Source organism: Lutra lutra, chromosome 1 (genome assembly GCF_902655055.1).
Source record: "Lutra lutra chromosome 1, mLutLut1.2, whole genome shotgun sequence".
Taxonomy (NCBI): domain Eukaryota; kingdom Metazoa; phylum Chordata; class Mammalia; order Carnivora; family Mustelidae; genus Lutra; species Lutra lutra.
The window spans coordinates 72375089-72519267 of NC_062278.1; positions in this window are offsets into that span (position 1 = coordinate 72375089).

Consider the following 144179-nt stretch of genomic DNA (forward strand, 5'->3'; position numbering starts at 1 on the left):
TACCAGCGCCTATCCAGACAACACATGGATGTCCTATCCAGTAAACATGAGTTTTGCCTCAGTGTTGCACAGTATGAAGAACATGGGACTGTCTAACTTTTTGTTTGTTTGAATCCTATGTTCATCAAGAACTGTTTGAATACACAGACTTTTGGAATAGTTTGCCTACAGGTAGACAATGCCCTCTTCAAACCAATGCAACATTTTGATCTTCATGAAATATCCACTTACAGAGATCTGTATATCAGGGTTGCAAATGATTTCTAGCATTCCATTAATTCTGGATAGAGATAAGATTGAGTGTCAGACTTATCTGAGGAATAGATCCTGAAAAAAGATCATGTCACCAAAATAAACATTTTTTTGGCATGGATCTAACTAGACAATCAGCCAGACTTCCTGAATGACAGTCCTCCTCTACCTCCAGTTTCCACCCCATGGAACACTTCATCTGTTTCTGTGTATTTCTTAAACTTATTTTTTTAAATAAACAATTTTAGAGCAGTTTTATGTTCACAGAAAAATTGAGCAGAGTTACAGAGATTTCCTGAATGCTCCTTACCTCTCCTGTAGCCAGCATCCCTTACCACAGTGCTATGAACGTTACAGTTGATGAAACGACACTGATACATCATTATTACCTGAAAGTCCATTGTTTACAGTAAGGTTCACTCTTAGTACCTCTTAGTACATTTTATGTGTTTTGACATATGTATAGTAATATGGATCTATCATTGTAGTTTCCTACCATATGAATCATTTCACTGCACTGCCCTAAAAATCGTCCAAGTGCCACCTATTTGGTCCTCCCTTCCCCCAACCCCTGACCTTTTACTCTCCTTAATCCCTGAATCTGTGATTCCCTCCATGGTTTTACCTCTTCCAGAATGCTATGTAGTTGGAATCATATACTATGCAGCTTTATCAAATTGACTTCTTTTAGTACGTGATACGCATTTAAGTGTCCTCCATTTTCTATGGCTTGATAACTCATTTCTTTTTAGTACTGAATAATATTCCATTGTGTGGATTTGTCATAGTTCACCCATTTACTGACTGAAGGACATCTTGGTGCTTCCAATTTGGCAATTATGAATAAAGCTGCTATAAATATCCTTGTGTAGGTATTTGTGTAGTTTTGTTTTTCACTCATTTGGGTACACAACAAGATCTCAGCTGCTGAATCATATCTTTAGAGTATATTTAGTTTGGTAACATGTAAACATTTATTTACATCTCTAAGCTTCAGGAACGCAAAAATAATTTTGACCTGAGGAGTCCCCATTGGTCTAGCCAGTGCTTTCTTTGTACTGTACTATATAGCCTGAGAGTTTTCCTACCTCCTCCTTCCATCCCACTTTTCTTTTACAGGTGTCAGGCCTGTTTTGGGGCAGAAAGCTCTCCCACTTAGTCTTGCTTCTTCGATTTTACACCACTGCCATTTGCCATGTATGTAGTGCATTGGGCAGTGTACAACACTCAGTTCTGAGAGATTAAGAAGCTACCCAGGAAATTTCCTTTGAGGAAAAAGCAATGCTTACCAAATGGAAATTGGCTAAAGTAATAAGGAAATGATTTCCTTTTTAAGGCTCAAATTTTAAGGAAGTTCTAAGCTGTTGCAAAAACTATGGTAAATATCTAGTGTTCCTTATGGTATCGGATTTTTCCATATTAATGTGGCATACTTCTTTACATTTTTTCTTACTGTACTTTATAGTCCTGTATTATTTCCAAATAGTAAACCCTTGTCACTTGCATGTATTAATATCTTTTTCAGATTTTGTTTTTTACTCTCACTTTCTTTTGGGGACTGTTCTGGGTACATACTCAGTCCTAGTTTATTGTTTTGTAAAAAAGCGTAATACATGCCATCACCATTATATCATACTACATAGAATTTTAATATTTATTATAAATTGGAGGTACTTCTTTTTTAAAGTTTTAAATATGATATGGATTTTTAGAGAGATATTTTGTGTGGCTCAACTCATATTCAAATTTCCTGCTACTTTTCTATCAAGTTTATGAATAATTTTAATTGGAGAGTTTCTTGTGTTTATGATGCCAAATCTTAAAAAATAACATTTTACCATTTAAATATGTCAGGGATGCTTGGGTGTCTCAGTCAGTTAAGTATCTGCCTTCTGCTCAAGTCATGATCTCAGGATCCTGGAATCAAGTTCCGTATTGGGCTCCCTGCTCAGTGGAGAGCCTGCTTCTCTCTCTGCCTGTCACTCCCCCTGCTTGTGCTCTTTCTCTCTCTCTCTCTCTGACAAATAAATAAATAAATAAATATAAATAATAGTAGTAATAATAATAATGTGTATGTCAATCAGAATACAAAGTAAATCATAAAAATAAATTGAATACTGAAAATTATATTAATCTATTAACCTCTAATTAAATATTTGGTGTGTTCATCAAAATAGTGCTTTAATATTAGATTATTAACTTAAGATATAGACTATGAATGTAACTCCTAAAATAAATTTATAATTATGATATGCATATAACTTTTAGAGAATCTGTAGATGAATATGTAGATGAAAAAGCTATTAAAAACGCTAATAAATTAGTAGTACTGAGGAAAAGTACAGACTTCCAAAAATATACCATGAGTGTTAAGGCTACTAATACAAATTTACCTCTAACAGAGCCTGGAATTCTGTTTCTCTTTTTAGAACTTTCTGCAAAGCCCATTGAGATTTGTTATGTTTATTGGTCATAAATATGTTAAGGCAAATTTTTTTTTAAGATTTTATTTATTTATTTGACAGAGAGAAATCACAAGTAGGCAGAGAGGCAGGCAGAGAGAGAGGAGGAAGCAGGCTCCCTGCTAAGCAGAAAGCCCGATGTGGGGCTTGAACCCAGGACCTGGGATCATGACCTGAGCCGAAGGTAGCGGCTTAACCCACTGAGCCACCCAGGCGCCCCTAAGGCAAATTATTTTTAATGTGTCTTTGTCCCCATGAAATCTAAGATCAGAGGAACTCTGGAAAGTTACTTGAATTAACCTCCATAATTTTGCTTACTGTACTAACTCTGAAACATCATGACCTATTGTGGTAGGCTAAGGTGATTCAGGGGTATGAGATGGTGCTTGGAGCAGGGATAGGAGTACATGGAGGTTGGAGCGGGCGGAAGAAATTATGTAGGGAAAAGCTGAAGACAAATACTTCTTATTTCAATAGTTAAGAGATTCCATTTCTCTCTTTTCTCCCCATGCATCTTTTGATAAATTTTATGTTAGATTCCAGGATAGAGAAACTATATCCGTAATTTAGCTCAGACACAATATGGGGTTAAGTGGAATTTTGTGGGAAGAAACTACTAGACATAACATTGCATTGTACCTTTGAGAAAGCAAGTTTAGAACCCCACCTAACATACCTATAAATAAAGTTTTATAACAAAATCTGTCTACAAACAAGGACTTGTTCACCTAACTAAAATAAATACTACTTTTCTTGAAAGTAAGATATGACTCTTCTAAACATTTTCTTTATATTTCTGGAATGTTTCAATCTGTGTTGTGAAACATTATAGATACATTGAAATATTGTGATATGAGACTTTTGTTCTCTCAAGATAATGTGTTTAGCTTGGGTTGCTATTATGGAGAAATAAGTAACACCTCAAGGTTACTGGTGTTTAGAATTATAACAGTAAGGCCATGGGTTTGCTTTGTAGCTATGATTCAGCCATACTGTAAAAAATGAATGCCTATTCATTATAATCTTCTTTAAAATAATATTTAAGTGACAAAAGAAGAACACTTGCTAATAGCCTCTTCGGATCTAATCTGATGAATTTGAAATATAATTGCAAAGTAAAAGCATCAGCTTTCTGTTTTATTTGTAAGTTAATTTTGATGTGGGAAAGAGTATCCCATTTCAATTTTTGTTTTTGAGATAGAGCATCTTATATTTAGGAAGTACCATGGACCCTTTCATGCCATGGGTGTGTTTCAATAAATCTCAGCTCATGAATGATTGATCTTAAAGAATTAGAAAACATCTCTAGTGTGAGCAATTAGATCTCTTTTTATTGTTGAGTTCTGGTTCAACAGGCATGAAATTCTAGGGCATGGATTGTGAGTTATAGTACTCCGGGGTCCTTACTCCACTGGCAAGTTCTGATGCTTTCAAAATGAAACACTAGCTTCATATTCAAAATTCTCCTTTGTTCAATGATCCTTGCAACGCATTTTGATGTTTTAATCTCTCAGGCGTTGGTCCAGGTTTAGAGAATACTTTCAAAGTCGCCAGAGATATTCGAAGAAAAAGATATCCAGTGCATTGCACTGTGCAGGGAATGATGAATAGGTCGATGCACAATTAGGCACATTTTACGTAGATAATCAACTTGCTGTTTTTAGTCAACGTTGAATGTTACAAATACAGCCATGTGATTATTTCAAACCAGCGATGTATGTGTAGAAGAAATATGTGTGTTGCTTCTGGACAGCTTATTTTTGATGGCCAGTTTCCTGGCTCTCTCTTCTCATGTTACAGTAATTGTGAAACATGTGTCAGAATGAGACCTCTAAATGCCCTGGTTTTGTGTGATGGCAATGAGCAGTGGCCTCCACTGTCAAGCCACACTAGGAATGTAGGATAAGGAAGAAATAAACCTTTTTTGCAGAAATTACTGAGTCCATATATTAGGGTAGCAAAACTTAGCCTATCTGGCTAATAGAAAGATGGAGGGGCACCTGGGTAGCTCAGTCGTTAAGCGTCTGCCTTCATCTCAGGGTCCTCAGACTGAGTCCCGCATCGGGCTCTCTGCTCAATGGACAGCCTGCTTCTCCCTCTCCCTCTGCCTGCCATTCTGCCTACTTGTGCTCTCTCTCTGCCTCTCTGTCAAATAAATAAAAACCTTGAAAAAAAAAGAAAGAAAGAAAGATGGAGATGGATATCTATGTAATTATCAGGTAGCAATTCATAAAGAATACAAGGAAATATTTCTTCCTTCATAAACAAGAAACTCTTTACAGGTTCAAATTTGCCACACCAGTATTTTACACTGTATAAAAATAAAACAACACTAAACAAAAAAATAAAAATAAAAATCACTCAAGCTTTTCCTTGAATGATCTCTAAGTCAGTGTGGTAGGCATTTGCATATTTATGTACATTAATATCAGATTATTAAAAATAACGTAATTGGGCTAGATTCAGAAGAAAGTTTAACCCAAGCTCTTTATTTCACAAAGATAACTCAAGTGAAGAGATGGCCCAAGGTTACCCACAATAATAAAAACATATGCTAAAAGCCCAACTTTTCTGAAAAATAGGTCACAGTTCCATTACTTAATGCACATTTCCTTCACATCACCACCTAGCTGTGTATGCAGAGAGCAGTCAGGAAATGCTGTCCAGGAAAGGGTGTGTTGGCAAGTAAGAAGTTTTAAAGAACATATTTGAAGATAAAGGAGAAAAAGTTATAGAAAGAAGAATGGTAGAACAAACACTACATCACACCACTATGGAACAATTCCCTGCATTTTTATATGAGTCACACAACTGGGGTGTCTGAGTGGCTCGGTCAAGTTGAGTGTCTGCCTTCAGCTCGGGTCATGATCCCCGGGTTCTGGAATGGACCCCCACATTGGACTCCCTGCTGAGCAGGGAGTCTGCTTCTCCTTCTCCTTCTGCCTGCAGCTCCCCCTGCTTGTGCTCTCTCTCTCAGTCAAATAAATAAAATCTTTTAAAAAAGAAAAGAAAGTCACACAGTTATTGTTCTAAAGAGATTCAGAATGGCATCTAGTCCTCAGGTCCATACCTCACCTGAGTCAACCTTTTTTTACCATGATTTCAATAACAATTATAAGTAATAATCATATATCAAACTCCTCAACAGATTAATGTACACCTCAGAATCTTCAGGCAAAATTCTGTTTCTCCCATGGATAATTTCTGGATCTGTTTTTCTAGTCTGTCTGTCTGTCTGTCTCTCTCTCTCTCTCTCTCTATATATATATATATACTATTTTTAGTCAAAGTATGGGTGTATAAGCATTCCCCCCCCCATGGTGCTTCTGTTTTAGAAGAAAGGATACCCTGATTCTTTTAAAACATCCTCAAAATAATGACCTGGGACTAAATTAACATTTCTAAAAGTCACTGAGAATTTTAGATAAAATTCAATACAAATGCACCCAGTTAAATTTTATTACCACTTATCAGGATTGGGCTACACATAGTATGCTATCTGTGCTTTGTTTATCTCTGTTTTAATAGGCATTTCATTGACATTTTGATAGACTCCTCCAGTGCTTGAGGTTATTAAATTCTGTGCTTCAAGTTATTAAAGTCACAGAAATGCAATTAAAATCACTCCTTTGATCGTGCATTATTCACTTATTTTTAGCTTTGGATATTACAGTGGAAAATTTTTAAAAGCCAAAGGTTTTAGATAAGTTTGAGGAGATATTTTTAAATAGCCAATAGTAGTAAATGTATAATTATTTCTTTAAAACTGCTGTTTGGACATTTTGAAATGCAATTCTCATTGACTGTCACCACATGTGTCTATAGATAGATGTACAGAGATAGACAGATGAATATGTATGATTGCCATTGTTCATATTTGCCTTTCTTCTTTCTTGAAAGGAGAGCAAAGTATGTGAAAAACATTGTCGACAAATTCAGAAGTTTTATATTCCTGAAAATCTGCAAGGATTCAACTTCAAATGAGCTTTATTTCACGTTAATTTTTTTTAATGATTTTATTTGTTTATTTGTCAGAGAGAGAGCAAGCACAAGCAGGGGGAGCAGCAGGCAGAGAGAGAGAAGCAGGCTCCTCGCTGAGCAAGGAGCGTTGTGCAAGGGCTCCATTCCAGGCCCCCGGATCATGACCTGAGCCAAAGGCAGATACTTAACCAACTGAGCCACCCAGGCACCCCAGTTTCACATTAAGTTTGACTTTTGTTTTATTTGACAAAGGTTCTAGTTCATTCATTCTATAACAATAAAAGAGTGGGCTGACTCGAGTTCATAGCTTGTGTTAACAACATACCTTTCATTTATCAAGATTCTGGTCTACTTCAAATTCTGTATCATGAATTGTGTGTGTGTGTGTGTGTTGTGCTTAAACCTTACAATAAATTAAGAGACAAGTAGGATCATTTCTCCTCTACAAGTGAGGAGACTAATGCTTTGATTAGCTAAAATGATCCCACTAATAAATGGTGGAGCCAGAATTCAACTGTAGCTTAATTTCACTCCAGACATAGCCTGTGATGCTTTACTACCTTGTCTGTTTTAAAATTATATTTAAACATTTATGATGACAATAGTTGCTATTTCTACAGCTTTGACTTTGTGCCAGTCCTGCTATCACTGATTCAAATGTATTAACTCATTACTTCTCATAACATCCCTGTGTTATTTTACGGATAATGGATGGTATAGAGAGGTTGTCCAACTTGCTAAGTTAGGGCATATAGTAATGGTTGGAGCCGGGATTCAAACTGATTCCTGAGTCCGGGCTCTTAACCATCATATTTACTCTGATTATTGTCTTCATGAATACCGGGTGAGAGCCCCCTTCGAGGATGATAATATGCTGCATGAATATTGTACCTGTTCACACTCCATCTCCTTATTTTTAATCCTTCTTGCCTTCTTTGATCCCAATCTACCTAGTCCCTACTCTTCATCTTGCCCGCTAATCCTTATGATCGTAGCATTGACCTGGAGTGCTGTTTCAAAAACAAAAATGATGCTGAGGCTGTGTGATTCTTCAGTGAGTAAGAGTATCATGAATACATAGCAATTGCTACCACGGATGCAGTAAGGTAGAATGGTGGTTCAGTTGTCATTTAATGAGTGTAACAGTTATAAAGCGTTATCTAAACTTAAACAGAAATGACTTAAGTAGTTCCTACATTTATCCCTGGTAGTAGTAGTCTAGCTCTATATTGACACTTGAATTCTAAATTCTAGGTTTCTACCTAGTCTTAAATACCCAGTTTGTTTCTTGTCAGAGGCTGCCTGAGTATCTGCCCCAGAAAACTTCCGTCCTCCCTGGAAACCAGTTCCTGTAAGAATGAGACATTGCCTTCTGTCGACAATTTCACCGTCCTTAGCTGGATACTGTCCTTCTCTATTATAATGGTTTTCTACAATGAGGATTAGTTACCTGATTAATCCTAGATTCATTACTCTGTGTTTCACCACTCACAAGTAACATTCCTGGCTTCCCAGGTTGCGTTTCCTCTAACAGTTCTGATTATTGTCTCAATCTCATTGTTATTTTAAGTGCTACACAGATGACAGAGTTTACACAACTTCCATCAATCTTGGCATATGTTCTTAGACATCAATAATTTGTCACTGTCTGTTTTAAAACTTGCTGCTTAGAAAAACAAAATATCAGTGAAGGGCTCAGTGATAATTTCTCAGTATTTTCTTAAACTTTACATTAGGTTTTTATTGTTATGGCAAAAAAATGGCATTAGACTTTGTAGCAGCGCATATCATTTATGGCTCATCATGAATTTATATTTAAACAAAATATATACAAGAGTTGTTGTAAAAACAAAAGCCCTCCCTTAAGCCTTTAGTTAATTAAGTTTAACACTTAGATGCATATTAACACTTTCATATATATTAAATATTAACAAATAATTATATTTGAATTTTTAAAAAAGATTTTATTTATTTATTTGACAGACAGATCTCAAGTAGGCAGAGAGGCAGGCAGAGAGAGAGGGGGAAGCAGGCTCCCGCTGAGCAGAGAGCCCGATGTGGGGCTTGATCCCAGGACCCTGGGATCATGACCTGAGCCGAAGGCAGAGGCTTTAACCCACTGAGCCATCCAGGCACCCCTGAATGTTTTTATCTTATATAGTTTTTAAATTTAAATTCTCTCGGCCACTAAGTATCTGTGTGTTTCTATATTTGTGTGTTTTGCAACTATATTGAAATTGTTTTCCATTGAAATGGACAGGGCCAAATTAGAGTTCTTTGGCACGATCCAAGACCCTACCATTGTGTTATCAATCAGTTATCTTTAAACATAAGTTGCCCACCAGGTCACTGGTTGCTAGTGATGTCATTGATGCTAGTAAACAAGTATTCATTGAGTGTTTGCAAAGGTTTCAGTCCCTGGTTATTCCCTTAGCTTATTTATATTGAGAAATAGACTGATTTTCTATTCAGTTACACATAATTTTCAATCTCATCAAGTTTCATTTTATTTTATTATTTTTTCATAACTTTATTTTTATTATTTTTTCATAACCTTATTTTTAACCAAAAATGGGACACAATGTTCTGGGACTTTTCAAAGAACATAATTTTGAGATCACTATTTAATTATATCTATCCAAATATTAAGTGAATAAGAATGACTCTCTGTAAAAAATATCCTAAACATTTTGAATTCTTATTAGCCCCCATTACTTGGATAATAACCACTTGGTGTGTGAACACATATGTGCAAGTTATATGAAACCCCTACCTTGTATGCAAATTTATTTGAATATTCATCTTGGAGTACAGTAACAATACTAATAAGATTCTCAGAATTATATGTGTATCAAATAATATAGAGAAGTTCTGTAAGACTAATTCTAAAATAGTTCCTGAATTTAGACCCTCCATTGTTTGCTAAATGCTTCCATTCATTTGTTATCCCATAGGATTTATTATCCTAAATGAGCATTGGCATGATTGCTGATATCACAGAGAGACATTATATGAAATAGCTTGATGAAATTCATCATTCTAATAAAGAATTGATGGTAAGACCATATTTTTATACTTAATACAAGTTTTCTTATGAGAATAAGAATATCTGGTAAATATCTGGTATGTTTTAGAACTCCAGTGTTTGTCCTGGGAGCATGAGGTACTTGTTAGTTTCTCTTTTGTGGGCTTCCCAAATCTAACAGTTTTGTTTGCCTCCTTCCTAGATTGGCTGCTAGAAATCATAATTTCTAATTTTATCTATAGAAAATGTGTGGGAAATATGGATTCCTGTCCAATAACTTCATCTTATATTTCTTCTTATCTTTTTTTATAATTAGTCTTTCTATCACTTACTTCAGGTGCTCATTCATATTTTAACTGTGTTGCTTTAATTGTTTATGGAACAAAGCAGGGTAGAAATAAATAAGTAATTAAGCCAAGAAATAAATAAATGAACAAAGTGCCTATCATAGACAAAGTATGAATCATAACATTTGTCTAAGTCAGTAATATCCAGCAAAATTTTCAGTGATGATGGGACTGTCCTCCTATACATGGATTTTCAAATATGGCATCCACTACACACAACACTTTAAATGTTGCTATTGCAAATGAGAAACTAAATTTTTAATTTTAAGCAATTTAAAATTTTTATTTAAATAGCCACATATGAAAAATAAATAAATAGCCACGTGTGGTCAATGGTTACCATGTAGGACTGCACAGGAAATCACAACACTGTTCATTTTACAGGACTTTACAAATGAAGGCAGCTCATTTTTGTGACTTAAAAACAAATTACTAAATGAATCAGTTTATTATTTGTTTTCAAAATATTGTCCCTCCAAATTAATGGACTTGGGGAAAAGTGTCAGTAAAAATGTAATGTGTTTGTCGACTTGCCTCTCTAGCAATGGAGTTATGTTCCTTGTCAGTTTGGCTGATTTATTTGTTGTTTCATATTATTTTTGGTTTGTTTGTTTAAATCATGAGAATATCTTCCATCTCCATTTTTCTTGTGTTTATTCCTTCCTGGGAGGTTGGTAAGGTTTACCCTTCTGGTGTGGAACAAGCTATGTCCTTCCTATTGGTGAGGTTATTGAGGCCTGAGGGCTGTCAGGAGCTGAGCTTGCACAAATACTCTGTGCCAGGTTTTTCTGGCCAACAGTGCCCTGGTGTTTAGCCTGAACCAGGGGCCCTCAAACTAGAGCATGCATCAGCATCACCTGAAGGGCCTGCTCAAAATCACACTGCAGGACCCCAGCGCAAGCCCCAGCCTTCAGATTTAGCAGGTCTGGGCTGGGGCCTAAATATTAGTGTTTCTAACAAGTTCCAGGTGATGCTGATACTGCTGGTCTGGGTGCCCCACTTGAGCTCCACTGCCCGAAGTATCTGCTTACTGATTTCACTTCACTGACGGCTGCTCACTAGTGCCATAAAACTTTCTGAATACAAGCAGAAAAGCATTATTGACTGTGGCCTAGGAATTAAGATACCTGCAATCAAGTCCAAATATTTGTTCTGGAATTTGTACATTATGTCTGGGAGGTGTCACAGTGTATTAGTATGTTTTATTTCATTGTGAGGTATGTTACATAAAAATATATTTAACAGTATTTGAATTACAGGCCTTGTGATTGATTTGCTTATACTTCTGTTTTAGAAGGTGGATTCTATGATGTAATACCTTAAATATAATTAAATTGAGCATATTATTATTATCAGAACCTGTGCTAAGTCATGTCTGTGTAGCCATGATCATATTTAATGCATGCAATATGTTATTCATAAATGTGTGTTAGTATTTATAGTTTTCCTATAAAAGAGGGAAAGCTTGAAGAGCCAGTCATTTGCCTATGAGCCGCAGCTGAAGGACACTGTGATTCACGCTTTGGAGCCCACTCTTTCAGCTACAGACAGATAAAGAATAAAGGTAAGTTTACCAAGATCTATATCATCAGACAAATTGTTGTTTTCTTAATGTATAGAGATATGACGATTAAATTCAGAGTTATTTGTGGGGGCGTTAAAAGTCTATGTTGACATAGAATCAAAGCTTTTCAAATATTTTCCTGAAATAGCCAGTAGTTCTTTGATAAGGTAGAGAAATACCTTAGGTTTTTCGTCAATCTCTTATTAACTTTTCAAGTTATTAAACTGGTATTTGAGTAAAAATCTCTCACTGTCATGAGAAAAAATTTTTAAAGACCTAGTTTTTCAGCTGCTTTGTGTAAAAACTCTTGTTCGGCAAGGGAATTAAATACGTAAAGTGTTGAAATATTAATTTTTTTCCATCAAATGTATCACAAACATGTCTTGATTCCAATTTTATCTTTATTTCTATGGCTCCAACATGGAGAAGATCCTTAAAAGCATATATTTTTAAATATCAGAGTTTTAAATTTTATTTTTTGACTTAAAATTACTTAGATAAATTAGTGGAAATGGTACAATATTTCTTAAAATGTGTGAATTCATTTCTAGTTTTATACTTTTTATCGGTGTTGTATTATGTATAACAAAATACAAGGTGCTCTCTACCTCCATCAGCTGTATGATAACCTTTTTAAAAGTAAGTTTTTATCTACCTTTAAGCAAAATATTGTTTCATTTACTAAGTAATAATGACATTATTTTCGAGGGAGTTTAGGAACAGATTTGGGGAAAACACTTCAAATGGCTAATATTTCAGAATTATCAATTGTGATTTTTCATATGCAGTGTGAAGTATATACATAATAAGTATTTGAAAACAACTTTATCGTCAAAAAAAGTATTTGAAGCATTGCTTGTAACATCGTACAGCTGCAGACTTCATGACATCTACCATTGGGACCACTGAGAGTTCTTAAATTCAATAGTGAGATTTTATTTCACAGTCATCAGGACTGTTGATGTAACTAGGATTGTATATGTGATATGTAAAGTGGCAGTATAATATATATGATATGAACATTTTTTGCAAAAATAGAAAATATTCTGTAAGGTAGGAGACAGAAGGGTCATTTTTAAAGTAATAGGCAAAAAGTAAATAAGAGATAACTTCCCCAATGTGTTGGGGAGAAAAAAAAATTCCTTCAGTTTACACTTTTGTAAATTTTCTTATTTCACAATAATTCAGCCATGAATATCCTTGTCCATAAATCTTCATGACAGATCTGAATTTTCCTTAAAAATTCCTATGATTGTAATTTTAGGATATAAACAGTATTGAGTAAAACATTCCTTAAATAATGCTACATTGATTAAGCTACTAACAGTAAATACCTGCTAGAGAGTTCTTCTCACACATAAAGAAATTAATGTTCATTTTTTTCTGTTTGGTGTAAGAAAAAAATCTCATATAAATGAATATGTGACAGGGTGGTGGAACAATTTTTCACATATTTGAGTATATGCAATTCAATTATTTATCAGAAGCATAATTGAAAGATTACATCATGTTCCAAAAAGTTAAATACTAACTATATTTTATTCTACTTAATATTTGGAAAAATGTAAACCTTCTATAATGTAAATAAGATACCTAAAACTAGGATCTTAAAAATGTATTACTCAAAAGGATACTAAAAGTAATTTATCCCAAATTCTTTTATTTACAGATTAGGAAAGTCATGTCCAGGTAAGACCTAATAGTTCTGGTATTGTGGAAGTTGCCAAAAACAAAATTAAATTACAAAACAAAATTGAAAACAAAAACAAAATCTCATGGCTTGGGACCATGGTCCATTGTCTTTTCTCTGTTCCAAGCTCTGTCTCTAGAATTCCATATTATCAAAAAATCTTAATCTCTAAGTAGATGACAGTGAGGCTGTGTAGTGCATATGTCACCTTGTATTTTATTTTTGGTGCTATGAAGGACTATATATATCTTGCACATTGTGCAGATATTACAAAGTGACATCCTCAAGTAAATGCTGAGCTTTTCTTTTTTTTAATTAGTAGCTGAACTGGAAAATGCAAGCTGTCAAATATGTGTTTCTTTTTTAATACTCGAAATAGAATAGTTTCATATTAATTACATGGTAGCAACCAACTATATGAGTTACATTAGGAAAGCAGAACTCAAAATATCCTACATTTATTTTGAGAGACCTCACAAAGACCTAAATGAATCCAGAGTTTAGTTTGTATATTTTCAAGGAAAGGTGATACTGTATTTTAAAATAATCTAATTTCATCTTGAATTACTGACAAGCTTTGACATTTATTTTTACCAATAAAAAAAGACAAGAATATGAAAGGAGAATAAAACCATGATAAGCCAGAAGGAAACATTTTTTATTTTAATGGGAAATAATTGCCAGTATATTTAACACCCTGGAATCTCACATTTAATCAAGAGAAATAATATGAACAAACTTAAGCATTTATGAGGCATTTGATAATATCAGTAGAGAGATCACTTTAGGCTTTCATCCTCTATGAGGAAACAGAGGTTGAATTATTTACTTGTGATCTCACAATAATACGATGAAGGCAAAATGAGAACCAGGAGTCCTTGGTCATAACCTGGATTGGTTCAGTGGGTTTTGATTTGTTAACTCGGCATTTGCAGTCTTCCTCACATTAAACAATAGCTCCCTGCTTACATGCATGTGAGTAACTAGGAAAAGAGTTTTTAAAAATTACTTTTAGTAACAATCATGATAATAAAAGTACTTAATTTTGACAAAGAGCAATACTGTGAGGCAGGTATAATTATTCCCAGTTGCTACATGCAGACCATAAGATTTCAAGAGATTGTGATTTTCTCTGTTTTAGATAGCTAGTATAAACCAAGTCAGTACTTAAATGTAGGTTTTCTCCATAAGTCATTGACATAATAAAAATATTTAGTGGTTTTGTTTTTTTTTTTTTTTGTCTTTGTAAGGTACAAACCCAATCTCCTAGCTTAAGTTAAAAATTGAGGCTTTTGTTGGCTCATAAATTTTAATAGATGGAAAAGTATTGGGGCGCCTGGATGGCTCAGTGGGTTAAAGTCTCTGCCTTCGGCTCAGGTCATGATCTCGGGGTTCTGGGATTGAGCCTGGCATTGGGCTCTCTGCTTGGCAGGGAGCCTGCTCTCCCCACCCCCACCTCTCTCTGCCTGCCTCTCTGCCTACTTGTGATCTCTGTCAAATAAATAAATTAATTAATTAATTAAATCTTTAAAAAATACATTAAACTGCAAGAAGTTCAGGGATAAATCTGAAAGTGCCTCAAACACTCAGAATAATCTGGTTTTCCTTCATTTACACACACAGAAACACACAGAAAGGCATCTGCCTTTCTCTGCAGAGTGGTTTCAGTCTCTTCCACTGGAGACTTTCTCTATATGGTGAGAAAATGGTAACACCCAGCATGTTCTTGGGAACGTAGTTTGGTCCAGGTTCTCTCAGAAATCTTGTTTGTTAACAGATACTTGTGCCTGGACTCCTCCAGGGCATACGAAGTGCTGCCTGCCCTTACATGCTTCCTCTTCTGTCTTAGCAGCGCTCAAGAACTTAAGCAAAATTCAATAAACAAGCATCTAGTTATGTATTAATTGTAAGAACGAGTTAATATCTGTCCAGCACCCTCTATGTGATCAATTCTAGGCTAGATTACTTTTTTAAAAATTTCTAGTTTTCATCCTGAAGTTGAAGCATTATATTTTACTTTACTGATAAGGAAGAGTTAGGGAGGGATTGAAATTTGAATTCGATTCAGTGCAAACCAAAACCCATGTCTCCGCCTATGTTATCTAATAAGAAGAGATGAATGTTTATCAGGTTTATGGGTTTGATTTAAATAATTCATTAGGCTCATGTTATCATTAACCTCTTTACTCTAAAGACCTTGAATTTTAAGCTTTTGAAAGATAATGCACAGGTGTAAAATATCAAGCAAGGTAATCAAGTCTTGCTGAAATTAAGTTTATGGTATTCTTTTTCTTAACAGGTATGTATGTATATCAGAGAATTTATGGTATTTCAGATTTTAAGGTGATTTCAAAACTAAAGCATACAATATGATGATAGAAATTTCAGGAGGATAATTTTTAAAATTAAGATCCTCATGTCAGTAATCTATATGTTCATTGAATTCTTAGCTACCGTTTTTATTAATGCTAGAAGTATGCTTTCTAAACACAAAGTAAAAAAAAATCAATGGAAGAAAAATACACAGATGTACAGTAAATAAAAGACAAAAAATCTAGGATACAAAGATATGAATAGTATCAACATGTTTTATAACCTCAAACACAATAAAAAAAAGAAAATAGTACCTGCTATGTCAGAAACTGTGACTCACAACTTTCATGCAGAATTTGAGGTGAAATAATATTTTGTTTTGGTTGATTTTTATGTGGCTGCAATGGCAGTTTTTTTGTTTTTTTGTTTTTGTTCTTATTATACTTACTGGGAAATCTCAAATGACCTTAATTTGGTTAATTTTATATTTTCCTAAATGTCAAGACTTAAAGGCAAATCTAAGAAAGAGGGCATAAATACAATTTTAAATAAGATGCTCCCAATGTACTGATGGTTGTCTTCAATGTGATAAGTGAATGCTCAAGCCATTGACCTGAGCTTCAGTTTCCAGCCATGTGGATGGCAATAGGGAAATTCTGTCTGGATATCTATGCCAGAATCTTTTTTTTTTTTTTTTCCCCTTAAAGATTTTATTTATTTGACACAGAGAGAGAGGAAACACAAGCAGGGGAGTGAGAGAGGGAGAAGCAGGCTTCCCACTGAGCAGAGTGCCTGATGCGGAGCTCGACCCCAGAGACCCTGGGATCATGACCTGAGTCAAAGGCAGATGCTTAATTGACTGAGCCACCCAGGCACCCATCTGTGCCAGAGTCTTAAGTCATGATGGAATTTTACAGATCCATGCATGCTTTTCTCTCTCTCTCTCTCACTTAACTCCCAACCATCAGTGTTGGAGCTAAAATCCATCCCTCCCCAAAGGAGCGGCAGATCAAGGCAAGTACAATAAGAAATGGCAGGCACAAATGGGGAGTTAGACATTTTATCACTTTCAAACCGAAAATGTTGGATTTGTCACCAATATGAATCCTGACATGTTTAGTTATGGGAAAATGGATATATTTTTTCTGATCAATATCAATATCTTAAAATTTTTGGAAAAGAGTATAGAAAGGAAGAAGGCGTCCTACTTCTATTTTGTTTATAGTTGACTTCTTGCAAAGAAATCCTGTGGTTTTCTTGTTTTATGATTACATTAGAATACTACACACTAATAGTAATAAATAACAAGTTGAAACTTGAAGTCATGAATTAAACCTCTAAGAAAACATAGTCATTTTCTCTTCTGAGACAATCTTTTTATGTTTTTGAAATTCACTAAAAAGGACCTAATTCAAATTCAGGATTTTTCACAACCAACACAAACACCTTAGATGAGTGAGAAGTTTATGACAGGGGACACACCCATGCCAATTTATTTAGAAACATCTTAAATCACACCTTTCTTTTATCCCCTAGGCTCCCCGCCCCCCACAGGATTGGGAAGGGTAGTTCTGAGATAACATAAAATTTTTCCCTTATTATATGGAGGCAAAGGGATTAAAATTCCTTTTTTTCCGATACAGGCATGTGTTGTTCATGGTACTGTGTATTACATACACTTAATTATTCTGCCACAACCCAGCTAGTGTAAGAAGCATTAAATCATATTTATAGTAACCAGCATAAGCAGAGATACAGATTATGGATTATAATGTTCCTGATGTTTGGGGAACTTATCTTCTATCTTAATAATGAATTCTACTTTATGGTGTGTTTTTAATCAATGCATTTTTTTTAATTTTGTTCATCAGCTTTGTGTCAGTTTAATGAGTTCCAAAGACTTATAAAGGGTCTATGACTCATAATACTTCTATTAACTACTTTTCTTCAGGGTTGATGATTCATGCTAAATAATACCCATTAGATTCCTTTGATTTTTATGGAGTAAAGGTTGGAATTCATTCTCTAATAGCTACTTATACTTATTTACAGTTCTTTACAGCCATGTTTTTACCAATCCAATTTTACAGATGAAGGATCAATGAGGTTAAGTGCCTTGCCCAGCATCACCAAGTAGGTGAATTAAAAGCTGAGATTAAAATTTAAAATTTCAATGTCTCTGTGAGTCACTGAGCCATGCTGCCTTGAAAAACATTAAAAATTTCTTTGAAAAATTTTTTTGTAAAAAACTTCAAATTTCATGATAAAATTTAAATTTTTTTTCAAAGGAATTCCTTTATGAGGACATTTTAAATGATATAAATGTACATAATCAAATTCAATGTCAGCTGTTAATTAACTTACTTATAACAAAATTACTAGCAAAAGTATTAGTAGTAGAATTCTGCCTATTTAGATACAGAAACTGAAATGAATTGTCTTTGTTTCATAAAGAAAATATGAATTTCTCACAAATAATGGTTTATGAAGTCAGTAAGTAGGACTATAAATGTTCTTTTACCCAACAATCTTGTTCAATTTTTGTTAAATACATTTACAGTAGATTATATTATGATGAAGAGGATTCTAGGCTTATAGACTGCTAATTTGGAGCTGATTTCCAACCATAGAAGGCTAAGCATTAATAAACTGAGTTGTAACAGATGACCTCTAATTAAAAATAAATCATATATTATAAAGTGTATTTAAAAGCTACCATGAAGTGAACCCATTTTTGTGTGAATAATTATATTCCTCAGTGAATGACTTAATAACATGTAATATGATTGGGGGAAGATTCCCAAGCACAATCATTGACTTACAGAAGACAAGCTCCAGAAGATATTAATGCCTTCTAATGGAATCTTGATTGTAGAGCAAAGATCAAACATTTATCATCTCACTCATTGAGGAGAATTAAGTTTTTGCTTTGACTGAGAGCACATCTTTCCTGGAGAGGCTGCCTCTACTTTATTGTGTTTCACAACCATGCCCAATGTTCATTTTGTCCATTATACCAGAATCACATAATCTGAAACTAAAAAGCAATTTGGGATCATTTAGCCTGTTCTCTGATTCTTCAGTAATGAAACAGATTTTAAAGACCTAGAGTTACCTTCTATGGATTATACAGTCTACAGTTTTGTCATTTTCTATAATCTGGGTCTGTGTTCTGGGTGACTATAGAGGCATGATTCTACTAAGAGTTCACTTTCCAACTTTCTGGCTTCATAAATACAAATTTAAATTTTTCATCAAATTTTGAAAAATTATGGCCATTATTCAATTTTTTGGTCTCCACTTTTACTCTTTTCCTTTGGAGACTCCAATTATACATTTATTTGCCTACTTCAGTCTTCCCCACAGTTCTCTGATCTTGTGTTTAATTTATTTCATTTTGAGTTGTTTAGGTTACTATAGCTTTAATATCTTCTTAATTGCAGATTTTAGGCTGCTGTTTATTCCATCCATAGCCTTGCTATGAAATAAGTTATTAAAAAACTGGGTATGAAAAATCTAATATGTTTATTCCTATACATTTTTCTATGGTTTGAAACCATGCCAAGTAATCTTAGGTTCTAGATTTCTGTCTTCCCACAAATACAACCAAGTAATAGTTTTTTAAAAAGACTTCAAATGTTATCAATAAATATATCTCAAATAATATAAATTTTGTTTTGGAGAAAACATGGCATGAGCATAAATTAATTTTCTAACTTTTATTATCAGCAGCTAGGTATCAATCACATAGCTATGGTAGAAAAAATATGCCTTCAAGTTTTTAACACTGGGTTAAAATATTGTTTATTTTACAACTTATAAAAAAGTAAGTTATATCCTCTTATGAAAAATTTTAAAATAGAAACAAATTATAGAAATTCTTAATAAGAAAATGAGTATTCTGCAATTGAAATTTAAAAGTTATGGGGCATCTGGGTGGCCATCATTAAGCATCTGCCTTTGGCTTAGGTCATGATCCTAGGGTCCTGTGGTCGAGCCCCACATCGGGCTCCCTGCTCAGTGTGGGGGGTGAAGGGGTAGAGGGGGTGATTGTTTCTCCTTCTCTCACTCCCCCTGTTTGTGTTTCCTCTCTTGCTGTGTTTCTCTCTGTCAAATAAATAAAATCTTAAAAGAAATTTAAAGGTTACTGAAATTTCTTACAGAAAACAAGTTAGAGAAAAATAAAGATACTTCATGAGGCGCCTGGGTGGCTCAGTGGGTTAAGCCTCTGCCTTCCGCTCAGGTCATGATCTCAAGGTTCTGGGACGGAGCCCCGCATCGGGCTCTCTGCTCAGCAGGGAGCCTGCTTCCCCCCCTCTCTCTGTCTGCCTCTCTGCCTACTTGTGATCTTTGTCTATCAAATAAATAAAATCTTAAAAAAAATAAATATACTTCATAATAGAAGTGTCAGGTTTGTCACCATGATATAGGAAACTTGGTGCAGGGTTACTAAAGTAAGAACAAAGCTTAGCATTGAGTGATGAAAAAGAATCAAGACCCAAGCTGACCAACAGTATGCGATGTTTCCAGAAGACCCATGAAATAGTAGAGGTTTTTTCTTTTGTTTTGTTACCCCTTTTGCTTTTTATCTCTCTGTTCTGATCTTTAGAATATAATTCAAGGTCCAAGATGGTAAGTGAAGTTCTTGTCATCAGTTCTTCATGCTGGGTAACAGGTAGGAAGAAGAGGGAGAAGGAGGAAAAGAGCTTTGATGAGATTTCTGAGAAGCTGGAGCACAGCATAGTCATGTATGTATCAATGGCCAGAACTTAATAACCAGGCCCCACAGCCTGCAAAGAAAGGCTGGGATTTGCAGTTAAAGCTAAAAACCAGATATCCTAACACCAGAAAATAGAACAAATATTGAAGTAGGTGATGAGCTGCCTCTGCAATATGTTTGGGGTAAATAAGCATCCTCCACAGGCTAGGTCTGTTGTTTATTTAGGGCAGTTAACCTCAGAGGACCTGACCCAAGGGATTATTCTAAAGAAATACATCTGCCATGTTCTTAGCCTCCAGAGTAAGAGAGCCTGGGATGGCGTTTAGAGTGATTAAAGTCAGCCATGGTAAGGAGGCTTATTTCAAGCATGAAAGCTGGAACTGTTGTATAAACTCCTTACAGATTTCAAGGATGTACCATATCAGTCCTAAGGAAATAGATCGCTATGAATAAGCAGTAAACGTTCGTTATGAAATTCTACATATACATATAATTTTCACTTATACACACAAGCTTTCAATAAAAGGCAGGATTTTATTTTGAATCTGTTGGCTGAAAAAAGTTGGAGAGAGAAAATGTATATCGTGTTCCTTAACAGAAATAAAGAATTGTAGCGATGGGCATTTGGTGACCATGTTGCTAAACACTAACTGCTCCATATACATTTATCCAATTATCACCTTTGAAAACACTGAGAGGTAAGTACTATCTTCATGTCCCAGGTAAGAGCAGGGAGGCAAAGAGGGGTTGAATATTTTCATAAAATAAAATGGGAATGCTATGCCTCCCAGATACAGCCTCACCTGTGAGTGGAAAGGACACTTAATGCCTCAATTTTAAATTGAGTACTTTGTAACACTTGAAGCTATTATTAAAAACAAGTTGAGGACAACCTTGTTTGGCAAAAATGTACTAGTTCCTTCAAACAATGTAAATGCTAAAAGCATAATTCAGATGGTTCTGTCTTTAGGAAATACGAAATATGAAGATATTTCACTGAGGTCTAAAAAACTGAAAGATATACTGGGACTTTTAATGTTCAGAAATTTTATGCTTTTTTATTGAACTAGAAATTGAGGGGAGAAAAACCATTTATGGAGTCTTACAGCAAGGCTATTTCAGAGAATGAATGAGAAGCGTGTATATGAAAATTGAAAATAAAATGCAAATGTAGCAAAAGTATACAATTTAGTTTGATTACACCATAGGTCAGCTTTGCAGATGAGCTGCTTGAAATAGATGATCAAGATTGTCTGAGTTAATTCTGTGGCATGCTGAGACCTAACTGGCAGTGTTTCTAATGCCCTGCACCAGGAAGCACATAATTACTGCTGTTATTATGGAGGATGTGAATGTGGTCTCCTAGCAATATGCTAAACATCCTCTTTTGAGTACTTAAAGTGCTTCATCTGCTCAGATTAGTAAAGGTTTTATTCATACAGAAAGCAGCAAATAAAGTAGTACAAGTGCTATTTAATTCATATATAATTAATATTTAATTCATGTAGACATATATAATTTAATACAGATTTTTAAGTTTAATTCTGAGTGAGTGACACAGGGAACATAGGTAGGACAGTCTTACGTTTTGTTGGTGCCCTCTATTCTCTTGTAGGAATTTTAGATTTTTCTTCTTAGGAAGAATGAATATTTTCCTCTAGGAGGAAAGTAGTCAGGAATATCTTTATATATTAATAATTGTAATAAGAGCAACAATAGTAAATGTAACTGTTTCATATTTCTCATTTTTAAATATCTCCTAGTCAATAAGACTCAGGTTAAAGTGAAAGTGTCCTTGGGGCACCTGGGTGGTTCAGTCATTAAGTGTCTGCCTTCAGCTCAGGTCATGATTCCAGGATCCTGGGTTCAAGCCCCACATCAGGCTCCTCTGCTGGGCAGGAAGCCTGCTTCTCCCTCTCCCACTCCCCCTTCTTGTGTTTCCTTTCTGGCTGTCTCTCTGTCAAATAAATCTTCAAAAAAAAAAAAAAAAAAGTGGAAGTCTCCTCTCATTGAGGCTTACATGTATAGATTATTCGTGTCCTCCACAGAAATGATAGAGAAATCCCCTAAAAGAATCCATGATTTTGTAACTTAACTATTGCCATCATTTTAGCCTACTAAGCTCAGGATTAACAACTATTTCTTACTCTACTGTATCAAAATATTGAAAAAATCATTGCCAAGACCCATGTCAAGGAGCATTGTTCCTGTTTTCTTCTAGGTTTATACTTTTCAGTCTTTTTTAGATTTTATTTGACAGAGAGAGAACACAGGTGGGGAGCAGCAGAGGGAAATGGAGAAGCAGACTTCCCACTGAGCAGAGACCCCCCCCCCCCAAGGCAAGGCTCAATCCCGGGACTCTGGGATTATCACCTGAGTTGAAGGGAGATGCTTAAAGGACTGAGCCATCCAGGAGTCCTTATAGTTTCAGTCTTTGAAGTCTTTAATCCATTTTGAGTTAATTTTTGTAAGTAGTGAAAATAGGGGTTCATTTTCTTTTTTTACGTGGAATATTCAATTTTTCCAGTGCCATTTATTGAAGATGCATGGTCTCTTCTCTAAGTAGTTTGGTTTCTTTGTCAAATGTTGTATTGATTGTATATGATGGATGGGCTTATTTCTGTGCTCTCTATCCTGTTCTACTGGTCTATATACCTATTTTTATGTTAGTACCATACTGCTTTGATTACAATAGCTTCATAATATAGCTTGAAATTAGGAAGTAGGATGTTTCCTACTTTGTTCTTTCCTAGGTTTGCTTTGACTACTTAGGGTATTTTGTGGTTCCATACAAATTTCAAGATTGTTTTTCCTACCTATGCAAAAAAGCCCTTTGAATCTTGATAAGGATTGAATAGAATTTATAAATGGCTTTGGGTTGTATGGAAATTTTAATACTAATTAATCTGACCCATGAACAAGAGATGTCTTTCCATTTACATATGTCCTCATCAATTTCTTTTATCGTTGTCTTTCAGTTTTCACTTTATAGCTCTTTCACCTCTTTCATTAAATTTATTCCTAAGTTTTTTATTATTTCTGATGCTATTATAAATGGGATTGTTTTTATTTCTTTTTCAAATTTTTTTTGTAGTGTTTAGAAATGCAGCATACGGAGGAGGAGTCAAGATGGTGGAGAAGTAGCAGGCTGAGGGTACTTCAGGTAGCAGGAGATCAGCTAGATAGCTTATCTAAAGATCGCAAACACCTACAAATCCAACGGGAGATCGAAGACAAGAAGAACAGCAATTCTAGAAACAGAAAATCAACCACTTTCTGAAAGGTAGGGACATGTGCACCCGAATGTTTATAGCAGCAATGTCTACAATAGCCAAATTATGGAAGGAACCTAGATGTCCATCAACAGACAAATGGATAAAGAAGATGTGGTATATATACACAATGGAATACTATGCAGCCATCAAAAGAAATGAAATCTTGCCATTTGCGACGACGTGGATGGAACTAGAGGGTATCATGCTTAACGAAATAAGTCAATCAGAGAAAGACAACTATCATATGATCTCCCTGATATGAGGAAGTGGAGATGCAACATGGGGGGTTAAGGGAGTAGGAGAAGAGTAAATGAAACAAGATGGGATTGGGAGGGAGACAAACCATAAGTGACTCTTAATCTCACAAAACAAACTGAGGGTTGATGGTGGGAGGGGGGTTAGGGGGTGGGGTTATGGACATTGAGGAGGGTATATGCTATGGTGAGTGCTGTGAAGTGTATAAACCTGGTGATTCACAGACCTGTACCCCTGGGGATAAAAATATATGTTTATAAAAAAATAAATTAAAAAAAATGCAGCATAGTTTTGTATTGATTATTCTTATCAGTTTTACTGAATTCATTCATTAGTTCTAAGAGGTTTTTTCCTGTGGAGGGGTTTCTTAGGATTTTCTACACATAAGAACTTACCACCTGCAAACTGAGACCCTTTTCCTTCTTCCTTTCCAATTTGAATAGCTTTTATTTCTTTTCCTTGCCTAATTTCTTTGTATAGAATTTTCATTATTATGCTGAAAAGGAGTGGTAAGAGAAGATACTCTTGTTATGTCCCTGTCTTAGCAGGAAAACTTTCTACTTTTCACCATTAAATATGAAGTTAGTGTGGGCTTGTTTTATATATGTGCCATATATATATATAATATATATGTCATATATATATATAATATAAATATGTAATTTATTATTTTGATGTATGTTCCTTCAGTGCCCAATGTGTTTAGTTTTTTTTTCAATTTGTTTAGTTTTTATCATAAAAAGATGTAGAATTTTGTCAAATGCTGTTTTCTGCATCTATTGAAATGATTATATAATTTTTGTATCCCTCATTCTATCAATGCAGGGTATCACATTTATCAATTTGTATATATTGAACTGTTCTTGCATCCCAATAGTAAATCTTGCTTGATTATGAACACATACTCCTTCTGTGCTTTTCAGTTCTTTTTGCTAGTATCTTGTTGAGAATTTTTGTATTTATATTCATCCGGGGTATTAACCTGTAGTTTTCTGTCTTGTGTCCTTATCAGACTTTTGTAGGAAAGTAATGCTGGCCACACAAAATGAATCTGGAAATGTTCCTTCCTCTTCTTCTTCTCCCCCCCCCCCGCCCCCCGAAGAGTTTAAGAAAGAAGAGCACTAATTGTTCTTTCAATGTTGATAGAAATCACCTGTTAATCCACCTGATTCTGGGCTTTTTTTGTGTTGGGAGGTTTTTGACTGCTTATTCAAACTCCTTATACATTGTCTGAACTGTTCAGATTTTCTTTTTTTCTTTATGATTCATTCTTGGTAGGGTTTATATTTCTTGGAATTTATCTATTTTTTCTAGGTTATCCAGCTAGTTGGCATATAGTTTTAAAAGTCTCAATTCTTTGTATGTCTGTGGTAACATTTATAATACCTCCTCTTTCCTTTCTGATTTTATTTGAGTTTTATCTCTCTTTCATAGTCTGGCTAAAGGTTTGCTAATTTTGCTTATCTTAAAAAAAAACAAACAAACAACCTTTAGTTTAGTTTTGTTTTTTTTTCCTATTGTTTCTGTCATCTTTATTTCATTTATTTTTGCCCTAATCTTATTTTTTTCTTCTGCTAATTTGACCTTAATTTATTCTTTATTTTTTTGTTAGCTCCTTGAAATGTAAAGTTACATTGTTTAATATCTTCCTTTTCTCTGACTGTAGAATTTATAGCTATAAACTTACATCTTAGAACTGCTTTTGCAGCATCTCCTAGGTTTTCTTATATTGTATTTCCCTTTTTGTGTGTTTGAAGACTTTTTTTTTTTTTTTAATTTCCAGTTTGATGTGTTCTTTGACCCGTTGAGCACCCAAGAGTGTGTTGTTTAGTATCCTCAGGCTGGTGAATTTTCCATTTTTCATCCTGTTACTGCTTTCTAGTTGCACACCATGTGATTGGTAAAAATAGTTGGTATGATTTCATTCTTCTTTCCATTGCTAAGGCTTGTTTTGTGATCTGAGATATGATTTACCTTGTACAGTGTTTCATATGCACTTGACAGGAATGTGTATTCTGTTGCTGGTGGGTGGAATATTCTGTAAATGTCTGTTAGGTCCATTGATCTAAGGTATAGTTCAAGTTGATATTTGTTTACTGATTTTTTTGTTTGTTTGGATGATCTATTCACTGTTAAAAGTGAGATATTAAAGTCCCCACTATTACTGCCTTTATGTCTATTTCTCCTTTCAGATATGTTTTATTTGCTTGCTATATTTAGGTGCTCTGATATTTGGGTATATATAATTATGTCTTCATGATGACTCAACCCTTTTGTCCTTACATAATGACCTTCTTTGTCTCATTACTGTTCTTGAATTTTCTTTCTCTTTCCACCAGTTTGAGTCACCTATGCAAGGCAACCTTGCAAAGCAGTTGTAGAAAACAGTGGAGCCACAAAATAGACCTAGAATCCCTAAGTCATTACTCAGAAAAGAGACCCAACAATACAGAAAATTCATTTTGAATTCTTTGGTACCTCGAAATAAATGTCAATTTTTTTCCAAACTATGCTTATTATAGCAGTCAGTGTTGCCCTGACTAACGCAAGTGCATTTTCCATACTCCTTGCCAGGGAGATTGGCTTAAGGATAGATATGGAAGTCAGCCATAGGTTGACTCGTGAGAGGCATGTTTCTTGACCACAGTAATTAGGAAATCACACAGCTTAATCTTGCTCAGTTATAGAAAAAAAATAGAAATTGTCTAAGAATATATGAGATTGGAAGATCAGAACATCTTACAAACTAGCTCTTATTATCAATGGCCCTCTTGCTGCAGTGGGAGAGCTGTCCACATAACTATTGAGTCTCTTCCCACTTATGTCCTGAACAGTGTGCCTTCTATCTTAGGGGTTTTCCTCTATTGATTATCCTCTACCTCTTATGCTTTTCAGCATCTTTCACCTTTTCCATCACCTTTCTTTAGAATTCAGATATTCTCAGGTCATCTTACCCTCTACAACAGCTAACGAACTGCTTTCAACTATATAACCTCCTTGGATCCATTTTCATTTTCTATACTCACATAATAGTCTCATACCCATTCTGTGCAAAAAACTCCATTGTCACCTGTTGAGTATCAGACTCCTGGAAATACTCCACAACATGGTCTGTGGTGAGGTAGAGCTTTTATTTTGAAAGCAACATTTTGCATGGCTGGAGTTCATAAGAAAGAAGCAGAGATCTCTCATTCTCCCATAATACCAGATGGTGGTATGTTTGGGCCTGTCTTGATCTTTATCACACAAGGGTAAGATACTTTGTCAATTTGGAAATAAACTGCTTGGCAACAGACAATGTAAATTTGGATACTAGTCTATTAACAAGTGCTATGTGGAAATGCATGCTGCTTAGCACCTGGGGTCTTTGAGAGCACAGGAGACTTCCCCTGCTTGGGAGAGAGAATCACTTTTTCTGTGGGAAGCTGTATTTGGATGCAGCCTCTTGCCCTAGGAGAAAGGTGTGGGGGAAGCCTGTGTTCCAGATAACCCTTATCTAGGCCTGACAAAGAGAACACTCAGGATGGGCAAACCTACTCCTTGCATTATACTTCCAGAAAGAATAACCAGACTGCTGTTTCTACTTTCTTAGATTTGCTTTCTAATTCCCTACAACTCTGAAACTCCTTTTACCATATCACTCGTACTTTCCTGTGGCTAAATCCAAAGAACATTAAGTTCACATTAAACTTGCTCTTGTGGGATATTTGATCACATCTGTCCACTTGAATGCTCTTAATTTGATATCTCCCACAACCTTCCTGTGAGGTCATAATGAGCAAAACCTCAGGTCCAATGCAACCTTACATACAGTTAGCTATTAAACAAGTATCTGAGAAAGTGGTCACAGAGCAGTTCATAAACCTGTCCTGACAACAGAAATGTCCCAGCTCTCTGTCCTTCCAGGTGCTCTGATCACACCTTTATGAGGCAGACACATCCATTCCAGAACCTGATCCAGAGCCACAACTCATCAATGGCATGTTATCAGAAATAAAAACCAACGCCAGAACACAGTACAACACTGTGGGAGGCCACGGTAAGGCTTGAGATGAGAACCAAACCAGGCCCTGACTTGTGCCTCCTTTGAAGGCTGAATAGCCGAACAAAAGGCTTAGGTCGATAAAGTCGAGTAGCACTGAGAAAGGGTCTGTGCTATGTGTTGTGTGCTCACCTACGTGACTTCCCACACATTTGCTAGTCAGATAGAGACAATTTGGTCGGGGTCAGAAATTCTTGGCTGGTCCTTGCTGTCCTTGCATGGGCTATAGACTACACCACTGTAAGACTGTGCTGTGCTTGCATAAACTATGTCTTGAGTGGCCTTGAAGTCAGTACATCTGGCACTAGAGGGTCTGCTACTGGTGCTTGGAAAATAGATAATGGGAAAGCTTGAAGGATTTTCTGTGCATGTTGCAAACTCTTTAGTAATCAGCTAAAAATAGATTCTTATGATTGTTTCTGTTAGCTATATAATACCTTGCTGCCTTGAATAAAATTGGCACTATTGGACATCCTCCTTGGTGCTCCTCCTGCCCCCATCTCTTTGTCTCTTAATTTCTTTTCAGCATCCTCTTACCCTCTCAACCCTGGTCGATTTGTCGCGCCGGCCGCGACACAACACAACACCCTAATGCTGAAATATTTTGGGATAAAGCCAACCCGATAAATGGTTGGATACTTTAAAGGTGGGGGAGAACCTCTATTTCAGGATACTGAATATCACTAATGAGAGCCCGTTTCCAACATTCATCATAATAATTAAGAAATCACTTTTATCATTGTGCCAATTTTTTTTTTTAAACATTTGTTGATCAAGTTAGGGATTTCAGAAAAGCTTGCATCAGTCACCTCTGGAAGATGACGTTCCCTTATATATTATCTGGTGATCTAACTTCCTGGAAAGTGCTTCTTGGTATCATGACCACTGACACCCTGGACTAGACCTTCTTGGTATGCACCTGATTCTTCTTAGAAGTTAAAGATGGAAGTAATTGACACACGCATGGTATCCCATCATCAATACTGAGTGGTTTAAAGGAAATTGCAGGCATGATGACTACTGGACTGGCAATGTTGTCCTTCCCATGCTGCTGCTTGGTCAGTTCCTGAAATCAGTGCCATGCTTATCAGCCTCGCTCCATCTGTGAATTCATTAAATTTATTAAAGATAAAACCCTTATTTAGAGAGGATCTTGTCCTATTTCTTCCATTAACCTCACTTTCTACCTTCTTGGATTTCTCTTTATCACCAAGCACTTTCCAAAATAAAGTTGATTTTATTTTAAAAGATGGATGCTCATATTGTCAGTACTAAAAGTAAATCCTTAGTGCTTTTTTTTCTTTGTGAGTTCTTTGGCAGAAAAATAAGTTACTAGTATATTCTTCAGTTTTTATTATACTATTTTTTGTCACTAAAAACTCTTGTTATTTTCTTTCTGATCTTTGTCCTTGACTCCAATTTTCTTCCTTATCCAGTTTAAGTTTGATATATGTCCTTAGAATGTCTGCATCTTTTTGTAATATAAGTGTTGCTTCATTTGTATTTTCTAATTAGTAGACTTTATTTTTAAAAATTTACCTTTACAGAAAGACTGAGCAGAAAGTATAGAGTTCCACATAACTGCCTAAGTTTCTCCTATTACTAACATCTTGCGTTAGTGAAGTAGTTTATTACAATCAGTGAAGCAATATTGACATGTTATTATTAACTGAAATCCATGCTTTACAATAGGATTCTCTCTTTGGGCTGAACAGTTCTATGGGTTTTAACAAATGCATATCAGGTGTTTACCATCATATTGCACAAAATAGTTTCACTGCCCTAAAAATCCTCTGTGCTAGTCCTATTCACCCTTCCCTTGGCGCCCACCCCCAGCCTTTTAACCCCTGGTAACTTCTGATCTTTTAACTGTCATATACTTTTGCCTTCTTGAGAATGCTGTATTTCTTGAATCATATTGTTGGTAGCCTTTTCAGACAGGCTTCTTTCACTTAGTAATATGCACTTGTTTCCTCCATATGTTTTAGTGGCTTGATAGCTCATTTCTTGTTATTAATGAATAATATTCCATTGTCTGGTTGTACTGCAGCTTGTTGATACAGCCACCTATTACAAGATATTTTGGTTGCTTCCAAGCTTTGGCAGTTATGAAAACAGCTATAAATATGTAGGTGCAGATTTTTGTGTGGACGTAAGTTTTCAACTCTTTAGGTAAATACTGAGGGGCATGATCACTACGATGAATGGTAAGAATATATTTAGGTTTTAAGAAACTCCCAACATGTCTTTCAGAGTGGCTAGACCAGTCTGCATTCCCAACAGCGATGAACAAGAGTTCCTGTCTCTCTACATCCTCTCCATCATTTGGTGTCATCAGTGCCCTGGACTTCGGCCATTCTAGCAGGTACCTGGTGATATCTCAATGTTGTTTTAATTTGTAAAGTGACCTAAGATGTTAAGCATCTTTTTATATGCTTTATTTTGCCTCTTGCATCTCTGCTTTGGTGAAGTTTCTATTCAGATCTTTTGAATCGGCCTTGCTCTCTAGTTTGGGGCAGAGCTTTGCCTTCTGACTTAAATTCTCTGAATATAAAAGAAATTGGTGGTTTTTGTTTGTTGAGCTTTTTTCTTGTTTTGAGGATGAGGGACACTTTCCATGGTTTTTACATGTCTGACCTGAAAATAAGTCTGGTTTTCTTTTTTTTTAACTCAAATAAATTTACTCTAATTTAGGATTTACTCTTGTGGCTCAAGATCATTAATCTTATCAATTGCCTAATCTTTTGTACTATGTATCAGTCATATATCACTCCTGATGGTGATATATAGGATGTTTCTAACTTCGTCCACCAACAATCATCTGATGGACATACTCACACATGTTTCTTAGTTCATACTTTCTATTATAGTTATAATATGCTATTTTCCTGCATATATTACCTCCATAAACTCATTTCATCCTTAAGATAATTTTGAGAGAAACATTATTCCTGTTCTAATTCTTCAAAAGAAGTAACTGAGACACAGAAGAGTAAGTTAATCAGTAGTAAGTGGATATGTAAAATAAACCTAAATCATCGGACTTCAGAGATAACATTAACTGCTATATTATACTTGGTTTTATGCTGTTATATAACTCGGATTACAGAATTACAGAGTACAATCAAGAGTAATTTTGTTCATTATATCTATGTTTTCCAAATGGCTGCACGTTTCCATTTCCATCAGCAGTGGGTCATTTGGGTGGTCGTCTCTTCTTACCCTTAACAACATCATTATTGGCTATTATTCTTGTGCTTTGCACCATGCTGATATGTAACCATACCGATAGGTATAAACAAGTATCTTACTATTTTAGTTTAATTTGATTTGGTAATCTTGTTGAATTTCTGATGAGATTAAAATTATTTGGGCCATCTCTTCTATGAAAATTCTAGTCCTGGGGCATCTGGGTGGCTCAGTCAGCGAAGCGGCCAGCTCTTGATTTCGGTTCAAGTCATGATCTCGGGATCCTGGGATCTAGTCCCAAGTTGGGGTCCATGATCAACTGGGAGTCTGTTCGAGGATTCTCTGCCTCACTCCACCTCTGCCTCTTCCTCTACTCATACTCACTCATGCAATCTCTCTCAAATAAATAAATCTTCTTTAAAAATAAGAAAATTCCTTCACCATTTTAAATCTGGTTATTATCATGTTCTTATTAATTTATAGGAATTTTCTTATATATTCTAAATATTCATGGTTTATTAGTTTTAGTATCTTAAATATCTTCTCCCAGAATGTCATTAGGTCTGGCACATATATCTGCGGTATCTTTCATTAAATAAAATCTTTGATGTTAGGAATTTATCACAGGCCCTGAAGGAAATACCCAGAATGCCTGGAAGGGCCAAACAAGGAAGTCAAGGCAGAGTGCAAACAGAGAGAGGCAGGATCTGGGACCTATGCCTTTATTAGGATCTGTGGAAAAAGTGCTTTGGGATTCTAGGGCTAAGACCAGATTGATTAATTCAAACCAAAAGATCAGGGCTTTGGTAAACCACGTGAAGGTCTTCTCTAAGAGGCCCCTAATGGGAAAGCACTGGGAAGCAGTAGTGATCACAGAGCTATTGGGGAAATGATATCCAGAACTCAGCATCCGCTTGTGCCTCTGCAGTTGGCTATCCATGGTATGCACTTATGTGAGGGATCTGGTCCGTTGAAGGTCCTTGAAGGCTCCTTAGCCAAAGAAAATGGATGTTAAAGCAGCAATAGCACGGAGTAGCTTAGATAAACTTTCAGCAAATGTCATCAAGTCAATCAGCGTTTTGCCTCCTGGTGAGTGCTTTTTGACATCTCTTGAGGCCTCCCTTCCTACCCTACCTCACAGTGAGAGTGATGTGAATTTTCTTCTTCACCTTTATGGTTTTACTCATTACATTTAGGTCTTTATCAGGATCCATATTAGCCAGGGATCCAGCTTTATTTTTCTTGTCTGGTTAGCCAGCTTTCCCAGCACCATGGACCATTGGGTTTTATGGTCACCTTTATCATTTCAAAGTGTTTATGTATATGTATGTCTCTTTTGGAAATCTCTTTTCTATTCTAAAGATCTAGGGATATTTCATAGTGTGAGGAATTAGTTGGACACTTAGATAAGTAAGGGCCAGGGTTCCCAACCCCCAACAGCGAACCAGGACAGCTAAGACAAAACCACACTACCATCCTTTTTACAGCTTAGAGAAGATGACAAGAACATCCTCATCTAACAGCCTCTACAGAAGTGACTTTTGCAAAACATCCTGAAACAAAACAATCAACCCGAAAACATTGGTCACTATCACAAGTTGAGGCAGTCAGTCTCTAGATATCAACCCAAAAGACTATCAACATATTGACAACAACCTGATAGGCAGACAGGTGCATGATCAAAGCCCTGATTGGCACACCTTAGCCTCCACTCCATAGGGGGCCCACACTCAGGATGCTCAAGGTAGTTCCTAAGAAGAGCTTATAAAACCCCCTAGATTTGAACACCAAAATAACAATCCTCTCGGGCCACCTTCCTCTCAAGGAGCTTTGTACTCTTTGCTCAATAAACTTTGCTTTGCTGCCCGCCACTCTGTCTGGTCCACCTCTTCATTCTTTGAAGTGGCATAATCAAGAACTTCGGGCACTAAGGGTGTAAAAATCCTGTAACAATAGCCTGCACCCTCTTCTTTAAAATGACTTAACTGTCAGTGGATCTTTAGTCTTTGAAACAAATTTTGGAAAGATTGTCAGATTCTTCAAAAATATTTTTTAATTGGTATTTTTTTTAATGTATAGAGTGGCATTTGGAAAACTGACATGTCCACAATGTTTAGTCATTCCATGAATGAACATGGCATATATTATTCAGCTCTTTTTTTGTGGCCTTCAAAAACAAGTATAAAATGTCTGCATTAAAACTATATTCTTCATTTAGAATGCAAAGTGCTTCTATATCAATCACTTTAATTATAAGAATAAACCAATGATTTAGACATGATAAAATTATCATTCTATATTTTCTTAAAAGAAAGACTTTAGAACATTTAAAGTCTGAGCCAAGTATATTTAACTTCTGATGTACTGTGAGGCCTGGAAATTTGTCTTATCACTCCTAGTCGAGAGGTCTTTATATTACACTTGGCAGATCTGCCTTCTATAATAATATAGAGGGAAATTCACACCATTTGAAAAGCAAAATTTTTGAGCTAGAAGTTTAGTGGGAAGATTGTTTCTAAATACTTTAGTGAAACCTCTTTTTTACTTGTCTATCTACCTGTGAAGGCATTCTTGTTTGAAGTGTATTTTGCTATGTCAGGAATGATTTTTATTGCTTTGCTTTTTATTAACAGATTCATAACATTGATGTAAATTGGAGGAATATACCCAATTGAGATTGTATGGAACTGTCATAATTTTAGGTTGACATCTTATGAAATTTCTTTATTAAAAAAAAAAAAACTAACAACTCTCCCTTGGATATTTTAACATTCAATGTTAATGAATGAGATGTTTTCATGAATAATTCTCACAAACACATCTAAATAAGAACATATGTCTCTCTTACTGCTGTGGTTATGTACATGAATAATATTATTTTTTCTTTGCCAGGAAATCTGTTTGGGCACAATAAACAGTAATCCATATTTATTTTACATGTTGGGTAAGTTTTCTTTTTTCAAGGGAATAATTTATTTTATTCAAATTATCTTATTACTGACAAGCATTAACTAGAAGAAGAGGAGTCAGGACCATCTGGCATTCTTTAGTAGCTTATTTTGACACCTCACTCATTTGTTTAAATAATTCACTGATCCAATATAAACTAACATACCGAGATGCAAGGTGCTTTCATTTCCAGACTAAATCAGTATGCATTTACATTTTTATAGGTGCAAATGAATTAATGCATAGAACACAACTAAGCCACTTTGGCATATGTGCTCACCAACCCCCAGTCCATTCACTTTCTCTAAAAACTCTTCCCTCCATTTGCATGACATTAGGCTGAACTAGAGAGCTGGGTTTGCTGCCTACATGTCAAACTGACTGACAGCATGTCAGAATTCTCCAGAAACTAGAGTAGAAGCGCTATTCTCCTGTTTTAATAATTGACATATATGTACAAAGCTTTAAACCTTGTTGAATGATATGATGGGAAGATAATATTTCTGACTTTTTATGTGGAGCATGACGAACTTAATAGACACAATGTAATTTCCACTAGCTGTTGCCAATCCCACATGGACACTTTTTCTTGGTCTCCTGACTAGCTGGTGAAAGAGAGTCGAATTTACATTCTGAAAATACTACATATTTTTTTATCTTAATTGTAATTTATACCAACATCTGTGTTAAAATACACTCTTCTTTATGTTATTTGAATAGGGAAAAAATGTCCAAGCTTTTTTCTCATAGTCTTTAGACAAATAATGTAGGATGGATCTGCTTTGATTATGAACTATTATTCCACATTTTTTAGCAGAGCATCATTTGAAGGCCGTGAATATAATTTCTTTATCAATCATTTGAAATGGCTAGTAAAAGAAAACAAGTTTTCAGGAATTATCAGATTTTTTTTAATATAAAAAGTACCAAAGCCTTTCATATTTTCCAGGTGGAGTTGTCCCACAAAGGAAACTTTATTTGCAGCACATAAGATCATGGAGAATAACTTCAAAAACCATGACTTTTCTGAGCAGGGGTGAGTGGGTTCCTTTTATTTAGGGCTCTTCATTGTATGAAGAGGCAGGCAAAGGGCCCCACATGCGTCTTAAAGAAACAAGCCTATGCATACATAGTATGTTTTAGAAATGAGGCTTGTGCTCCACCTTGGACTAAAGATTTTAGTATTATAAGCAGGTAGAGGTAACCGTTACTACTCCATGGGTCTCTGGTCACTTAATGGCCCATCTGTGCAGGCTTGAATCGGAGGTTAATCTCCGCTAGTCTGGTTGGTTTGGGCCTCAGGAGCTCTTTGTCTGGGCAGTTGTTACTGCCTTGAGGGTGGCTTCAGTTTCTACCTTGGGATGCTTTGACAATCGGTATAGTCTTTTGCCTGAGGTAAAAGATAAACTGGAAACAAGAACTTAAGGGAAATGTGACACAAAGCTGATGCAACAGTTGGGACTCTAAACATCAGGTCCTAGGGTCAGTCATGTGAGGTCTTGCTGATGACAATGTAAGGCCACTACATATATATAGTCTATCCTATAAAGCTAGGCTTGATTTTTCCTCTTGCGGGGCACAGGGTAAGACCTACACTTTCCCTGTCTCCTAAACCTCATCATCACCTTGACCGTATAGGCTTGGCTAAAAATGTCTCTTCTGCTGAGAAAGTGAAGAGTGTCTTAGGGAAAGAGGTGTATTTCCATTTTGCCCTGTTCACCCGATCTCTTCTGATCTGTACCATATCTGTGGGAGAGAATAATATATATTGAAATATCTAAATGAGACTTCCTTTTCCCCAAGCTTCACTAAAAAATTGAATTTGCTCCTGTTTCTTCAATTATTATACTCACAGGCTTAAACAACAAAGAAAGCTACCTTCATTTTTATTCGTGTCTATTTCTTCCTCTGATCATGGGAAAGCTTCAAAGAAGAGTAATTTTAATATTTCATCAGAATTTTCTAGAGCAGTTGTTCTCAACCACTCGTGAAGGGAATTTTATACTCTAAGTATTACAAACAATATACCCATGTTTACTTTGCTGAGTGTCTTAGAATTTACAATTTTCTTTTACTCTCTAGCAGTATCATGGGTAAATTATAGGACTGTGTGTTGTCACTACATGGAAAACAATATTGTGTATTTTAAAAGAGGCCTTTTTCAAATGCTATTTCAGTGCTACTGTATAATTCTGATTTGTATTGTATTTAAATATTTCATGTAATTTGAACCTTTTGAAAGTTCATAGATAAAAGTCATTCAGTTGTAAGTTTTATTAGACCCTGCTAACATATTCTGCTGCCTCTTTTTAGGGGAAATTTAAAAGAAAGTAATTTGCACTTGCATGAATCCAGAGTATGATCAGTTCTTTTTTGGTGCATGTATTAGTTACATTATTGTACAAAATATTTGTTATGTTTAAATAACTCAAATAATACCTCATTTAAAATTTGTATGAAAATTATGATATAAAAATTATTTTAGTAATTTTCTTTATCCAAAATAAAAGTACTTAAAATTAAGGAAGATTATAGGAAAATGATGGTGGTGCAGGGGTCAATGTATTAAATGGGAGCCATGTTATGAAATATGGATATATTCCAAGGATATATTTTGAATTAGATTACAGAAACAGGACAACTAAATGTTTTCTATGGTAATGGATTGCCTTCTGGATCCATGAAAGAATTTATTGTAACATTTGGTGAAATCAAATAGTCTGTGGATTAAAAGGTAGTATTACACAAATGTTAATTACTGGAATTTGATGGTTATAAAGTGATTTTTAAGGAATATACACTGAAGCGTTGGGGCACTTGGGTGGCATATTTTGCTGGGCATCCTATTCTTGGCGTCGACTCAGGTCACGATCTCAGGGTCATGGGATCATCACTGGGTTCCATGCTCAACCTGGGGTCTGCCAAAGACCCTCTCTGCCCCTCCCCTCCTGGGTGCACTTGCTTTCTCTCTCTTTCTCTCTTAAATAAATAAATCTTAAAAAAAAAAGAAAAAAGAAAAGAAAGAAAAAGACATATACACACAGGCTGAAGTGTTAAGAGATAATACAACCTTATGTCTTCAAGTTACCTTCAAATGGCTAAAAAAGAGACCAGATGAAGGGGCAGGGATAGAAGAAAGAGAAGGGTGAGGGTGTGGGGATAGAAGGGAAATGTAAGAATCTGACAATTAGTAAATCTTTTCTGTAAGTTTAAAGTTACTTCAAATTTAAAAAGTTTAAAATATGACTGAAAGGTAGCTCATATGGTCTAGATGCTAATGTAGAAGATGGGGATAGGGTCCTCCTGTGAAGCAAAGGACAGGTGTGCTTCCTGCTCAGTTAAAAAGGTTTTTTTTTTTTTCCTTCAGAACATAGAGTAGGCAAATTGAATGCCCATTATAAAATATTCCTCTTTCCTTAAGACAGAGTTTCTCTTCTATGATGTAACCAACTGTTTATGCATTTGTCATCTGGTCCTCCTCCTGTTACCCTCTGGGAATGAGAGCTCTGTACAAAGAAACATAAATAATGTAACAACTGCTATCATTGTATGTGATAATATCCTTTGTTTCTGAGCTCAGGATTCTTGTGTCTTCTGAAAGACTATTGAAGCTCTGATAAGCTAATTTTTCACTTTGCAAGTTGAATAAAATCTCAGAGTTTGATAGTACTTCACAACTATACTTTTTATTAGCTAAAATCTTCACATCCTTCAGAAATTAAAACCAGTTGCGCATGAAATTTAGACTGAATCTGAGTTAAAATTAAGTTTGTCTTTCTTCCATGAGAACTGAGATCTTTAGGATACTGAGATTTTATCTCTAAGAACATAGCATGCCTTCCTATTTGGTTATGTGTCTTGATGTCTCTTGTTGGAATTTAATATTTTCTTAATAAGTTTCTTGGAAATTGATTTTTAATCTTTTTTTGGTATTTAAAATGCATGTGTGATTATATGTGTTTAAACAACATACAGTTGAGTATTATTTTATTCCATTTAAGATCATCTGACTTTAAGTCCTTTTACATATAATGCAATTCCAGATACGGTTGGCTATACATCTGTCATAATGCTTTGTTTTATATTTATCATACTTGTTTGTTTTTTCTCTCTCCCTTTCTGCTTTTTTTCCCAGTATTTGACATTTTTATCTATTTTATTTTTTTCCCATATTGAATTTTAGCCAAACCTAATGGTTCTAGAGATTAAAAAGTTATCTATAAATTATCCCCTTTTATATCTACATAATATTCTGCTATTTTACTATATAAGAACTTAACTACAATGTATATAAGAGTATCAGATCTCCTTAAAGCCTTCCTCAGCTACTCAAGTCTCTACTCACTTCTCATTCCTCTGAAAAGTTATAGTTCTCATAACCATCCTTGTTAATTTAGTAGGTACCATAGTTTCGATTGTTGCTTATTCTCTTTACATGCATGTGCCGTATCTCCCATCTAGATTACAAACTCATGCAGGGAAGGGATTAGTCTTAAATTTCTCATATCTATAGTGACTTGAAGAATGCTGTGCAAATAGTTGATCATAATTATCTTGTTCTTTTTACGATATAAAGATAATTTGAAACATTTGGCAAACATTTCTAAATAGTCCTCATAATTAGATGTTTTAAAGTTAGCTGATGAAGTTTTAATATAGCAGAATATTTATAACAACATTAATAGATCACTGATTATTTTTAGACACTGTTTTTATGTTTAATATTTATTATTTATGCAAAGTGGCATAAAATGTTTTTAGTTAAATTTTATAGCTGAGAAAACTAAAGCAGAGAAAGTTTAACCATTTGCTTATAATTATACCACTAGAAGCAATACCCTGAGAATGCATAAAAAAAAAAAAGCAAATTCTCTGTGTAGTTCACTTTTACCCAAACCTCAAAAGATTTGCACAGATTTTAGAGAAAAAAAAATAATATCTCACAGTAAAAACATCACAAAAGTCATTAATAAGTTTTATTTTTTAAGTGTTTATTTAATTCCATTTAGTTAACAGTGTAATATCAGTTTCAGGTATATATTATAGTGATTCAGCACTTCTATACAACAACTGTGCTCATCACAACAAATGGACTCCTTAATCCCCATTCCCTATTTCCCCCATCCTACCTTCCCTCTGGTAACCATCAGTTTGTTCTCTATAATTTAAAGTCTGTTTTTTGGTTTGCCTTTCATTCTTTTTTCTTTCCCTTTGGTCATTTGTTTTGTTTTTTATTTCCACATATGAGTAGAATCATATGGTATTTGTGTTTTTCTGACTTATTTCACTTAGCATAATACTGTGTAACTATATCCACTTTGTTGCAAATGGCAAGATTTCATTATTTTTTATGGCTGAGTAATAGTCCACTGTGTATGTACATACATATACCACATCTTTTTTTTTTTTAAGATTTTATTTATTTATTTGACAGAGAGACACAGCGAGAGAAGGAACACAAGCAAAGGGAGTGGGAGAGAGAGAAGCAGGCTTCCCACAGAGCAGGGAGCCTGATGCGAGGCTTGATCTCAGGACTCTGGGATTATGACCCAAGCCAAAGGCAGATGCTTAATGACTGAGTCACCCAGGTGCTCCCATATGCCACATCTTTATCCATTCATCAGTCAATGGACACTTGGGCTGTTTCCATCATTTGGCTATTGTGGATAATGGTGTTATAAACATAGGAGTGCATGTATTCCTTTGAGTTAGTATTTTTGTAATCCTTGGGTAAATACCTAGAAGTATAAATGCTGGATCACAGGATAGTTCTATTTTTACATTTTTTAGGAAGCTCCATACTGTTTTCACAGTGACTGCACCACTTTGCATTCCCACCAATAGTGCAAGAGGGTTTCCCTTTCTCCACATTCTCATGAACACCTGTTGTTTCTTGAGCTGATTTTAGCCATTCTGATAGGTGTGAGGTGATGTCTCATTGTAGTTTTGATTTGTATTTCCCTGATGATCAATGATGTTGAGCATTTTTTTCTTGTGTCTGTTGATCATCTCTGTGCTTTGGAAAAATATCTGTTCATGTCTTCTGCCCATTTTAATTAGATTATTTGCTTTTTGGGAGGTGCTGAGTTTGATGAGTTCTTTATGGATTTTGGATACCAACATTTTATCAGATATGTCATTTGCAAATATCCTCTCCTATTCCATAGATTGCCTTTACTTTTATTTATTTTGAAAACAAAACCAAAATTTCAGAATCAAGGCAAACTATTACAGCCATAACAACATAAATTGCCTCCTCCATAGTTTCTCCTTTCAGAGTAATGTGATGAGATGTGGATGGTTATTCCTAGAATGTACACCAAGGAAGGTGATATAGGAGAAGTTCCCCAAATTAAGAATCTGGGAGTATCTATAGGATAGCTAACCTCCTTATCAATTCCATGAGAGGGGGGAAAAAAAAAAGAATTGTCCTAAAAACAAACAAACTAACCAAATCATTTGGTGTGTTCATGATTAGCTCTGGAGTCCCCCTTTTGAGTGTAAATGTAAGACTTTGGGGAAGTAAATCTTTCTGGAGGTCTCCATTTTATTATCTTTTAACTTCCTAGGTTTATACTAAGCTGTAAGTTCCAGCTTTCTGTGCTCAAAAAGTCTGTAACTGTGTAGAAATGTGAAAATATTACTTCCCAAAAAACCACAGCAAAAACAGAGGAGGTGGATTTGTAAAATCTTTAGATATTGCAATTATCAGAACCAGAATATTATAAAATACATTCTTTCTAAAGTACTTCAAAATACAACAGAAGCATAAAATATTTAAAAAATAGACAATTGGGAGATAATCTAGGGATTAAGATAGCGAAATATTTGAAATCAAAAGTTAAAGGAATGAGATTAAGTGGTAGAACACAAATTTAGTTAAATGGAAGATAGATTTGAAATAAATTATCCAGAAAGAATCACAGCAAAGAAAATGGAATGTATGAAGGGTAGTTTAAGAGACTTGAACAATAGAGTGACAATGTCTAACATATTGTAAACTCCTTACAAGGGAGACTCTAAGTGAGACAGTTTTACCAATGTGACCAATAAAACTGTGAAGCAAAATATAATCCCATTGATCTTCAAACAAATCCAGGATGTAGAATAAAAAAACATATTCCAAAACTCCTTTTATGGAGTTCACATAAACTTGACACACAAATTTGATAAGGATTACACATGAAAAGCAAATCTCTTTCATTTATATTAATGCCAAAATACTAAAGATAAAATTAGGGAAACTAGTCCAGCAATATATAAAAACGATACTGTGTTTTTGCAAAGTTTTCAATGACTTTGTTCCCAAAGATGGAAGTTGTTTTAACACTAGAAAAACATTCACTAAAGTTCACTTTATTAATAAAGGCAAAACTTGGGGTGCCTGGGTCACTCAGTCTGTTAAGCATCTCCATTCGGCTCAGGTTATGATCTTAGGGTCCTGGGATGGGCTTTGGGCTCCTTGCTCTGCAGGGAGCCTGCTTCTCCCTCTGCCTGCCCTTCCCCCTGCTTGTGTGCTCCCTCACATTCTCTCTGACAAATAAATAAAATCTTTAAAAAATTAAAGGCAGGGGCGCCTAGGTGGCTCAGTGGGTTGGGCCACTGCCTTCGGCTCAGGTCATGATCCCAGGTCCTGGGTTCGAGCCCCGCATCGGCTTTCTGCTCAGCGGGGAGCCTGCTTCCTCCTCTCTCTCTGCCTGCCTCTCTGCTTACTTGTGATTTCTCTCTGTCAAATAAATAAATAAAATCTTTAAAAAAAAAATTAAAGGCAAAGCTTATGTGATCATGTTGATAGAACTAGAAGAAAATGATTGAATTTAACAGTCAAGATAAAACTACAGTTCTTAAATTATGGGTATGGAGAACTTTTTTATCCACACAGAGTCATTACTGTTAAAATGCAATGACTTCAGCAACAATGGCAAGTATCGCACTTAATGGTAAGACATTGGCAATATGCCCTCTTGAAGAGCTGGACAATGCTACACAGAAAGGGAAACTTTATGACAGAACTAGCAAACTGACGATCACTGGAAAGAGTTTTTACTTTACATTGAATGATGAAAAAAATGAATCAGGCCCTTTTTACATACCATACATACGCATCAATTTATAGTTGATTGGATTTTTAAACTTGAAGAGCAAAATTATTCTTTTTTGGAAGAAAATAAAGGTCCTATTTTTATGACCTCAGGGCTGGAAAAGATTTTCTAAATGAGGCATAATAAAGCAAGTAGTAAAGGAACCACTAAGAACCCTTAAAAAATTCTGTTCATTCACAGATTCACTAAGAGTGAAAAGATGATATAAAAATTGAAATGAAATAGTTGTACATATAAAACCAAATTTCTGTAATTTAGTATGAAAGTCCTTATTGAAATTACACAGGGCCCATTCAAGAGACCCGATATCTGGCACCTGGATAGATGGCTTCTCCTATTGTTTGCTGCCACTATCAATTTTGGATTTTTGGTGCTCATGCCATAAATTGTTAAGTATACGGGATATTATCCCTGACGTGTAACAAAATGGATAGGTCTGTGTTGAAAAAGCTAAGAAACCGAAAGTAATCTTGAGGAAAACCCCCACAATTTATATATATATATATATATATAAAATCCGTGTACCAAAACCAGCCTACCTAGTTTATATGACACATACATAATCATTCACATATAGGAACCAGATTAAAGTGGGTACATATAGGGGCGCCTGGGTGGTTCAGTGGGTTAAACCTCTGCCTTCAGCTCAGGTCATGATCTCAGGGTCCTGGGATTGAGCCCCGCATCAGGCTTTCTGCTCAGTGGGATGCCTGCTTCCCTTCCTCTCTCTCTCTCTGCCTGCCTCTCTGCCTACTTGTGATCTCCGTCTGTCAAATAAATAAATAAAATCTTTAAAAAAAAATAAAGTGGGTACATATAAAGATGAAGGGAATAAGAATATGATGAATTGGAGAGGAAAAGAAAAATCAAAGTGGAGCCAAGATTTTTCCTAGTACAGAGTAATGAAACTAGTCATGAACTGAAGAGTATAGTTAAGTCCTATCTACATTTGGGTTTTTATATGTATGGACGTTAGTGCGTACATGTGTGTGTGAGTGCTGTATGAAAACTCTTCCTTCCATTAGCAATTTGACATATCCCATTATATAGCCAGAAATATATGTATTTTTTAAGGCATGGAAAGTTTAATAATGGGAAACCTTGCCTAAAGGTAAAGTCCTGTCTACCATTTATAAAGATAACGTGTGGTACTATCCACTAAAAAATATAAAACAACTTTATGCAGGGCAACTAGAGTTTCCACTCTTTTAATTGGATCAGTAAATATTTAAGCAGTTCCTAACAGGGAAAACAAACCAATCATTCATTTTGTTACCACAGTTTGCATTCTTATTTTTCAAAAGAAAACTCGCAATGTATAGTTGTAAATTTTAAAACAGAACCCCATCATCTTAGCCTCCAACACTGTGGTTTGCTTGTGAGTTAATAGAAAAAGCAACGTACGAAGGATTTTTCTGCAGGAAAATGCTTCTAGTTGTGATTCTTTAGGGAAACCTATCACTTGCTGAGAAGCAGTGACTTTAAAAATAGAACTCATTGCTATGCATATTAGTGGACAACCTGCTGTCCCAGACATTCTAAAAGGAATTATCCTGGCTCAAGCAGTAAATCAAGCCTGAATATGAGAGTGAGTGTCCTCACTTAAATCATTATTATGCTGTAAGCATTATATAAGCCATATTGGAGCCGTGGGGCCTTGCACAACACATACTGGGAAGCAGAGAGAATCAGCGCTGACTACCTGCCACTCTGTTAACTTTCATTACTTTGCTTCCAGTCAACAACATGTGTATCAGACTGAAGCCATCGCCACCCTTCCAAACAGGTCACATGGTGTGGTGATTAAAAGAAGAAGGATTTTCAGTGCTAAATCAATATGCTTTATTCTCCTGGAAGTTCCTATCATTTTGAAGCTAGAAATCTGGTTCTACAGCTGAGCTCTCACTAAAATAAATGAGTTATGATTTGTTACAAAATTGTTGTTTTAAAATACCCTAGTGACCAGAACACTAAATTATAATTATAATGGAGACAGTTTGTACTGCAAGTCCTCTTTTTCTAAAATTTCATTAATCTTTATCTTAACTAATTATAGCTTTGAATTTAGCTTGAGTATGCACATAGTTTGGAGGAAAATGGAAATTTTGGGGAAATTTATTGCAGACAAATTGAAATACTCTCTGGATATAGAAAATCTGGAATACCCAGTACCTGACACCATTGCCTTCCCACCAATCAGAAAAGTGACATTTATTATCAAATGATTCCTCTCCACTTGTGTAGATCCAGACATATTTCCAACAATTATAACTGAAATAAAGCAGTTTTAACTAAAAACAACATATAAATAACATACATAGCATAATATATATATATATAACATATATAACATTTATATATATATGTGTATATATATATAATGTATGTGCAGTACATGGATATTTTCTTATTTTCAGATACAGGATCTAAGCTATCTACGTTGTTATCACAGTATTTTGACATCAAATATTCTAGCTAAAATAGTATATTTGTTTATATAATTGATTAGAATTGTACTGTCTTAACTCTATTAGCTCTAGGAGATGACTCTAAATTATATCAACAGAATCATAGTAAAAGAAATTCCATATACTGTTTCTTCCCAATAGGACTTAATTATGTGTTGTCACTAGCTAGAATCTGGCAGTTGGAAAAGCTTCACTTGTCTTTTGGATAGAAATGGTTGGCTAAAGGCAAGTCACAAAATTTCCCTTTCCCTAATCCAACAAAAAATGAACAAATCTATGCTATATTTATATATATACACATATATATACACAAAATATTAATACAAAAGCAATGTGTTGTGTGTGTGTGTTTGTATATAGATACACACATACACATGGCATGCATATTTACATTTAAATCATTATTATGCAGCAAGCATTATGTGAGCCATGTGGAGGCATGGGACCTATACAATACATACTGAGAAGTGTAGGAGAATTACATAAGTGTAGATAGAACCATAATTCTTGGGGTGCCTGGGTGGCTCAGTCAGTCAAATGACTGCCTTCAATTCAGGTCATGATCCCAGGGTCCTTAGATGGAGTCCCACATTGGGCTCCCTGCTCAAGGGGATCCAGATTCTCCCTTTTCCTCTGCTGCTCTCACTCTCTCTTTCAAATAAGTATATAAAATCTTAAAAAAAAAAAAAAAGAACCATAATTCTTAGTAAATTGTCAACTTTATACATTATATATTATATATACATATACTTTTTATATATAGACGGAGAAGCACCAGACAAACAAGAAAAGAGAAAATACCTAATAACTTGAACTACAGAAAAGAATATCATGTTGTGGGTATCCTACCAACATGGATGCTAGTCCTTCATGATTCTTTTTAGAGGTAGTTTAATAAAATTTTGCTAGAGTTCCTGTGCTCAGTTTGCTAACAAAGGATCAGCTCCAGATTATCCCTACTTATCCCTGTTGCCTTCTCTAATACCTCCTTTAACACTCAGTCTTAGAAAAGTAGATGGTACACTTTGCCCAGCTTCTCAAGAGAGAAGGCCAACAGGCCTTAGAAAATAAGTGAAGGAAGTTGAGAACAATTCACCCATTTTATAACAGTACAAACAGATGTTCTATAATAATCCCCCTCATAAGCATAAGTGATATGAAACAGATAACAAGAAATACCAAGAAAAAATATAGAATTCAAACTATAAAAAATACTTCAAAGGGAATGGGAAGGAATGACAAAGTTAATAATGAAAGACATCAGACACAAAATTCTAAAGAAATGATGACCCAAGACTATTTTTTAGTAAGAACAGTTATTTTCTCTTTTAAAAAACAAAGCAAGTATACGTTGAAACGTAATATATTTTACCTCTGTGTTCTTTGAACTCTCTTTTACAAATTAGTTCTAATTTTAAAATATTATGTAATACAAAAATGTTAAGTGATTTTTTAGTTTATATTTGTATTTATTTAACATATTTTCATTGCATCTTTATGTCTACCAGGACTGCCATTTTGATTATAAGTTCTTAGAGCATAAATAAAATGCAATATTGCATGTATCATAATTAGAAAAAATTTGCATAATTATACATTTAATAAATGAGAATATTTTTGCTCAATTTCTCTTAAGCACTTTAAAGTGCTTTACACAGGGAATCATCTAATTTTTATTTTGCAATAAAATAATAGTGTGTGATTGTGAGCATTATACTTTTTTTAAGTTTCAAAATATTTATTATTATTTCCAGAAGCAATTAAGTAAAATGGTTTTGATATTGCTTATGTTGGCTTTCTGCATAGTCCAAACCCCATTAATGACCATGTTATTGTACTGCTTCTGGGTTTATCTAAACTTAATTGCACCAAATAATGTGTTTTTATAATACTTTGCCCAGAATACTTTCCAAAATAGTTTTAAGGTGTGAAGTACAGTAATTGAGCAGTACTATAAATAATTAACTAATTCATAGGTACAGGTTGTTTCCATTCGGCCAGACATTACAGACACTGATGACCTGGCTCCCACCCAGTATCCCCTCCCCACAATTTACAATCTCAAAAAATGAGATACCCACAGGAAACTAGCTAAATTCCATTTCATAACAGGACATGAGTAAAAATTTTAAAGAAAGTGTTATTTTAGCATTAGACAATCTTTCATTGGTCATGAAGGCCAGACAGAGAAATGTAAGGTTAGTACCTGAACATCGTAGATGGGGCCTTGAAACTACATCAGGGTTTGGTGGTTTGGTGGAATAATTCATTTTTCAAGAGAAACAGCATGAGCAGAAAAGAAGATCTTCATTCATGTCTATACTTAGCAGGGGATAAAGGAGAGAGAAGCAAATGACTGGAGATGGTGACCAGATATCATAAGCCCTTGAAAATCAAGTGAAGTGTAAACTTGTAAAATGACTAGAAACATTGTAATATCAGGGTGAGAGGGATTTTATCTATTCCTGAGAATCTGGAATATAAATGTGACCTTTTCCCTTAATCTTATTTGCACAACCATTCCAAAATGATTAAGATTGAAGTAACTATTAACATTTTTCAGAAACATACTTCAATGTATTATTTATTGAGCCTGATCTAATACTTTGTATCAATAATCTGAAACCTTTTAAGTATGAATATGGCTTATCTATGGTTCTCCAACGGAATATTCTCTTAGAAAAGAAAATAATTTGTTTAGGTGTTTATTAGTAATGCATCACAATACACTGTTTTTGTGTTTTTAAAATAATTTCCAAGCATGGTAACATAGATGATCATAATAAAGGAAATAGAAATAACTGAACAATAGGACAGTATTAACCTTCTTAAAACAGTGCTTATGAGTTAAGAATTGCTACAATAATCAATTAGTTAATTCCACTCAGAAAAGGAAAACCAAAGACATTAAATTGCACAGAGAAGCATTTGCAATGTGCCAACCATTTGTATATCACTTAAAGCAACTATTGTGCACATGCGAGGTGCACAAAATGGAAACTCAGAGTTGGTTACTTACCAAAGACTCCACTTAAAAAACTTACTGACAAACCTAAAATATTTATCAGTCGCCTTTTACCTTCTAGAAAATCTTTAATGAGGATGTCGTTTAATGAGAGTATAGCAGAAGAAGAAAAAGAGGACATGAATTATAAACTCCTAAAGTCAATAAGACATAGAAAATTATCTCAAAGTGTGTTTAGAAATAAACTGAAATATGAAACACCTGCAAAACACTATAGTTAAGGTCAGGAATAGTTAAAGCATTTGTAAGAATATTACATATTAGATTCATAATAAAAACTTTCTCAGTTTGGGAGGTAAGCTATAATAATCTTATAAAACTAGAGTTTCTTTGGGCTGAAATCGGAGAAAAGGTTTTCATCAGGCTGAAGGATTTTAAAAAATTCTTAAGAAAGAAAAAACAGAAAAGGGATTTGTCAAGTCTGTTTTCATAAGCTTTCAAAAACAACTAATCAGGAAATAACCTTGCAATTATATCTAACACCTTAAGTAAATATCCACTCCCTGAAGTCACTTTGGAATTTAATACTTTTCCTAAACTATTTTATGTTAGTTAAAATTATAATTCTGCTAGGAAGTAAATATAAATTATTAAGTTGTCAAAGTAAAACTGCATATATAAACTCTTTAATACAGAACATATTATTATTAAATTCATGTATTCATACCTATTTGCCTTCTAATTTACATGAGATTATTCCTAATTTTAATATACATTCATTTTAATGTATATTGATTTTACCATCTTGACAGCCATATTTGAACTTTCTAGGGTTTATTAACAAGCCTTATGTAATCTGCTTTCAGTTTAAGTTGGTATTGATAAGGCCAAGGTTATAGCTCCAACTCCTGTGTGGAATAAATAACTTTGGCAGTTATCCAATGGTGCATGAAAATATGTTATTTTCACCAGTAGACAAGGTAAAATTAAAACCTGTTGTCATACTATTTATCATGTATCAGGCAAATAATTTTAAAGAACAATAGTATAGTAGTGAAATATTAATTCTCTTAAATTACTCTTGGAAACATAAATTGCCACATTTTTAAAAGTAAACTCTCAATATATATTAACATTCATATTTCACATTGATCCAGCATCTTGAACTTGGATGACTGTACCACAGAAATGCTAATACAAAGGTGAATATATTTAATAAAATGGATGTCCAAATTGAAATATGCAAGTATTAAAATGATGCCATTAAAAATAAGCAAACTAAATGTAACAAATATATTCAAAGGAGGAAATAATGGCAGGCTACACATCAAACAGTTAACACTGGTTTTGTAAAGGGATTAGAGGTGTGAAGAAAACTAAATTTCTATTTATTCATTTATTACATATTTGTTGAATTCCTACTCTGTCCCTTTTATCTCTTAAAAAAATCTCATATACATTTTTGTTATCATTTTAAGTTGATCAAATAAATAAATAACCAAGAATACCACAGATTCATAACCCAGCTGGCTGCATTGAAAATAAATGGGACCAAGGCTGTAATAATAGGCAAATCTGATCTCAATTACTAGAAAGAGTGTAAAGGATGTAAGGGTTAATCTAGGCTCTCGGCTCGCTTTTTATATTTGTTATTTTTAATGCTCTAGAATTGTCACATTAAAAAAAATGAAGTCTGTATCTGTCTTAGACATAACAATTCATTTTCTAAAAGCTTTTAGAACTCTTTGGGATCTCTGGAGCCCATTAAAGAACACTTTATCTAATCCAAATGCCTATTACACATATGGTATCTTGTTGTGCATACATTCTTCTGATGATCTGAAACATGACTAATCCATGGAGGCATGGATTAGATAACTCATTTTACATAACCCTACAGAAATAGGATTTACTGAATGGATTAAAAAATAAAACTTTCATCTTTATTTATATTAGCAAAGCTGTTGCTACATTTTGAAGACCATTCCAAACCTTCAGGACAAAAATCTGTAGGGGGTAGCTTAAAGGAACTTCCTTGAATATATTTTGAAGTTGAATCTCTCTTTAGCAGAAGGTAAGCCTCTTGGAACATGCTTCCAGTATTCAGAGCAGGATCTCAGCAAATCCAGTATTATTGGTCTCAGAATCTGGTGTGTTACCAGTAAATTACAAACTTGTAAATCATCTTATCAAACAGGACTGAGGTAGAGATCAGAGATACTTAGTGGGAATTCATGATGAAAACTCAGAAGTCAATATAAGAAATTATTATTTACTATTATATAACAACTTCATTAGATTTTACTTCCTGGATCAAATACTATAATTTTCACTCACTAGAAATTTATTAAAAAGATCAGAATTCTTTTGTTGAAATCCTCTAATTACTGTATATTACTTGAGGTTATAGATTGAAAGAAAGATCAAGGTCTTGATCTCAGTGCGCAAACACAAACTCAAAATATGTTAAATAACTTTCTTTTTTGGTTTGTAGTTTATAAAGTTTTCCATAGAAAATGTGATAGTAGGAATAGAAATGAAGATTCAGTTGTATAATGTAACTTAACTTCTATATTAAATTATATGACAACTGAAAAATTATTCAGTTTTGAGGATCTTGCAAATATTATGTTGATAATTCCATTGATTTAAAACAGGAATCAAAGCCTATGTTCTAATTTCCCTTCTAATAATTATAGAATTTTGCATAATAAGCAAAAAAAAAAGTCTTCTCTGTCTTTTTTTTTTTTTTTTTCTGGAGAAGGTAAAAACAAGTATTTCTTTGGAATTTTACTTGAAACAGAACTTTCTTCTTTCAATATATTAAGCTGTAGGTCTTAACATGTATTTAGAGCCAGGGGAAATGTCTCTGTGCCCACAGAGGCCAAATAGACTCACCTTAGATGAATATTTGGCACAACTCAATAGGTCATTGTGATTAGTTATGAATTGAGCTATTTTTATGATGCTAAAATAAAAGTATATTTGTTTTTAAGTTTTCAAGAAAAGTTTGTGATTACCTGTTTTGGGAAAGGGAACAAATACTGAAATGGATGCTAAGAAGGAGCACATGTATCTTTAGTGAAAATTCTGAGTGATAATGATTAATTGTGTTTTGATAACTGAAATACGCAGCTAAAGCAAGAAAAGTCACTGAGGCTCAACCAACATGGCATTCTATTATCTGACTAAGCCAATATCAATTACTGGCATAAAGTGAGATAAATATAATGACTCTAACTCAGAATATATGTGGTAGTAAAGTAAAACCTATATTTTGTTGACTTAAAGTTGCTAATTTACAATAATTATTATATTGATTTTAAAAGATGTTTCATTTTTATGGATGAAAGACCTAAATGTGAGACAGGAAACCATCAAAATCTTAGGAAAGAACACAGGCAGTAACCTCTTTGACATTGGCCATAGCAATTTCTTACTAGATAGATCTCCTGAGGCAAAGAAACAAAAGCAAAAATAAACTATTGGAATTTAATCAAATAAAAAGCTTTTGCACAGCAAAGGAAACAATCAACAAAACTAAAAGGCAACCTTCAGAATGGGAGAAGATATTTGCAAATGACATATCTGATAAAAGGTTAGTATCCAAATATATAAAGAACTTATAAAACTCAGAACCAAAATACAAATAATCCAGTTAAAAAACAGGCAGAAGATAGGAACAGACACTTCTCCAAAGAAGACATACAGATGGCTAACAGACACATGAAAACATGCTCAACATCATTGATCTTCAGGGAAATACAAATCAAAACCAGAATGAGATTACTATCTCACACCAGTCAGAATGGCTAAAAGTAACAATACAAGAAACAACAAGTATTGGTGACGATGTCAAGAAAGGGAACCCTCCTACATTGTTGGTGGCTTGAAAAATAGAATTACCCTAGAATCCAGCAATTGCTCTACTAAGTATTTACCCAAAGGATACAACATAATGATTTGAAGGGATACATGCACCCCAATGTTTATAGCCGCATTATCAGCAGTAAACAAGTTATGGAAAGAGCCCAAATGTCCGTTAACTGATGAATGGATAAAGAAGATGTGGGGTGTGTGTGTGTGTGTGTGTGTGTGTGTGTGTGTGTGTGTTGGAATATTATCAGCCACAAAACAGAATGAAATCTTTCAATTTGCAATAACGTAGATGGAGCTAAAGAGTATTATGCTGAGCAAAATAAATCAGACAAATACCATATGATTTCACTGATGCATGGAATTTAAGAAACACAACAGATGAATATGGCAGGAGGGAAGAGAGGCAAACCAGGAAACATGCTCTTAGCTATCCAAAAATAAAAAATTTAAAAAAGGGTGAGTGGAGGTGAGGTGAGTGGGAGGATGAATGGGAGGGCACTTGTGATGATGATTACTGGGAGTTTTATGTAAGTGATGAATCACTACATTCTACACCAGAAGGTAATACTACACTATGTTAATTAGCTAGAATTTAATAAAAGCTTGAAAAAAAATGAAAAAAAAGTTTAATTTTTGTGTTACTTCAGGAAAAGCAGAAAAGTTAATGAATAGACAGTTTTAAAACTACTCAAGGAATTAATAGAAAATATATAACAAATAGGCATGCATTACCTGATAATAATATGAATTTTAGTTTCAAAACATAAACTGGTAGATGAAGATATAATAGCATGAATATATATTATGTATCTATAAACACAAAAATTAAACATATATACTTTCACAGTCATGCTCGTTATATTGAAAGCTATTTAAAGATAAGTCATATTGACATATTAGGTAAAAAATGAAGAATATGCCCAATATTAAAAAGAATTTATATGGAAGGGGTATAAACTAGTTTCAAAGGAGAATGTTAAAAAAAAAATCAGACAAAACAGACCAAATAGCTGTATGTAAATGAAGGGTGATCTGTATCAGTAAAATAGCAGATATGCTTAAAGAAGATAATTTACAAATATTTTTTAAAGCATCCTTAATATTATTGCCCTCATTTAATCATTCTATAAATATTTCAAAACATCATTTGTGGTAGGAGATGCAGAAATTGCTTCTTAAAGGAGAATATTTGAAAGCACCATTAATCTATATTGCCAAAGTATGAAGGCATTTCTTGTTATTTTTTCACTTCCAGATTTCTGATTTTAAAAATACAGATGAAAGTTCTAAGTAACATTACTAACCTTTGTTCTAATAGAGCAACAGAAAAGAATTCAGAGAGAAATGTTTCATAATCTATTGTACAGTAAGAACATTGTACTCAGGATTTATAATTTGGGAAAAACTCAAAAATTGTTGCTTTCAAATACTGATGTTTGGCAAACATCAGTAATCACTTCGACAAAGTTTTTATTTAAACTTTTAATTTACATAGAGTCAAAATTAAAGAAGTGTGTTGAAAGCATTCTTATCAATTTTATGGTTTTGAAGTTTGGCTAGTGAGAACAAAACAAGTATATGCTTTTACTTACTTAATTCTATTTTTATATTATTAATTATTATTTGTCCTGTTGCAATTTTGGAGTTTTCCTCCTCAAATATCTAAAAATGGGAAAATTAATTTTTACCTTTTAATTCATTCTCATATGATAATGATTATTTTTAAAGAGCCCATATTTTTGTGAGAAAACTGTCATGAAAATTATAAATGTAAATGCAGGGGCGCCTGAGTGGTTCAGTGGGTTAAGCCTCTGCCTTCAGCTCAGGTCATGATCCCAGTGTCCTGGGATCGAGCCCCACATCGGGCTCTCTGCTCCGCAGGGAGCCTGCCTCCACCTCTCTCTCTCTGCCTGCCTCTCTGCCTACTTGTGATGTCTGTCTGTCAAATAAATAAATAAATAAATCTTTAAAAAAAAATAAATAAATGTAAATGCATTTGTTAAAGGTTATTAGTTTAATCTTATGAATGCTAGGAACCAAAATAACTCTGTAGATATATAGGAAAAGAAATAAGTCATAAAAGAATGAAAAGGTTCAGATAAAATGTTTATAATTAGAAAACTCAGTAATTGTAAGAATTAATAAAATAATCCAATACTGTCACTACTTATTAATTTAAATATCTACAACAGAAATAAAACTAAAACATAAGCAATTGGAAATACTTATGATAGAAACTGAATTTTCACATTATCTGGAAACTAATTTTAAATCAAATTATGATTCTCATGGAGAAACCTTTTAATGACAATTCTAAAAAAAAGTTCTAAATATTTAAAGAGTTGTATAGTTTTTATGAATGGAACAACTGAAATTGTAAAAGTATCAGTTCTCCCTAAATTAAATACAATCATAATATTTGGATGTAATGGCTACAGAACTTAACATGCTATTCTAAAATTTATATAGGCCAATAAAGAAATCAACTTCCAAGAATAATTGAAGAGTGCTCACTCAAAACATTGAGATATGCTACAGAAATGTGAGAAACAATAGACTATCAGGAATAAAGAGTTAAGTGATAGATCCAGGTATAAACAGATTCATAAAGCTAATACCAATAATAGTATGTCACATACAAAATTGAATTATAGATATATTAAAGCCCTAAATGTTAAATTTTAAGTAATTGTTTTTTGTAACAGAACTGGAGGTGACTTTATTTTGCTTTTGAGAGAAAGAGTGCATGTGCATGAGCATGGGGGATGGGCAGAAAGGGAGAACAAGCATCTTAAGCAGGCTCCATGCTTAGCAAGGTAGCCCCACACAGGGCTCAATTTCACCACCCTGATGTCATGACTTGAGCTGAAATCAAGAGTTGGGTGCTTAACTGACTAAACCATCCAGGCACCCCTAGAGGTGACTTTCTTAAATAAGACTTATAAATTTTTTTAAAAAAAAGAGCATATTAATCAAAATTAAGAATTTCTTTTCAGGGGCACCTGGATGGTTTAGTGGTTAAGCATCTGACTTCAGCCCAGGTTGTGATCCCAGGGTCCTGGGATTGAGCCCCACATCAGGCTCCCTACTTGGCAGGAAGCCTGCTTTTCCCTCTCCCACTCCCCTGCTTGTGTTCCCTCTCTAGCTGTATCTCTCTCTGTCAAATAAATAAATAAAATCTTTTAAAAAAATTTTTCATTTCAGTAAAGAACACCATAGACATGGTTACCAGAGTTGACAGACCAAGAGAAAACACTTTATAATTTTTGAACACATAATTTCATAAAAGGAACTCTTGAAAATCAACAATATCAAAAGCAAAGAACAAGATGTCTAATTAAAAGTAAGTGAACATATGAAGAAATAATTCATTGAAAGCAAAATTAAATGGTTAACATATATATGAAGAGATGTTTAAAATTACTGATTAAGTGGAAAATGTAAATTACAACAAAGAGATAATACTTTACAACCAGAAGATTAGCAAGAATTAGAAATAAAGCAATGATTTTGATAATAGAATTCATAGTACTGCTGGTGATAGTATAAAATTACTACACATTCCTGAAAGCAGTCTGGAAATATTTAGTGAAATATGAATGATCTATGAACTATGGTCCAGTTGCTCAAATTTATATATAACTTATTTTTATATAATTATATATAAAATATTATGTAATATGTAGTATATATTTATATCTATAAATATATTTTATTAGACAAATTGTAGACCAAAGAATTACAGACACTGTAGGTATTTAATACTAGAGGAAAAAATAATGGTAAATGAATCCATCTCTAAAACACCATGTGGAGTTTAAAAGGAAAACATTGGATGCACATATAATATGAACAGATTCCCCAAACGCAAGTAGGTAAATCAAGAAGTTCCACCTCTAGGGGCGCCTGGGTGGCTCAGTGGGTTAAAGCCTCTGCCTTCGGCTCAGGTCAGGATCTCAGGGTCCTGAGATGGAGTCCCGCATCGGGCTCTTTGCTCAGCGGGGGTCCTGCTTCCTCCTCTCTCTCTCTCTGCCTGCCTGTCTGCCTGCTTGTGATCTCTCTCTCTCTCTCTGTCAAATAAATAAATAAATAAATTCTTTAAAAAATAATAATATATTAAAAAGAAAAAAAGAAAAGAAGTTCCATCTCTAGCAATGAATGACCAGTTCTTATTAACTGGCCCTTCCATGAGCAACAACTATAAACTTTAAGGGAGAAAAATCTACCTGAAGTCACTGGAAAGTGAAAAATAGCTAATATATATTGAAGAGAGTTGACATCAGGAAAGGGGAAAGGAAAGAGGAAATAGCCCTGGAGAGCTTTCTCACTTAAAGGCAAGCAAAAATGGCAAAATTATGGAGAGAACACCTGCAGATTTACTGGCTTAAAGAACCAGGTAGCTTAACCATAGCAACTGGAAAGGGAGGTGAGAAATCCCAGCTAGAATTGAAGGAGCTCAGCTATGGTAGAAAAAACCGAACTGAGATTCAGTTTTGGAATTAAGCTCAGTCATGTTAACTGACTACTAAAACAAAAAGACTAATTCTCTTCTTATATTCAGGAATATAAAAACCTAAATACTGTATCTCTACAATGTGTCATTGATAACATTAAAGATCTAATCCAAAATAATTGGAATATAAAGAAAGAGAAGATGTGATCGGCAGCCAAGATTAAAGGCAGTTGAGACAAACCGTGAGATCATTTGATGTTGAAATTAGCAGATGACATTTTTAAAGTAGCTACTACAGCTATGCTCAAGGGTATAAAAGGAATTATGCTCATAGTAAATGTCAAAGAAAAAACCACCAGAGAAATAAAAACCACAAAAAATATCAAATAAATTACACAGTTGAGAAACATTATATCCAAAAGTGAAGAAAAAAAAAAAACTGGCAAAGCTTAACAAAGGATTGAAGATTTCAAAATAAAATCTAAGGAATTTAATGATAAATCAATAGAAATTACCAATTGCAAAAGACCAAAAAAAAAGGAAAAATGAACAAAATCTGGAGGACCTGTGAAATAATGTCAAAGTTTAGGTATATAATTTAGACAGTGAAAGAAATAAGGGATAAAATGAATCAGGAAGATATTTGAAAGAGTAATGGTTAAAAATATCCAATATCTTGTGAAAGACAAAAGTTTACAGACTCCTCTAGTTCACTGAGCCTAGTACAAGAGTACGAAAAACCCCCACATCTATATGCATCATATTTGAACTGATATAAACTAAGTATATAGAGAAACTCGTGAAAGCAGCTAAAGAAATGCATTACATAGAAAAGAAAATTTATTCAAATTACCAGAAACAATGGAATGTGGAGTAGAACAACATCTTTGAAGTGCTGAATGAAATAGAAAAAAAGATATTTTCAGAAAAAATTATCTCATCACATGAAAACACTGTACCCCTGAATATTGAATATGTTGAAGATGGCCTTCAGGCCAGAAGGAAATAATACCAAATTATAAGTCACATTTTTCATAAAGGAATCAAGGGCACTGGGAAATAAAATACAAACATGAGAGAAAATATAAAATATATCTTGCAGTTTTCAATATCTTTGAAGTACATATGAATTTGAAGAAAAAAATATAACATTCTTGATTTCTAATCCATGTATATTAAAGCTAAGTAGACTGTTTGAAGTTAAGGATGAATATTCATCAACCACTAAATAATCTATGAGCTAAAGCTTAAATAGCAATAGACAAAATGAAATTCTATAATATAGTCAGTCCAAAAGAAGACAGGAATAGAGCAAGAGAAATCAGAGTAGATAAAGTGAAATGCATACTACAGTAAAAACAGTTCGAAAACTTTTTTTTTTTATTTGACAGAGAGAGAGAGAGAGAGATCACAAGTAGGCAGAGAGGAGGAAGCAGGCTCCCTGCTGAGCAGAGAGCCTGATGTGGGCCTTGATCCCAACACCCTGAGATCATGACCTGAGCCAAAGGCAGAGGCTTTAACCCACTGAGCCACCCAGGCGCCCGTCGAAAACTTTTTTTTTAAAGTACTTATATAGCAAGTCACTCTTTCCTATGTATTTTACAAGATACATACATGTACCATCAAATATAGCTATGGAGGTACGTGATAATAGGAACCAAAAGGTAAATAATAAAATAAGAGAGAGGATTACAGGAACTGATGATTAACTCAATGCATTTGAGGTTTAACAGCAACAACAAAAAAAGTTATATACCTGAAATCAAAATAAGAATTCATCATAAAATTAATATTGTAATAGATATGTAATACAAAATTCCTTTATAATTATTGGGAAGGAATAAAAGAATGTTGGCTAAATATAAAATTTACATGTGACTTAGTACCTCTTTTGGTATCTTCATGATGTATAAAACATACCTCCACTACTTGATTAGGACAGAGTGTCCTCCAAATTACTGGAATAGACTATGGAAAGTTACACTTCTCTCTAGACCAAAAGACAGAAATGGAGTATCATTACTGAAAGTCCAAAGGCAGAAACAATAACACAGTAGTATAGTGACACAAGTAACAGTAAGAAAAATAAGTTTCAGCCTTAACATATGATCTGAAAATTTAGTAGACTACTTACATGAAACAAAATCAAACTGGAATGCAAAAGTACCATTAAAATAATGAGAGCCGGGGAGAGGAGTCAAGATGGCGGAGAAGTAGCAGGCTGAGAATACTTCAGGTAGCAGGAGATCAGCTAGATAGCTTATCTAAAGATTGCAAACACCTACAAATCCAATGGGAGATCGAAGAGAAGAAGAAAAGCAATTCTAGAAACAGAAAATCAACCACTTTCTGAAAGGTAGGACTGGCGGAGAAGTGAGTCCAAAGCGACGGGAAGATAGACTGCGGGGGGAGGGGCCGGCTCCTGGCAAGCGGCAGAGCAACGGAGCACAGAATCAGGACTTTTAAAAGTCTGTTCCGCTGAGCGACATCGCTCCAGAGGCTTAACCGGGGTGAAGCCCACATGGGGTCAGCGTGGCCTCAGGTCCCGCAGGGTCACAGAAGGATAGGGGGTGTCTGAGTGTCGCAGAGCTTACAGGTATTAGAACGGGGAAGCTGGCTACAGAGACGGAGCCAAGGAGTCAGCTCTCAGCTAGGGGTTACCTTGAACCGGTTGCAGGCTCAGTCAGCTCGAAGCGCGGCCGGAGGCCAGGGTGACGGGAGTAATTGGGCGCTGTTCTCTGAGGGCGCACTGAGGAGTGGGGCCCCGGGCTCTCGGCTCCTCCGGGCTGGAGACTGGGGGGCCGCCACCTTCATTCCCGTCCTCTGGAACTCTATGGAAAGAGCTCAGGGAACAAAAGCTCCTGAAAGCAAACCCGAGCACATTACTCAGCCCGGCCCCTGTTAAGGGTGGTGCAACTCCACCTGAGGCAAAGACACTTGAGAATCAGTACAACAGGCCCCTCCCCCAGAAGATCAACAAGAAATCCAGCCAGGACCAAGTTCACCTACCAAGGAGTGCAGTTTCAATACCAAGGAAAGCAGCGGAATTCCAGAGGAGGAGAAAGCAAAGCACGGAACTCATGGCTTTCTCCCCATGATTCTTTAGCCTTGCAGTTAATTATTCTTCTTTTTCAATTTTTTTTTCTCTTCTTCTGCTAAATTTTTTTAACTTTTACTCTTTTCTTTTTTAACATTTTATAACTAGTTTATCTAATATATATATATTTTTTCCCTTTTTATATTTTTTCTTTATTCGTTTTCTTTTTTTAATTGTTTCTTTTTTTTTTCCTGAACCTCTTTTTATCCCCTTTCTCCTCCATCACGATTTGGGATCTCTTCTGACTTGGTAAAAGCATATTTTCCTGGGGTTGTTGCCACCCTTTGAGTATTTTACTTGCTTCTTCATATACTCTTATCTGTACAAAATGACAAGGCAGAAAAATTCACCACAAAAAAAAGAACAAGAGGCAGTACCAAAGGCTAGGGACCTAATCAATACAGACATTGGTAATATGTCAGATATAGAGTTCAGAATGACAATTTTCAAGGTTCTAGCCGGGTTTGAAAAAAGGCATGGAAGATATAAGAGAAACCCTCTTGGGAGATATGAAAGCCCTTTCTGGAGAAATAAAAAAACTAAAATCTAACCAAGTTGAAATCAAAAAAGCTATTAATGAGATGCAATAAAAAATGGAGGCTCTCACTGCTAGGATAAATGAGGCAGAAGAAAGAATTAGCGATATAGAAGACTAAATGACAGAGAATAAAGAAGCTGAGCAAAAGAGGGAAAACAGCTACTGGACCATGAGGGGAGAATTTGAGAGATAAGTGACAACATAAGATGAAACAACATTAGAATAATTGGGATTCCAGAAGAAGAAGGAAGAGAGAGGGGAGCAGAAGGTATACTGGAGAAAATTAATGGAGAGAATTTTCCCAATATGGCAAAGGGAACAAGCATCAAAATCCAGGAGGTTCAGAGAACCCCCCTCAAATTCAAAAAGAATAGGTCCAAACCCGTTACCTAATAGTAAGATTTACAAGGCTTAGTGACAAAGAGAAAATCCTGAAAGCACCCCCTACAAGAAGTCTGTAACATACAATGGTAAAAATATTAGATTGGCAGCAGACTTATCCACAGAGACCTCGCAGACCAGAAAGAACTGGCATGATATATTCAGAGCACTAAATGAGAAAAACATGCAGCCAAGAATACTATATCGAGCTAGGCTATCATTGAAAATAGAAGGAGAGATTAAAAGCTTCCAGGACAAACAAAAATTGAAAGAATTTGCAAACACCAAACCAGCTACAGGAAATATTGAAAGGGGTCCTCTAAGCAAAGAGAGAGCCTAAAAGTAGTAGATCAGAAAGGAACAGAGACAAGATACAGTAACAGTCACCTTACAGGCAATAACAATGGCACTAAATTCATATCTCTCAATAGTAACCCTGAATATTAATCGGCTAAATGCCCCAATCAAAAGACACAGGGTATCAGAATGGATAAAAAAACAAAATCCATCTATATGTTGCCTGCAAGAAACTCATTTTAAACCCAAAGACACCTCCAGATTTAAAGTGAGGAAGTGGAAAACAATTTACCATGCTAATGGACATCAGAAGAAAGCAGGAGTGGTAATCCTTATATCAGATCAATTAGATTTTAAGCCAAAGACTATAATAAGAGATGAGGAAAGACACTATATCATACTCAAAGGATCTGTCCAACAAGAAGATCTAACAATTGTAAATATCTATGCCCCTAACGTGGGAGCAGCCTACTATTTAAACCAATTAATAACAAAAAGAAACACATCAACAATAATACAATAATAGTAGGGGACATTAACACTCCCCTCACTGAAATGGACAGATCATCCAAGCAAAAGATCAACAAGGAATTAAAGGCCTTAAATAACACACTGGACCAGATGACATCACAGATATGTTCAGAACATTTCATCCCAAGGCAAGAATACACATTCCTCTCTAGTGCACATGGAACATTCTCCAGAATAGATCATATCCTCAGTCCTAAATCAGGTCTCAACCGGTATCAAAAGATTGGGATCATTCCCTGCATATTTTCAGACCACAATGCTCTGAAGCTAGAACTCATAAGAGGAAATTTGGAAAGAACCCAAATAAATGGAGGTTAAAGAGCATGTTTCTAAAGAATGAATGGGTCAACCAGGAAATTTAAGAAGAATTGAAAAAATTCATGGAAACAAATGATAATGAAAACACAACGGTTCAAAATCTGTGGGACACAACAAAGGCAGTCCTGAGAGGAAAATATATAGCGGTACAAGCCTTTCTCAAGAAACTATAAAGGACTCAGGTACACAACATAACCCTACACCTAAAGGAGCTGGAGAAAGAACAAGAAAGAAACCCTAAACCCAGCAGGAGAAGAGAAATCATAAATATCAGAGCAGAAATCAATGAAATAGAAACAAACAAAAAAAAACACAATAGAACAAATCAACAAAACTAGGAGCTGGTTCTTTGAAAGAATTAATAAGATTGATAAAACCCTGGCCAGACTTATCAAAAGAAAAGAGAAAGGACCCAAATAAATAGAATCATGAATGAAAGAGGAGAGATCACAATGAACACCAAAGAAATACAATTATAAGAACATACTATAGCAACTCTACGCCAACAAATTTGACAATCTGGAAGAAATGGATGCATTCCTAGAGACATATAAACTACCACAACTGAACCAGGAAGAAATAGAAAGCCTGAACAGACCCATAACCAGTAAGGAGATTGAAACAGTCATCCAAAAACTCCAAACAAATAAAAGCCCAGGCAAGACGGCTTCCCAGGGGAATTCTACCAAAAATTTAAAGAAGAATTAATACCTATTCTCCTGAAACTGTTCCAAAAAATAGAAATGGAAGGAAAACTTCCAAACTCATTTGATGAGGCCAGCATCACCTTGATCCCAAAACCAGACAAGGATCCCATCAAAAAAGAGTACTACAGACCAATATCCTTGATGAACACAGATGCAAAAATTCTCGCCAAAATACTAGCCAATAGGATTCAACAGTACATTAAAAGGATTATTCACCACGACCAAGTGGGATTTATTCCAGGGCTGCAAGGTTGGTTCAACATCCGCAAATCAATCAATGTGATACAACACATTAATTAAAGAAAGAACAAGAACCATATGATACTCTACATAGATGCTGAAAAAGCATTCGACAAAGTACAGCATCCCTTCCTGATCAAAACTCTTCAAAGTGTAGGGATAGAGGGCACATACCTCAATATTGTCAAAGCCATCTATGAAAAACCCACCGCAAATATCATTCTCAATGGAGAAAACTGAAAGCTTTTCCGCTAAGGTCAGGAACACGGCAGGGATGTCCGTTATCACCACTGCTATTCAACATAGAACTAGAAGTCCTAGCCTCAGCAATCAGACAACAAAAGGAAATTAAAGGCATCCAAATCAGCAAAGAAGAAGTCAAACTATCACTCTTTGCAGATGATATGATACTATACGTGGAAAACCCAAAAGACTCCACTCCAAAACTGCTAGAACTTGTCCAGGAATTCAGTAAAGTGTCAGGATATAAAATCAATGCACAGAAATCAGTTGCATTTCTCTACACCAACAACAAGACAGAAGAAAGAGAAATTAAGGAGTCCATCCCATTTACAATTGCACCCAAAACTATAAGATACCTAGGAATAAACCTAACCAAAGAGGCTAAGAATCTATACACAGAAAACTATAAAGTACTCATGAAAGAAATTGAGGAAGACACAAAGAAATGGAAAAATGTTCCATGCTCCTGGATTGGAAGAATAAATATTGTGAAAATGTCTATGCTACCTAAAACAATCTACACATTTAATGCAATTCCTATCAAAGTACCATCCATTTTTTTTAAAGAAATGGAACAAATAATCCTAAAATTTATATGGAACCAGAAAAGACCTCGAATAGCCAAAGCAATATTGAAAAAGAAAGCCAAAAGTTGGTGGCATCACAATTCCGGACTTCAAGCTCTATTACAAAGCTGTCATCATCAAGACAGCATGGTACTGGCACAAAAACAGACACATAGATCAATGGACCAGAATAGAGAGCCCAGAAGTAGACCCTCAACTCTATGGTCAACTAATCTTCGACAAAGCAGGAAAGAATGTCCAATGGAAAAAAGACAGCCTCTTCAATAAATGGTATTGGGAAAATTGGACGGCCACATGCAGAAAAATGAAATTGGACCATTTCCTTACACCACACACGAAAATAGACTCAAAATGGATGAAGGATCTCAATGTGAGAAAGGAATCTATCAAAATCCTTGAGGAGAACACAGGAAGCAACCTCTTCGACCTCAGCCACAGCAACATCTTCCTAGGAACATCGCCAAAGGCAAGGGAAGCAAGGGCAAAAATGAACTATTGGGACTTCATCAAGATCAAAAGCTTTTGCACAGCAAAGAAAACAGTTAACAAAACCAAAAGACAACTGACAGCATGGGAGAAGATATTTGCAAATGACATATCAGATAAAGGGCTAGTGTCCAAATTCTATAAAGAACTTAGCAAACTCAACACCCAAAGAACAAATAATCCAATCAAGAAATGGGCAGAAGACATGAACAGACATTTCTGCAAAGAAGACATCCAGATGGCCAACAGACACATGAAAAAGTGCTCCACATCACTTGGCATCAGGGAAATACAAATCAAAACCACAATGAGATATCACCTCACACCAGTCAGAATGGCTAAAATTAACGAGTCAGGAAATGACAGATGCTGGCAAGGATGCGGAGAAAGGGGAACCCTCCTACATTGTCGGTGGGAATGCAGGCTGGTGCAACCACTCTGGAAAACAGCATGGGATTTCCTCAAAATGTTGAAAATAGAACTACCCTATGACCCAGCAATTGCACTACTGGGTATTTACCCTAAAGATACAAACGTAGTGATCTGAAGGGGCACGTGCACCCGAATGTTTATAGCAGCAATGTCTACGATAGCCAAACTATGGAAAGAACCTAGATGTCCATCAACAGATGAATGGATAAAGAAGATGTGGTATATATACACAATGGAATACTATGCAGCCATCAAAAGAAATGAAATCTTGCCATTTGCGACAACGTGGATGGAACTAGAGGGTATCATGCTTAGCGAAATACGTCAGAGAAAGACAACTATCATATGATCTCCCTGATATGATGGAGAGGAGATGCAACATGGGGGGTTAAGATGGTCGGAGAAGTATAAATGAAACAAGATGTGATTGGGAGGGAGACAAACCGTAAATGACTCTTAATCTCACAAAACAAACTGAGGGTTGATGAGGGGAGAGAGGTTGGGAGAGGGGAGGTGGGGTTGTGGACATGGGGGGGGTATGTGCTATGGTGAGTGCTGTGTAGTGTGTAAACCTGGCGATTCACAGACCTGTACCCCTGGGGATAAAAATATATGTTTATAAAAAATAAAATTAAAAAAAGATAAAAAAATAATGAGAGCCATTGTATCAAGCCATCAGAAAAAAAAAATAGCACTAATTGAAATACTTACAAAACTATCTGTCTTTATGCCCGCACCATAGTATGTACATAAAATTTTGTTAAGAGGGTAGATCTCACAATAAGTGTTTTTTTTTCCCACAAAATTGGTAATCAAAACAAAAAACAAAAGTACGCAAGGAAACTTTTGAATGTGATGGATATGCATTACCTGATTTTGATGATTGTATCACAAGGGTTTGCATCTGTGCAACATCAAATTATATGCATTAAGTAGGCACAGTTTTTGTATATTAATTGTGTTTTACTAAGCTGTTTTAAAAAGATATATAGCCCATCCTTTTCTTTAAATCTTAAATCCATTCATTGATTGATCCAGGCAATGATAGAGTCAGATATCTGAACTACATTTTTTTAAATTAACATATAATGTATTATTAGCCCAAGGGGTACAGGTCTGTGAATCACCAGGTTTACACTTCACAGCACTCACCATAGGACACACCCTCCCCAATGTCTATAACCCAACCACCCTCTCTCTATCCCCCTCCCCACGGCAACACTCAGTTTGTTTTGTGAGATTAAAAGTCTCTTATGGTTTGTCTCCTTCCCGATCCCGTCTTGTTTCATTTATTCCTTTCCTACCCTCCAAGTCCCTCACATTGCCTCTCAACTTCCATGTATCAGGGAGATCATATGATAATTGTCTTTCTCTGATTGACTTATTTCATTCAGCATAATACCCTCTAGTTCCATCCATGTCATTGTAAATGGCAAGAGTTCATTTCTTTTGATGGCTGCATAGTATTCCATTGTGTGTGTGTATATCTATCTATCTATCTATCTATCTATCTATCTATCTATATAGCTTATAGATAGCTTATAGATAGATAGATAGATAGATAGCGTCTTCTTTATCCATTCATCTGTTTATGGATATCTAGGTTCTTTCCATAGTTTGGCTATTGAGGACATTGCTACTATAAACATCTGGGTGCACGTGCCCCTTGGGATCACTACATTTGTATCTTTAGGGTAAATAACCAGTAGTGCGATTGCTGGATCATAAGGTAGCTTTTATTTTCAACTCCATGCTGTTTTCCAGAGTGGTTGTACCAGCTTGCATTCCCACCAAGAGTGTAGGAGGGTTCCCCTTTTTTGCATCCTCACCAGCTCTGTCATTTCCTGACTTGTTAATTTTAGCCATTCTGACTGGTGTGAGGTGGTATCTATCTCGTTGTGGTTTTGATTTGTATTTCCCTGATGCCAAGTGATATGGAGCACTTTTTCATGTGTCTGTTGGCCATCTGGATGTCTTCTTTGCAGAAATATCTGTTCATGCAGAAAACCTCTGCCCATTTCTTGATTAGATTATTTGTTCTTTGGGTGTTGAGTTTGATAAGTTCTTTATAGATCTTGGATATTGACTCTTTTTCTGATATCTTGTTTGCAAATACCTTCTCCCATGCTGTCAGTTGTCTTTTGGTTTTGTTAACCATTTCCTTTGCTGTTCAAAAGCTTTCGATCTGGATGAAGTCCCAATAGTTCATTTTTGCCTTGCTTCCCTTGACTTTGGCGATGTTGCTAGGAAGAAGTTGCTGTGGCTGAGGTAGAAGAGGTTGCTGCCTGTGTTCTTGCCAAGAATTTTAATGGATTCCTTTCTCACATTGAGGTCCTTCATCCATCTTGAGTCTATTTTTGTTTTTGGTGTAAGGAAATGGTCCAGTTTCATTTTTCTGCATGTGGCTGTCCAATTTTTCCAACACCATTGTTGAAGAGACTGTCTTTTTTCCATTGGACATTCTTTCGTGCTTTGTTGAAGATGAGTTGACCATAGAGTTGAGGGTCTATTTCTGGGCTTTATATTCTGTTCTATTGATCTATGTGTCTGTTTTTGTGCCAGTACCATACTGTCTTGATGACAGCTTTGTAATAGAGCTTAAAGTTTGGAATTGTGATGCCACCAACTGTGTCCTGCTTTTTCAACATTCTTCTGGATATTTGAGGTCTTTTTTGGTTCCATATAAATTTTGGGATTATTTGTTCCATTTCTTTGAAAAAAAAAAAAAGGATGGTATTTTGATAGAGATTGCATTGAATGTGTGGATTGCTCTAAGTAGCATAGACATTTTCACAATATTTCTTCTTCCAATCCATCAGCATGGAACATTTTTCCATTTCTTTGTGTCTTCCTCATTTCTTTCATGAGTACTTTATAGTTTTCTGAGTGCAGATTCTTTGCCTCTTTAGTTAGTTTTATCCCTAGGTATCTTATGGTTTTGGGTGCAATTGTAAGTGGGATTGACTCCTTAATTTCTCTTTCTTCTATCTTGCTGTTGGTGTATAGAAATGCAACTTATTTCTGAGCATCGATTTTATATCCTGACACTTTACTGAATTCTGTACAAGTTCTAGCAGTTTTGGAGTGGAGTCTTTTGTGTTTTCCACATAAATCATCATGTTATCTGCAAAGAGTGATAGTTTAACTTTTTCTTTGCTGATTTGGATGCCTTTAATTTCCTTTTGTTGTCTGATTGCTGAGGCCAGGACTTCTAGTTCAATGTTGAATAGCAGTGATGATAGTGGACATCCCTGCCATGTTCCTGACCTTAGCGGAAAAGCTCTCAGGTTTTCTCCATTGAGAATGATATTTACTGTGGGTTTTTCATAGATGGCTTTGATAATATTGAGGTATGTACCCTCTATCCCTACACTTTGAAGAGTTTTGATCAAGAAAGGATGCTGTACTTTGTCAAATACTTTTTCAGCACCTATTGAGAGTATCATGTGGTTCTTATTCTTTTATTAATTTATGGTATCACATGATTGATTTGCGGATGTTGAACCAACGTTGCAGCCTTGGAATAAATCCCACTTGGTCGTTTTGAATAATCCTTTTAATGTACTGTTGGATCCTATTGGCTAGTATTTTGGTGACAATTTTCACATGTGTGTTCATAAAGGATATTGGTCTGTAATTCTCTTTTTTGTTGGGATCTTTGTTTGGTTTAGGATCAAGGTAATGCAGGCCTCATAAAATGAGTTCGGAAGTTTTCATTCCATTTATATTTTTTGGAATAGTTTCAGGAGAATAGGACTTAATTCTTCTTTAAATATTTGGTAGAATTCCCCTGGGAAGCCATCTGGTCCTGGGCACTTTTTTGGGGGGGTGAGCGGTTGATGACTGCTTCAATCTCCTTACTGCTTATGGGTCTGTTCAGGTTTTCTGTTTCTTCCTGGTTCAGTCTTGGTAGTTTATATGTCTCTAGGAATGCATCCATTTCTTCCAGATTGTCAAATTTGCTGGCACACAGTTGCTTATAATATGTTCTTATAATTGTTTGTATTTCTTTGGTGTTGGTTGTGATCTCTCCTCTTTCATTCATAATTTTATTAATTTGGGTCCATTCTCTTTTCTTTTTGATAAGTCTGGCCAGGGGTTTATCAATCTTACTATTTTTTTCAAAGAACCAGCTCCTAGTTTCATTGATGTGTTCTACTGTTCTTTTGGTTTCTATTTCATTGATTACTGCTCTGATCTTTATGATTTCTCATCTCCTGCTGGGTTTAGAGTTTCTTTGTTGTTCTTTCTCCTGCTCCTTTAGGTGTAGGTTTAGGTCATGTATTTGAGACCTTTCTTGTTTCTTGAGAAAGGCTTGTATCAATATATATTTTCCTCTCAGGACTGCCTTTGCTTTATCCCACAGATTTTGAACCATTGTGTTTTCATTATCGTTTGTTTCCATGAATTTCTTCAATTCTTCTTTAATTTCCTGGTTGACCCATTCATTCTTTAGAAACATGCTCTTTAACCTCCATTTATTTGGGTTCTTTCCAAATTCCCTATTGTGATTGAGTTCTAGCTTCAGAGCATTGTGGTCTAAAAATATGCAGGGAATGATCCCAATCTTTTGGTACTGGTTGAGACCTGATTTGTGACCCAGGATGTGATCTATCCTGGAGAATGTTCCATGTGCACTAGATAAGAATGTGTATTCTGTTGCTTTGGGATGGAATGTTCTGAATATATCTGTGATGTCCATCTGGTCCAGTGTGTCATTTAAGGCCTTTATTTCCCTGTTGATCTTTTGCTTGGATGATCTGTCCATTTCAGTGAGGGGGGTTAAAGTCCCCTACTATTATTGTATTATTGTTGATCTGTTCCTTTGATTTTGTTATTAATTAGTTCATATAAATGCCTGATTCTATGTTAGGGGCATAGATATTTAAAATTGTTGGATATTCTTGTTGGGCAGACCCTTTGAGTATGATATAGTGTCTTTCCTCATCTCTTATTATAGTCTTTGGCTTAAAATCTAACTGATCTGATATAAGGATTGCCACCCCAGCTTTCTTTTGATGTCCATTAGCATGGTAAATTTTTTCCACCCCCTTACTTTAACTCTGGAGATGTCTTTGGGTCCAAAATGAGTTTCTTGGAGACAGCATATTGATGGGGTTTGTTTTTTTATCCATTCTGATACCCTGCGTCTTTTGATTGGGGCATTTAGCCCATTAACATTCAGGGTAAGTATTGAGAGATATTAATTTAGTGCCATTGTTATTGCCTGTAAGGTGACTGTTACTGTATCTTGTCTCTGTTCCTTTCTGATCTACTACTTTTAGGGTCTCTCTTTGCTTAGAGGACCCCTTTCAATATTTCCTGTAGCTGGTTTGGTGTTTGCAAATTCTTTCAATTTTTGTTTGTCCTGGAAGCTTTTAATCTCTCCTTCTATTTTCAATGATAGCCTAGCTCAATATAGTATTCTTGGCTGCATGTTTTTCTCATTTAGTGCTCTGAATATATCATGCCAGTTCTTTCTGGTCTGCGAGGTCTCTGTGGATAAGTCTGCTGCCAATCTAATATTTTTACCATTGTATGTTACAGACTTCTTGTAGGGGGTGCTTTCAGGATTTTCTCTTTGTCACTAATCCTAGTAAGTTTTACTATTAGATGATGGGTGCGGACCTATTTTTATTGATTTTGAGGGGGGTTCTGTGTGCCTCCTGAATTTTGATACTTGTTCCCTTTGCTATATTAGGGAAATTCTCTACAATAATTTGCTCCAAATTACCTTCTGCTCCCCTCTCTCTATCTCCTTCTTCTGGAATCCCAATTAATCTCATGTTGTTTCATCTTATGGTATCACTTATCTCTCAAATTCTCCCCTCATGGTCCAGTAGTTGTTTGTCTCTCTTTTTTTCAGCTTTTTATTCTCTATCATTTGGTCTTCTGTATCAGTAATTCTCTCTGCTGCCTCATTTATCCTAGCAGTCAGAGCCTCCATTTTTTATTGCACCTCATTAATAGTTTTTTTGATTTCAGCTTGGTTAGATATAGTTCTTTTATTTCTCCAGAAAGGGCTTTTATTTCTCCAGAAGAGTGTCTCTAATATCTTCCATGCCATTTTCGAGCCCAGCTAGCACTTTGAGAATTGTCATTCTGAACTTTAGATTTGTCATATTACCAATGTCCATATTGATTATGTCCCTAGCCTTCAGTACTGCCTTTTGTTCTTTTTTGTGGTGAGTTTTTCTGCCTTGTCATTTTGTCCAGATAAGAATATATTAAGGAGAGAATAAAATACTAAAAGTGTGGCAAAGATCCCAGAAAAATGTGTGTTCACAAAATAAGAAGAGACCCCAAATCATGGGGGGAAGAAAGGGGTAAAAAGGAGTTCAAAACAAACAAACAAAAAAATTTAAAAAAGAGAAAAGAAAAAAATATAGATATTAGACTGGTGAATAGAACAGAGCCACCCACTTAATTTTGGGAGTACTTTGGTCTCTTAGAAGAAACTACCTCCCAAAATTTTAAAGAAAGAAAAATGTGTGTGTGTGTGTGTATACAAAAATAAGGGTAATTAAACATCATGAAGGGATGGAATATGACTGTAAAAATGAAAAATTTAAAAAAAATCTTCAAAAGGTGTTCATAAGATAAGTTGGTTGGGAAAAGAAAGAAAAAGGAAGTAGAGAGAATTTGGTTAGGCTGGAGACTAGAACAAAGCCTTGTGCTAGATTTAGGGTATATTTTGATCTATTGGAAGTTGTATCCCAACATTTTTTAGAAGAAAAACCCTATGTGTATACAGAAAATAACGTTAGATACAATGAAGGATAAAATATGACTATAATAATGAAGGTTCTAAAAGATTTTTTAATGAAAGGTATTGGTATGATAAACTAGTTAAAAAAACTTTAAAAGAGGGGGGGCGCCTGGGTGGCTCAGTGGGTTAAGCCGCTGCTTTCGGCTCAGGTCATGATCTCAGGGTCCTGGGATCGAGTCCCACGTTGGGCTCTCTGCTCAGCAGGGAGCCTGCTTCCTCCTCTCTCTCTGCCTGCCTCTCTGCCTGCTTGTGATCTCTGTCTGTCAAATAAATAAATAAAATTAAAAAAAAAAAACTTTAAAAGAGGAAAGAGTAAAAGTTATAAAAATTAGAATAAGAAAAAATTTTGAAAAAAATTAACTTTTCAAGACTAAAGAATCATGGGGAGAAAGCCATGAACTCCATGCTTTGGTTTCTCCTCCTCTGCAATTCCGCTGTTCTCCTTGATAAGTGAGCTTGGTCTTGGCAGGATTTCTTGCTGATCTTCTGGGGGCAGGGTCTGTTGTAGTGATTCTCAAGTGGTGTTTGCCCAAGGTGGAATTTTACCACCCTTGCCAAGGGCCGGACTAAGTAATCTGTTCCAGTTCGCTCCTGGGAGCTTTTGTTCCCTGATCACTTTCCGTGGAATTCTGGAGGATGGGAATGAAAATGGTGGCCTCCCAACCTCTGGCCTGGAGGAGCGGAGAGCTTGGGGCCCCACTCCTCAGTGCGCCATAGGAGAAAAGCTTTCAATCACTCCCATCTCCCTGGCCTCCAGCTGTGCGCCAAGCTCACCCGGCCTGTGACAGAGCATCTCTGTCTCAGGCACACAGCCCCGCCTGGAGTCTCCAAACCCAGAAAATCACTGCCACTCTTCTAGGGAGGTCTCCTCAGTTCTGCCATTGTGGGGTCCCTGCTTAAAAAGCAGTGGTCTGACTGTGCCAAGGATCAGAGTTTAAGGTGACCCCGAGCTGAGAGCAGCTCACTCCTTAGCTCTGTCTCTGTAGCTGGCTTCCGCACTCTAATACCTGTGAGCTCTGCGATACTCAGACACCCCCGATCCTTTGGTGACCCTGCAGGACCTGAGACCATGCTGTCCCTGCGAGGGCTCCACACCCACTTAGCCTCTTGGGTGATGTCCCTCAATGGAGCAGACTTTTAAAAGTTCAGATTTTGTGTTCTGTTGCTCCACCGTGTGCTGGGATCTGGCCCCTCCCCCCATGGTCTATCTTCCTGTTGCTTTGGATTCACTTCTCCACAGGTCCTACCTTTCCGAAAGTGGTCGATATTCTGTTTCTAGAATTGCTGCTCTTCTTCTCTTTGATCCCCTGTTGGATTTGTCTGGATTAATTCTCATTGGAGTCTGTAGATTCATTTTACCAGTAGCGCATTTTGGTGAAAATGACCATCTACACTGGGGGATTCAAAAAGTGAATGCAATGAGACTACCATAAGAATGGTGTTTTAGATTGCATTATAGAGTTTGGGGGGTTTGAAGATACAGGTAAGAAATTTTTAGATTGGACCCAGTGAAGCTTATGTTGTTTGTTGCTATTGATCTCTCATCTTTTCATCGTTAGAAACCTGAAACCAAATTTGGGATCCATTTTTACCAATTGTATAGAAATGTCTGCATTTTGTTTGTGTATTCACTTAACCAGAACAGTTTCCAGCACCTGTTCCTGTTTGCTTCACTTTTCTTGTTTTTGCATTATTCAAGTATTTTTTGAAAGTCTGCTATGGGTCAAGTACTGTTTTATCTCTATTTTTTTTTTTAAATTTTAATTCCACTATAGTTGACATATGGTGTTTTGATTTGGCTTGGTTTGTTTGTTTTGGGATAAAGAACAAGTTTATTTAAAATGTACACCCCCCCCCCCAAAAAAAAAGCACATACCCTCCCAAGCAGCTGGAGTCCATAAAGGAATTTTCACATGTAAGAAAATAATAATACCTAACATTTATGTAAAATTTATTATATGCTAAACACTACTATGTATCTTCTTTTTTTAAGTGCTCAATGATTCACTGGTTGCATATAACACTTTATCCAGCAAGGCTGTCATTCAGAACAGATAGGTAGATAAAGAACTTCCAGGACAGGCAGAAACTGAAAGAATATGTGACCACCAAGCCAACCCTGTGAGAAATATTAAGGGAGGTTCTGTAAGCTAAGAAAGGCCCCAAGAGTAATATAGACAAGAAATTAACAGAGACAATCTACACAGACAGGGACTTTACAGGCAATGCAATGGCACTAAATTCTTATCTTTCAATAGTTACCCTCAATGTAAATGGGCTGAATGTTCCCATCAAAAGATACAGGGTTTCAGATTACATAAAAAAGTACTGTTTTATCTTGATATATGATGCACATTTTTGTATCATACCATCTTTTATGGAACAGTACAAGCTATAAATAATAGCCATTTAATGCCTGAGTTTTGAATAAATACATGAGTGAAGTAGATGTTGTTTGATCTGCATTTTTTACTTGACATAAATAAATTCTAAGAAAGTTGTGTTTGACAAAATCACACAGCTAAGCTTTAACGGAGTTAGTGTTCAAACTAAGTTGTTATTTCAAAAAATATATTATAATGACCTGTTCCTTCTACATGCATTAGTGATAAAAATTGGATCAAGAAAAAACCAATATTCCAGGGGTGCCTGGCTGGCTCAGTTGGTAAAGCATGTGACTCTTAATCTAGGGGACATAATTTCAAACCCCACATTGGGCATGGAGCCTACTTAAAAGTATTATTTTTAAAATTCTATTAGGCAAGTCAGTATACTTTAAATCTCTGATGTTACCAAAGGCTTTATAATCTTTTAAGAAAATAAATAGGTATACAAAGTTAACAATGGTTTGTAATTTTGAGAATACCAAGATTTGAGGGTCACGGTCTTCTAGAAGATTTTCTCTATTTTGCACTGTGAATTTTCTTTTCTTCAGTGTATTTGTAATACCAGGTTTATCTTCTACTAGTCATAAGTTATTTCATTAAGGAAGGACATATTCTTTAGACATTATACATATGTGATACACAAAATTCAGTTACCAGAAATGTTTCCTTATTCTCCTCATGAAAAACTCTCCTCTCTAAACTTAACTGTTTCATTATTTTTCTGTCTCCTTTTGTCCTCCTGAGCCATCTTTCTTCCACCTCTCCTGCTATGGCATGGACAAAACCAAAATCAAGTGTCATTCTATAGTCAGATTTCAGTGATGATACCTACAGCTCAGCAGGGATGAGAGCAACTTGCAGAGTGAAATAGAACTCTGACCTTTGTCTCCAGTATTTCTTGAGGCTTCCAGAGGTGGGACTAACCCTGTAGTGATTTATGTTGTCTTCCACAGCTCCAGAATTCTGCCTGATCCCAATCCTTTCTTGGTAGGGATATGGTATGTGTTTCATTTTTTCTATGTATTTTATTTGTTATCTTCTGGTGGTTGCTGCTTTGTTGTTGTTGTCACAGTAAATGCAGTCTTGGGGTGCCTGGGTGGCTCAGTGTGTTAAGCCTCTGCCTTCAGCTCAGGTCATGATCTCTGCGTCCTGGAATCGAGCCCTGCATCAGGCTCTCTGCTCAGCAGGGAGCCTGCTCCCCCCACCCCCTCTGCCTGCCTCTCTGCCTACTTGTGATCTCTCTCTTTGTGTCAAATAAATAAATAAAATCTTTTAAAAAAGTAGTCTTGCTTGTATAGGTTTTTCACAAATATCTTCTGTTAAGAAAACCTCCTAATTTTACATGGCCAGAGTGAAAATTATAGATTTTTGTTCTCAGATTCCTCTGCTATGACTCACTGATGAATTACAAAAGTTAAGATAATTCAAAGTTGAATAAATGAGAGAGTAGGGTAATATTAGAATCCATATTTGTATATGTGCCCACAAATATTAATATTAAAACTTGAAGTAGAATATATTTGAGTGAATATAAAATATTCTTGGGACGCCTGGGTGGCTCAGTTGGTTAAGCAGCTGCCTTCGGCTCAGGTCATGATCCCAGCGTCCTGGGATCGAGTCCCACATCGGGCTCCTTGCTCATCAGGGAGCCTGCTTCTCCCTCTGCCTCTGCCTGCCATTCTGTCTGCCTGTGCTTGCTCTCTCTCCCTCTCTCTCTCTGACAAATAAATAAATAAAATCTTAAAAAAAAATATTCTATATAGATATGTAAAGAATCACACAAAACTTCCACCAGGAAAAGCACATGTGCACATTCACAAGTGCACACACACACACACACACACATACACACACACAGGAAAGATGAAAGGTCAGAACAAACTAGGAAAGAAACTTAAAAATTTGCTTGAAATCCAAACTAAAGTTCACCTGGAAAGATAATCAAGTATAAGGCAATGCAGACTTTTTTCTGGGGGTAATAATCCTGGTGCATTTTTACCATATAGGGCCTTAATCATGTGGAATCAATAAACACAGATTCAAAGACATTTACTAGGATTTCAAGTAAAGCTTCAAATCCTGTACCAAGTGCAGAGAACTTTCTCACAAGATATTTTATTTTTAACCTGGTAAACTGATGTGAACCAAAGATTGTTTCATAAAGAGGATCAGTATTTTAAGCTTCAGACCTAAGGGATTTTAACTGGGGATGAGAGGAGGTATTAATAGCATATATTTCATAGTAAATTAAAAGCCCATCACCTAATTCATAGTAGCTCCTCCATATTGAAAAAAAGCACAAAAGAAAGTTAAGGAAAGTGAAACACACCTCACTATAGTTCCAAAAAAAATTAAAAGTTCATTAACAAAAAGACAATCAAAAAGAAATAAGTCAACCAAAATTGAAAAGTCATGGTTTATATAACTAGTATTTGATTTCCCATTTATATTGTATGTATATTAGCAAATCATTGATCATCTAGATATTTTACAGGATAGGAAACTTTTTTAACAATTACACATATTTCTCATTGACTGGAGTGTATATGTATAATGGTTCTGCTTGTACAGGTAGATAATTATGGAATAAACTTGTTAATTTTGGAGAATAATTTATTCAACATATTTAGTGTTACTCTTTTCCAAATAGCATCTTCACTAGAATAAAATTTAGATATCATTGTACCTAACTTTTTTTAGTTTGCAAAAGAAACAAGGTAGATTTGAAAGTTTTCTGACACCTAAGTTCAGATCCATCTCTTTTATATTTCAGATTTATAAATTTTGTGCAAATCTATAATTTATAATTATAATTATAATTATAATTATAATTATAATTTATAATTATAATTATAATTATAATTATAATCTATAATCTCAGATTATTGATTACTCATATTGTGACTATTGGAGATAATGTATGCTCAATGCCTAACAAGGTTTCTGAAACACATTTTTTATGCTCTCAATAAATGACTAGATTAATTTGCATATGCTCTAGATGGAAGGTAGAGATGTGAGCAATGAATTATAGATGATAGGCTTCCAAAATCATGAATTAAGGTTTTGGTACTTGTACAAATAGAATTTCAAGTTACCCAATGAAGTCACTTTCCTGGAAGAGCTAATTTCCTGATTATATTGGATAAAAAAGTATAGCATTTATTGAACATTTACTGTGTGTTGATGTCATGCTTGCAATGAAGGCACAAGCAAAAATATTTCTGAATATAGGAAAATACATTTATATTTACTCATAGTTTTCATTGAGTCTATCACTGCTGTTTACATTTAGTTTTAATGTATCAATTGATAACTTCCAGTGTCCACAAAATCTCTATAAATGGTTCTAAATTGTACTTATAATTTTTAGTTATAAATAGTTATAAATTATAAACACATAAAGTTATAGTTTTAAAATTATAAAATGGTTATAGACAAGGTCATGAAAGTTGAAAGAGAATGAATGTAATTTCTTCATATCTGATTATATATAATATAAATTTTGTTAGTTGTCACTGGCTGTGAGTTTTTGACATGAGAATTGTAAATATTCATGATGAATACTGTATAATTTAGTATTAAGATAAGGCATCTTTGAGAAAAAGTGATGTAGATCATAGGCAGCTCAGATCTAGTTAACATGGACTGAAGCATAAAAGTGTCATCCCCTTAGGAAAATATCCTTAAAAATGTCACATGATACTGCAAAGAGCCAGGTGACTATGTGTAATTGGAGTTTTCCATGGCCTATTGGGTGAGGAAATGATAATAAATACCATGTTAACAGTTTTATTGAGATATAACTGACATGGAATAGACTGCATATATTTGAAATGTACAATTTGGTAAGTTTTGACATATATATACACATACATATATGTATATGACATTTGACATATGTATTATATATATATATATTTATATAAATAAATATATATATACACACACATACCCCTGTAGAATCAATACCACAGTCAAAACAGTCAACATATATCCATCAACCTCCAAAGTTCCCACATATGCCCCTTTCTAACCCCTCCTTTCTATATCTCCCTGCCTCTGTCATCCACAGATAACCACTTACTTTCTTTCTATTACTATAGATTAATTTGTATTTGTCTAGAATTTTACACAAATAGAATTACATAGTATGTACTTTTTTTGAGAGGGGGTTCTGACTCCTTTCACTGAGTATAATGATTTTAGGGTCTATTCTTTTTGTGTATGTCAGTAATTTGTTTTCATTGTTCAGCAGTATTCCATTTCCATCCATTTATAAGTTTTGGACGTTTGAATTGTTTCCAGTTTGGGGCTAGTAAAAATAAAGCTACTTTAAATATTTGTATAAAAATCTTACATAATACATGCTTCATTTCTTTTCAGTAGACTAGAAGTAGAATGACTGGATCATATGCAAGGTATATGTTTAACTCTAAGAAAACTGCCAAATTGTTTTCCAAAGTAGTTGAGCCATCTTGCATTCCTACTACCAATGTAAGAGAGTTTCAGCCCCTTCACATCTTCAACTCTCAATAGGATCAGGATTTATAACTTCAGTCATTCTAATTAGATCATACTGGTATTTCAATTGGGTTTAATTTGCATTTCCCTAATGCCAAAAATTGCTGGGCATCTTTTTGTGTATTATTTGCCATCCTTGTATATTCTTTGCTGAAGTGTCTGGCCATGTTATGTCTTTTGTCCATTTCTAACTGGCTGGCTTCTTTGTTAGTGAGTTTTGAGAGCTTTCCAGGTCTTTTGGATACAAACTCTAGATCAGATACATAAGTTAAAAATATTGTCTCCTAATCTGTGGTTTGTATTTTTTTTCCAATCATGTCTTTAGATGAGTAGAAGTGATAAATAATTATTCACAATCTGAGTTTGATGTGGTAAATTTATTCTTAATACAGATATGAAAAGAAATGACCTCTAGAAAGAAGATCAAAGTTCATACACACACTCTACATATGTATACGTACAATGTCAGAATGGATTCCAAAAAGACAGAAGCTTTGATGATGTAGAGTAAAAAGGAGTATCGAGAGCTTATGGGAAAATATTTTATAAATGATAATACCTGCCAAAACAAGCTTTATTCTAGAATTATATGTAAAATAATTTTTCAAGCTTCAAGCTTTAAAACTTACACTGTTGGCTATTTGGTATAAATTTTTCCTTAGAAGCAATTGTATAATTGTTATATATATATATATATATATATATATATATATATATAGTTATAATTGTATAACTGTATAATTGTCATGAAAGCTGCCTAACTAATGATTTGATATGCCCTGGTACTGTTAATGTCTTTAAATCACCCTGGACTCTGAAACCTAAGTCACTGTGACCGCTTATTACTTTCCCCAGTTCCAGTATCTTCCACCAAAACTCAAGTATGGGCATATGTTAGTAAAATTTTATGGAATGGTACCTCTATGACAATCAGAGTAGAAAACACCTGAATCAAATTATCTTAAAAGCAGTCATCATTATGCATGGATCGTATCTCAATGGAGTGTTCTGAATTATAACTTCCTGGATAACTTGAATATCATTAATAGAATGCCTTTTTTTTTTTAATAGAATGCCTTTCATAGTGGGTTTTTGAAGCTATATGTCTGACAGGAATGGAATTAAATATTTGATATTCACCTTAACATCTTACTTTTCTTTTAACTAAGGATCCTTTTTTTAAAAAAAATAGAAGTGTAGTTGACATACAATATTATATTAGTTTTAGATGTAAAACATAGTGACTCAACAATTGTAAATATTATGAAATTTTCACCATCATAGTGTAGTTACCATCTGTCACCATACAAAGTTATTATAATATTATTGACTTTGTTTCCTGTGCTGTACTGTTCATCCCCATGGCTTATTTATTTCATAACTGGAAGTTTGTCCCTCTTAATCCCTTTGCCTATTCCACCTGTCACCATCCCTCCCTGCCCTCTGGCAATCACTAGTTTGTTCTCCAATATATATGAGTCTGTTTCTGTTATTGTTTGCTTATTTTTTTAGATTCCACATATAAGTGAAATCATATGATATTTGCCTTTCTTTCTCTGGCTTATTTCACTTAGCATAATTCTCTCAAAGGCCATCCTTGTTGTCACAAATGATAAGATTTCATTCTTTTTTATGACTAATATTCCAGTGTCTGTGTGTGTATGTGTGAACACCACATTTTCTTTATTCATCTAGTGATGAACACTTGAGTTGCTTCCATTTTTATTGTAAACAACCTTGCAATAAATAAAGGGGTAAATATCTTCTTGAATTGGTGTTTTTTTTTTCTTTAGGTAAATACCCAGTATGGAATTACTGCATTATATGTACTTCATTTTCAATTGTTTGAGGAAACTCCATACTGTTTTTAATAGTGGCTGCACCAATTTACATTCCCACCAAGAGTGCACAAGTGCTTCCTTTTTTTCACATTCTCATTAATGCTTGTTATTTCTTGTCTTTTTGATACTGGCCATTCTGACTGGTGTGAGGTGATATTTCATCGTGGTTTTGATTTTCATTTTCCTGGTGATTAGTGATGCTGGACATATTTTCAAGTGTCAGCCATCTGTGTGTCTTCTCTGGAAAAATGTCTATTCAGATCCTCTGCCCAGTTTTAATTGGATTATGGATTTTTTGGTGTTTACTTTTATGACTTCTTTATATATTTTGAATATTAATCGCTTATAGGAAACACCATTTGAAAATATCTTCTTTTCAACTTTTTTTTCCCATTCAGCAGGCTACCTTTTTGTTTTGTTGACTGTTTTCACTAAGAATCTTTTTAATAATGGGTAGAAAATATTAGATCAAATACACCATTTTCAGATTAAAAAATATTATAGAAAGTTTAAAATAAACTTTTATTATTTGGGGGGATGGGTAGATTATGAAGTGTGTGTGTGTGTGTGTGTGTGTGTGTGTGTGTGTGTGTGTGATTCTGCAAGAAGAAACGGTTTAAGTTATAACTACTTTGTGAACCTTTCACTCTACAGTTTGCAATTTTTAGTAGAGGGTATGTGGTCTATTGACTAGAGACACAAAGAGTTTATATCTTATCTGTTTGTTTATTTATGTATTTGTGTTCAGTTGAGGTTGTGGAAAAAGAGGTCAGGATTCATTGTTAGGGGGAAGCAAGAATGTTTTCTGTCTTCTCATGATCTGTACCCTCCCTAAATTTTCTGCTTCCAAGTGAAGAATACGAAGGCTGTGCCTTTCTCTTTAGGGGAAGGAGAGAATGGGAAAGGAAGGAGGCTCATATACAAGAAGTGATCATAAGGAATATGCTTATTACATAGAGGGAAGAAGTAATAATAATAATGATTGAAGATAAATACTGGTTACAATGAATAAGAAATGGGCACTTTATTATTATTATGATTATTAACATAAAAAATCATCAGTGGCTTAGAATCAAGAGACTAAACACTACTTTGCCTAGAATAGTTCCAGTTTGCACCTTTTCCTCTGTCATGTAATTCAGTTTAGCTTTTGTCATGGAATTTTTTTGTTTTGTTTTCCTAATGAAGTAATATATTACCAGTTGGAATCAAATTAGCTAAAATGGAATTACTTAATCTGCCCTTTAAACCTCAATTGTCTACAGTGGTTTTGAGTAGCAAAGTGTTAAATGTAACCATAGCAAATGAATACAGCTCTAGATGGAATACATTATTAAGTCTGAGAGACAGCCTGGAGAGCCTTTTTCTCTTTTTTTTCTGACAAATCTAAGGATTTGTAAAAGTGAAAAATAAACTTTCTGTGTTAAACTTCTTACATGTCATGGTTAAAGTTTATGATAGCATATCTCATCCTATCTTACTAATAAAACTGTATCTAAAAATTTTCATAATCCATGAAGGTCTTTATGCAAATTTGACTACTGGAAAAGACTACTGGTGCTTATCAGCTGTTACATGAATGAACCCAGATTTTGTGCTAGCAATTTCTTTTCTCTGCTTTGTGATGATTTTGACTTCCTGCTTCAAACTGATCTCATCTACCTTCAGTATTTGGTGGGGGAATTTTCAAAATTTATGATACATTTATACACTAATACAAGGGACAAAATGCCTCTTTTTATATCATAATACTATAAATATCTTATTTTTAATGTTCTGCTGTAATACAGAATGAGGAGGCTCAAGATTGTATGGTCAGATCAGTTCATACGTAGGAATCTGTATCTATTGCAAATTTACGTGTTCACACATAAAGTTAAGAGATTTTGGTAAACCAGTAAGGAATCAAATCTGGACATTTTTGTGTAACTCAGAGATGAAGTACTCAGGAGCAGTTGACAGAAGAACTGGGATCTGTTCCTGTTTCTGAAACTCTTTGTATACTTTTCTCTGGAAGAATCCATGAAGTAGCCTCCCTGGCTAATATTTTATGGTCTGGACTAACTTTAAGGTTTTTTTGTGGGTTTTTTTGACATTAATATTCAATGTGCGTATGATACTTGTCTAACTTTAATAAGGTATGTCAAAAATAAGACATATCCTCAATGCCGTAAGTTTCACTATTTTATTTTCATTAAAGTGAAATAATATGTGTTTTGCTCCTTAAACTCGGAATACAGTAATTTGTGCCCAATTAGGAATGAAAATTTTAAAGTCTGTGACCTAAGTTGCACTGCTGTATTGTACTGAGTCAAAGTTTATATCTTTCTCCCTTTCTGTTTGGGAATCTAAATGAAATGAGGGTCAGTGTTAACACAAATGACAGCTTGAGATAATCACTTTTAAGGAATTTGCAATGTATGCCTATTTGGAGTTTTCCCTTTACACCCTCTTAAGGTCCTAGGGAGGAGATTCCTAAGGCCAGTTCACCTTGCACTTCAATGCGGAAACAAGGAAAGTTCACTTCAGGCTGTGGGGACTCATGAGGTTTTAGGAAGAGCTGTTCTCTTGAAATTAAATAATACCTTTGCATCTTAATTAACATAAAGAGAACTGGGAGTCAATTAGCGCTTGTTATATAGTTTTGTGGGCGTTGATTATGTGCTGTTCCACTTGAGGCTCCATTTAAATTGAAACACAAGGATATTTGCATACTGAGTTTAGATCATGAGGTAACAAGGGATAAATAGGACTCTTCTTTCTCATATTCTGAACACTTCACTACTTAAAGCCTGGGCCATGGGCCAGCAGCAGCATCATCTGGGAATTAGTTAGAAATGCAGAATCTCAGGTCCCACTAAATTAGAAAATGCATCTTAACAAGATCCGTAGGTGATCTGAGTGCACATTCAGATCTGACAGTCATTGCCCTAAAAGAATTTCGTTGCAGTACAATGTCCTAAAATCCTCCTACTATTATTCTATTCTATTTAATTTTCTCAATTACTTGTTATCATTTTAGTTTCCTACCTTCAGTATTATTATGGTTCATTTTAATAAATAAAGTTGTAATAAATAAGAATTAGTTTTAGATGTCTTTCTTCTGCTAAACAGCTAAGCAAAGCAATTCTTGAGGACACCAGGAGAAATAGTCAATTTATAATTATCTTTATACATTTGTAAGGATATTAAAAAAGGAAAGTAGGTTTTTTCCAACCTTCTCTGCACATCTTTCAAAACCATCATTTATATTTTGTTGCCAATTAGTTTGCAGATAGATGCCATTAGAATTTGTGCCATTTTTTAATCATATTGTCAGAGCCTTTAATTCATAGTACTCCTCATTTAGTGCAATTACTATTAGTATTCTGTTTTCATATTTAGGATGACAAGGTCAGTGCAAACAACATATTGATTGTAGTTTCAGATGATTTATATTACCAATTGTGAGGGAAATGGAAAATATTGAATGATAGTTGTAAAAGCATCATTTTTTATAGAACAAGATGTTTGAGAAGCAATATGAGACTGTATAATCATTTAACTACAGTTAAAGGCTCTAGGATTTCTTTTTCCTATTTGAGATGAAATCCAAGTCAATTCTTGATCCAAGTAAACTGCAATTACTTTGTCTAGCTAATCATCAACTACCTATCAACCATATGGATGCTTATAGCAATATTCTAAGTTTATATATTCTCCTTAGCAGAGTGAAAGCAGGCCAATATTGCAGGCTAATTCAGGCCAGTGGTACTTTTTGAAATATTTATAGATGAGTGTGCCTTGAATACATTAAGTTATTTTTTAAATAGTATTTGACTTCCTTGTGACTGCTGTAATGAACTACCACAAACTTTGTTGCTTAAAAAAGCACAAATTTATTCTCACAGTTCTCGAGGCCAGAAGTTTGAAACCAGTACCATTAGGCCTGTATCAATATATTATCAGAGCTGTAATCTTCCCAGAGATTCTAGGGGAGAATCCGTTCTTTGCCTCTTCTATCTTCTAGGGGCTGCCAGCATTTCTTGGTTTCTGGCCACATCTTAAATCTCCTTGCCCTGTATTTACATGACCCTTTCATGCATGTGTGTGTGTGTGTGTGTGTGTGAGTGAGACATCCCCTTCTGCCTCCCTATGATAAGAATAGACATGATTATATTTAAAACCCATCTGGATAGCCCAGGATAAGCTCTCCCATCTTAGACCATTTGGGCTCCTATAACAAAGTACCACAGATGAGCTGGCTTATAAACAACAGAAATTCATTTCTCACAGTTCTGGAGTCTGGGAAGTCCAGTAACATGGCGCCAGGAGATTTGGTATGGTAGTCAAGGAGGACTCATTTCTGGCTCAAGGATGGCACCTTCTCACTGTGTCTTCACCTGGTGAAAGAAGCTATAAAGCTCTGTGGGGTCTGTTTTACCAGAACACTATTCCCATTCATGAGGGCTCCACTCCCATGACCTAAATACTGACCAAAGACCTTACCTCCTAATACCATTATGTTGGACATTAGTATTTCAGCAGATAAATTTGGAGGACACAGACATTTAAACCATAGCATCCTCATTTTCAAGATACTTTGTCACATTTTCACAGATTTTGCTTTATAAGGTAACTTTCACAAGATCTAGGGATTAGGACGTAAATAACTTTGGGGGACCATTTTTCAGGCAGCCACAAATAGTGATGAAGGAAATTCTTAGAATTTCTGACTCTTTCAACTTAGACTACTACTAAACAAATGTGTTAACTTTATGATTCTGGAAAATATTGAAGATTTTTTTTTATTCTTAATGTTAGCACTCAGCATAATGTCAAGATATTTCTGTATGCTTAAAATCTTTATGTGTTAAGATACCTCAATGTCTGATTCTCTAAATATGAATTTGAAGAAAAATCCAGTCACGTAGTTCTTTCCAATAAGCAATTTGAGTTTCATAGACAGCTGGAACATTTCTAAATTCGTCCATCTTCAGAACAGAAACACTGTAACTGTTAGGTTATAAAAACTGCATCAGATTTAGAGGAAATCTCTGAGAATTATCTAACTTTAAAAATGTTGAAAGTATAGCAATGTATTCTCAAATACATGTTACATAAACAACTCTAGTAGAGCTGAAAGACAAATGATAAAGCACTCACCATAAATTTCATTTTTATTTTTTTGTAAACATCATTGACTTTTCAGTATAGGTAACAAGAAAGTCAGTTTATGCTTCACTGGCTCACAAAATGTTTTGCCATCACATTATGAGAATATCTAAATGTCTTTAATATACAAGATATAATTCATACACCTTAAAATTTAACCTTGTAGGTAAAAAATTGATAACTGTTTATGTGTTAGAGGAGAAAAATGAAAAGAGAAAACTAGGGACGCCTGGGTGGCTCAGTTGGTTAAGCAGCTGCCTTCGGCTCAGGTCATGATCCCAGCGTCCTGGGATCGAGTCCCACATCGGGCTCCTTGATCATCGGGGAGCCTGCTTCTCCCTCTGCCTCTGCCTGCCATTCTGTCTGCCTGTGCTCGCTCTCTCTCCCTCTCTCTCTCTGACAAATAAATAAATAAAATCTTAAAAAAAAAAAAAAGAAAAGAAAAAACTAATCTGTGTGTCATTTTGGCTGTTCATTTTTTATCTTTTGTGAGAGCTTGAGAATTGAGATTATAATTCAGACCCTCTACTGAATCCCATATTATTTCTGGCTTTACTGAATAGTATTTTAGTGGACAATTCCCTAATAAATTTAGCAGCAGTATATTCCTTGCTATATTTAAATGCTTTTAAATTGAATTATTTTTGAATAAGCTTTGTCTTGTCTCCTCCATTTTTTTAATGCATGAAAGTTAACAGCTATGGTCACTGGGCATTTAATGCATAAAAGATAATAACCTTGGGCACAATACAACATTTCCCATTTAGGCAGATAAGGACAACAAACACAATTGCTTTCTGACTGTCTTGGCAGTATTCTCACCTTCACAAAGTTTATAAAGTGGAAATGTTATAAAAATTAAACATGATGCCATATGCAAATCACTTGGCCTGCATTGTGTCTGACAAATTGCAGATGCCAGTAAATGTTAATGTCCTTCTTCCATTTCTCTCCCTTAGTTTTTTTTAAATAATGAATTATGCGTTTTTCAAAATCAACCTTATCTTAGTTTCCGCTGAGAAACTGAAAGAACCAAGAAGATCAGCAGATAATCATACGAAACAAAACAAATCAAATAAACTACAAGTTATCATAGCTTTTCTTGAACCCATCAAAAAGATGAGCTAAATGAAATCTGGGAGAGACAGGTGCCTGCAGTGAGAGAGAGATGCAAACACTTGCTAACTTGAAGTAATGCAGCTAGACCAAGAACAATTGAGTTAGAACCATTGAAAGAGAGGTGGAGTCTGAGGGGAGACTATGAAGAGAAGCATACCTTTTTTTGGTAAGCTTTTCCCCCATAACTGGTCCCACTGAGGGGAGACTAAATGCATGAAAAAGTTACCAACTAAGTAAATGCCTGAAAGAGGGGAATGGCAGTGACTGAAAATTCTTCCCTGTCTCTTCTCCCTTACCTCTCTGAAGCAGAAAAGTACCAATATTCTGGGAAAATGGCAACACAAATTAGTGGCTACAAGGAAACTGGGAGAAACAGATACAAAAAAAAAAAAAAAAAAAAGGAAAAGAAAAGGCCATAATCCTTGGGCTGGAGACAGGAATGCCCACCAGGTCAAGAAATAGAACTGAAGAAGGGAGGAAGAAAGGGGGCATTTGAGAAAGCCACACACTCATTAACACAGTCACAGTGGCTGCTTAAAACTCAGAAAATCAGAATACCTCTCTAGCTTTCACCATCAGACAAGCAAACATCAAGTAGAAGTCATGTTACAATACTACTACGATAGCTACAGCACTCTGAGACACGGCCCAAAGGAAAGACCTAATGTTAAGGATAGAAACGGACATTGAGAGAAACCCTTTGGCAAGTCAGTCACCACCCTAAACCCAAGGTACACTAGAGGAATTTGAAGTCTGAGGTGTGTAGGGTAGGGATAGCAAGCTCAAAGCCAGTCCATCTCCTTATGAGAATGGTGCAACCCTTGCAGAAGAAAAGACGTGGTCATTTCCAAGCATAAACCTAGTCACCTCAGTTTCTGCTGCTTAGGCAAAATGTTCAGTTTTCAACAAAATATTATGAGGCATACACAAAAGCAAAAAACCCAAAAAACTAAAAGCCAAAACAAAACAAAAACACTCTCCAAAGACAACTTAATTGACATAATCATACTCACATATAATACAGATGTTAGAGCTATCTAGAAGAGCATGTAAAATCACTAATTAATAAATCTGTTAATGGCTCTAATAGAAAAGATAAACAAGATACAGGAGCAGATGGATAATTTCAGTAGAGAGGTAGAAACTGTAGGAAAGAATTAAATGGAAATACTAAAGAGAACACAACTACTGGGTAAGAAATGCCTTCAGTAGTCACTTCAAATAGTTAATATAATATTCATTCATAGAATAGCAACAAAAATGATCATATGAAGAGAGGGAGGAAAGGCAGTATACTAGTGTAAGATCTTTGCACTATAAAAATGAGGTATTAACATTATTTAAAGCTAGACTTAATGTATATGGTGAATACTAACTTCAAAATTATTATAGATACACAGATTAAAAAGAGAAGAAATAAGTATAGTACATAAAAGAAACAAAGAACATATGAGACAAATAGAAAAAAGCTAACAATGTGGTAGATTTCAATCCAAATATATCAGTAATCACATTAAATACAAGAGATTTAAATAGACAGCATATAAACAAAGATTGTCAGAATGGACCCCCTCCATCCTCTACCCCCCGCAAAAAGAAAAGCAAGTTCAACTACATGCTTTCTAGAAGGAACTCAATTTAATTATCAAAGCACAGGTTGGTTAAAAGCAAAAGGATGGAAAAAATATAACCTGCCACACTAACCAAAAAAGAAGTTGGAGTAGCTATATTGATACACAAAATAAATTTTGGAACAAAGGACCATGATGTGAGACGGATATTAAAAATGATAAAAGGAGTCAATTTTGCAAGAAAAAAAATTTTAGCATCTACCTAACAGCAGAATTCCAAATTCAATAAAACTTAGAGGAAAAATAAATAATTGTGGAATTACACTTGGAGTCTTTGACATTGCTTTCTTTAAAAAAGCTATATATTATATGATTTCATTTGTGATATTGTGGAAAAAACAAAACTATAAGTTGGAAAACAAAACAGTCATTACTAGGGTAGAGGTAGGGGAAAAGATTGACAGCAAAGAAGTAGGGCAAGAAAATTTGGAGGTTGATTAAACTGTTTTATATTGTGATTGTTTAGGAAGATACATAACTGTTTTTCAAAATTCATAGAGCACATTAGAATTCATAAATATACATCACAATGAATTTCACTGTATATGAATTAAGAAAAAAGTTAGAATAAATGAACCTAATTAATTGTATTAGAAATGAGTATTTTATGAAGTTGGTGGGAATAACAGAGCTCATTTAAGTTATTTTGGAAATTGAATTTTGACCAAACACAAAAAGTATTCTACTTTAGCTGGTAAATAAGTTTTCAAAAGGTTATCAGTTCTGAAACTAGTTTACGCATAGAGCATAGTTTTGTTTTTTTTTTTAAAGATTTTATTTATTTGACAGAGAGAGATCACAAGTAGACAGAGAGGCAGGCAGAGAGAGAGGGAGGGAAGCAGGCTCCCTGCTGAGCAGAGAGCCCAGACGCACAGAGCATAGTTTAAAAATATGTGTATTATAGGGACCCCTGGGTGGCTCAATTGGTTAAGCGCCTGACTCTTGATTTCAGCTCAGGTCATGATCTCAGTGTTCTGAGATCTAGCCCCTTGTCGGCCTCTGCTCTGGACATGGAGCCTGCTTGGGGTTCTCTCTCTCTCTTTCTCCCCTTCCCTCTGCCCCTTCCCCACACTCATGTGCCTGTGCTCTCTATCTTTGTCTCTTAAAAAAAAAAATCTATATCTATCTACCTACCTATCTATATATGAGAGCCATATTTCTTATTGTCAGTAAAGAAGCTACAAATAAGGAAAGAGAGGAGGTTAGAATAAACCCAATATCCCTGCAAAGGGGAATAAATAGTTGTTCATATAACTATTGGAGTTGGCTTCAAGAAGTAGCCATGAGTTACCAACGTTCTTTTGTAATTTTAGTACAATACTTTGGCTACCAAAGGTAATTGAATTTTAATATTTAGCTCTGGTCTAGGAAAGGAAAGTTTAGTTCCTTTTAAATTTTTTTAATAATGAACAAATGGAACTTAGTATGATATACTTAATATGCCACAAGCAACTGATTTTTTGAACCCTATGTTGGACAGACACACAGGGCTAAAGAAAAAAGTATCACACTGTTATCAACACAGTTAAACTAAAGAGATAGTATTGATTTTTCTGGATTATATTTTAAGATTCATGTGGTTAGAACGTATTTTTGAAGTTTTTTTTTTTCATCAAAGTTCCTAAAACATTCTTAACTAAAAATGTTTAGTTAATATTTAGAGAGGTTTTTTTTTTTTTTTTCTAAAAGCTTCATCATTTTTGCTTTCTCTTCTTGTCACCAAAAAAACAGAAAGGGTCTGAGTATTTGTGTTGGAAATTATACTTTTGTTCCATAATACTGTGTCCATTTCCAATAAACACTTTTTTAAACAGAGTTTGTGTTAAATTAATGATTTGTGTTAGAATATAAGAAATTTTAGAGTTTATAAGTTACAGATATGTTCTTTAATTTTGATTGAAACTCTTAAGAAAGTCAACATATTCACTTTCTTACATATAAAGTGATAAATTCATAATATAAAAAAGACTTTGGATCCATTGTTAGTTGTTCACTAGTAATTGCTTTATTTGATAGATATAATTTAACATCAATCAACAGTTGTAGCATTTGCATTTTAATGTAATCCTTGAAGCGATAAACACATCCTTAATCAGGGTTAATGTAATACAATTACAAAATAAACATTTGATTAGTACATCTAAATTTCAATGTAATAAGTAACTACCAAATTAATTAGTAAGGAAAGTGCATTTGATACATGTCTTTAGTTGAGGCAGTTTCATATTACATAAGAGAATTAAACTCATGCTGGGAATGCCTTTTATTTAGTTCTTTGAAAAGCTCAATGAATGGGGTTAATAATTGAAATTTTGATAGCAAATTTATAACCAACTTATCTTGGGGAAATATTGCTTTTTTTCTTTCTAAACATGACATGTTTCAGGACAGACAAAAAATCTGATGATGCTCTTTCAGAAAAAGTATTTACAAAAATTAGAAGAGACTACAGTGTTCATAAAATGAATAGGATGCTATTAGCTGACTTAAGAGAGGGTGGCATTTGTGAATATGAAATTCCAGTTTAGCAAATATGAATGGTGCGTAACCATAAAGTCACAATGGACAATGAGCAGAAAAAAAATGGGAACTCTGAGGAAATTTTCTATTATGTATAGTAAGCTGCTGGTTACTGGGAAACGAACTTCAACTTTTTGATTGAAATATGACAACTCATAAGCAATGAAGGTTATTAACAGAATCTGTGAATAACAGATGGGTAACAGCTCAAAGAGTTTTTATGTATTCAACAAATATGCACCATTCCCCAGCTACCATACCACCTTGGTCTGTATAAAGATACTAAATTTGATACAAGTCTTTAGTGGAAGCATTTTAATTTTTACATGGAAAAGACAAAATTCTGCAGGATTTTTAGGTTCTCAAAAATCTGAGTAATTTTTTAATAATTTGAAGTAAAGATAAAATGCATAAACAATACCTTAGGGAGTATTTTCCCCCCTCTCCAAATTTAGACTTTGTTAGTGTAGATGGAAACCAAATGTTTTATTCTGATTTTCAAGGAAGATGGAGAAGGAAAAGAATATAAGGCTATATCCAACTAGATAATCTGTGAAACCCAGTGAAAAATGAAAATGTGTGTCCCCTTACTGAAAAACCCTTAGGAATTTTAAGATGGCTGAAGACAGCATTCAATCTCAAGGCCCAGTGCAACTGCACAGGTAAACATGAATTTGGCTTTAGTTGCCAGGCTTAGAATGGTGGCTAGTACAGTTTTGCCAGGGATACTAAGTATGAAGAGCACAGGGCTCCCAAATAATCATTCAAAAATGATTTTCACACTTATTTGTTTACACAAAAATTATTTTTGTTGTGGAAGTAGGGAAAGCAGTTCTGAAGAAAAGGTAACTGAACTGATGAGAGAAAAATATTTTTACGTAAGCAAGGAAGTTGGAAACTTTAGGAATATGCAATAGTCTTCATCAGGGCACCAAACAGAAGGCTACACAATAGGCTTGAGAAATGGAGCTAGGCCACTGTGGTTGAAGCCAAAAAAGAGCATGAGGAAAGGAAGGGGTTGGAGATCTGGGTGGGAATGAGACAGTGTGGGTCTTTGCAGACCTGGAGGAGGATTTTTCTCTTCTTTCAAGTGACCATAGAAAGTAATTTGCTGCACTGTGCTGCTGTAAGTATGGTGGTGATACACACTAAAATGTATTCCCAGGAGAGGGTAAGCTTTGCTGTAATGTTTGAGAGTGTACTAGTTTGTTTTTTTGTTTTTGCTTTTGTTTTTTTGAGAGTATACTAGTTTTTTAATGCTGTGTAACAGACGTAATTTAAAACCACACCTATGTATTATCTCACAGTTTCCTTGGGGCAGAAGTCTGGGCACAGCCTAATTGGATCCTCTGTTCCATGTCTCCCTAGACTAATTTCCAGGTGTTGGCTTGGCTGCATTTTATCTGGAGGCTCTCTCAGAAGCTATTTATTTTCAGACACATTCAGATTGTTAGCAGAATGTGTTTCCTTCTGGCTATATAACTGGGAGGTCTGGTGTTTTGTGGTCTGCCCATTGGAGAACCACCTTCAGTTCCTAGAGGCCATGTGCATAGCTCCTTGCCATTGGTACTTCCTGCACATGGCAGCTTACTTCATCAAGCCAACAAGGAGAACCTCTTGCCCATGGCTCAGTCTCTGTTTTAAAAGGGATTTTCATCTGGGGCACCCAGGTGGCTCAGTGGGTTAAAGCCTCTGCCTTTGGCTCGGGTCATGATCCCAGGATCCTGGGATCAAGCCCCACATCGTGCTCTCTGCTCAGCAGGGAGCCTGCTTCCCCTTCTCTCTCTGCCTGCCTCTCTGCCTACTTGTGATCTCTGTCTGTCAAATAAATAAAATCTTTAAAAAAAAGGGGGGGGGATTTTCATCTAATTAAGAGGGCCCATTCAGGATAATTTCCATTTTGATTAACTCAGAATCATCTGATGTGGATCCTTCATTATGTTTTCAAACCCTTTCAAGCTTTGCCATATTCTGTTGGCTAGAAAGAAATCGTAGGTCTGCCCACACTCAAAGGGAGAGAATATACAAGATGTGAACACCAGGGGTGGGACTTATCGGGAATACCCTAGGGTCTTTCTGTCACAGTGAATTCGTTTTCGATATATGAAATATGAGGTGTCTTTCAGGGGTGAAGAAGGAAGCTTCTTTCTTATACAACCAAAACTCAGAAAAAAAGGTTTGAGCTAGAAATAGAAATTAAAGGCCATCTGTGAATTTTAAAAATATATATGTATATTTCCTAGGAAGAAAATAAGGACTGAAAAGATGAGAGACCTTAGAGCTGAGCCTTACAATATTTAAGACTGAATGAGACTGAAAATGAAGCCAAGAAGGAAGAGCTTAAGAAGAGAAAGGGAAGCCAAGACTCCGTTTTAGCACAGGAGCTAAAGGGGAGAGTGGTTTAAGAAGGGGAAGAGGTCTGTGGTATTAATGTTGCAGAGAGGTAACATCAGCACTGAAAATTCCTATTTCATATCAACACGTGGAGGTCACTGATGACAGTATTGAGCTATCTGAGTGGAATGATGGGGCCAGATTAGAACTGGAATGTGCTTGAAAGAGAACAGGAGGTAAAGATACAGACAGTAGTGCTGTCAGCTCTGTCAGAAGATTAGAGGTCACATAAAGAAGAGAGATCAGATGGTAGGTAGTCAAGGATATGGGGTTAAGGATTTCTTTTTTCTTCTTGGTCTTAATGAGAATGTTGAGTATGTCTAAAAGGATCCCGTTAAGAAGAAGTTGTAGAGTTGACCATTAACAACAAGGCTTTGAAATACTCAGGTCCGCTTGTGCAATTTTTTTTTTTAGTAAATTCAGTACAGAACTATCAATGTGTTTTTTCTTTATGGTTTTCCTAATAACATTCTCTGTTCTCTAGCTTATTTTGTTGTGAGAATACAATATATAATACATAGAACATACAAAATAAGTGTTAACTAGCTGTTGATGTTACTGGTAACTTCCAGTCTACAGTGGGCTTTAGAAGTTAAGTTTTGGGGGAGTCAAATGTACTGGATTTTCAGTGGCATGAGGGGATCAGTGCCATAGGCCTCACATTGTTCAAGGGTCAACTGTATATATAAGAGAAAAATGGGATAATTGGAAAAATGTATTTTTGGAGATGTTAGATGAACTGGGATTTTAAGCACAGTGAGCAGGACTGCTCTTAGAAGGGCCAGGTCCTCTACTGTATCTGTGAAGTAGGACAAGGAAGGGTATAGATACATATTTTTGGGGTATTTTGCAGTTGAGCCACCTAGAAGTTCTTACATAAGTTTCTTTCTTTCTTATGGTTTCTCTCTTTCTTATGTCTTTCTAAATTTATTCTGTGAACAAAGAAACAAGGTTATTTCTTGGCAAGAGTGGAGTTGAGAAATTTGCAGAGAGTCAATAATGTTGAAAATGTGATTGCAAAGCCCAAGACAGAACAATCATACCAACAGCCACTATTGGGATTCTTTTTAAAGCTGCTATTGCTGCTGCTGCTGGGACTATCATGGAACCATCGTGTCTAGCTGTAAGGCTTCCTCCATGGTGCTGACCTTGATATATTTATAAATATATAAAATTCTCTAGATTTTTGAGGATAATTTATCAAAATATAAAAAAGAATGTTAGTTTCTCATTATTATTGGTATTTGGTCAAGGGTATCTTGCACTTCTGACAACATTTCCATCAGATAGCTGGGGGCATTTCAGCTTGTTGAGTAACAGCTGCCTTCTCAATAAATTCCAACTTTCTTACTTTGACCTACAAGGCCTTGGACAACTTGTTTTAGCCCAATGTCTCCATCTTCATTCTCCTGTCTCCATGTTAGCTTCACGCCAGCATCGTGACTTTCTATTCTATTTGTCAGGCTTCTTGCCTTGGGAACTTTGGATAGGTAATTCCCTTTTTCTGACCTACTCTTCACTTAGAATTTCACTCATTAGAGAATGGCTCTTCATAAGCTCATATCCTTCTTAATCTTGAGATATCAGTGTGAGACTCCCTCTCAGAAACCACTTCTATGATTACATTATTTAAAGTAACATGTCTACTCCATCCTTTCAGCTGCTTTCAATCACATTACTTTTCCTGTTTCTTTCAGAATACTAACCAAAAGTTGTTCTTATTTATTGGGTTTCATGTGAATGTTAATTTTTTCCCCACCAAAATTTAATCCCCCAAAAGGCAACTATCTTCTTATTCACTTCTTATTGTTCCCTATCTTGCTCTTATTACAAATAAGTGGGGGTTTTCTACATACTTGTGTATAGTTAGGTTCTTAGGTGTGAGTCTGTGTGGCTTAGGATCTAAAATGTGCAATAAGATGGACATCACATAGAGTCAACAATAGTATTCCATTTCTCTAAAAAATGCTGTGTCAGAAACCAACACCCCTACCATCTCAAAATCCCAACAGAGCTGGTTTTCCTTCAGAAAAGCATTGAATTGGATCACTGTTTCTTTATTTGAATACAAAAAAAAAATTTATGACTTGGGCATTAAACAAACATTACTGTAAGAGAAATAGGTCTTCATATACCAAAAATACACTGAATGAACATTCAGAAGTGGAACAAGATGCTTACACTGTGAAAAGCACATGGGAATTGAAACAGAGGAAATAACAGATTCATGAGTCCCATCTCATAGAGATTTGGAGGAATCAGATCATAAATTAAAAGGTGACAGAATTCTACAAACTAAGTTTCTTATTCTCTTTTATACTTTATTTTTGTTTTACTTTTCTGCTTTTAAAAAAACACAGTTAAATTCATTTTCAATGTTCATTCTTTGTTCCGCAGTGCAATACGTGATTATTGAAAAGAAAAGTAGCTTAAAATATCTTTGTGGAAGGATTACAGTAATTTCTACCATGGACACTTACCTTCCTGATGGGGACCTCAGATGTCTCTTTTGGTTAGTATGCTATGGGTCTGAAAATTGGCTTCAGTTTGCAAACTGAGCACAGTATTGTGAGTTTCCAGTAGAGAAGTTGACCTTGCCTTCTGCTCACCCATTTTTCATCTCATTTGATTGTAGATATTAAGCAACACCCTGTTACATCTGTGCTTATCTCTCTGTGTCCCTTATGAACATTAGTCATCTTCATAGATTCCCTGAAGATCAGGTCACCCTGGATCATGCTGCTGACCTTACTGTTTTCATGGTAATGACTTCTACCTTATTTTTGATGCTCAAGTACTGCCAACTGGATGGGGAAATTGAGGGCTCTGAAGGGAAATTAGATCCTTTTTGGAGAGTCAAGGAATCTTCATGTTATTTGAGACTTAAAGGGTGGACAGATTATCAAGTCTTGGAAATTTAATCAACAGAACTCCTCTTGACTATGAACAGGTTAATAGGTTGCTCAAATCTTTACTAATCATTACTAAGCTTTCTAGTATGAGATATTGTCATGTACTCTGGAAACACCCTGTGATTTTTATGAAAAGTACATTATATATTCTTGTTCATTACCATCAACACTTAATTCTTCTCTTAAGCAGTTTGCAATACATTATAAGCCACATGCACACCTATCTATCTATCTCCCTATCATCCATCCGTCTATCTATCATCAGTCTACCTACCTACCTATTATCCATCTATCATCTATCTATTTAGGATAAATAAACCACTATTAGTTTCTAATTTTAATGAATTATGTCATATTCTAATATATGAGAAAACAGTTGCCATCATTAAAGTTATTTATAATAAATTAGTATTGCCTTTATAGAAGTCACAATTTTTAAATCTTTAAATAGGAGAATGGTTATATTTATGTGAAAATGATATGCCAATAGTGTCAATACTGTGCATTTATATTATGTTAGTCTTAAAAGTCAAATGTAAGGGGAATACTTTGGCAGCAGGTCATGTCTGCAACAATATTTGCATCTTTTTTTATTATGTAGTCTTCTGAAATTTCAAGTACCAGATTGTCACTATTCAAATGTTTTCTCTATGCAAAAAAGTTCTTATTTTACTCTTTTATATTGCTAAGATTTTTTTCATTCCAGAGATAAATTTTCAATAGGCAGAACATGTCTGCCAGCTCAAACGTATATTAGATTTTAATCTGCATTTTAAAATATGTGTGAGTTGTTAAGCAAAAGCCTATTAGATCTCTGTTGCAGTAGAAGAAAGGGGAAAGAAATGGGAAGGAATAAATATATACAGAATCAAGTTTAGTCGAATAATTTATTTTTCAAACTTAGAAATTTTTAAAAATAAGTTCCTGCCAATCTATTGAAAACATGCATATACTTGGTGCAGAATATTCTTAGAGTTAAGCTATCCTTTTTCATGGTGCTTTGAAAGGGTAAATATGAGCCAGTCCATGTAAAATATATTGCACATAGCATCATTGAGACGTATATGCATATATGATAGTCCCTTATTAAATGTAAGCTTCATTTAAATTCAAATCTGAAAATTTACTGTGAGTTATGGTTTAGATTTCTGAGCAATTAAATATGTATTATTATTCACAAAATGCACACTTACTAATAAAAAGGAAACTAAGTGTTGGAAGAAAGATAAACAGCAATTGCTAACATGGCATTTAAATTCATGAAGTAGAGAAATGGAGAAATGATTATGATTGATGATAAACTCTAAAAGCAAAAATATTATTAAACCCCAGGACTTTAATTCAAAAATTATGCAGGCATAGTAAAAGGGAAAAGATTTTCAAGGTTACAGTATTCCAGAGTTTTATTAAAGAAAAACATAGTGGATTATATTACCAAAAATTATTTTTTAGATATTGCAATACGATTGAAATGACTTCATACATATTTATTTTATAGTCGAATTTAAGTAGGTCATTCATAGAAAGCAGTTATATATCTGCTGAAAAGCTAGAAAAAATCAAGTCTTGCAATCTGTCAGGTCTATCAAAGCGCTAATGGAACCAGAAATTTCAAACGAGTGTGACCTACTGAGATCCTCTATGAAGAGAAAATCAAGATAGTTCCATTCTTTACATTTCATTTATGCTTAAGGCCTCACATCATTCAGAAATCACTCACACTGGTGGTGATACCTTCTCTCTGGAAGGAATTGCTCTGTCATGTATGGGAGAGGAAGACAAACTCTTAAGTAACAGGCTCTGAGGCTCAAAAAGTTAGCTTACTATAATGAATGGAGGTGAGAAGTCCCTCACCACAGGAAACTAATATGGATAGAAGCAGAGGGCAAGGAACTTGGGAACAGGCTAATTCCACCAAAGAATTCTATCACTTGACAAAAAAAAAAAAAAATGTTTTTGTAGTCTTCTTAAGTAGACTTTTCCAACTGCATTTTCTTGGTGGTGATTTTTTGAAGAGCAACAGTAATAATATCATTTTAACTCTATGCTAATTTTCAAAATTTAAGCCAGTAATATCATGTATTAACCATTACTATATCAACTTCATTATTTTTGCCTTACATAATATGCCTAAATACTCCCTAATATTTTAAGTCAATTTTAAAATGATTTGCTTGTTTGCAAGGGTAGGAATTAATAAAAATGTAAGAATTATTTTTACACTTGTAAAAAGATTTCTGTAGCACTAATTGGAACACACTGGTCTGTGCAGTATCCCTTATCATGTTCTCCATTAGCCCTTGCCAGACTTTAGTCTGGATGGTTTGTAGGCAAGTAACTAATCCCACCACAAATTCCACATCAAAAGGAAACTAAGAACCAAAATATCTGAGTTTTAAACAATTTCTTTTTAAGTACAAAAGTATTTCATTGAATAGTTCCCTTATCACACAATCCTAATACCTGTCCCACAAAAGCAAAAATAAAATGAATGTGCCTAGGGAGGATGCTAGAAGGGATTGTGTTGGCCTCTCCCACTTCTATAATTAAGATCTTAAAAATGTTTAGGTTCTGACAAAACATGGACATATTAACAAAGTGGAAGGGCACGCATTTAATTTGTCTTTTTAGGGAGGGTCATTTGATTTACATTCATCTATCAAAATTGTATAGTTTAAGCCTTTTTACTAGTAGAGATCAGCTAATTGATTTATACTGTCAGTTCAATTCCTTTATTAAAACCCCCCTTGAACATAGTTTCTCTAGATTTCCTTAAAGATTTTATTTATTTATTTGACAAAGAGAGACCAAGAGAGCATAGGCAGGGTGAGCAGGAGAGGGAGAGGGTGAGCAGGCTTCCTGAAGAGCAGGGAGCCCAATGCAGGGCTCCATCCCAGGACCCTGAGATCATGACCTGAACTGAAGGCAGTTGCTTAACCAACTAACCAACTGGGGAACCACCACAGCTCCCCAGTTTCTCTAGATTTTGATAATCTAGTTTCCTCTGGCAAAGCCTCATTTTTTATGGGCATGGTGTTAAATTTATGTCCGCTTCTGGATAAGTCTATTACAGTTCTTGGACTTTTTTGACTTGTCATAATTTATTTTCAATTTCAGTGCTGTTTGGATACTGATAACAGTAGAACAGCATTCCTACTGAAGATATTGATTTAGGTTTTTAAACATCTAGTGAACATCCTGTGTTCATTCTGTTACTGTGAGGTTATAAACAGAGTTATTAAAACATGAGAAATAGTAATGATTCTTCCTTGCTAAAGAGGTTAATTTTTCACAGTTTTTTCCAAGAAAAGGAATCTTAAGTAAAGATTTATACTTTATACTTAGGAGACATTATATAGATAGCTCTCCTTCTATTAAGAAAACTGAATTCATAGCTCTCCCCATCTTTCCCATAGCTGTATTTCTCATTCATGGCCTGCAGAAAATTGCTTGCCCTTTATGGAAGAAAAATGGTATAGGAGAAAGGATACATGTTTGAAACCAAATGAGAACCAAAAACCATCTCTGTCAGAGTCATTTAGATAAGATGGTAGACCATCTGTAGACCACTCAGTTGATTAAATAAGACAATCAAGACCCTCATGTCTCTGTTTCCACCAATCCTACACCATCATTCTAGGAAATTTGCCCTCTGTCATACCATGTCTTGCCTTGTCAGTCTGTCTCTAAGCCACTAGAAGCTAGATCACATAGCTCTGTGTATATGATGAGATTCTCTGGAGGTGGTATTCTCCCTTACTCCAGGAACTTCTTTAGATTTGGTTTGTTAACAGGCTGTCTGGTAGTATTTGGGGAAATTCAAACAAAGAAACAGACAGACCAATACCAAATCCAAAAAGCAAACCTGTCTTCAAGTTCTAGTTTACTGTTATGGACTGGATGTTTGTATTCCCCCAAACTCATATGTTGAAACCATAACCCCAAATGTAACTGTAATTGGAGGCAGGGTCTTTACTTATGCAAGTAATTAAGGTGAAATGAAGTCACGGGGGTAGGAACTTGATCCAAAATGAGTATCATTCTTATCAGCATAGACACCAGACACACCTTCCTCTTTCTGTCTCTCCCTTCCACGTGATGACACAGGGAGAAGGTGACAATCTGCTAGCCAGAAAGAGATCTTACCAAAACCCAAACATGCTGCTGCCCTGCCTTTAGACCTCCAGTCTCTAGAACTGTGAGAAAACATTTCTGTTGTTAAAGTCCCTAATTTAAGGGATATTATAGTGGCCCCCCAAAGCTGACTAAGGCATTTCCTGAGTAGTTAAATACATAATCATTGGCAGATTGTTTAATTTCTTGAATCACAGTTTTTACATTTATAATTTATAGGTAATTACACTGATCTGCATATTCTACAAAATTTTAGTGGCATTAAGTGGCAATGTATTTTAAAATGCTTTTCAGAAAGTAATGCACTTTGTAAACATTAGTAGTTATGGTTTCACCATTATTTTTAATTCTGGTTGTGATTGTAGCTATGAGCATGGAGTAATATGGATTCATTGATGATTGAAAAAAAAATAATTGTCACCTTTTTCTTTGTTTTGGAAAATTAGCTTTGCTCAAAAACAAATTAAGAAACAAGAAAACACAATGTTGGGAAATAATTCTTCATGAATATGTTCATAGTTATGATCAAGGCTTTGCAAGTACAAAGCACTGAAGAAATTGATTAAAGTTTGGACAGAGGGTAAACATGCATTGGAAGCTAGAGATAGGACATGCCTTAAAGCCTTACCACCCCCCCACCCCTGCCAAGCTCTTTACATACATTCAAAGCAATGAAACTAGAGGTCTCCTCTCCCAAAGAAGATGTTTACATTCCAGAGTAAAAGTGTCTCTCTCCATAGGAGAGGACTGGTGAACATACCAGCATAAGCTCCAACTCTTAGCATTTCAGAGTTACTTTCCTGTGCTGCAACCACACTTCACTCTCAGTGTAACACGAGGCTCCTTCTACAGGGCACGCTGGGAGCTGGACCCAGGGAGCTGCTACCAAGAAGCTCTGTGAGTCTGTATTAAACAGTGTTCTTCGATTCAGGGGTTCTTATCAGTACACATACACAAGCACACATCCATAAATACAAATACACACACAGCTGCTGCTTTGCACCATGACAAAGATATGAACACATTTAGTTTTACTAGTTTTCTAAAATAACATGGTTATGTTATATATGTTATATACGGTAATATATGTTATGTCCCTCAACAACATGGTTCGAGTTCCAGTTAGTATGGTACACCAGCTATGAATGCTTTTGCGAAGTTACAGCCTGCTAGTCTTCACGTCGTACATCAATGTATATATGCCCGTTATCGTTAGTGACCAGTCACTTCCCCTCTTTCAAAGTCGGCCAGGGATTGGTCACTGTGTATCTGCTACTCAGTTCTCATACAAAGAATGTAGCAAGCGGTTGTGCTGTCTTCAAGGTATTAGTGATAGAATCATGTGATGTTTTAATGTTTTACAAAAACGGATCATCAGAAAAGAGAATCGGCCTCTTCAAGTTCAGCAAGGAAATTAAAGGTGATGATGTTAGATGTGAAATTCTGGTTGAATTTATTTATTTATTTATTTTTTAAAGATTTTATTTGTTTATTTGACAGAGAGAGATCACAAGTAGACAGAGAGGCAGGCAGAGAGAGAGAGAGAAAGAGAGAGAGAGAGAGGGAAGCAGGCTCCCTGCTGAGCAGAGAGCCCAATGCGGGACTCGATCCCAGGACCCTGAGATCATGACCTGAGCCGAAGGCAGCGGCTTAACCCACTGAGCCACCCAGGCGCCCCTCTGGTTGAATTTAGATGGAATTACAGCAGGAACAGCTGACTGTGGGGATGATACCATTGCGTTTGAGACACTAGACATACAGCTGGAAGAACGAGGCAAGGAAGATGTCTCAGAGGAAGTGACGCTGGTGAAGAAAACACAAACATCTTTACATTAAAGGAACTCTCAGAAATATTTCATGACATTAAAAATACAAAGGATAAAGTGTGAGAATTTGATCCAAACTGGAAAGGAGTATGATAATTTGTCAAGATGTCAATAGAAAAGATGCTCATTATGTGATAAGTTATAGGACTGTTCACAGTCCTACACTGCCATGCAAGGCGAGGACTGCCTATATATAAATGTAACAGATGAAATCATATAAACAAGATGCATGAAATAGAAGATTTCTTCTACACTGACAGTCACAACTTAGAACTCTCCTGTCATGTAATGTTCCAAGTGGAAACTGAGATTTGTTTCATTATCAGAATTTAGAATTCCATATTTTTTTTTTCTGCAGTATTCCTTATAAGAGCTAAACCTTCACTGTTGTTGTGCTCTTTCAAAAAATTGCATAATTCCCCAGCTGACTTTCCAAGCAACTAATGCTGGGCTATGGGTTTGGGTCCTTTTCAGACAGAAACACTTAGAAAAAAATATCTCATTTATATCTGGCTAAGGTTTTCAAATCTCTCATTTCTATAGGACTGTAAAATTTCCCCTGTGGAATTTCACAATAAGATTTACACTGCCCGCTTACCTTTAATATTTAGTAAATAAAGCATGCATATTTTAAGGAGTGTTTTTCATTTGGGTATTCAACTTGCCCAGTATTTTTTTTTTAAGATTTTTATTTATTTATTTGTCAGAGAGAGACTGAGAGCACACAAGCAGGCAGAGTGGCAGGCGAGGCAGAGAGAGAAGCAGGCTTCCTACAGAGCAAGGAGCCCAATGTGGGACTCGATCCCAGGACCCTGGGATCATGACCTGAGCCGAAGGCAGCAGCTAAACCGACTGAGCCATCCAGGCATCACAAACTTGCCCAGTATTTTAAATGCTTTCTGGATTTTGAGGATTCTGTGTATTTGACAGCCTGTGTTTCCTATTTTAAATAAGTATGTTGCTGAAAAATAGTTCTGAAGCAAAATGAGTTATCACAAAGATAAAAGGTATACCCCGAGTTACTCTATATCTGATTAGGCCACAACATTGCACTGTATTCACTTTTAAGAAGTCTCTTATAATTTCTGCTTCCACTGCAAACTTTCCAGCTATCCTGATTCTTCCAGAAGTGGTGGAGGGAGTCACTGGAGCAATATAGAAAAGAGGAAGTAAAGTATGTCGTGGTTGTGGGAGGCCATTGTGTTATGGTTTCTGTTTACTTGGGCTTGGCCAAGGACTTTAGTCACAATCTCCTACGACTTGACTTGTGACGCTGCAGAAGTTTCCTGATCTGGGCATAGCTTCCTCTTATGTAAAAAGGAATGAGTTCACCTGAATGACCTCAAATTCATGGACAGCCTTATAAGGATCATAAGCCTATGAGGCTTTAGTAAATACATGAGAAGTCTTCTAAAGTCTAAAAGAAAAAAATAAAAATTCAAAATGCCGACATGATAGAAAAACTTGTCTGCGTTATTTTCCAAAAAGTGAAATGCAGTACTTATCTTGCCTAACATGTTGACAGTTCTTCAAATACTTGGACAAACAAGACTGCATACCTTCTATGGCTTAATGGTACCCGAGGTTATCTAGGATCAATTCACTGTCAGGGTAACCTCTTTGCTTCCTTAAACTTCCCTTGTGCGTGGGACCTGACTAGAACCAGATATACTTTATCAGCTTGCCTGCCCCTTTTAATAGATTTTTCTGTGCTTGTTCACTAGATAAATTAACAAGTAAAGATTGTGTCCTTGGCGCTTTTTCCCCCCCTTTTTGGATCTTTTCTCTACCACATCCTGCTCAGTGCTATATGTAATTTCATAAATCAAGTCCAATCACATCGCTAGCCCCCTCCCCCCACAAACATATTAATTTTCACTTCTGTGAACTTGGCAGTTACTCTCATTTGCCTAGAATTACAGACTCCTTCCATTCAAATATTGCCCTTCCTTAAAACCTCAGTGCAAGCCCATGTATGGTAAGACATGCTTTTTTACATATGCACACACACACACAAACACACACACATACTCCCTTTAGCACTGCATTAATACTCTTTTACATTCTCCTCAAAATTAACATTTTTAAGTCTAATATAAAGTGATACCTCATTTGTTCTAATTTGCATCATTTTTCTCACCAATGTTTTTCATCTATAAACTTCCTAATTCATAGTATATGTTAATTTTAAAATGGATTTCATTACATTTTCCTCATTGGTTTGAAAGGATTATTTTTTATTCTTTTATATTCTTGTCAGTTTTATACATTACAAATATGATTACACAGTCATTTATCTTTTAACTTTGTTCAAAGTGTACTCAAATCCTTTAATTATATATGTTTAAGTCCATTTTTTCCTACCTAAATGTAACAAAAGCATCACTCTCTATTTTCTGTTTTTGATAGTTTTGCCTGTGATCTTTAAACCATTACCATGTGTGAAATTTTTATATGTAGGCATAAAGTGACAGTCATTTTTATCTTTGGCAAATCAGGTTTCTGGGTATTATTTTCCATAGTTCAGCTTTCCCAGTGATTTTGTTGTTGTTAAATTTTTATTACAAAATTTCTAAAAACAAACAAGCAATAGTGCAGTGGATCTTTGGTACTACTTAGCCTCAACAATTATCAATATGTGAACAATCATTTGTAGATCCCACCTGCTGTTACTCAGCTCTCACAGTGCCCTCATATCTTGGGGTAAATCCTAGACCTTATGTCATTTTATCCATAATAAGCCAGTATTTATAAATACATATCTTGGGGGCACCTGGGTGGCTCAGTGGGATATAAATACATATCTTTAGGAGATAAGGTTTAAAATCTCATTATAATACCATGATTATATCTAATATTATTTCATATTGAGGCAGTGTTTTTTCAAATGTATCACACATTTTTTTTTGTAATTTACATTTGGTTTGTTTAAACCAAGTTAAACAAAAACCTTGCATTTTACCTTTTATTGATGATTTGCTTAAGTCCTTCAATATCTATAATATATTTTCTGAAGAAATAAAGTCATTGACTCCATGGACTTCCCTTACTCTGGATTTTGTTTCATGTGTCACTGTTTAATATGTCCATCTATTCCTTATGTTTTCCACAAACTGGCAGTTAGATTTAAAAGCTTTGTTACACAGAGGTTCACTTTTGGCCAGACTATTGTCTAGGCTGTGGTGTGTAACTCCTGTTACATATCACCAGCAGGCAAATTGTGTCTCTCTTTTTTAATGTTGAGATCAATCACTGTGATGAACCTGTTCCACGCATTATGAAATTCCTCATTTTTACATTTTTTCTAAGGGAACAGTCAAAATATACTCAACGTGTGGCTTCCTCACACCTTACTCAGGGTACACATCAAAGGTAGAGAGAAAGGAATGAAGAAAGGACAAGCCATTGAGGAGAAGAGACTGGAAAATAGATTAATAATATGACCGATAGATACAATCAGGCTAACAAGAAAACTAAAGTAACAAAAATGATTATTAAGTATGCAAAACTAACTAGGTTGCCTATCATGTTGATATACATTTAAATAAGATTGATAATTTCCAAAATCAATGATTATGCATGAATCAGACACTGTGGGTAGAAGAGTAAAAATGCAAATATTTTTGTGTGTTCTGGTATTGAAATATCTAGAATGAAAACCATCATGGTAATTAAAATGATAACAATGGTTATATTAATATAAGAAGTGACAATATTTATTTTGTTGTTAATTCATCAGAATTGTGCCAAGAATGTTCCCTTAGTTTAATTATTTAATTCCCTGGTATGTTTATTATTGTCCTACCTGAAAAAAAAATTGGACCAAATATATATAATAGAATCTCCTTCATTAAATCAAAACCAACACAACTATGGATGCTTCTAAAGGCTTAGTTAAATGACTATAAGGATTTATCCTAAACTGCTAACAGCGAGGCATTGTGGTGATAGGTGTGAGATTGGGTGAGTTAAAAGGGTGTTTACTTAATTGCTTACTTCTTCGCAAACTTCTACATCACTTTGACTTTTGAGCATATTTTACTTTTAAGATATAGGAGTCATAATAAGAAAAATATGATTTTCACAGGAGAAGAAAAATTTATAATTTATAATTTATAATAATTTATAATTTAACTAATTACTTCTAAAATAAAGGGGCTACTTCCTTTCATTTTAAGAGCTGGCTAATATCAAGGATTCATAGAAATGTGACAAAAGATTGGTAATTATTTGAAAGCTGAGGAGAAGAGTAGTTGAGTAGAAGGTAGTTGACTTTGATTTGTAGGGCATCATGGACATTCAGATTTTATGGGGGAGTGGGGAGATGGTATGGGGATATCATCTACTTTGGGTCTTAAGTTGTATATTCACAAGAAAGATATTAGTAACATAGTGTTAACAAAATAAAAGGATTTAATTCACCTGTTAATGAGTACTTATTATATACAAAGCGATTTTTTAAGAATTTTATATCAGAACCTCTCAAACTATTTTAGGTAAAGGACTTCTTTTTTTTTCTTTATTCCTATTAATATGGAATACATCCTAGGCCAATACTTTGATAAAAGGCAGAAAATGAGTTACTAGAAAGTAAAAACAAATAAACAAACAAATATCAGCCTGTTTTCAATCACTATTAGAATCACTATCCAGAAAATTCCCTGTAAAATGTCCAGTGCTTACTCCAAAATTCTGTATTTACCCGATAAGAAACTGGTAACAGTTTGCAAAACAGCACTATGGTAGGGAGGGTTTCTTTTCCTCACTGTATCGGTGAGGTAGCATACAGTTATGTCTGCATCACAGTGGAGGAAACGGAAATACAGTGAGGTGAAGTACTGTGCAAATCATATACTCCCTAGTGGCAGAATAGGGATTCAATATGAGATAGCCTGATTTAAAAGTCTGTACTTGAACCAGTAGAATGTACCACCTCTGCCAGAAAAATAACCCAAAGAAATGCTTTATTAGAATATTTTTTCTTTGATTTTTCCTCTGTTTGCCATCATATTCATATAGTATCTCATATCACTAAATATTGCTTAGGAAAATATATAGTAATATATGTTATTTCAAAATCATGCTGTAGAACAGAAATGAAGTTCAACAGCACTTACTAAAACTCTCCCTACTTCTTCAGTTGATCCTATTTGTATAGCTTATTCCTCATACTGATGATTCAAAACATCACGAAGAAAATTGGCCTCTGGACAAGATGCTCAGACTATTCCCATAAACATGAAGGGTTTAATTCAAACTGAAAAGTAATTTGAAAACTAGAATCTCATTTCTTACTTGCACCTAGAAATAAGCCAAATCACACATTTTTAACAAACTGACAGAAATGAAGCACTTTATATTAGTGACTAAACCCACAAAGCTTGCAAAATTCTGAAAGCAAGAATATAATGGTAAAAGCAAGTTTTTAGATATCTACATAAATAGTAATTAATCCATTTAAAATGTTTGATAAACATTCCATGAAATGGAGTATCAATTCCAAAAGCCTATAATAATATAGTCTTTGCTTCCTTAATTCTTGTTTTGTTTTTCTTTTCCAACCCACATCTAATTTCCTTAAGCCTGAAGGGTCATAAGCTTTTCTGCATGCATAGTAGGGCTTTTTTTCATTGAAATACCAGAACACTTAATAATTCATGGTAGACTATAATAATTTACTACTTTGTCATTACTGATATCTGATTGGAAACAAACAAATCTTAGGTTTCAAATTAGTAAATTAGTAAATCATTCATCCATGGATAAAGTGGCTGACAACTTTGCTTTACACACAATTGTTGAGAAGAAAATGGCCACACATGTCTCCAATACTGGGGCAGAGTAAAGATTTTCATTACTGGTAGAAAAGTTGCATGAAATTGTGTGTGTGTGTGTGTGTGTGTGTGTGTGTGTGTGTGTGTGTGTGTGTATGACTTTATATCTCACTGTTCAATATGTATTTGACCATCCACTAAAAAAGTTTTGTTTTCATTATTCTCTTCAGGAGGATTCAGCAACCAACTTTCCCTTTTAGTAGACTTGCTTAAAAATATATTCTGGACTGGGAAGGGAGACAAACCATAAGAGACTCTTCAACTCAGGAAACAAACTGACGGTTGTTACGGGGTGGGGTGGGAAGGATAGGGTGGTTGGATGATGGACATTGGGGAGGGTATGTGCTATGGTGAGTGCTGTGAATTGTGTAAGCCTGATGATTCACAGACCTCTACCCCTCATGCAAATAATACATTAGACGTTAATTTAAAAAAAAAATCAGCATGGGAAACTTCACCACTTTATTCTAAGAAACAAAGACACCCCCAAAACAAACAAGGCAAATGTACATGTAGCCACAAAGAATAAATAAACTGATTTCTATTTAAAAACATATATTCTGAACTTCATATTGTATAATAACATAGATACTAATCATCCATAATCATAGGGTTTGTTTTATTGATCAAATCATTTTTTTCATTCAACAAATTTTTATTGATAACAAAGTCTTTATCAGGGACTGTTGTTTTCCTGGTTTCTTTCAGAAGTTGGTCAGATGAATACTGTTTTACACTTGAGCACAGACTCAACTCTGTCTCCATACTCTCTGCCAGAATTACCTTGTATCAGCAGGGAACAGGCCTCAAGGGGAATTGGAGCTTTTGAAATCTGTGCTGAGAATATATAGTTGAAGAGGATTGCAATTATTTTGCAGTGAAACAACAAACAATTATCATTTTTTTTAGATGATTCCCTCTTATTGACACCAGGGGTTGTCCTGTTATGAAGCTGCTATATTTTTAAATCAGTGTATTATTTGAGCTTCTCCTCTCTCATTAAAAAATAATGAATACAATACACTGAGACTGTAATACCATTTCCACTTATTAAATAGAAAGCTCTTTTGTGACTATTTTAAAAAGACACACACAGGAATATGGTGCAGTGACCATCAAATTAAACTAATGCACATTCAGATTCTACTGGGGAGAATACAGGTACAACATTTTATCACATCCTTCTTTGACATTATTGGTTGTTTACCTCTAATTCCTATCATGTTTTTTCATCATGACATATATAGTTAAATATCTGAAGGTTGAATTCAACTCCCTGAGGACAAATTTATGTCCTATTTTCCTTCAAGGAAAATAACACTTCATATTCTATTTAAAGATATGTGGGACTATATTTAAATCTTTAAATGAAGAACATAATTTCTCTCTAGAAATATGAATTACCAAAAGTAATTTAGAAAGTGTAGAATATATAGAGAGCCATAACAACCAGAGAAATTATTTTGCTATTTAAATCCTCGCAGAATGTACAGAAAGAAGAGACCCATCCTATGTTTTTTCAATTAAATATGTATTTTAACTTTTCATTTTGAAATAATTACAGATTTACAGGAAGTCACATCCTATTTTTGTGGCCATATTTTTATGAAGATGAATTTTGAAGCCTGCTTTTTTTGTATTATATATGAGAAAATGAGGTAAAGATAAGTCATCTTTTTATCTAAAGATATATCTGACATATATATGCGTGTGATGACAGAAAGAAAGAAAGGGGGGAGAGAGAGGCACTTTCTCACTTAATATAAAATCCAGAAAGCATGATTTATGTTATGCTATTTCTCTCTGAAATGAGAAAAGAAGAGATTTTAATCTTGGCAGAGTTCGTATTGAGTTGCTGACAATATTCTTTCCTATATTTGATAATACTGAAAATCTCAGAATGGTCTCACTCGGTATCAGTTGGCAGCGTCTACATTTCCTTTTCCTTTTACAGCCCTCTTTTTTTAATCAAGTGAAGTAAATAGGATTTAAAGCAAAAGAAAGCACATTTGAAAACCTCAGAAGATAAGGTGACCAAGTCCCCAAAGTTTTGTATTATTTTGCATTCCAGCGACCACTAGTTCTAGAATGCAGAACATTTGGACTGTGCACACTTAGTCATGAAAATCAACTCTGAAATGTATTTTTGCTGACTTCTTGTCAAATTTGGGGTCTTGTTTCTTTCTGTATAATAAAACAGCTGCTTGCTGACTAGTTAAGAAAAGAAACATATACATAAAAACATCAAACACATACTTCAATTCTACTCTCAGCTTTCCTTTGAGGCTTGCCGGTTGCCTGAGTCCCAATCAGTGCCATTCATTGTTTTCATTGTATTCTCCTCAGTGCCTGCCAGGTTGGCTAAATTGGTTCTACTGGTATTCCTATCCACTTTTATAAAGGATTTATCAGATTCGGTAAATAAGAGATTATACTTTCTAATTCCAAATTGTAATTGAAAACCCCATCGGTTCCCTTTCTTTTGTGTGGCGCCACATTTACTAACAACGCCGTTTTCTTATTTTCAACTGATTGGATGAACACAGAACTCATTAACCAGTATCTGATGTGCTAAGTAGAGCATTTAAAAGTAGATACCTGCCTTTTCTTCATCCCATCTTCCACCTCCCCTAACTGTTCTCTGGGCTATCACCTCCTAAGATTGGAAGTTCCCAGGTTCTGTGGGATCTGAATATTTAAGTATCAGTGTACCTACTTTCAAATACAAATTTATAGGCAAAAGGAAATATAGCTTTTGAGAATGAGATCAGAAATAGCAACCATTAACTAATTTAAAAAAGCTGGCACAAACATCCCAATAAGAAGACTTTTCCAGGAAAGTGTTGGAAAGGGCCCTAGAGTGAGAGCCCTTGAAGCTTCAGTTTTGCGTGACTTTCCCACTTAGTCAGCCTTGGCTCCCACCATGCCTCCCAGCTCTCATGCGGCTGGAGCCATTCTGGCTCTTTGATGTTCCTGGAGGTCTCCAGAAACATTCAAAGCCTCAGTGTCGTAGCAGTCATCACTGCCTCTCCTTGGAATGCTCCTTGGGATCTACTTCCCACTTCCCCTCCTCTTGTTCACTTCCTTGCTCAGATGTTACCTTCTCCAAGGAGACTTCCCTAAGCACCATATTCAGAATTCCAACCACTCCTCCCACTAGCATTCCTTAGCTTTCCTCTATTTTTCTTTGTAGCTTTCATCCTATCTTAAATAGATGTTGTAGTTAAGTAGTGGCTTGTTTGTTTCTGCTCATTAAGATGTAAAGTTCCGGGACGCCTGGGTGGCTCAGTTGGTTAAGCAGCTGCCTTCGGCTCAGGTCATGATCCCAGCGTCCTGGGATCGAGTCCCACATCGGGCTCCTTGTTTGGCGGGGAGCCTGCTTCTGCCTCTGCCTGCCATTCTGTCTGCCTGTGCTCGCTCGCTCTCCTCTCTCTCTGACAAATAAATAAAATCTTTAAAAAAAAAAAAAAAGGATGTAAAGTTCCACAATAGAAGAAATTTTTTTTGCCTTTTTCCTTAAATTATGTATCCTCAGTGCCTAAAAACATATATAAAAGTCTCACATATAATAAAAGTCTGATGAAATGTTTTGAATAAATGGAAGCAGTAAGGGAAGTTCTATTTTGTTTAACAAAGTGCACTATAATCAAAATATAATTGACAAATATTGTTTGACCGTGTGGAGAAGCAGAGAGAGGAAAAAAGCCATAAAGAGTTGATAAAAAAAATTAGAATCAGTAACCCATGAGTAAAAAATAAAGAGACTACCTGGAAGGCTCGTTTGACTCAAACTTCTTCTTGGTATTCTGGGATTCTCACAGAATCAGCACATGAAATCTTATTTAATCTGCTGTTTTGGTCTTAGGTAAAGATAGTGTACAGAGATGAAAAAAGTTCTCCCCATATGGGGAGCATTTACCTGGAGCTTACACGTGACAACAAATGGATGCTTCAAAGTAAAATAGGTTTCGATAGCAATTTAAGGAATTTAACTTTGTATTGGTGATGGCTGGACTTGAAATATGATTTCTAGAAGAGCAAGAGATGCCCTTTTTACAGTATTGCTAAGAAAACATTTATGTACACTTTATTTTTAAAAGCTGTAGTGAGACCTGACTTATGAAGGCATAAACCTTTTTACAGTTCTGTTTTTCCTATTCCAATATTTTGGGAGATGTTCAAGAAGAAATTACTAAACACAATTCATAAAAGTTGTGTTTGTTTAAAAATGCTCCCTCCGTGTCTATTAAAGATACATATATTAAATAAGCATTGCACTGTTTCCTTTTAAAACCAAAGAACTAGGGACACCTGGGTTGCTCAGCCAGTTAAGCATATGCCTTGGGCTCCGGTCATGAAATCAGGGTCCTGGGATTGAGTCCTGCCTGGGCTCCCTGCTCAGTGGGGAGTCTGCTCCTCCCTCTCCCTCTGTTCCTCCTCCCCACCAATCCTCCTCACTCTCTCCCTGTCTCAAGTAGATAAATAAAATCTTAAAAAAAGAAAACAACTAAAGAACAAAAGATATTAGTAATATAATTAATTTTAATATAAATAATTTTATATAATATAATTAATTTTAATCTTTTTCTTACTTACTATATTAGTTGTCTATTGATGTGCCAACAATGCACCAAAAACTTGGGTGGCTTGAAACAATGCAAATTGATCGTCTTACAGTTCTGTAGTTGAGTTGCATGAGATGGGGAGTCACTGGGATAAAATTACCATGCCAGCAAGCCTGTGTTCGTTCCCTTGAAAAGACTCTAGGGGAAAAACCTCTTTCCTCATCCTTTCCATCTGCCTTCTTGAAGGCCTCTCATATTCCTGGGCCTGTGACCCCTTCCTCGAGCTGCTGAACCAGGAATGTAACATCACACTGAGCTTACATCCATCATTACGGCTCTTTCTGACCATAGATGGGGAAGATGCTCCACTTCAAAGATTTTATGTGATGAGATAGGACCCACCTGGCTAAATCAGGAAAATGTATCTCAAAATTCTTGAACTTAATTATACATGCAAAGTCCCCTTTGCTGTTTAAGGTAGCATATTTACAGGGTCTGGCCTTAATTAAACTATTTTTAATAAAGATTATTTAAGGTCAATATCAGTACTCAATATACCTCAAAAGAGCAAAAATCAAATGCTACTAAAATCTAGACACTTCTATTGAACACACACACACACACACACACACACACACTTTTTCCCAAAGAAGTTATAATTAACCCATTAACATTTCTTACCCTGACCTGAGTAATTTGAGTACATAAATACCTTAGGATTAATTCTCACATGATATATAGAAATATTTTCAAGGCTTAAATTAGCTTTTTCTTTTTGACCACATAATCTAATCCTTTAATCTGCCACTTTTGAATCAATTAATAAACAACTGAGGTGGAAATAGACCAATTCTAGGAATGAAAGAAAATAGCAGAATAAGACACTATGTAAATTCCCATGGGAAAACAACAAGAGAAATAATGATTTAGATACTTGTGTTATTCTCTTATTTCATTGAAGTATTGCAAATACAGTATTTAATTTATGATCAACTTGTCTTCTTATTGCAACACTACTACTTTAATGCAAATTTAGTCTGGCTTCATAACGTCATCTTTTTTTCATATTTATTGGGAATGATTGCTCTTCTCTAATAATATATTTTAAAAATATTCTATTTTTTTAAAAACCAGTACATATAAGACCTTTAAAATCCTATACATCTGTAATAATTATGACATCCTACACATTAATTGTTCTAAACTTATAGCAGCTGCCTGGGGCTATTCTTCAAGCTTTCTTAACTTGGTTCTAATTCATAAAGGTGATGGCAAAGGTAGCTATTTTGCAATGTGTTAAAAATTCCTCAGTTTAATATTTAAACTTAATAAAAATTAAACATTTTTTCCAGTCTCAATTGGCACTCTATTCATACAGGGACCCCAAGTTACTGCTACTACACAAATAATTTCACCTTTTAAAGAGTTCCTTGTAGTAACCATTTAATAAAGTATTAAAAAAGAATGTATAGATAGCATATTAAATAGACCTCATTTACATGGAAATGCTATACCATTTTAGTTATCAAGGTATTTTTCTTACAGATGTTCTGCTTCTGGCAGTGTTAAACGCATTGTAGCCTAACAGGACTGAATTGATTACATGAATTCAGCCCCATAATATTATACAGGGAAATTTATTTCTCTTTTAATGAAAAGCAGACACTCTAATTTCTCATCTTAAAATTTTACAGTGTCACTCTGTTAATTATAAAATAAAGATGAGTCTTCTTATCACGAAGCTCCTCACTTCTCCTAACTTCTATACCACTCCAATATTGATTCTGTGCAGAAATAAGTCATCATAAGTAGGCAATTATATTTTATTCTTCTTCCAGAAATGGCCTGTCATCTTTGAATCCTCCTGGCAGAATGAGCTTTCACCACTTTTTACACCTACTTATATTGAGTTGAGATAAAATAATGAACTGATTGGTCAGATCAGACTGACAGTAATCAGGGATCTTACCCAGAATCAAACTATACGAAGTAAGCCAAATGGTGCAATGGACTTCAAGATAAAAAATAAGACTTAGACTGCACTTAAACAGCTCTCCAGGTCCTCCCTTACCATATTATTCTAACAATGTGCCTTGACCAAGATTTCACCTATGTGTAATGTAAGTGGTCTCACACTAGGAAAACCGCTGTGGTCAGGAGAGATCTTCATTTTAACACACAGTGACACCGTTGTCGCTAATATTTTCCAGTAGGCCATGTTCCGTAGGTCCATAATTATCAGTTTTATTATATTAAATAATGAAAACTAACGAGGTCCCTTCTTTTCTTCCACATCCTCCTCCTGCTTCAGCACTGGTGTAAAGTTCAAACCACATGCTGGAACCCTTCCCCTGGCCCTACCATTTAATCACCATGAAAATGACCAGCCAGTCTCCTTTTACTAGGTCCTCAAGCCTTTTCAGACCTGTATGGGAACCAGGCTGTTCTTGCAGAAACCTCATTATGTGAGTAAGAAAACTCCACACCCTATTGGGGTGTGTGTGTGTGTGTTTGCGCTGTCATCAGCGTCAACATTCAAACCAAATTTTGGGTGGAGTCCATCCTGCTTTTATGGGTGGCTATAACCATCTTCCTACCTGGACTCCCCTCTTCTGTTGCCCCCTTCAAGCCATTATTCATTCTTCATTTAAAGGGAAAAATAGCCTTCTTAAAGAGTTAATACCCTTAAAGGGTTAAGATTACTTTAATTGGATATTCCCCTTCCCCATCTTGAAATGAAATTCCCAGTCACGCTTAGAAGCCCTGTGTGATCTGAACCTTGTCCATTTTTTCCAGTCTCAATTGGCACTCTATTCGTACAGGGACCCCAAGTTTCAGATACCACCATTTTTTTTTTGAGTTTCTTGAATATTCCATTTTCTTTTTCTTTACCTCAAGACCTTTGAGCATGCTCTTACCTCTTCCTGGAATGCTCTTCTTCCTCCTTATTCTCTTTACAGTTAAATAGTAAATCACCTTTCTTTAAATTTTAGCTTAAATGGTGCTTCTTTAGAGAGGTGTTTACTACCTATTCTGCCTACCTAGAGAAGGAGCACTTGTCCAGTTTCTATCCCAGTCTAAGCTTTACCACAGCAGACTTTTTTATTTACTTTTTATAACTAGGACCCAGTAGAATATCTGCTATGTAATAAATATTATTAAATGAATGAATATTAATGACTGACTCAGAAATTCAGGATCTACTATATAATAAATATTAAATGAATGAATATTGATGACTGACCAACCGATTCAGAAATTCAGCGAACTGATTCAGAAATTTCCTTAAAGTAGGGAAAGACATAATAAAGGTGACTTTCATAATTATCAAGATGAAACTCACCCAAATAAGTAACATGGAAATGATTGCCATCACACAAAAAACAAATGGTCAAAAATAAACAAGCAAGCAGCAGACCAGAACTAGCAGCTTGGGATGAATAGCATGCTAAAAACCATAGGCATTTTCTATTTATGCTCACTAGAAAGTAAACAGATGGATCTAAAAGTTTGCAAAGAATTTTTATTCCTCCCTAAGGTTGGAAAGGTAGAAATGCAGGGAGTAAGAGGAAGGCAGCTGTTTCATTTCTCAGAAGGATAATTAAAGAAACAGATTATCTATTTTATAAAAGTGAAAGCCACAGCATCTTCTATCTTAGTTTCTCAGATCAAAATTGAAACGCTCCTTTCAATAGAGTGTTAACATTCTTTATTTAATATATCAATATTTTTACTTAATAGAGACCACTGAACACCAACAGAATGAGTATGCCAAATGAACAACAAACATTTGTGTGACTGTATTTTTGATCTTATGTATACTTCTATAGAAATATAAAACTTGGGAAAGTTGTTTATTTTTTCACTCCTATGCAGGAAAGCAGGACATTTATCTATTGAATTTGACTCAGACGCAATTAAGAAATTATTACCAACATTCCTAATAAGAAGTTAATTAAATAGACTTAAGCAATACTGTCATTAAGTAAAAAAAAGAAGATGATCTTGGATAGGCAGTAGATAAAACTACATGACTACATAGAAGAGCAATTCAAATCTAGAGCTAGTAAGTGTTTTTGAAACATTCTCATTCTGAGGAAGCTATGACAGATATAAAAAGGAGATTGGAAAGAAAGGGCAACATCAGTAAATAAATTGTTTCAATTATTGAGTCTTTGTTTATAATGTGAAGTAAATGTAGAGGTAAATCTGATGTGATTTAAAATAGCCTTGGGGCACCTGGGTGGCTCACTCAGTTAAGCTTCTAACTTCTGCTCAGGTCATGATCTCAGGGTCCTGAAATCCACCTGATGGAGCCCCACATCTGGCTCCCAGCTTAGCTGCAGGTCTGCTTCTCCCTCTCCCTCTGCCACTCCCCCTACTTGTGCTAGCTCTCTCGCGCTCTCTCCCCCTCTCCCTCCCTCTGTCAAATAAATTAATTAATTAAATATTTTTAAGAAATAAAAAATTAAAATAGCCACAAACATTGAAAGGTCTTATATATGATTATTTCAACTGACAGTATTCCTTAGTCTTCTAATTATTCAAATATTCAATTCTTTATAAATCTAGTTTGATCTGTGAGCTTTTCCTTAAGTCTCCCTTACTTAATTTTCTCTTACACTTTGCCAAGTCTCAAAGAAAAAATATTTGTGTTTAAGAAAAGATGTTATCCTTTCACAAACCAGTGGAATTTTTTAATCAACAGATCAGGCTAGAAGGCATGGCATTATTTCTATTACAAATAATTATTATAAATGTCAATTACCTTTGTTTCACATTCTTTTACTTGACAAATGACAAATGTAAACGTATTATTAAGTTTTTTCATGGCCTAAAAACTGAATTTAGAAACATACAATTTTGAGTACATTACTTTTATTTTTTTTAAATACATACAATAGAGTTGAAAGGAGATTTTGAGGGATTAAAAATAATGAGACAAAGTCCTTAATTACGAAATAAACATTTTGTTATGAAGAGAATCAATATGCTCTTTTAAAAACTGCTTCAGTGTCTGCTCTGCACACCCACAGTCTGCTAGGCATAGGGTCCAGCCATAATCCTGCTATTTTCTATATGCATAAATTTTATGAGTTGTAGATCTTAATTTTCTTGAATGGAATATTGAAAAGTTGAAAAACGGGGCCTCTAAGCTTACTTAATCTCATGCCGTACTTTGATTCTGTACTACTCCGGAGAAAGAAATCTTCATCACAATTTGAACATCAGTAACCCTGATTTTGGTCTTTACTTTAAATATGTTTAATAATATGCCTCTCATCTACATTCCCACATGTACAATGTATCCTATTGTGCTATTTCTTTATAATTCACTGATTAAACTGTTATTTTTTATGTGTCAGTCGGATTTAAAGTCCGATTTTAAAAATTATAGATTTGTAATATGTATACATCTGCTGTGTTGAATTACATTTGAGATATTTTGCACACAAGCCAGTAGTTTCCAATCTGGGAAATAAAGACGTTTCCCTGTGGCTCTTAAGAGGGAAGATCACTCGAGCCTGTAACTGGGTGTGTGGGAACCTTTGTAATGAGCACCTTGGGCTGCTATGAATACCTTTACTTTATTGCTCTTCCTATATTGTATCTTTTTCCTTCACAAACCATAGAATCATGAGTACTGACATTTTGGGTCCTGGGAATCTTCTTTATCAATTGAAGCCTGTTTGGCTACCACCATTAGCACCATTCCTCAATCAATTTTCTTGGGTTTTCTATTAACTTGGGCATATAACCTCCAAAATCAATATTATTAATCCAGCTTCCATTTTTTATAACTCTGAAATCTTCCTTTTTCTAATTTATGGTCGTCAACACTTTTAGAAAAAATATTAGCCATATTCATTTTGTATTTTTATTCCTAATTTAATGAAAATGTATCCAGTATTTTCTTATTTTGTTAGTATTTTAAAGGATTTTTAATATTGTGTGAGTTGATCTATATATACTTTCTATTTTGTAAACATTGGATGTTTTTATTAAAACAAGACATTTTTTCTTCTTTTAAATATATTCTGGATATTTTCAAATGGTATTATGCTCATCTGTATTCTAAAGATTTAGTTTTGGTAGATATTTCTTCATAGAACATCAAGGTTCAGTATTTTTAGGGGGAATAGTACTTTTGGCAAAATTCTACATTTCTTCTATAATAATATATAATAATAACTTTCTATTTTCTTTATAATTTGGAGTTGTTTTAGGGAAATTATATTTTTATAAAATAGCCAATGAATCTGGTTCTTTTTTCATTGTAACTGTATGTAATTGAGCAAATTTCAGTTCATGTAGTTTCTGTAGTAACTGTGACTACTTTTCTCTTAGTATTTGGTATTTTATGTGTTTCTATTTTCTCCCTTCTTGGGTAGATTAGCTTTTCAGTCACATATAAGTTCTGTGTTTTCCATTTTTTTTCTTTATTATTCTATTTTTTAAATTTTTAATTAAATAAATTCTAATTTTAAATTTTGCCTCTTTCTACTATAATGTTTTCAGATTATTGTTTAATTAAACTAGAAATTTATTTAAAAATAGAAAAAATGTAATCTGTGGATATTAAATAAACAAATAGAAAATCACACTTAACTCAGGAAAAGGACACATCAAAACCAAATTACAAAGTAGCTCAAAAGTCTTCATAAAATACTACACATTAAGACATATTGAATGCCTCATGGAACAGTGTATAGAGAAAAATTTGGACCTCATTGTCCATATCATTAAGTCACATAGTTAAAAAATATCTTTATTAAGCTTTGAACCATAAATATTTTAAGGAATAATACAAAGTAAAGTTAAAAATGCAGAAATAACTCTAAATTAGTAATTTCAAAGAAATTGATAAAGAAAAAAATTAGAACTATTAACTAAATTCAAAAGCTAGATCCAAATATTAGTGAACCAAGGCAGCAACTAGACAATGTAATAATTTAAAAAGTCACATAAATCAGAAAAATTCCTAAAAGATCAATAATAAAAGACAAAGAATACTCATAAATGCCAAAGACTATGAATGCCTGATACATTTCATTAGCAATCAAATATATACTAACAGTCATAAATTATCATCTTCTTCCCCTCAGATTTGCAAACAATAATGAAAAACATTTCAAGCTATTTGATCACATGATATTTAATAACTGATATCGCAGAAAACTTGGTGGGAGCTCTGAATGGGGATTATGTTTCTGTTTGTCTTTATTAATTTGTTAAGCAGGCAGATATGCATTGTTTAATACCACCATTCTTCATTGCAACTGGAGACAAAACAGTATTATGATAGTCACAGATAATAGGTTGCATCCTTGATGTTTCAGATTCCTGAACTTAACAGAGCAGAATCAGCAGCCCTGATCTGCAGTGGGAAGTCAGAGGGGCCATGTGGTTGGCATGTTTGCTTCCCTTGGGGGACATGCTGCTCAGTGGGTCACTGGCTGACAGAGCTCCACTAAGGATCATGCCATTTCACTTGAGGAAATTGGCTACATTCCTGTTTATTCAGAACTGAGATAATCCTTTTTTCTCCCTTTCACCCTGCACTAGCTGATCTCTAAGATTTAGACACCTGAAGCATGAGAGCGAACTGGAGGTTAATTCAGCAATTCTGTAAATAGTTCCATAACAGAAGTGTTTGCCAAATAACAAAGCCGCTTCTTTCCCCAAGGACATGGAAGTGAAGACATTATTTTTTAGAAGCACAAGAGCAATCTGATGAGGATGGTATTGGCATTTAGCCAAGCATGAGCTCCACAAAGACCACAAGGCTGGGCCTGCCTGTGGCGTTCTTTATGGCTTTAGTTCTCCAGATTAAATTGTATCAGTCCATCAGCTCAAGAGTCTTACAAGTGGCCCTCTCAGTTCTGTAGTCCTTTTCTGGATAGTTATCTAAGGAAACACATGGCAGTCATCAGCTTAGAACTTAAGGAAAATTTCAGCAAGGCAACCACAAAAATTACTTCAGCATGGAAGGATAAAAGTTGACACATCACAAGCTAAAATGGCTCCTGGAGCCTCTCTGGAAATCCAGAACAAATGGAAGAGGACCACAGTGAGTGAAATGACAAGAGTTGAGAGACTGACTGGTAGAGAGCTGCTTGTGCCATCTGCAACACCAGACAGAAGTAGCTGTGCGTCAGGGTATCAGATAGAAGAAGTCTACAGTGCCTCTTAGTGAGAGCATGGTGAAAAGGCAATTTCTCAAAAATAATACCTTTTTTTTTTTTTTTAAAGAAAGAAGATTGGTGGCTACAGGCTAATTCTAGGCTTGATCTTGCATCCCAGAGCAGCCAAGGTGGTCTGAAGCCTTGATACTATTGTGAGCTAGAGCAAGCAAGATTGGGGGCCAATGGAACACTGCTAAGTGCCCAAAACTCTCAAGATGACAGCAAGTGTTACAATGTAGGGCTGTGAATGGGACAAGGAACATTAGAATCATAATTAGAATATTGTCTGGAGATGTTTCAAAGACTGCCATCACAGAAGCCAGAGAATGGTTGCTATTAGGCATGTCTTCCCTCAAGGTTTTGTATGTGGGCTCAGTATAAGGACTGAGATTCTTTTTTTTTTTTTAATTATTTAAGTTTTTATTTAAATTCCAGTTTTATTTCAACAAATTCTTTTTTTAATAATCATTTTTAAAATTTATTTTCAGCATAACAGTATTCATTGTTTTTGTACCACACCCAGTGCTCCATGTAGTCCGTGCCCTCTCTAGTACCCACCACCTGGTTCCCCCAACCTCCCACCCCCCAACCTCTTCAAACCCTTCACATTGTTTTTTAGAGTCCATAATCTCTCATTGTTCACCTCCCCTTCCAATTTCCCCCAACTCCCTTCTCCTAACTCCCCATGTCCTACATGCTATTCGTTATGCTCCACAGATAAGTGAAACCATATGATACTTGACTCTCTCTGCTTGACTTATTTCATTCAGCATAATCTCTTGCAGTCCAGTCCATGTTGCTACAAAAGTTGGGTATTCATCCTTTCTGATGGAGGCATAATACTCCATAGTGTATATGGACCACATCTTCCTTATCCATTCGCCCGTTGAAGGGCATCTTGGTTCTTTCCACAGTTTGGCAACCGTGGCCATTGCTGCTATAAACATTGGGGTACAGATGGCCCTTCTTTTCACTACATCTGTATCTTTGGGGTAAATACCCAGTAGTGCAATTGCAGGGTCATAGGGAAATTCTATTTTTAATTTCTTGAGGAATCTCCACACTGTTCTCCAAAGAGGCTGCACCAACTTGCATTCCCACCAACAGTGTAAGAGGGTACCCCTTTCTCCACATCCCCTCCAACACATGTTGTTTCCTGTCTTGCTAATTTTGGCCATTCTAACTGGTGTAAGGTGATATCTCAATATGGTTTTAATTTGAAACTCCCTGATGGCTAGTGATGATGAACATTTTTTCATGTGTCTGATAGCCATTTGTATATCTTCATTGGAGAAGTGTCTGTTCATATCTTCTGCCCATTTTTTGATATGATTATCTGTTTTGTGTGTGTTGAGTTTGAGGAGTTCTTTATAGATCCTGGATATCAATCTTTTGTCTGTACTGTCATTTGCAAATATCTTCTCCCATTCCGTAGGTTGCCTCTTTGTTTTCTTGACTGTTTCCTTTGCTGTGCAGAAGCTTTTGATTTTGATCAAGCCTCCCTCAAAAAAATTGAAAAATCCAGAACACAGCAGCTGTCTCTACACCTTAAAGAACTGGAGAATCAACAACAAATCAAACCAACTCCACAGGAACTAGAGGGTATCATGCTTAGCGAAATAAGTCAATTGGAGAAAGACAACTATCATATGATCTCCCTGATATGAGGGAGAGGAGATGCAACATGGGGGGTGAAGGGGGTAGGAGAAGAGTAAATGAAACAAGATGGAATTGGGGGGGAGACAAACCATAAGTGACTCTTAATCTCACAAAACAACTGAGGGTTGATGGGGGGAGGGGGGCTGGGAGGGGGGGTGGGATTATGGACATCGGGGAGGGTATGTGCTATGGTGAGTGCTGTGAAGTGTGTAAACCTGGTGATTCACAGACCTGTACCCCTGGGGATAAAAATATATTATATGTTTATAAAAAATAAAATTAAAAAAAAAAGAATAAAAAAAAAACCACCAACTCCGCACATAAGAAGGGAAGCAATCAAGATTAGAGCTGAGATTAATGAGGTAGAAACCAGAGATACAGTAGAACGTATCAATGAAACTAGAAGCTGGTTTTTTGAAAGAATCAATAAGATCGATAAACCATTGGCCACACTAATCCAAAAGAAAAGAGAGAAAGCCCAAATTCACAAAATTATGAATGAAAAGGGAGAGATCACAACTAACACCAAGGAAATAGAAACAATCATTAGAAGTTATTATCAATAATTATATTCCAATAAGCTAAGCAACCTAGATGAAATGGATGCATTCCTGGAAAACTGTAAACTCCCAAAATTGAACCAGGAAGAAATCGACAACCTAAATAGACTGATATCTAGTAATGAGATTGAAGCAGTGATCAAAAACCTCCCAAAAAACAAGAGCCCAGGACCTGACGGATTCCCTGGGGAATTCTACCAAACTTTCAAAGAAGAAATAACACCTATTCTCCTGAAGCTGTTTCAAAAAATTGAAGCAGACGGAAAACTCCCAGACTCTTTCTATGAAGCCAGCATTACCCTGATCCCCAAACCAGGCAAAGACCCTACCAAAAAGGAGAATTTCAGACCAATATCACTGATGAATATGGATGCTAAGATTCTCAACAAGATCCTAGCAAACAGGATCCAACAGCACATTAAAAAGATTATCCACCATGACCAGGTGGGATTCATTCCTGGGCTACAAGGATGGTTCAACATTTGCAAATCAATCAGTGTGATAGAACAAATTAATAAGAAAAGAGAGAAGAACCACATGGTCCTCTCAATTGATGCAGAAAAAGCATTTGACAAAATCCAGCATCTGTTCCTGATTAAAACACTTCAAAGTATAGGGATAGAAGGAACATTCCTGAACTTCATCAAATCTATCTATGAAAACCCACAGCAAATATCATCCTCAATGGGAAAAAGCTTGCAGCCTTCCTGTTGAGATCAGGAACACGACAAGGATGCCCACTCTCACCACTCTTGTTCAACATAGTATTAGAAGTCCTAGCAACAGCAATCAGACAACAAAGAGAAATAAAAGGTATCCAAATTGGCAATGAAGAAGTCAAACTCTCTCTCTTCGCAGATGACATGATTCTTTATATGGAAAACCCAAAAGACTCCACCCCCAAACTACTAGAACTCATACAGCAATTCAGTAACGTGGCAGGATACAAAGTCAATGTACAGAAATCAGTGGCTTTCTTATACACTAACAAGGAAAATACAGAAAGGGAAATTAGAGAATTGATTCCATTTACTATAGCACCAAGAACTATAAGATACCTGGGAATAAACCTAACCAAAGAGGTAAAGGATCTGTACTCGAGGAACTACAGAACACTCATGAAAGAAATTGAAGAAGACGCAAAAAGATGGAAGACCATTCCATGCTCTTGGATCGGAAGAATAAACATTGTTAAAATGTCTATATTGCCTAGAGCAATCTATACTTTTAATGCCATTCCAATCAAAATTCCACCAGTATTCTTCAAAGAGCTGGAGCAAATAATCCAAAAATTTGTATGGAACCAGAAGAGACCCCAAATCGCTAAGGAAATGTTGAAAAACAAAAATAAAACTGGGGGCATCCCGTTACCTGATTTCAAGCTTTACCACAAAGCTGTGATCACCAAGACAGCATGGTACTGGCATAAAAACAGACACATAGACCAGTGGAACAGAGTAGAGAGCCCAGATATGGACCCTCAACTCTATGGTCAATTAATCTTCAACAAAACAGGAAAAAATATACAGTGGAAAAAAGACAGTCTCTTCAATAAATGGTGCTGGGAAAATTGGACAGCTATATGTAGAAGAATGAAACTCGACCATTCTCTTACACCGTACACAAAGATAAACTCAAAATGGATAAAAGACCTCAACGTGAGACAGGAATCCATCAGAATCCTAGAGGAGAACATAGGCAGTAATCTCTTCAATATCAGCCACAGCAACTACTTTCAAGATATGTCTCCAAAGGCAAAGGAAACAAAAGCCAAAGGACTGAGATTCTTACGCTGAACTTACAACTACCTGCAATCAGCCAGGAAAAATGTTCTCTGCCTCATTGTCTTCTGATTTCCAGTCATAATAATGATGATATTCCTAACCATCTGCTAATGCATTCTAAAGAATGGCTTGCAGGAGTAGGCTTTACTTTTTTTTCTTGTTTGTTTGTATGTCCCCTTGAAAATAATAAAAAAAAAGCCATTATACACTCTCTTATTTATTACAGATGTTATTACTACATAATAAAATCAATATATATCATCTATTACATAATTTTAGAAATAATCCTAAAACAAAATTAAAATTGAAACAATTTACACATTACTAGAAATCTATTTCTTAATGAGTTAGAGTTAGGGTTTTTTAAAAATAATTTATTCATCGGCAGATACATACATAAAATTTATTCCTAGAATGAAACAGAATTAAGCATCGGTTCTATTCCTGTAGTTTTATTTTTATGGATGTAAATGCTAAGTTAACATGAAGATGGAAATGAGTTTAGCAGGGTGATTCAAATTTTTCAATTTCATCGAAGTTTTCCAAAAGTATCTAGTGACCTATAAAAGTTATTTTCAAGGGCAAAAGCAAAATGAAAGAAGGGGGAAAACACCTGTCTTGTCATGACTTGTTACTTATTTATTCACTTTAACAATTTAGAGACTTATCAAATAACTAAATAATTTCCTTTTTTTTTTTTTCAGTTTGAGGCACCATGTTTAACAATGTACTCAAAGAGTTAGGAAAGGAAATATTAATTTAAATCTTCACCAATATACTGTTTTCCTCAACTTTATTTAGGTAAAATTGGCAAATAAAATATATATATTTAGTATGGACATAGTATTATTTCATGTATGTATACATTGTGAAATTATTACCACAATGAAGCTAATTAATATATTCATTATCTCACATTGTTACCATTTGCATGTGTGTGGGTACATGCACGTGTGTGCTTGTGTGGTTAGAACTGAAGTTCTACTCTCAACAAATTTCAATTACACAAAACTATTATTAATTATAGTCACCATGCTATGCCTTAGATCTTTAGAACCTATTTATCTTGCATAACTGAAACTTTGTATCTTTTGACCAAACCTCCTCATTTCCCCCATCCATCTTCCCCTTGCCAAGTACAATTTTACTCTTTGCTTTTATGAGTTTGGCTTTTTTAGATTCCACATCTAAGTGAGATCATGTTGTATTTGTCCTTCTGTGTCTGGCTTCTTTCATTTAACATAATGTCCTTCAGGTTCATCCATGTAGTTACAAATGACAGAATTTTCTTCTTTCATAAGGCTGAATAATATTCTATTGTGTTTATTTTCCATATTTTATTAATCCTTTCATCCATAGTTGGACACTTCAGTGATTTCCATATCTTGGTTATTGTGAATAATGCTGCAGTGAACATGGAGTACAGATATCTCTCTGATACACTAATTTCATTTCCTTTGGACATACATCCCTAAGTGAGATTGTTGGATCATATGGTAGTTCTATTTTTAATTTTTTGAGGAACCTCTATCTAGTTTTCCAAAGTGGCTATAATAATTCATATGCCCACCAACAATGCACAAATGCCCCTTTTCTCAGCATTCTCTTCAACACTTGTCATCTTTTTTTAAAGTGTTAATCATCCTAGATGTTGTGAAGTGATATCTTGTTATAGTTTTAATTTGTATTTCCTTGATGACTAGTGATATTGAGCATCTTTTCATATATCTTTTGGTATTTGTAGGTCTTTTTTGTTTTTTGGGTTTTGTTTCTGTTTTTTGCTATTGACTTGTAGGAGTTCCTTAATATTATGGATATTAGCCCCTGATTAGATATATAGTTTGCAAACATTTTTTCCTGTTCCATAGTTGTCTCTTTATTTTGTTGATCATTTCCTTTACTGTGCAGAAAATTTTCAGTTTGATGAAATCTCATTAGTCTATTTTTGCTTTTGTTGTGTGTGGTTTTGGGATTATATAAAAAAAAAAATAAATTCCCAGACCAATATCAAGAGGCTTTTTCTCTATGATTTTTTCTAATAGTTTTACTGTTTAGATCTAATGTTTAAGTCTTTGATTCATTTTTATTTGATTCTGTATATGGTATTAGTTAAGGATCCAGTTTATAATTTTCTAATACCATTTAGTAAAGAGAGTAGGCATATTTTTCCTCCTCTGTCAAGAATAATTGACCACATAATTGTGGGTTTATTTCTGGGCTCTCCAATTTGTTCTACTGATCTATGTGTGTATTTCTGTGCCAGTATCATACCATTGTTGATTATTACAGATTTGTAGTATATCTTGATACCTGGGATTGTAATACCTTTACTTTTTTTTTTTTTCCTACACTTTCAAGATTGCTTTGCCCATTTGGGGTCTTTTGTGGTTTCATACAAATTTTAGGATTATTTGTTCCAATGCTCTAAAAAACGCTGTTTGTATTTTGATAAGGAACACATTAAATCTGTAGACTGCTTTGGGTAATATGGTCATTTTAATAATATTTGTTCTCCCAACCCATAAGCATAGAATACCTCTCCATTTGTTTGTGTTGTCTTCAATTTCTTGCATCAGTGTTTTGTAGTTTTCATAGTACAGATCTTTTACCTTCTTTGATGTTTATTCCTAGGAATTTTATTCTTTTTGGTGTAATTGTAAATGAGAATGTTTTCTGAATTTCTCTTTCTGCTACTTCATTATTACTGCATGGGAATGCAGTGGATTTCTGTATATGGATTTTGTATCCTGAGACCTTACTGAATTCATTTATCAGTTCTGGTAGTTTATTGGTGGAGTCTATAGGGTTTTCTATATATAATATCATGTCATCTGCAAATAGTGAAAATTTCACTTCTTCTTTACTGATTTGGATGCCTTTTATTTCTTATCAGATTGCTGTGCCTAGGATTCACAGTACCATTTTGAATAAAAGTGGTGAGAGTGGACATCCTGGTCTTGCTCTTGATCTTAGGGGAGAAGCTCTCAGTTTTTCCTCGTTAAGTATGCAATTAGCTGTGGGTTTTCATGTAAGGCTTTTATTATGTCGAGCTATGGTCCCTCTATACTTACTTTGTTGAGGATTTTTATCATGAATGGAAACTGTACTTTTATTTTTTATTTATTTATTTTTAAAGATTTTATTTATTTATCAGAGAGAGAGAGGGAGAGAGAGCGAACACAGGCAGACTGAATGGCAGGCAGAGGCAGAGGGAGAAGCAGGCTCCCTACCGAGCAAGGAGCCCGATGTGGGACTCGATCCCAGGACGCTGGGATCATGACCTGAGCCGAAGGCAGCTGCTTAACCAACTGAGCCACCCAGGCGTCCCGAAACTGTACTTTTAAATGCTTTTTCTGCATCTATTGAAATTTCCTTATGGTTTTTATACTTTCTCTGATTGATATATCACTTTGATTTGCAAATATTGAACCACCCTTGTATCCCAGTGATAAATCCCACTGATCATGTTGAATGATTTTTTTTTAAGTATTATTGGATTCGGTTTGCTAATATTTTGTTGAGGATCTTTGTATCTTTGTTCATCAGAGATATTGGCCTATAGTTCTCATTCTTTGTAGTGTTTTTATCTGGCTTTGGTATCAGGGTAATTCTGGCCTCAAATAATGAATTTGGAAGAATTCCTTCCTTTCCTATTTTTTGGAAAAGTTTGAGCAGAATAGGTATTAACTTTTCTTTAGGACTGTATATGGCTCTTCTTTGTCTCTTTTTACAGTTTTTGTTTTAATGTCCACTTCGTCAGATAAGCATTGCTACACCAGCTTTCTTTTCAGTACCATTTGCATGATTAATGCTTTTCTCTTCTTTCACTTTCAATCTGCATGTGTCTTTAGGACTGTTGTAAGTTTCTTCTAGGCAGCAAAGTAATTATTGATATGTATATATTTATTGCCATTTTGTTACTTTTTTTATGGTTGCTTTTGTAGTTTTTCTCTGTTCCTTTCTTCTCTCAAGGTTTAGTGACTTTCTTTAGTGATGTACTTGGATTCTGTTCCCTTTATTTTTTGCATACCTATTATTTGTTTTGATTTGTGGTTACCTTTAGGTTTATATGTAACATCATATTGCATATAGCAGACTATATTTGGTGTATGGTTCCCTAACTTTGAACCCATTCTAAAAGCATTAAATATTTACTCTGTCTCCCCACTCTCCAACATTTTAGGTGTATAGTGTCATACTCTACATCCTTTTTATTTTGTGAATCCCTTGACTTTTGTAGTTATACTTCATTTTACTCCTTTTGTGCTTCCTAATTTTCTTCATCCTACTTGCAGTCGTTACTTTCCACTCAGAAAGTCCCCTTTAACATTTCTTGTAGGGCTGGTATAATGCTCATGAATTTCATTAATTTTTGTTGTTCTGAGATACCATTTACCTATCCCTCAATTCTGAATGATAGCTTTTAGGATAGCATTCTTGGTTGCAGGTGGGTTTTTTTTTTGTTTTTGTTTTTTTTGTTTTTTTTTGTTTTTTTTTGTTTGTTTGTTTTTTCCATCATTCTGAATACATCATGCTACTCCTTCTGGCCTATAGAGTTTCTGCTGAAAAATCAACTGAGCCTTTTAAGGTTTTCCTTGTATTGTATCTGTATGTTTTCTTTTCTCTTGCTGCTTTTAAAATTCTTTCTTTATCACTATTTTTTTTTAAAGATTTTATTTATTTATTTGACAGACAGAGATCACAAGTAGGCAGAGAGGCAGGCAGAGAGAGAGGGGGAAGCAGGCTCCCCGCGGAGCAGAGAGCCCGATGTGGGGCTCGATCCCAGGACCCTGGGATCATGACCTGAGCTGAAGGCAGAGGCTTTAACCCACTGAGCCACCCAGGCGCCCCATCTTTATCACTATTTTTTGCCATTTTAATTACTATGTGTCTTGCTGGGGACTGCCTTGAGTTTTGTTGGGACCTCTGTGCTTCAGGATCTGGATTTCTCTTTCCTTCTCCAGATTTGGAGATTTTTCAGCTCTTATTTCCTTAAATATATTTCGTGCTCAGTTGTTATGTTTGATGGTGCCACTGAACTCTGTCATTTCTTTTATTATTCTTTTTTTTTTTCTCCTCTTCAGCTTGATTAGTTCCCCTTATTGTTTCTTCCAGGTCACTGATCCATTCTTCTGGTTTCTCTAGTCTACTATTTATTCCGCTAGTGCATTTTAATTCAGTTATTGAGTTTTTCATCTCTCATTGGTTCTTTTTATGTTTTCTGTCTCTTTGCTGAGTGTCTCACTAAGGTCCTTCCCTCTTAAGTCCAATAAGTATCTTTATGACCATTACTTTAAATTCCCATTTACCTCTCTTGCCGTGATTGTGTTCTGTTCTTTCATTTGAGACTTATTTTTCTGTCTCCTTATTTTGTCTAACTCTCTATGTCTGTTTCTCTGCTCTTGAAAGTTTTGCCATTATGAAGAAGAGGTCCTTTAGTGCCTTGCAGTGCAGTATCCCCTGTTTACCAGACCTGGATCTTTATGGTTGTCTTCTATGTGTGTTGCCTGTTCCCTGCTGTTGTGCCTCAGCTGCATTTGTTTTCATTCTAGCCATCTGCAGTAGCTCTTTTTTCCTGTTGTAGGCAGGGTTTGGTCCCTCTGTTGTTAGTGTACCAGTCCAGGGTCTCCTTGAGTTGAGTGAGACTGGGCAGTCACCAAGATGCAGTAACACCAAATTGTTGGGTGATTTTCCTATGTTGTTCCCTGAGAATCTTTTGTTGGTGGATGGGGCCTGCAGTCAGACCAGTTGTCTACCCCCAGTCTGCTGCTGGAGCTGTAACTGGACTAGAGTGTGTGGTTATTTTCTCTTCTCCCTGGGACAAAAGACATGTTGGAGTGGTGCTGGTTTCTCTTGGGCCTGCTTATGCACTGCCAGGCCCTTGGAACCACTTTGAACCACCTCCAGCCACAGGTGAGTTTGAAGGGACAGGTGTACAGAAAAAGACAGGTGCAAGGCATGTGGTGTAAGCATGGTTTGTGCAGTGCTGCTGTGGGTGGGGAGCTGCAGTGGCCCAGGACTAAGGCTGGCTGTGTTAAAAGAGAGAGATCTGCTGAAGAACATAGGGGCAGGAGAGTTGGTATTGGCAACATTTGCAAAGGACTGCTGTGGGAGGAGATGTAAAGCCGTAGCCTTGCTGGAGTGGCTGTGTCTGAAAGAAAATGTGGGGGTGGAGTATGCTGTTAGCAAGTTAAGTGGAGAGTATTCATGCTGTGTTGTTTCCTGCACATGTCCCTGTGCTGGGCTGGAAGACAGAGAAGGGAAATGCCACCCTTGGTCTCCTTTGTTCCTGGAGAAGTCTCATATGCTCTGAGATTAGTAAATAAATCCATCACATGCTCTGAGATTAGTAAATAAATCTCCATCTATAGCCTAGGTGTTTTTCAAACTGAGGATCTATGTTATATCTCCATGGGTCTATTTGTTTACTGACTCTTTAAGTGTGGGACCTCTGCCCTCTTGGCTTACCCAGAACCAAATCTAATATTGTTAAGTTTTATTTAAATTCCAGCTGGTTAATGCACAGTGTAGTATTAGTTTCAGGTGTGCAATATTGTGATTCAGCACCTCCATATAACACCTGGTGCTAAGTTTGAGGTATTAAGCCCTAGCGATTGTTAGATCCTTCTGTTTTTCAAAGCCAAATGTTAAGGGGACTTGTCTTCCCCATGTGGGTTCTTTGTGCCTGGGGTGCCTGGCATGGAATCTGGTCCTCTACACTCTTCCATACCCATGGTGTCCTTCCCTTGCATGGACAGTCCTGTGGCTGTATTTGGCTCCTGACCACATCTCTGCCATTTCTACCCTCTTTTATCTGGCCTTTCCCCTACATTTAGCTTCAAAGAGTCTGTTCTTCCAGTGTTCAGTTCATTTTCTGAATTATTTACGATGAGGTGGGTGTTCTCTAGTTTTATCTGTGAAATGAGATAAACTTAGGATCTTACTACTCTACCATCTTCCTCTATGTTTCTTATTTCTTGTATCAATAAAATACAATATACATTCAAATGATGAGTTTTATATGAAGTGAAGATTGTAATAAAAGATGTGTTGTTCCTTTATTCAGGAAATGTATGTGTATGAGTATATTAGAATTTTGCATTCAGTTTTTGAATATAATTAAAAGTATAAATTTAATAATTCATATACTGTTGATTTCTTTAGATATTATGACCAAATTCTTCTAATATTTTTAAAGATTTATTTATTTATTTATTTGACAGGGAGAGATCACAAGTAGACAAAGAGGCAGGCAGAGTGAGGAGGAGGAAGTAGGCTCCCTGCTGAGATCATGACCTGAGCCAAAGGCAAAGGCTTAACCCACTGAGCCACCCAGGTGCCCCAAACTTTTCTAATGTTTTAATAAAAAAAGGTAACTCTGACAAAACTGATCCTAACAACAGCTAGACTAAGTACTTCACTTTTAAAAATTATAGGAAAAATTATTAAATACATACATGATAAACTAATATGAGATTACAATGTCATAAAATATAATTCAAGTACATTTAGATATTTACTAACTTAAAGAAATCACATTATTTTGGGTGGTGAATTTTATCATTACAACTTAAAAATTAATATAATTTCAGAAAACATTCCAATTTGATCTGTAGAATCAACATCAGTAATTTTTATTTCTTCTGATTAAAGATGCTTTACTTTCCAGCTAATGGCAAGTCCTAATGCGTTTTGGAAGAGTTTATATGAATTGCTTAAATTTTTTTTTAAGAAAATTTTTTTAATTTATTTATTCATTTAAGAAAGACAGAGAAAGAGACTGAGAGCACAGCAGTAAGAGAGGCAGAAGCAGGAGGAGAGGCAGAAGCAGACTCCTCACTGAGCCGGGAACCTGATGTGGGGCTCCATCCCAGGACTCTGAGATCATGACCTGAGCCAAAGGCAGACACTTAACTGACTGAGCCACCCAAGCATCCCATGAATTGCTTATGTTTTAACACATAAAAAAAAAAAAAAGCATATTTAGCATCTCTCTTATGAGTCTTTTACCAAAATCTCCCTTGCCAGGTTCTCCCTCAACAGTTGTACTTTTTTCACAGTAGTCAAGGAATAGAAGCTTTCTTCTTTAAAAGTTGCTATTTCTCCCAATGCCCTTATTTTATATTTCATTTCAGTCCTTCCCCATATGGGCTAAAATATCTTTTCTTGTGGTATGTTTGATGAGTATCATGTCTATTTAATAACATAAAAGACAGGAGGCTCTGTGTTGGTTTTACAGTGTTCTGAATGCTCACCAAAGGAGTCTTCACCCATCCCAATAGTTTACAGAACTGGAGGCTTCATCCCCAGGAAGACGCAATATTGTAACATTTGAGGGAAAGGGCTATTCTTTCTGCCTCTAAAGTTAAAGAGAGCTGGTATGAAAGGGAAAATGGTAAGAGAGAACAAAAATCTCAGAGACAGTCCATAGAGAAGGAAATGCATTCCTCTAAACCCAGCGGTACCCAGAGTCTATTGGAAAGTAGTCCAGTTTAGACACACCTGTTGTAGGGATTCAGAAGTTGCTAAAATTGGATTTATGTAGTGATAATGTAAATTGAAAATAGAAAATTGCCCCTTCAGTACCCAGTGAAAATTTTGTAGTTACTGTATCTGGGATTGCAGAAAAGAAATGAAAAAAAAAATTATTGATCAACAATGAAAAAAAGTTTACTGTTAAACTGAAAACTAAGATGGTATAGTGGTTTTGGCAAACTATAAATGTTAGAAATATGGTTAAACATAGACCAAGAATTGTGAACCTAGCTGAAAGGGATAAACAGAGTTCTGGTCTCAGTTTGGGGAAACGTTTGCAGCAGTGGTTTTTCAATTCAGATTGCATATTAGTATGAGACTCCTCTGGAGGGCTTGAAAAACTACCAATCCTTGAGCCTCATGCAAGACCAATTCAGTTAGAATCTTTGTGGTTGGAATCTAGGTATTGGGGTATTTGAAAAGTTCCCCAGGGATTCCATTATTCAGCATGGATTGAGAGTCAACATTTTTTGGATAAATTTGACATAGAATTGTACGAATCAAAAGAAGATTTGATGAAATAGAAAAAAGAGAAACTGTTGGTGATTTGGGGGTGCTAGAAATTGAAATTATCAGTATAATAAGCATTGTCATGGCCAAGAGTGACTCTTGCCTAACCTCTACCCAACCATTAAAATTTGAGAGAAATTAGTAATGATTAAATTTCCTTCTGGGGTAATTGTTCTGAAGCAGGAAATTGACTAGAGAATAGGTAAGGAGTCATGTTGTATAAATGTTATATCAAAATTTTAGGCAAATTTTTGCTAAAAGAGATTTATGGCAAAATTAATTATAATAGAAATATATGTGCTACAACACCATGGTTGCATTAAGTTGCCTCTCCATGATGGAGCATAATGCTGTTATTAAAGTACTAATTTCACATGATATTCAGTGTATTCCCTGAAACATGATTGATTTTTAGGCACTAGGTAATACTACACATAAAAGGTGTTTGTATATAGGCATATGCAAAATATGCCTATATAAAATAACAAGTGTGCTTATACATGTGTGTATATACATATGTATATATGTATAAAGTTTTCAAAACAATAACAAGCTATTGATTGGCTTATTTTACTTTCTTACTATATTTCCTTATTTTTCTTTCTTTTTAAAGAGGACAAGAATATATTATGTTTAATATCTAAAAGTTTAACACTTTTCAGAGACTGGATAGAAACGACATTAGTCACATTCTAGTGACTCATTAAGTGATATAGCTTGACATATTTTAAAATAAATCTGCCAAGATAAGGCTGCTCAATTGCTAAAATGTATGCAATTCTCTCAACCACACATCTGTTCCTAAGATAATATGCCTTGAAAGCAATATGTGCATGTGGGTGTTTAATAATTTTAATAGGCATTTATCAAGGTCATACATGTAGTAGCTTTTATGACTCAAATTTTAATGATTGTTTTCTAAGACTATTGTAACTTAAGCATATAGAATTTCTGAATGAAGTATTTTAGGGTATATCATTATTTATGTAAATAGCATTTGATCATTATTAGTCATTTAAAGTTAGGTAACAAGTATGAGAGAAAAATTTAGAATACTTATAAAAGATGTAAAAAAAGCTGCAATGGCAAAAAGATAACTACTGTTTTTTGTATATTCCCTTAGAATTCATTTTAGAAGCATACTTTAATCAGTTTTATTAAAGTATTATCTATATAAATAAAATTCACCAAATATGTGTAGGATTTATAAGCTGTAAAGAAATGTATACAGTTGAGAGAGGAAGATGGTGGCAAGCATAGGAAATTTTTCTCATCCTATAAATACAGCTAGATAACTATCAAATCATCCTAAATAGACATCTGGTGTGGTGTGATATCTGGAGGTGGTGTCAGATCTCATTTCACAGGCAGACCATAGCACAATTAGTTAAAACTTGCCACATTTAAGCAGAGGTCAAATGCTGTCTACAGTTCTCCTACAGGAGAACCTCTGCAGGTAAATGGTCTGAAGGATAAAGCAGCCAAAACACAATAGCAGAACACACACAGCACATACCAGAGACATTCCCTGAAGTGACAGGCCCTGGGTAATACATGGTCTCCTCTTTATGAAGCCATTACTTTCAGGAGTAAGAAACATAACTGGCTTTTCTAACACAGAGAAGAAGGCAGAGACTTAGATAAAATGTGAAGAAAGAGGAATTTATCCCAAACAAATAAACAAGATAAGTCCACAGCCAAAAATAAAAGCAAAACAGATATAAATAATATGCCTGGTGGAGAATTTAAAGTAACAATCACAAGGATACTTACTGGGCTTGAAAAAGAATAGAAGACATCAGTGAGACCTTTACCACAGAGATTTAAAAAAAAAAAAAAAAGAAAGAATCAGAAATAACAGATGCAATAAATAAGATTGGAAACAGGTTTGATGCAATGAACAGTGGACTAAAAGATGCTAAGAAATGAATTAGTGACCTAGAAGACAAAATAATGGAAAATAATGAAGCTGAACAAAATATAGAATTATGCAACATGAGAATAGACTGGGACATTCACTGAATCCACCAAATTTAATAGCATTTATATTATCAGAGTCCCAAAAGAAGAAAAGAGAGAAAAGAAGTTTCATTTGAAATAAAAACAGCAGCTGAAAACTTCTCTTATCTAGGGAAGGAAATAGACATCCAGATCTAAGAGGCACAGAAAACTCCCATCAAAATCAACAAGAGCAGGCCAACGTCAAGACATATGGTAATTAAATTTGCAAAATATGATGATAAAAAATCTTAAGAGCATCAAGAATAAGCCCTTAATATTTAAAAGGTAACCCATAAGGCTATCAGATTTCTCAAGAGAAACTTTTCATACCAGAATAGAGTGTCATGATGTATTCAACTTGTTGAATGGGAAAAATCTCCAACCAAGAATACTCTATGCAGCAAGGCTATCATTCAGAATAGAAGGAGAGATAAAGGGTTTCCCAAATAAAATGTGAACGAGTTCATGACCACTAAACCAACCATCCAAGAAATATTAAAGCAGAGTCTGAGTGCAAAGGAGAGCAAAAGTGACAAAGACAAGAAAGAATCAGAGAAAATGTCCAGAAATAATAACAAAACAAGTAATACAATGGCAATAAATACCTATCTATCAATAATTACTTTGAATATAAATGGACTAAGCACTCCAGTCAAAAGACATAGTGTTTCAGAATGGATAGAAAAAACAAGACACACCTATATACTGCTGACAAGAGACTCATTTTAGACCTAAATTCACATACAGATTGAAAGTGAAAGGGTGGAGAAACATTTATAACAAAAGAAAGCCAGAGTGGCAATACTTCTATCAGACAAACTAAACATTAAAATGAAGACTGTAGAAAGAAACAAGGAAGAACATTATATAATCATAAAGGGGACAATCCAACAAGAAGTTAAAATAATTATAAATATTTATGCATCCAACATGGGAACACCCAAATATATAAAACATTCAATAAAAAACAAAGAAACTAATTGATAATAACACAGTAATAATAGGGGACTTTAACACCCCACCTACATCAATGGGCAGATTATGTAAACAGAAAATCAACAAGAAAACAATGGCTTTGAATGATACCTGGGAATAAATGAATTTAACACATACTTTCAGGACCTTCCATCCTAAAACAGCAGAATACATTCAAGTGTGCATGGAATATTCTTCAGAACAGATCACATGTTAGTCACAAAAGAGGCCTCAACAAATACAGAAAGGCTGAAATCATACCATGCACCTTTTCGGACTATGCTATGAAATTAGAAGTCAATCACGTGGAAAAATCTAGAAAGACAACACATATATGGACGTTAAATAACATCCTACTAAACAATAAATAGTTCAACCATGGAATCAAAGAAGAAACTAAAAATACATGGAAACAAATAAAAAAGAAAACACAATGGCCCCAAACCTTTGGAATACAGCAAAAGCATTCCAATGAGTGAAGTATACAGCAATGAGGTCCAACTTCAAGAAGTAAGAAAAATCTCAAATAAGCAACCTAACCTTACACCTAAAGGAGCTAGAAAAACAATAACAAATGAAGCCTAAAACCAGCAGAAGAAAGGAAATAATAAATATTGCAGCAGAAATAAATAATGTAGAAGCTAAAAAGAAAAGGAAAGCAAAGCAAAGAAAAGAAAAAAGAAAAGCAAAGAAAAAAGAGAAACAAACAATAGAGTGTATCAATGAAATGAGGTGGTAGGTCTGTGAAAAAATTAATAAAATTGATAAATCTCTAGCTAGACTGATCAAAAAGAAAAGAGAAAAAGACCCAGATAAATAAAATAAAAATTGAGAGAGGAGAAATAATGAACCACACCATAGGAATACAAACAATTATAAGAGAATATTATAAAAACAATATGCAAAAAAATTGAACAACCTGGAAGAAATGGATAAATTCATATGAGCATAGAAACTACCAAAACTGAAAGAGGAAGGAATAGAAAATGGAGGGATGAAAAACTTCCAATTCCATTCTATGAGGCCAACATTACCCTCATAACAAAACCAAATAAAGACTCTACTAAAAAAGAGAGACAGGCCAATAACCCTGATGAACATGGAAAATTCTCAGTAAAACACAAGTAAACCAAATCCAATGAAACATTAAAAAGATCATTCACCATGATCAAGTGGGACTTATTCCTAGGTTGAAAGGTGGCTCAGTATTCACAAATCAATCAGCATGGCATGCCACATTAATAAAAGAAACAAGAACCATATGATCATTTCATCAATGCAGAAAAACCATTTGACAAAGTACCTTCATTCATGATAACAACCCTTGATGAAGTAGGTTTAGAAGAAACATACCTCATCATAATAAAGGGTATATATGAAAAACTGACAGCTAATATCATCCTCAATGGAGAATAAATGAGACCTTTCCCTCTATGATCATGAAGAAGACAGGAATGTCCATACTCATCACTTTATTTAACACAGCACTAGAAGTCCTAGTCACAGCAATCAGAAAACAAAAGGAAATAAAAGACATCCAAATCAACAAGGAAGAAGTGAAACTTTCAGTTTGCAGATAACATGATACTCTATAGAAAAGCCAAGACTCCCCAAAACTACTAGAACTGGTACATGCATTCAGTAAAGTCACAGGATATAAAATCAATATACAGAAATCTGTTACATTTCTATATACCAATAGTGAAGTAGCTGAAGGAGAATTTAAGGAATCAGTCCCATTTACAATTGTGCCAAAAACAACAAAATACCTAGGACTAAACCTAAGCAAAGACCTATACTCTGAATATTATAAAACACTGATTAAAGAAATTGAAGAGAACACAAAGTAATGGAAAGACATTCCATGTTCATGGATCATAAGAACAAATATTGTTAAAATGTCTCTTACTCAAAGCACTCTACATGTTTAATGCAATCCCTGTCAAAATACCAGCAGCATTTTTTCACAGAGCTATAATAAACAATCCTAAAATATGTATGGAACCACAAAGACCCTGAATAGGCAAAGGAACTTTAAAAAGAAAAGCAAAGCTGGAGGCATCAAAATTCTGGACTTCAAGTTATATTAGAAGCAGTAGTGATCAAAACTTTGGTACAGGCATAAAATAGACACATGTCAGTATGGCTAAAATCAACAATACAGAAAACAACAGGTGTTGGTGAGGATTGGAGAAAGGGGAATCCCCTTTCATTGTTGGTTTCATATGCAAACTGGTGCAGCCACTCTCAAAGACTTTATGGAGGTTCCTCAAAAAAGTTCTTTTTAAAAAAGAACTAGTGTCTAATCTAGCAATGGATTTACTAGGCATTTCTCTAAAGAATACAAAAATACTAATTCAAAGGTATACATGCACTCCAATGTTTATAATAGCATTATTAGCAATAGCCAAATTATGGAAGCAGCCCAAGTGTCTATCGACTAATGAATGGATAAAGAAGTGGTGTGTGTGTGTATGTTAATGGAATATTTTTCAGTCATGAAAAAGTATGAAATCTTGCCATTTGCAATGACATAGATGGAGCTAGAGCATATCATGGTAAGTGAAATAAGTCTGGGAAAGACAAACAACATATTATTTCACCCATGTGGAATTTAAGAAACAAAACAAATGAACAAAGGGGAAAAAAAGAGATGAGAGAGAGGCAAATCAAGAAATATATTCTTAACCATAGAGAACAAACTGATGGATACCAGAGGGTAGGTGGGTGTGGGGATGGGTTAAATAGGTGATAGGAATTAAGGAGCACACATAGTACCAAGTGTTCTATGGAAGTGTTGAATACACATGAAACTAATATTAAAATTTTTGTTAACTGGAATTTGAGTAAAAACTTAAAAAAATGTATAAAGGCATATAAATACTACCACAGTCAAGCTGTAGAATATTTACCTCATCCCAATCTGATTCTGACAGAATTTATAGTATGTGTAGTCTTTCGTATCTGTTTCTTCCACATAGCATGATGCTTTTGCGTTTTTTTTTTTAATATTTCATGTTGTTTTATATATCAGTAGTTTATTCCTTTTTACTGCAAGATAGTATTCCATTCTTTGGATAGTCTACAATTTGTTTAATCATTCATTTTCCTATAGATGGGCATGTGGGCTCTTTCTGTTTTTTTTTTTACTATATATATATGTATATGTATGTTTGTACTATATATATATATACACATATATACATTTGAAACATATTCAAAGAAGGGGTTGCAGAAAACTTTTTATAGCAGTTTTATATATATATATATATATAGATATAGATATAGATATTCAAAGAAGGGGTTGCAGAAAACTTTATAGCAGTTTTATATATATATATATAATATATATATTTTATATATTATATATCATATATATTAATATATATAATTTAATTATATATTTATATATACTATAAAAATATATATAACATATATATATATAATATATATTATATATATATAAAACCTATAAAAAGTTTTCTTATATATATAATATTATGATATTATAAATATTTATATATTTATATAATTTATATATTTATATAAATATTTATATATTATATATAATATATAAATATTTATATAATATTTATATAATATATATTATATATATTTATTTATATGAGCTATAAATATATAGCTCATATAAATATATATATAATATATAAATATTATATATATATATATAAAACTGCTATAAAAAGTTTTCTGCAACCCCTTCTTTGAACATGTTTCATTTGCCTTAGATAAATACCTAGCAGGAGGATTTATAGGTCATATGTTAAGTATATATTTGATTTTATATGAAACTGCCAAATTATTTTTCATTGTATCATTTTATGCATTTGTACCATTTTATATTCCTTCCAGTACAATGAGTACTGGATTTAATGTATAAGAGTTCTAGTTTTTCCACATCTTCATCAACAATTGACATTTTCAGGTTTCTGTTTTTCATCAATTTAGTGAGAATGAAATGGTATATTGATGGATTTTTTAATGTGTACTTTCCTCATGATTAATGATATATTCTTTTCATGTGCTTACTGTCCACTCATATGGCCTTATGTAGATCGTATTTCAGGAGATATCTGTTCAAATCACTTAATTTAAAAAATTGAGTTCCTGTCTTCTTGTCATTGAATTGAAAGTCTTTTACTAGAAATATTTTTTGAAAATATTTTCTTTCAGTGATATGCTTTCTTATTTTTTACAGTGTCATTGAAAAAAGTTTTTTTTTTTAAAGATTTTATTTATTTATTTGACAGAGAGAGAGAGATCACAAGTAGGCAGAGAGGCAGGCAGAGAGCCAGGGGGAAGCAGGCTCCCTGCTGGGCAGAGAGCCAGATGTGGGGCTAGATCCCAGGACTTTGAGATCATGACCTGAGCTGAAGGCAAAGACTTAACCCACTGAGCCACCCAGGTGCCCCTGAAAAACAAATGTTTTAAAATTTGATGAAATTTAATTTAACAGTTATTGAATTATCAATTTGTGTTGTTCATTGTTTATATGTTCTAAGAAATCTCTTCTTGTTGTTGGTTACAAGCATTGTAACCTACACACATTTTTAAAATTAATTTTTTAATTAATTTTTAAATTAATTCCCAAGTATTTGATATTTTTGATGCTATTGTAATATAATTATTTTAAAAGTAATTTATAAATTTTCCTTCCTATTGTTAAGAAATATAACATTTTTTATATATTGACCTTTTGTCCTGAAGCTTTGGATATTGCTAAACTTACTTATTATAAGTTCAAGAAACTTCTTTCCAGACTTTTAAAAATTTTTTTAAAAGATATTATTTATTTATTTGAGAGAGATCATGACAGAGTAAGTGAGAGCACAAGCACAGGGAGGGCAGAGATAGAGGGAAAAGCAGGCCCCACTAAGCAGGGAGCCCAACACAGGGCCTGATCCCAAGATCATGATCTGAGCTGAAGGCAAAGGCTGACTTAACTGACTGAGCCACCCAATTATCCCTGTTTCTAGATTTTTTTTTTATTTTTTTTTTTAGGTCATCAATTTTAAATTTTATTTTTCTATAAACATATATTTTTATCCCCAGGGGTACAGGTCTGTGAATCGCCAGGTTTACACACCTCACAGCACTCACCATAGCACATACCCTCCCCAATATCCATAACACCACCCCCCCTCTCCTAACCCCCCTCCCCCATCAACCCTCAGTTTGTTTTGTGAGATTAAGAGTCACTTATGGTTTGTTTCCCTCCCAATCCCATCTTGTTTCATTTACTCTTCTCCTACCCCCTTAACCCCCCATGTTGCATCTCCTCTCCCTCATATCAGGGAGATCATATGATAGCTGTCTTTCTCCGATTGACTTATTTCGCTAAGCATGATACCCTCTAGTTCCCTCCACGTCGTCGCAAATGGCAAGATTTCATTTCTGTTGATGGCTGCATAGTATTCCATTGTGTATATATACCACTTCTTCTTTATCCATTCGTCTGTTGATGGACATCTAGGTTCTTCCCATAGTTTGGCTATTGTAGACATTGCTGCTATAAACATTCGGGTGCACGTGCCCCTTCGGATCACTACATTTGTATCTTTAGGGTAAATACCCAGTAGTGCAATTGCTGGGTCATAATGTAGTTCTATTTTCAACATTTTGAGGAACCTCCATGCTGTTTTCCAGAGTGGTTGCACCAGCTTGCATTCCCACCAACAGTGTAGGAGGGTTCCCCTTTCTCCGCATCCTCGCCAGCTTCTGTCATTTCCTGACTTGTTAATTTTAGCCATTCTGACTGGTGTGAGGTGATATCTCATTGTGGTTTTGATTTGTATTTCCCTGATGCCGAGTGATATGGAGCACTTTTTCATGCATCTGTTGGCCATCTGGATGTCTTCTTTGCAGAAATGTCTGTTCATGTCGTCTGCCCATTTCTTGATTGGATTATTTGTTCTTTGGGTGTTGAGTTTGCTAAGTTCCTTATAGATTTTGGACACTAGCCATTTATCTGATATGTCATTTGCAAATATCTTCTCCCTTTCAGTCAGTTGTCTTTTGGTTTTGTTCACTGTTTCCTTTGCTGTGCAAAAGCTTTTGATCTTGATAAAATCCCAATAGATCATTTTTGCCCTTGCTTCCCTTGCCTTTGGTGATGTTCCTAGGAAGATGTTGCTGTGGCTGAGGTCGAAGAGGTTGCTGCCTGTGTTCTCCTCAAGGATTTTGATGGATTCCTTTCTCACATTGAGATCCTTCATCCATTTTGAGTTTATTTTCGTGTGTGGTGTAAGGAAATGATCCAATTTCATTTTTCTGCATGAGGCTGTCCAATTTTCCCAACACCATTTGTTGAAGAGGCTGTCTTTTTTCCATTGGACATTCTTTCCTGCTTTGTCGAAGATGAGTTGACCATAGAGTTGAGGGTCCATTTCTGGGCTCTCTATTCTGTTCCATTGATCTATGTGTCTGTTTTTGTGCCAGTACCATGCTGTCTTGAGGATGACAGCTTTGTAATAGAGCTTGAAGTCCGGAATTGTGATGCCACCAACTTTGGCTTTCTTTTTCAATATTCCTTTGGCTATTCGAGGTCTTTTCTGGGTCCATATAAATTTTAGGATTATTTGTTCCATTTCTTTGAAAACAATCGATGGTATTTTGATAGGAATTTCATTAAATGTGTAGATTGCTTTAGGTAGCATAGACATTTTCACAATATTTATTCTTCCAATCCAGGAGCATGGAACATTTTTCCATTTCTTTGTGTCTTCCTCAATTTCTTTCATGAGTACTTTATAGTTTTCTGTGAATAGATTCTTAGTCTCTTTGGTTAGATTTATTCCTAGGTATCTTATAGTTTTGGGTGCAATTGTAAATGGGATGGACTCCTTAATTTCTCTTTTTCTGTCTTGTTGTTGGTGTAGAGAAATGCAACTGATTTCTGTGCATTGATTTTATATCCTGACACTTTACTGAATTCCTGGACAAGTTCTAGCAGTTTTGGAGTGGAGTCTTTTGGGTTTTCCACATATAGTATCATATCATCTGCAAAGAGTGATAGTTTGACTTCTTCTTTGCCGATTTGGATGCCTTTAATTTCCTTTTGTTGTCTGATTGCTGAGGCTAGGATTTCTAGTACTATGTTGAATAGCAGTGGTGATAACAGACATCCCTGCCGTGTTACTGACCTTAGCGGAAAAGCTTTCAGTTTTTCTTCATTGAGAATGATATTTGCGGTGGGTTTTTCATAGATGGCTTTGATAATATTGAGGTATGTGCCGTCTATCCCTACACTTTGAAGAGTTTTGATCAGGAAGGGATGCTGTACTTTGTCAAATACTTTTTCAGCATCTATGGAGAATATCATATGGTTCTTGTTCTTTCTCTTATTAATGTGTTGTATCACATTGATTGATTTGCGGATGTTTAACCAACCTTGCAGCCCTGGAATAAATCCCACTTGGTCGTGGTGAATAATCCTTTTAATGTACTGTTGAATCCTATTGTCTAGTATTTTGGCGAGAATTTTTGCATCTGTGTTCATCAAGGATATTGGTCTGTAGTTCTCTTTTTTGATGGGATCCTTGTCTGGTTTTGGGATCAAGGTGATGCTGGCCTCATAAAATGAGTTTGGAAGTTTTCCTTCTATTTCTATTTTTTGGAAAAGTTTCAGGAGAATAGGAATTAGTTCTTCTTTATATGTTTGGTAGAATTCCCCCGGGAAGCCATCTGGCCCTGGGCTTTTGTTTGTTTGGAGAATTTTGATGACTGTTTCAATCTCCTTACTGGTTATGGGTCTGTTCAGGTTTTCTATTTCTTCCTGGTTCAGTTGTGGTAGTTTATATGTCTCTAGGAATGCATCCATTTCTTCCAGATTGTCAAATTTGTTGGCATACAGTTACTCATAGTATGTTCTTATAATTGTCTGTATTTCTTTGGTGTTCGTTGTGATCTCTCCTCTTTCATTCATGATTTTATTTATTTGCGTCCTCTCTCTTTTCTTTTTGATAAGTCTGGCCAGGGGTTTATCAATCTTATTAATTCTTTCAAAGAACCAGCTCCTAGTTTCATTGATTTGTTCTATTGTTTTTTTGGTTTCTATTTCATTGATTTCTGCTCTGATCTTTATGATTTCTCTTCTCCTGCTGGGTTAAGGGTTTCTTTCTTGTTCTTTCTCCAGCTCCTTTAGGTGTAGGGTTAGGTTGTGTACCTGAGACCTTTCTTGTTTCTTGAGAAAGGCTTGTACCGCTATGTATTTTCCTCTCAGGACTGCCTTTGTTGTGTCCCACAGATTGTGAACCGTTGTGTTTTCATTATCATTTGTTTCCATGAATTTTTTCAATTCTTCTTTAATTTCCTGGTTGACCCATTCATTCTTTAGAAGGATGCTGTTTAGTCTCCATGTATTTGGGTTCTTTCCAAATTCCCTCTTGTGATTGAGTTCTAGCTTCAGAGCATTGTGGTCTGAAAATATGCAGGGAATGATCCCAATCTTTTGATACCGGTTGAGACCTGATTTAGGATCAAGGATGTGATCTATTCTGGAGAATGTTCCATGTGCACTAGAGAAGAATGTGTATTCTGTTGCTTTGGGAT